Genomic DNA, 122,488 nt, shown 5'->3' on the forward strand with positions numbered 1-122,488 from the left:
AATGTCAAAAAATAAAATGTCTGCCTGGCAATTTGCGTATACCGTGTCCCAATATCTGCATTCGCAGAAGATGGCTTGGTGTCCGATAGAAAAGGGTCGAGATCTGGAAATAGTACTGTACCGTGGTAGAGCGAACAACACTAAATAAAACAAGATATACAACTCACAACTTCACGCTCTTGAAATCTACGTAGCAGAGGATTTCCTACTTGTCTCTATGAGGCATCTGTATGGCGTCCCCCGCCTCCACAGAGCAGAGAGGCTGTTAAATCAGGACCTTTGGCGGACATTCTTCCTTTTTTCCTGTGCTTAGATTTTAAAGTCCATGATTATCATAGGCTGATTGACTTACTAGGGAGGCTACAAAGAAGATACTGTGGCTATTATTCAACATATCGATAGTCACATTTCTCACAAGAAACAGTGTCTCAAAAGGAGGGAAACATTTACCCGCTCTTTAAAAAAAAACCAAAAAAACGTAACATCTCCTTTATAACACTGTTAAAATAACCGACTTTATTTTTCACTTAATTCTGTAGATTAAGAGGGAGAAAACTAGATGAGCACCTTCCACAGACGCAACACGTTCCATGGACTCCACTGGAATATGCAGGAGTGACTTTTTCACCCAGGGATAACGAAACCCAACCAAGAGGAAAAACAACTATAGTCCATGAACCAGATCCAAACTGTACAAGAAAGAAGTTCTTCAAAGTCCATCGGAGGGCCAAATGATCAAAAACCACAAAGCCTCCCCTCCACCATTGATCCTGACACAGAGTTCTGATGGAGTTCTGGTTCTGCATCAGCCGTGGGAAGAGAAAATGGGCCTGCTGATGTTGCTGTTGGTGGTCATGGCTGACAGTTCCCACCTATAGAGGCACACAGAGCAGAAGGAACCACACGTTTAGGGTTATTTTTCTCTCTTCAGGATTCAAGGCATGCCATCTTCGTCAACACAATGTTTGAATCTTGTGTTTACTTTTATGAGGTTTTAACCACATTAAAACCATTCTGGGCGGGAACCCCTTTTGGTGTTTTAAGCATTATGTTATACTTTAGCTATTGAAAAATAGCAGATCTACAAGCTCGTAGCTTGTAGGTCTGCTATTTTTGAAAAATCGTGAAAATGTGGTGCAAATCTTTGAATATATATTCTTTCAGAGCCAACGTTTTTAGCTCAAATCTTTGCTTCTGGGGGGGGGGGGGGGGGGGGTTCCTGGAACTACACATTTTCAGATGGGGGTCGGCTGCCAATTACATATAATCTTGGGGTTCCTTGACATGAAAATGTTTTGAGAACCACTGACTGGACTGTCAGGATTTAGAAGGCATTTGTAGAATCGTCCTCAGGTCTAAATGGGTTAAAACCTGGCATTCCTAGTTTGGGCATATAATTATAGGCAGAAATCTTTTAATTTCTCATTTAGAAATGACGAGAACAGCGAAAATATGCATCGCGATATAGTACTTCACACATACTGACTGTAGAAAAAGATTTGATGAGCTCCATGACTTCAGTGATGGAACTGTGCTGTGGACAATGCCCTGCCGTAACATGAGAACCAGGAGCAGCGGCTGACAACCAACACTAGCGCTGACCTGACGAACAGGTCAGAGGTCGATCCCCACATTGTTATCACTGGCTCTGGTTACCACCCTCACTCCTCAATCGCTGTGTGCATTGTGCGTGTGCATCTGTGCATGCGTGTGTGTGTGTGTGTGCGTGTGCGCATCTGTGCCTGTGTGTGTGCGTGTTTGGTTATGCAGCAGACTACGCCACTGGAGCTCCAGATCCCAATGAAGGACCAATGGGAGTCAACGAGACCCCTCTGACCTCACCTAAAAGCCCCTCTTAGGGTTACAAACACAACTGCCAACACAAATGTGGAGCGTGTGCAAGGTGGCAGTGATGGTGCGAGAGCAATTAGTATCAAGTTCCAGGGGTGGGCACGTATATAGAAAGTTATTTTGATATAACCGCTACCGTTTTAACACTAATTTAAAAAACCCGAATTACTTCAAAACCTGCTGGTCATCCCTGAGTCGAGGCTGAACTTCTGAAAGACAAATGGTTTGACCGTGCCTTTACTTTCCTCCACTCTGGAACGACCTGCCAGATGAGCTCAGGCTTGATAAATCACTGTCTTCTTTTAAATCATGTCGTAAGACACACTTGTGTCAAAAGCCTTTCCATTATTTAAATTGTATCGTTTAATTTTATTTCACATTGCACACATATATACTATATAATTATTATTATTTTATTAGCTTTGTAACCTTATTTTGGTAAGTGCTTTTGTACGTAGTAATTAGTTGACACTAACTTCGTGATGGAACTGGGAACCTCACGGTTTCCATCCAGCTGGCCACTCTACCCATGAGCTACTGCCTGCATACTGTAATGGCCTACTTGTGGTTGTGTGCATAGTTACTTCCCCACTAAGTCCTCACTACAGAAGGAAAATATTTAATGACCTTGAATGAATTTAAAATGCACCTGATGTTATTTTTTGAAATACCCAACGGAACCTTTTTATCTAAATAGTTACACAAGTCATTAGTGGCAACGAGTGCAATTTTCTGCTTCACTGCTATATCTAAAAGACGCTGTTTATGGCTATGAATAATTAGTCATTTGTGAATTAAATAGATTACAGTCATTACACAAATGAGATAATATCACGCATCCTGCGAGTCCCCTCTGCTTCTGGTCCCCATTTAGCTTGTCACATCACACCTCGAAATGTGGAAACACACCAGTGGTGTTTTCCTCGACTAAAACTAAGACGAAATTTTTTTCGTCGACTACCTTTTTTCACTGACTGAAACTAGTCGACTAAAATAGGTCTATTCTAAGGTATAGCATATACTTGTATAGACATATATCACCCTGTGCTCATACTGTGTACAAATGTATTAGCCTACATAGATCTTTGTGTTTGAACACAAAATGCATTTGTAGAATAAAATAAAAAAATCGCACTTCGCGCGGACGCTGTGCGGCCCTCCACACACAATCATTCTACAGTTGTGGCCCCCGACCTAATCTAGTTGAATACCCCTGTCATAAGATTTTAGTCGACTAAATCTACAGTTGATTTAGTTGACTTAAATGTGTTTTGGCAGGGCCTTGATGGCGTCATAATGGCTGTTTTTACACTTCTACACACTGAAAATAGCCGATCTACAAGCTACAAGCTCATACTGCGACGCGTTGTGAGCTTGTAGATCTGCCATTTTCAGCTTGCAACCAATTGTAAAATGACTTATACTGGATCTCTAGTCCACTAGTCCCTTCCTGACATTTTAGTCTAGTTTGTATTTGTTGACAAAATTGTCAATATATTTAGTTTTAATCATAGCTTAGTTTTCAGTCAGTGAAAAAAGTTGTTTTAGTCGACGAAAACAACACTGGTGTGAGAGAAACAGGTGAAGAAAAGCATGCTGCTGATGTGTGAATTGGCCCCCGTAAAACCTGAATCCCCCCCCACCACCCACCCCTTTTTCCCCTCACTGTATGTTTCTTTTCCCTTTTTACCTCCTTTATGATGAATTCCTGTTCCGTTCTTTGGCTATATAGAAGTGTCTATTTGTACGTCTCTAAATGTTTCGATGAATTGAACAAGGTGGACCCTCTTGTAAACAAGTGTAATGCTTTATTGGGTCGTCCACTCACAGTTAACAGTCTTTGTATTGAGTTTGTGCTTGAAATGTACTGTAATTCTGCAAACTGTTAATAAATATTTCAATCAATCAATCAAAACCTGATGTCGTGTGGGAGTCCCGACTGCTCCAGACTGTACTGAATAACTGCTATCTTGCATAACGTCTTCAGATTAGGACCTGGAAACGAGAGGGAAAGAACAACAGAAGCACCAATGAATCACATGCGGGCCGATGGGGTCCAATTCATCACCCGTTTATGGGCCCTTTATTTTTTGTTTTCTACATTTTGTTTTTAAATGGTAAATGGTGCATTTATATTAGCTCCTTCATCCAAGGCGCTTTACATAAATTGTGCATTACATTCACCCATTCACACACACATTCATACACCGATGGCGGCGGAAACCATGCAAGGCACCAACCAGCACATCAGGAGCAATTAGGGGTTCAGAGTCTTGCTCAAGGACACTTCAACGCTAACTCTGGGGGAGCCCAGGTTCGAACTGGCAACCTTGCGGTTACCATCCAGCCACTCTACCTCTGAGCCACCGCTCAAAACAAAAGAAAGCAAGACTTTTCATGAATTAAACCAAAATTCAAAGATTCTTTTCAGTAACTTCATGAAGAAATAAAAGCAAAATCTAAGAAATTCCATAAATTAGAACAAATACAACACGCCGCGTTATGAGCTTGTCGATCTGCTATTTTCACCATTTTCCCGGGAGAATTTCCGTTTTGGGTCACGGGTTAAAAAAGTGTGTGTGTGTGTGTGGGGGGGGGGGGGTTCAGAGTAAAAGCGGCCATGTCTTCTCCGGCACCCCAGAGCTCCTATTTTGAAGGAATCCAGGGAATGATTGTGTTAAGTTTAGAAGGTGAGTTTTCCAAATGGAGGCAACTTCAGTAGGTCAGTTCTTGTGACCTGACGCCGGCAGAGCAAAAAAGGATTATGTTTTCCCCCCCTGGGTTTTATATGTGTACAACAAACTATGAATAGCTCAAACACGCAAATATACAAAGAGCTGTGATAAGCATACTATAGCCTACTGTACATGCAATGTATTAAGTGATCATTTGGTTTTGGGGCTATTGGCTCATAGTAATGTGCTTTCAGAATATTCGTGTGAGCCCAGAATTTGAAACACTATGTCACACTGCATTAACCACCCAATTTTTGTATTCGTTGTATGACGGTGTCGCGCAGCAACGTTTTGTCGGATCGTTATTTTTGACAATTTCTACACGTTGTGCACTAAATTAGGAATGATAGTGTTAATGTTATTATATGTCCAAGTCACATTGACATAATTCTCAGGAGGACAGATGTTTTTGTTGTGATCAGATCGCTGTAAATCCATCAGGATTCCATTGCTCTGAAACCCTTTCTGGTCCCTATACTGGGTCCGCACTGTAGGAATGTTGCAGCAAATAAATGTGTATAATTGGTTCTCACAACACAGCGAACACCGAGGTCGACAGTAGGCCAAAAACAATACAATTATAAATACATGCCCTTGTTTATAGTTGGCATTGACACACATCCCGAGTGATCCCATTGTTAATTGGATAGTGCTAAAAACTGCAATACGTCACCATTATGACTGTTCCACTACCGCACCATGCATTCTGCCACCATATGGAGTGTGATGAAGCAGAGAGCGATCATGCGCCAAGCACACGTTGGCACGCGAGTGGCCTTGACAGATCATCCCCCCAGGTCTGCCGCGGGGGGGCGGAGAACAGGCACAGCCAGTCCCACGCGTTCCGTGTGCATTTTTTCCTAACCCTCCCCATACACAAATCCACAGTGTGACCCCGGCCGCCAGCCTTTACAGACTGACCCGCTGCCAACAGGATATGGCTATATCTGGTAGCTTGGCTACTGCTAGACCAGGTGAGAAATGAGGCAGACGGATTATAGGGGGCAGAAATAGGTCATTTCTACCAGGAGATAAATGCATGCCTTTTTTTGTAAACCTGGTGTCCCTACGTAATTACAGGTGAAAATGTTTTGATAATTGTGTTATTATTATTTTAATAGCAGATCTAACCGTGCACAACGCGTCTCGAGAGATCTCTCCCTATACTGATAAGTGAAAAAACAACATTGCAGATGCAATGCAGCGACTTTAGGGAGGTCTTTCATATGATGACTGTGATACGATTGGTTTTCAAAGCAGTGGGCGTAGGTTTATTAGTGGCCATTCTCACCACAGTTCTATCCAGATTGAATTGAGATGTCCGCACGACAGACACCATTGTACAACGAAGCATAAAACCACACAAACGCCTATTTTTGTCGCACAAACATCGTCATACGACGAAGTATAAAAAGGGCACAAATTTGTGAGCTTGTAGATCAGCTATCTTTGCCACACCACACCATCATACAATGAAGTATAAAGTAGAGCTTACGGTTAGCCAGTTGAAAACGCACAAAGGGAGACTAGAAGAACAATGGAAAGGGATACTCACTGAAGTCTAGGATGTACAGGTCCGAGTGATCCATGAGGTTAAACTCATCACCCATTCCCTGCTCTGGACAGGGGCTGTGAAGAGAACAAGACGCACAAGGTTTTGGGGGTCAGTCCCTGGAGGTCAACAACAATGAAAGAAAAAAAGAAATTGAAAGATGGCGAGTGGTCAAGGCTTTCAAGACCCATCCAGGAAGGCAACATTAACCCCCTGTCCTTTACTTCCTGTCTCACTTCCTGGGCATGAGACAAACAACGCCCCCGACACGACTGCAGTGATTAGCCAACTTTTCTTCTTCGTACGACAAGTTTATCTTAAGGGTCTCCGCTGTTAAATGAACCAGGACTGAATCATGAGGCAATTTAAACTGGGGGAGGAGAGAGGTATACCTTGCTATAGGCTTGATTTATACTGTTGCCACGCCAGTGTCGTGGCCAGAAAATATTAACCGATCTACAAGCTCACAAGCTAGTTAGATGGGCTATTTTTAGGTGCACGACACTGAAGTATAAATCAAGTGGCCGGATTTACGATGAAAAATAGCAGATCTACAAGCTTGTAGCGCACTCGGTGATTTTTGAAAAACATTTCAGATGGGGGGTCGGCGGCCAATTACATAATATTTTTGGGGGTTCTTGACATGAAAATGTTTGAGAACCGTGCACATTTCAGAAAACTGTCAGGATTTAGAAGACATTTGTAGAATCTGGTCTCAGGGCCTAAATGGGGTTAAGACAGCCATGTTAAATCCTGCGCAGCATGCGTTCTGGCCTGTGTTCCTTATCAGGGGCCGGCATACATTAGCCCAACAGGAAGGAGTTCTAACATCAGACGGCAGGCTGGCCCTTACTGATAGCCCCTTGTCCCACAGACCTGCTACTATCACTGCACATCTGTTTCCTGCTGCGGTTTCCAACCACACACCTGCACAGGTCTAGAACAGTGGTTCCCAAACCTTTTCATGTCAAGGACCCCCAAATTGACATTATTTTATCCCGCGGACCCCCCATTTGAAGAGATATGCCAGGGACCCCCATAAGAGACGGGTTCTCAACCAGTTTTATTTCAAGGACCCCCAGTTTGACATGCATGAGTCTACGGATCCCCCATTTAATGCCATTTCTCTCTCTGAGACCCCAATTTATATTGTAAAATCAATGTTAATTTAACTCTGAGAGTGTACAAATGGAACCAAATGGACCCTAACGTGTCCATTTGGTTCCAAACTATTATTTAGCTGGGTACCCCCTGGAACTCCCTCAAGGACCCCTGGGGGTCCCCGGACCCCACTTTGGGAACCACTGTTCTAGAAGGAAAATGGCTAAAACTTTAGGTCATTCCACCGTGTTCCTCGGTCTGAGTTTTTTTTATATCAATTTCCACATTGATGATTGATCTCACACCTCATAGCAACAGTGGAGGTGGAGGAGTGGTTAGAAATAATTCTAATTCAATTCCAAAAATATGGGTATGGAAGCAGCAAAAGTGAAACCCAGTAACGGACTATGGATTATGGCAACTGTATAGATTATTAAATTAGCACTGCATCCCACAGGCTCATATAACCCATTTAGGACTACGGCGGACTCTAAAAACACCATCTAAATACTGACCAAAGTTTTCTGAAAAATGTCAAATATTTATTGTAATTTTTTCAAAAATGTTAAATTGCAATATACTGTACATAGCAACCCCAAAAGGTGTTCCCGTCCTGGATGGGATGATGTCAATGAAACACTGCGACCAGACGTGGACCAGAGGAGCTGCTAAGAATACAATGCTTCCCAAATGACAGCTTTACTCAATCAGGTGTTATTACCAAGTGGTTTACTGCCTATTAGTGGAGGATAATTGGGAAATCAGTTAACAAGCTATTTGTTTGGTTCTTTACCACAACGACTGCCATGGACGGAGATCTCCGCATTTTGATGTTTTATATTGATTCAGTTTGAGATCGCGCTACACCACAGTCTATCCGTGTCTACGACTTAAACTGGAAGTGGTTGGTCCGTCAGTATAAAGGTCCCCCCTCGTTGACTTGAACGAGAGGCGAAATCTTAACACCTTTTTATCACCGATTCTAATCAAAACAAGCTTTATTTATGGCCGATTACGGTCGCGGTTAAAAGCATGACTTGAACTATAGCCGAAATCTTAACGCCTTTTTATCTGGGATTCTAATTTATTAGCTTTATTTATGGCCGCGTCACAGTTCAAAGCATCATGCCTCGGGGGGTCCGTGGTCCTCCCGCAATAGGATTGCTTTAAAATACCTGTGACACATGAATGGACAGAGACTGCAACAATCGTGGTAAGAATCGCTTTAAGAGATGTAACTTGTTATGGATTGACTGGCTGGCTTCTGCATTACATTTATATAGAAAAAAACAGAAGAAAAGACTTGAGTTTGCAACTCTCTGATTCTTTTCCTGTTTACACACACACACACACACACACACACACACACACCTGCAATGCAGTGAACCTGTATACATTCTGATGTGTAGGCTATTTCAAAAACATTACCTCGCTGGTACAACCAAACCAAACCAAACCATTTTCTTTTGAATTGCCTCCTGTACTTTCATCTCAATGTCCCTTTTCCTTCCTTTGCTTCCCATCGTTCACCCTTCACCCCCCAAATCCCATTCTCTTGTTCCAACTCTCGTCAATCCAAGATGATAACCATCATCCCCTCCTACCACCACCGCCCGTCCATCCATCCCTCCATCAATCTCTATTTCTGTTCCCCCCCCCCTGTCCTCTCCTCAGTCTCTCTTGCGCTGCGTGTTCAGGATGTAGTAAGGGTTTTACGTTGCTAATCTTTACTAAACAAACAAAAGTGGTGGCTCAAAGCGTCCGAGAGGGGTGCGGAGCACGAGCGCATGGGTCCCAGGGGGCCAGCTGGGGAAGTCATTACGCCCTCCTTCTTGCCCCCCCAGGAGGTGATCCTCCATGTTTTACGGCAGGAGCCTTCATCAGATTCCCCCCTCAAACCCCATAGGCTGGTTGTTGCTGGCCGTTGCGTCAGCAGCGCTCATATTTATTCATCATTATAAGGAACACAGCATTGCCGTGTTCTAGACCGTTTTACTTTTTTATTTTTTTATAAAACTTTGTATTTTAATTTAGTTCACTGTACTTTTTAATAATAACAAGCAGAAAATTTGAATTTGATCATGATGCAAGTTCACAGGTATTGATCCCAGTGCAGGCCAGGGTTATATATTGTTCCTGCTGGAAGCTTTCAACTGGACATTATCAAAGTATGCCAATCACACTGACATTAACAAGTCCTTGGATTCAGAACTCAATGAGGTATTTCAGAGTGCTTCAACTGAATGTGAAGTACCATTACTTTCAGTCGCATCTTATCCAGTACTCAACATTATTATGCAGACTCATTCAATGCCTGAAGTTGTAGAAAATTAGAGGAAAGAGTAAAATGCTTGCCATGAGAGAGGCATTTGCATTGAACACACACACACACACACACACACACACACACACACACACACACACACACACACACACACACACACACACACACACACACACACACACACACACACACACACACACACACACACACACACACACACACACACACACACACACACACACACACACACACACACACACACACACACACACACACACACACCAATGTTTATGATTTGTTAAGGACAAGCTCTAAAGCTCAAAAACAAACATACAACCCACAGTTTGTTATTAGGGGCACAACACAACAAAAACTCCACAGGACTGAAACTGCTTTAAGGGCAATAAATGAAGAGGAAATACAGTTTTTAGAAAAATAATCCACTGACTCTCTTGTCAGGATCAGCTTTCCTCAAACATCTCTGCCAATCAGTAGCTAAATGTGACCTCTGTCTTTGACAAGAAGAGCATCAATCTCCCTATTCAAACAAACAGAGTCTAACACAGCCAGAGCTGTGTGTATTTCTTGTCACCCAGACACATAAAATTGCTGAATTTTGCCAATGGCTTAGGGCTTCCACCATATCATGATGCACGAGCCATTCATACAATCTCATCTGAAGAGCCATTTGTTTACCAATAAGCACATCCGGAATTCATACAGGGATTACATATTGCACCCTCATTATGCAAAACCCTGCATGCGACTCAAGGCAGCTCGATGTGTGAAGTGTGTTACATCAAACACTCGCGGTGTTAAAAGTTTGTTTGGGCATGGGCAGTAAACAACATGGAGACATGTTAGTATTGGAAACAATGAAAGGACAGCCCTGGAGAGCAGCACACCGGGCAGTGGAGCGTTTTGGATGCCGACGTGTGAAAGCGTGCAGATAAGAGGCGTGCTTTAACAGCACATAAGAGGGTTGGTGGTGGTGACTTTCTCGCATGCTCACACAGGCGTTAGCGAGGCGGGCCATGGCCAGGGGTCGCGCTGCAGCGGTCGCTTTAAGGAGGAACAGGTTGAACGGAGGCCCAGTGGGTAGAGAGAGAGTGACCAGCGGGGGGTCCGTTAGGGGTGACGGCACAACGACAAGCGGGAAAGTCACAGGGTGTAACTTTATGTGGCGTCCTGGTGTTTGATGAGTCACTATTTGTTACACGATCTGCAACGTATCGTTTTGTGACAGAGTGACCCTCCTCATAAAGAACTCAGAGCGAGGTTCCCCCAGTCCGAATGAGGTCGAAGCAACACCCCTCCCCCGCAGAGAAAACACTGGTTGATGTTTCAAACAACACTCAAATGAGGGGGCCATTAATAGCCCCCTTGGTCTTCTCCAGCAATGGCCTTGCTTGATGGGGTGAAGCACTTCACCCCATCTTCATCCCCAAACCAAGGTCTCTAAAAAAAAAAAAGAGCTCAACTTCAGCCCTAAAAGTAGACGAGGGAAAACCAGACATCCTGGGAACAAGCTGAATTGTCTTAGGAGTTAGGTGTGAAGCTCCCCCAAATTCTGTGAGTGAATTTCTAACGAACGACAACGAGGTGCAATGAAAAGATTAAAATCTGCCTGCGCCCAGTCAGTGACACCTTCACTATTGCTTTCCAACCACAAACATTGTTGATGCTGATGACGTAGCTGAAGCCCATGCTGCTGCTGCCCTGGCCATCGCTACGAGGTTACATTGCTTGTATCCTCATTCTTGGGAGTGATTTGACCTGCATCCTCTTCCTCTTTCCACTTCCTGTTGAACTGTGCTCTTTCAGAACCCTCTCTGTCTCTAGGAACTCATCACATACTACAACTTCCTGTATGGCACCTTATCAACAGGGCCAGATGTGCGTCTAAATATTTTCTTTGTAGTACTTCAGTTAAAATACAAGAGTGGTGGGAGTTAACCATCTTCACACAAACTGGTCATAGTTAGCTTTCCGACCCTGGATAGCCCATCTCCCATGCTCTGGACTCTTCTCTTAGGGTACCTCTTGTCCTATATGTATAGCTCCTAGCCTTTATAGCTCCTAGCCTTTATATATATATATATATAAGGATTATTTTTTTGTTGTTGTTTGTACAGTATGTTTGTGTATAGTTTCATGTTACAAGGTGGACCACAATGGAAACAAGCAAAGGCTTTTTTGTGTCTAAGTCCATTTGGCGTTTTTTTAAATGATGTCATTTTCTGTAATTTTCTTAAACTGCCAATAAAGTATTCTATCTATCTATCTAACCACTATATACCCTGGATACATTGTGGACTGTGCATCTGTCTCTACTGGATCCCCTCCTTTCTTCCCTGAATAGCTGATCTAGGATCCCCCAATGCAGTGTGAGCTTGTTGTAAGACCGAATTGTTGACCGAATGTTCACTTCTTTGCCCAGGATAGTGATGCTAGGGTGGATAGGTTAGGTTCCCCAACAGGCAATTACAAAGTTATTTGAGATAATGTACATGTAAAGGCGGCGGCGCAGTCACAATGGATGGGAAAACATTTAGTGAATTGTGTTGCAGCACTAACAGCAATGTTTATGTTACCAGCATGTTTGTTAAGCATTGAAAAACGAGCGAGCCTTGACAGACTTTTCTCTAGTACATTCAACTGTTAAATCATATCATGCATCTCAGGAAATCCGCAAACAACAAACAAACTGCATTGAATGTTACACTGCTTGCTACAATGAAAACTACTGCAAAGTTTTTCAGCTTTTTTTTCTCCACTTTCAAGTACTTTCATATCATTTTTCTTTTGTTTGAACATTGTATATTGCCTAGATTTTCTTTTTGGGTGCAACATCTATCTATAAATGCACCAAGTCTCTGTCTGCACCAAGTCTCTGTCTGTGTGTAATCCACGTAACTCGAGAACCGTTCGCCCCACCGACTTCAAATTCGACACACACGTGCGTTCCACACCACAGCAGGGGGTGCAGTGGCCGGTGTCGAGTCGGTCAGACCCATGGTTATCCAGAACCGCCCAAAAAAGGCCTCTGCCCGGGCTCTGGACTGGGCCCCTGCCCAGCATCCATATATGGAGCTGGCCTGTTCTGACCTCACAACACTCCATATTTGGGCATATGGATCTGGCCTGTTCTGACCTCACAACACATATTTGGGCATGCCTGACACAGAACTCCACAAGCTGGCTGCAACTGCATATACTCCATATTTGGGCATGCCATACAAAGAACTCCATATATATGGGCATAAAAAAGGGAGACAGACATAATATCTGGGTGGGGCATTAATTTCCAACTTGCATCGTTCCAAGTAGGCCAGTGCCCAACGGGCACCGCTGTAGAGGCCCCACGGGCATCGTTCTAGTATTGGTAACAAGGGAAGGGTGCATCCTAGTGTATGGTTATACCAGAGTTTAAAATAGGGTGCATTTTGCATCCCAAAATGCAGTTTATAGTTAAGGGACGCAATAAAACAACGACCTCTGCATCCACGGGATGCACTACTGTACTGTTTTTTTATTCTACTTTATTTTGCTAGCTTTAGTTTTAATAATCATTTCTTCTTCTGTTTTCTACATGAATATAACCACATTATAACCATATCAAATTAAATAGGAGTCCAACGTGGTTGAAGTGGGACTCATAAAATGTCCCAGGGACTCATCTAAAAGACCATCCCTGCATCCCGGGACTCATTATATTGAAAATATACCGCGGTCGAAAAATGATGATGATTGATGATATTGAAAACCTATTTACATCACTGTTATACACTGAACCAGTGTCTAGGTATACTGATGACATTTTTGGACACTTGTTTTTAATTACTGTATTATATATCCACGGTTCCCAAAGTAGGGCCCACGACTTCCCAAAACAAACTAATCCGACTTCTTATTCACCTAGGGCCCATGACCCACCTATATGCGGAGCATTTTGACAGCATAGGCTGGCTCAGGGTGGAAGACAGAGTCAAGCAGTTGAAGATGAGCCTGACATTCAAAATTGTAAATGCAACTTTACCCTCCATTCCCTCAGTACCCACTTACTTGACTAATTACTTTAAAAAAGCCATAATACTAGAGGGCGCGTGAAAAACGATCTGGTGCCACCCATTTATAAAACAAATATGGGCAAATTCACCTTTCAAAGCACAGCTACCCAGGTGTGGAATGCCCTCCCCCCCATCTCTCAAAACTAACAAATCTCTGGCTTCCTTCAAGACAGGCCTAAAAATTCACCTATCAGCAGGTCAAAGGGAGAGGAGGTGATCGCCCCAGCCTCTTTATACTAATAATCCCCTTCCGATTAACTTCGGCCCCAACCGGTGCATACTGTATATTTCATGTTTAGAGGAAATTGATATGCTGTTATATCAACTGTTGTTACTGTGTTAAATTATTATTCATGTCATGTGTGAGTGGATGGGACCTGAATGGAAACAAGGCCGCAAGGTCTTTCTTCGGTGAAATCCTTTTTCGGACAAAAAAAAATGCCTACATTGTGCTGTTTGCATTTATATGTTGCCTAATAAAATATTCAATCAATCAAAAAAAACGCACAGCCAGGGGTCAGTGCAATATGGTAGAGGGCTATGCCAAACGGTGAGGACGCGAAGCCCACAGCCATTGGTCAAAGGGTGGAGCTATAGCACTCAATTGAAAATGCAAACTTTGAACAGGCATAGCTCATGACCGTCAGGAATAAAACTTAGATACACATATGCGTCTCCTCACGCCGAACAACTTCCGTGTTCTGACTTTTGACCTCTACCTGTAGATCTCCCACCATAATTATCTGAAAAACAGTTAAATTCTATCTCCTACCGGGATCTTTGATCAAAATGCATGAACATTTCTACACACAAACCAAATCGGGAGTACATTTTTTTGTGCGATATGAAATTTGAGCTTGCCATAATCACAGTATTCCTTAATCATATCCATTTTTACGATTTTTCAAAAATAGCAGACCTACAAGTTCATAGCACGCCACTCTGTGTCGGTGGCGCGCTATGAGCTTGTAGATCTGCTATTTTTCAATAGCTAAAGTATAACAGAATGCTTGAAACACCAAAAGGGGTTCCCGCCCAAAATGGGTTAAGGGCTTTTGGATAGAAATGAGACTCCATGTAGTCACTTTCAGTTAGAGCACTGCATGGGGAGGTGTGTGTGACTGTGACTGATGTTAAAACCTGTAGCTTGTATGTTACTACTACTATGTTACTATGCTTTGAATTGTGTTAAGACACTTTGGCATTCATAGGATATAGTATTACCTGAACTTACAAACTACGGCATGATCAAACAAGAACTGATCTGGTGTGATGTGGCCCACTATAATTCACCAACAGTGATTCAGATAGACCCTGACGAAGACCTTCTAGGTCAAAACGCGTTGGTTGGTCTCTTTTCTTGTTGCCTTGCTCATGAATAAATCCATATATATTCTTTCATCAAAGCGGAGTGACTTGGGATCTTTTTCTCTGCAAGTCTGCATTGTACACCTTTTGGGAATTAAGCAGTACTACTTAAAGAAGTGATTACTTTAATGCTCACATTTTAAACTATACTTTCATGCGTTGATATTCCAAAGTGCTAATGTACTCTTTATGTTTTACTTAAGTAAAAGTATCAATACTGCAATGTAGAAATATTCCGTTACAAGTAAAAGTCTGGAATTCAGTTTTATAATAATAATCAAAATCTACAAAGTAACTAGTATATAATGTGTTTAAATAAATGTAGTGGAGTAAAAGTACAATATTTGGGATATGTAGCGGAGTAGAAGTAAAAGTATTGAAAATTGGAAATACTCAAGTAAAGTACAAATACCTCAAAAATACAGTACTTAACCCAATTTGTGTATGTAAATGTACTTTCCACCGTTGTAAATACGTTAGTGATAATGGAGAGCTGCAACAAACATGGTATCTTAAAAAAGAGACGCAATGATGTGGTCATTACAGATGTGTATATATGTGTGTTATCACATAATCTCAACTGATCATCATGATTCCTTGTTAACTATCTGTGCCCCCTCCTGGGCAGCAGATTAAACCCTGATTGGGTCATTACAGATTCATACATTGCCATATATTTGCTATGCCTTAATCTCAAGTGATCATCATTCCTCCTAGTTAACTATCTGTGCCCCCCACTGGGCAGTGGATTAAACCCTGTTGCAGAGCAGACTTAAATCTACGTAGATGCCCAGACACAACCTACAGCCTGGCTATCCAGAGACGCCTGGCTTAAGATTAGACATGAGACTGCAGTCGCTGCGGAGGCCGGCATCTCAAATAGAGACTCCTGTAGACAAAGAAAAACTAGCGAGATCTGGTTGCGATCGCATCGGAAAGGAAAACTGAACCTGCTAAATTAGTACATCTATCTTGGGATGGCCGTTATCTAGGCAAGCTGCCTGTGAAAACAAGGGAGTGACTGTTAATAACTTTTGAGGACCTTGAACACAGCTGGTAAATATAAGAAAAGCTGAAAGTAGTTTTGAAATGCTCCCTTATGGCTGGAAAAAAAAAAAGCTACTTTTTCCACAGACACACTGTTCATCTGTGAATGATTCTGGGTTCAGCATCAAGGTTGCCTACTTAGAAACCGTAACACAATGGCTTTCACACAAGTCCCTGCTTTTCTCTTGGGTTTATATTCATCAAAGCTTATGTCAGAACTGTTCAACAGGGAACTATTTAACTTTACGCTCTCCAAGGTAATGGTATCCTTTATACATGGCTTTGACATCCCGCTCTTCAGTGCAACATTTGATCTTTAATGACTGATATTAATTCTGCTACTGCCTTGCAGTAGCAAATCCTAAATAGAGTAGGTTCATTCTGAAGTCTATTTGTAGTCGATCTGTTAAGGTTACATCAGTGAACTCAACTGATGTTTTGTCTTGGATACGTCAGACTGGGACTCACCTATATAGGCAGCTCCCGGCAGGATCCGCTGGGAGAATCTAGACACAGCTGCGCGACTTGAGACTAATTAATTAGAGCGACAGAGAGAGAGAGCAGTGTGTGTGTGTGTGTGTGTGTGTGTGTGTGTGTGTACGTGTGTGCGTCAATTTAACAAAGCTGCAGACGATCAGAAATCAGCAGAGAGTGAACGACGTTTGCGCTACTCTATGCCGAATTTAAGTGGACTCAGCCCCAGAAATTTCTTTTCTCACTGGAAATAAAAACGCCTGGGTTTCCGAGGCTATGGATACGTTTGCTCTCCTCCAGAGCCCAACACTGGCGAAGAGACACAAAATCAGAGGAGTAATTTGGTGTTGCATCTAGAGGTAAACGTATAGAGTAAACAGACAACTCTGAACATGTCACTTATCGCAGTTGACATAGACGGCGGAACCGCGCCGTTGCCACCTGTGCAGGCCGTTTGTTTATTTGAGACAGTGTTTAACACTCAACCCTATGACACTTGGATGTATACACCCTGCTAGTGGGTTAAGGAGGGTTAAGATGCACATGAAATACTATCAGGAGCTTGTCTTTGAAAAGTAAATCAGTGTTTCTGGGCTGCCCTGAGGTCTTGTACCGCCACGTGCGGGATGCCCCATATCCTGTCAGGGTCAACACCACTGTTTGACAGGTTATATCTCAGGCATACTAGGGGCGCACACACGCACGCACGCACGCACGCACAAACTTTAAGGAAACTTCTGCAGCCTACCCTTTGACCCTTTGTAGGACAAATGGCAACGGGTGTGAGGATTTCAATTTTAGGGGACTGTGGATTGGCCATTGTAAGCAAGCAGCACAAGTCAGACTAGCTGATATTCAAAGACAATTCTGGATAAAAGATAGTTGGTTTCCACTCAGTGACAGGGGAGAGAATACAGTGATTTAGAATTTGTTCTGCCCCAAGCCCAGTGTTGTGTTTAGTCTAGCCTTTTGAACTATCAAGTTAAACAGCGATAATAAGCCATGCTCTAACCAGCTGGACTACCATAACACCAGCCATACCAGCCACTGATAAGGTGTAGTTATGGTCTTGTAGGTGATATCTAGGCACCAGCACTTGTGACCTTTCTGATCCTCTACATTCAACTCTAGACTCCATGGCGGTTCTCTGGCTCAACCTCAGTGACATAGCATGGTTTCACTGCTGATTAAATATTGGGGTGAGGTTGTGGTGGATTAAACCCAGGGGTCCCAGGCTGGGGTGTTTTGGCTACTGGGGAGATTACCCCCCATGTGGCCCAACTCTACCCTCGATCTGAAAATGACCACGTCTACAACTCTCATTTCCATAAGCAGGCTTAGCAGGGTTCTTAAGCATTTTAAAATGCCATACCTTTTCAGACTCAAATTTCGAGTATTCTCAGTAGATTTGTCACACCACATTTGAGTCGACATCAGAGTACAAATAGCCAGGTGTTTATGTAACTGAATGCTTTTAAAATTGAACCGTTAGCTAGGTATTGTAGTTCATACAAATCAATTACTGGTAACCACTTAACACATTTTGTGCCCAAAACGTCTGTGGACGTCCTGGGTATTACCGCACGTGCATAGCCCAAGACGTCTGTGGACGTCTTTGGAAAAAAATAATTTATTTTTATTATTATTATTTTTTTTATTAAAAAAAAAATCAGAAAAATCAAAACACTTTAACACGTGGTGCCAAAGTTTATGTTTTCGCCATTGAGAATGCATTTGGCGTTTAAATTAAATAACTCAGAAACTATAAAACATTTCAAAGTAAAAAGTTCCAGCATGTGTCTCCAGTCAGCTGAATTATAAAAAATGTGAATGGATTTTCTAGGTGAAAGTGATTTTGGGCAGTTTTGCGTGGGCTCTCAATGTGTTAACCACCGCCTTAGCCATACGATGGTGTCACGTGACAATGCGACACGTTGTGAACTTGTAGATCGCTTTTTCCCCCCCACGTATATTGTTTCCTTATGCAGAAAAGATAGTTTACCCTTTCTGATAACTACATCACTGCATAACTCATACATGCTCAGAGCTTGTGTCACAATGTTATTTGTGATGGTAAGTACATAATCAATTCAGGGATATTGCCACAGTTTCTTGAAACTAAGTTGGTGGTAGTGGATGTGTGGATTTTTTACATACTTATGCAGACCGGGAAATAATAATAATAAAATCAAATTCCATAATTGGGTTTTAATTTAGAACAAAAAATCACACCTGTGTGAAGCGAGTGGTGCAACTCCATGTGGGGGTCCCCGGAAGTTACAGACCCACAGGAACGCGGCCAGGGTGCCGGCCCAGTTCCGGCGAGCCGCCCCGCGTCACCGTGTGGGGGTCCCGGGGGGTCCCTCTACTGTACTGTACTGTCACACCCGAAATCATATCATATATACAAGTGTGTGTGTGTGTGTGTGTGTGTGTGCATCCGCGCGCGCGGATGCGCAACAGTGACACTTGGTGGTGAAAACCAACCAAACGCTATTTTCAGGCTCGGACGGACCCAGGCAGCCAGCCACGGACACAGCCAGGGACCCAGGGACACACATAGCTGTCTAAAATTGAGCTTTAAAGAAGCCTACAATAAAATGTAATTTTACTTGTGGGTTTTCTTTTCCATACGTTTCTTTTCCATAACTGATCTTTGCTTGTGGTACCCAAAGAAAGAAAGAAAGCGATGCAATGCGAGAGTGCAGACTAGCCAACACCAACTCTGCACTCTTGAATCACTAGCCTCCACACCCCCCCCCCCCCGTCTAGCCATCAAGAAATAAAAAAAGAATTGAGGAATAAAATTAGCTTCAAGTAATAAAAATAATCTGTCAAGGGGTTCTATTTTTGATTAAATGGAGCAATCGTGTTTCCTGTAAAGCCAATTTGTGATGTCTGGCGAAGCAAAGCAAGGGAGTGCTGCGTACTGTACGTGTGCGAGCCACCATGCTGACGTCAGCTTGACAGGAGGTGATCGGAGTACTGAGTCATGCCACTGCACTCCCAAACGCATGTAAAAATAGTAAGCTCACTCCAACCTGGACCACTTTGCCTCCTTCCAGTTAATTGTGTGTCTGTATAGTGGAAGGCAGTGGGGAAATATCAGTGGAGGGCCAGACTTCCAATAGGATGCGACTGACTCAGAGATGGGAGTGATTCATTTCTTATTTTTATTTTGTGCCAAAAAGACAGATCTCTGTTATGAACGGATGATGCATGCCAAACTGAGGGCTTTGTAAACACCACAAAGCAAAAAGCCATTTCACTTACACCCATAGGGGGCACCACAAATGCTAGTAAAAACGTCACTTTTTGTTGCAGAAACAGGATTTCAAGAAATTTAGGTTCAAGTTAAGTTGTTGTGAGTCATGTGACAATGACTGCCAGACAGGTTTTTGATATTATTCAATACTGTCTGCCTGTAATTGGCTTAAAGAAATTGTGAGAGCGGCCTATTTCTTACAAAACATACCCTATATAATATCATGAACACAACATGCAATCAACCCAAAAATGGAATGGCACTTTGAGAGGCAGTCACGATAGAGCGCACCTTTCTGCTTCGAGTAGCGCACTTTTGGGAAAATACTTTTATCCCAAGCACATCCCAGGACCATGAACCCATGCTGCATATAGACTTTTTTTTTTGCATATGCACATATTTTGTTTGGTTGGCACAAAAAATCCTATGGTTTGCTTCCCAATGGGGCCAAGCTGTAGCCTACCAGCTTCATCGTCCATTTGCAGAGATTTTAGGGCTGGAGGTGATTGCTTTGTTTTCCACACAATGAAATTACATAAAGGCCATAGAGCTCACCTGGATCTGCCCTGGCATATTGAGGACATCAAAGAGGCCATTCATACAGTAGCTAAAGGCCATGTTGGCATGACTGGCGTTGAACAGACCGACATAGTTTGCTCCTGCCCACAGTACAAGGTAATTAAAACCCCCTTTGAAGAACCCTCACGAAACACAACCCACACTGGACTGATGATGGACGGACTACAGAAAGACAGTGATCTGTCATTAGGCAAAACTTAAAAATAAAAATCTCAAATAAAAAAATGTTATCTACTCCCCAATGTGCACTGGGAGCTTGTAGATTGGATAGTTTTGCTATTCATGATGAAGCTTATATGGTTTAAAGGAGAATTCCATGCTAGAAGGCTTTCTTACCTTTATTTGTAGTTGTTACGTCCCCACCAAAGAGGTCCAGGTGATATTTTGTGCAAAAGCGCATTATTGGTTATTTCCCCTACCATATTGCCCTCAATGAATTGAATTACATTGAATTGAATGGGGCATTGTGCTAATTCGCTTAATTCCATCGCTGCTTTTTTTTTGGTATATATCCTCTCTTCATAATGTAAATAGTATCCCAAGCGGCACACTTTACTACTCATTTCGATGGAAATAAGCGAATTAGCACAAAAACCCAACCCCCATTGTGAAGGCTTATATTAGGGGAAATAGCCAATAATGCGCTTTTGCACAAAATAACACCTGGACCTCTTTGGTGGGGACGTAACAACTACAAATAAAGGTAAGAAAGCCTTCTAGCATGGAATTCGGCTTTAAGTGGTTAACATTGAGAGAAACATACATGACAAGACTGGACCTAAGCACAAAGAAACAATTGGAGGCCCCATATTGTCTGGACGTAATGGAACAAAAGGATAAGACACCATGACATGCTGCGGATCTGATCATGGAATGAATAAACCTGATCGAGGCAGAATGTCTCCAGGGCCACTCCCAGGTTCCCGTTTCACAGAGTCCAAGCCGTCTGCTCCCAGCATGCCAATCTGTCACGTTGCTGATCATATCCTGCTCCTCAGAGAGGATGCCCTGTTTCCAACCTTAGCGCGTTTCCTAATTTATCCCAACCTGGGCCCTGCCTCGTACACAATCATATACACAGACTCCCACGTCTGCCAACTATGACTACATGCTGTCAGTGGGACATCTTTAATCTAATTGGCGTCGTCTTCAACAGTGACTCAGACTCAGCAGTGTGTTGCGTTCAAAAGATCAAACAGGGTAAACAAATAAATAACCAAACCAAAATCTGTCACTCATCATGCCTGATAAGAGGCCGATAGAGACAACCACTAAGGGTGGGCAATATATTGATATATCGATATACTGTGATCCAAAACTAGATATCATCTTGGATGTATCATCATGATATGGAAAAAAAGTCACGATATCAATGGATTTGGTCCAAAATATTGCAGATTTTGTCCATATTGGTCTGCCCATCGGTAGGTTAAGGTCAGTGCAGGTGGAGTCGGTCATGCGTGGGTGTCTGTTCTGTTCATGAGGCGGCGAGCAGGTCTACATAAGTAAATGAGTGTAGCAGAGGCACCAAAGGCAGATCCAATTGCACTCCATGAGAATTAATGCTCCCCGAGGTCATAAATCAGAGATGCGGGAGGGGGGTCAGAATTTCGCGCTTCTCTGCAGCTCAGCAGGACTGTTTACGTTGGCGTAAGTGGCACTGAATAGACTGCAATGAACATCCAGTCAATCATACACACACACACACACACACACACCTCTTTACGCCAGGAGCAAAATATGCATATACACAAATTATACATATACATAAATTGCATTCAATCAAACCAAGGACCAATCAACAACATTTGAAAAGCCATGATCATAGCATCATGGTGGACCTACATGTACTGTACATACAAGCACATGTGCCTTCTCTGTTTTGCTTTTCTTACGTTATATAATTGGCCTATATCATGATGATGACCGCAATAAGTTGCTATAAGTGGTGCTGGTAATGTTTTTATTATTACCAATGAGTTTCCCTCACAACACCTTTAGCTCTGAGTTCAGGCCAGGCCAACCCCCGTGAACAAAGAGGGCTGACATGAACTCAACTGTTTTATTGTGCTTCACTAAAGCAATAAATTATTGCTCAACAAATTCCTGCAGGTAAAGTAAATATCATAAAGTGGGAATAAATATCAACAACAGGGTTCTGTTCTGGATCAATCTTGAGAGGCCAACCTTCCTAGGAAAATAAGAGGTGGACTATAAATCTGAAATACCATTTCCTAGGCAGCTCCACCAAAAAAGAAAAGCCCCGCATAGAATACCAACTGCGGTGTGGCCGGCAAAGAATTCACGACATTCGTCAATTTCATTGAGACAGATACAAATAACGTTTAGCCCCGTTAATTGCCCTTAAAGTTGTTAAGCCCTTGTGAAAATAAACACGGGAGACATAGCACAGGCTGGCTATGGAGGTGGTGTTCAGAGCGAGTCAGACAGAGAGGGGACAGGCAAAGCACAATAACGTAAAGAGACAAATTAAACAATAAGGTTAATGCTCTTGCTTAGTGTTTTGTAATGCAAGCCACGTGAGAAATTAATCCAGGAGGCACACTTTGAGCGTGTAAGTAAGTAAACAAAACTAGTGGCAACTACTGCAGTGTGCGAGTGTGATTACGAGAGTTCCTGTCTGCCAAGGGCTTTAAGTCTCTGCGTATAAACATCCACAGGCCGACGCTGGTCCACAGAACCTGTGTGGCCACCGGGCTGAGGACCATGGTGGAAAGTATCTTTACTAAAGTACTGTACAAATACAAGTACAAATTTGAGGTATTTGTACTTCGCTTGAGTATTTCCAATTTCCACATTGATCAGTGTATTGATTTGCTATTGTCAAAATATTTGAAAACTTGAAACGGGATATTTGGTATAGTGAGTACTTTAAGTACATTTTGATGTCAATATTTTTGTACTCAAGTGCATTTTGAATTCCGGACTTTTACTTGTAACAGTATTTCTACTGATACTTTTACTTAAGTAAAACAATTGAGTACTTCCACTAACTGCTAATTTGTACAATCAGCAAATAACAAGCAACGTCTAAACATGCAGCCATAGTGACAGATGAGAACACTTTTACAACAACATTCCTCAATGAACACAGTATTTTCCACTAATTAATTTACAAACTAGAAGTGCATTTTCCTATTGGGAATCATAAAATGACAACTTTGATAATATGTCTTTCTTGTAAGGACCCTGAACAAAGAAAATTAAATGGAAGAGTGGACTTGGCTATTGTTTTCCAAATCATGTATACCTTACACAGACCATTATCCAAAATACTTATTCATTTACAGTATTTTGGAAAAAATAGCCAATTTAACATTGAGATGCTAGATTATAGTCACCAATGTAGGCAGTTTTTAAATGTACAAATATCATAAAAAAAGAATATCATAAAAACAATAGGTAGTTAAACAACTAGTAAACTAGGCAACTAGTAAAAACCACTAGAAGAGAAAGCCCTACTTTATTGTGAAGGTATTGTGAAGTATGTTACTGGGGTTGTGTTTCTGAACGTTTCGCCTGCGGCTTCCGTGTGCTGAAAATAGCCAATCTGCAAGCTCACAACGTGTTGCAGATGGGACGCGTTGTGAGCTTGGCAGGCTTGCAGATCAGCCATTAATCAGCATGCAACACGTCGACACGATAATTCAGGCTTCACTATATAATGTTTTGTTGGACGACCGAGGCGATGCACACACAGCACTGCCCGATGCAAAATAAACCCTTAACACAATCAGTGCCGGGATTCCTTCAAAGCCCCCCCACTTCCATTCCGGAATAAAAACAGAGACATTTTTGCTTGCTTACCTCGCTAAGTTTCCAAAAATAATCGCTGATGGTTCCTCACGTTCATATTATTGAACGAGAGGCAGGTCAGAAGTCACAAATTAAGACCTTAGTATATCCATCTGCTCAAAACCACGGAGATTAGGAGAGACGTACGAGGCATTCTTTCTGCAGCGGTAAACCGTTCCCACGCGTCGTACGGTCTGAATGTGTTTGTATGTAATGTAAGGGACAGTAGTTCAGGAACTCTGTATAAGATATGAGGTTTTTTCGGTGGCACGTTATGTTTAATCAAACTACAACAAGTTTACCTTGGTGTTTGCGACATGTTCTATGTTCGCTTGTATCAGCACGAGTGAGCGGTGAGCACACAGCATAGAGTTGTGAGCTGCATGCATCAGAGAAAGTGCACGTCAGAGAGAGAGATTACATTAATTTTGTGTCGGACTCGGGCTTATTATATTGCAGAAACCTGTCGGGTTTTAGCAGGACCGGGCTGGACCTTTTGCCCAGTGTAGGGCTTGAGATCCTTACTGCAATTACCCTAATTAAAGTGAAAATTGATTTTCCGCTTTGCATTTTTGAGTGGTGCAAACCACTCCAATAACCAGCTTTGTCTGTATCTATGTATCTATTTATGTGTGTGGGGCCACGTACAGATGAGCATGGTTGCTATGGTTAGTGTGTGACGTAGTGTGTGAACAGTTGCACCACTCAGTTCACACGGGTGTGATTTTTTTAAGATCTTCCAAACAAAATAATACTATTGATTTAAAATCGATTAATCACCCAGCCCTATGCAAAGGTGGACCAAAAATAGACCTGTAAGGAAAGGAACAAAGGTTTTGGTTGATAATCTATGGCTCAAAAAAAGACATATGCTGTATAACGTAAATTATGAAACTGAGCCAAACGGCATGTACAGTATACTTGTGATTGATGTGTATGCACACATGTGAATAATATTAGAGGATACTGTATATCTCCACAATGGCCTTGGATCGCCTCAGGATCCTCCATAATGAAGTTACTAATGTTGCTGTGGAGAGGGAAATCTGGAGCTCTCTGGTGGAGCTGTTGCCCCCGCGACTTGACTATGGATAAGCGGTTGAAGATAAAATCACCCTTGCAATGCTCTCTAAATAACCCGTTTCAAGCCACTTTGACAGGGTGTCCATACTCCATACCAAGCAGCTCATTGGAGCTATATATAAGATGATGTGTGGTTTTATTCACTGCCCTCTGCTCAGACACCATGCTCTATTAATCCACTGAGCCTGAGACGCCCCCTTTTCAGACGGAATCCCCTATCTGCTCCGGACAGGAAATCATGACTCCTGAAAGGGAATCCCAGACTAATCCCAGCCAGGGAAAAAACCAAACCAAGTAAAACTATTTTCAGGTGTACTAGGGTATAGTAAGCACCTACTTTGGCTCTCGTTTACAAACATCCACAAACAAACCTGTCTCCCATTTCCATTGACTACTTAATGAGATGTTACATATTTCCTAAGATGTGAACAATTTAAGTCACATTTCAGTCCATCTCCCGATATATTCATGAAGAAGTCAACTCCTTTGTTGATGATTGCACAGTACTGTATTTTATTATTACTTGGTGTTATGTCTGACTGAAATGAAATGAAATGAAATCTATATTTACCCAGGGTATCTGGGCTAAGCTCAAGAACTTGTTTCCAGCCAGGCCCTGCTCATAGAACACATTTCATCGTAGTGATTCAATGCCTTGTTCAAGGGCACTTCAGCGGTGGTAATTTTTTAACGTGTCGGACGGCTGATTCGAACTAGGAACCTTCCGGTATCAAGACCGCGCCGCTATCCGTTCGGCCACCGCTGCCACACTGTTATATTTATTTTTCCATTAATGCATTGTCTCCAGCTCCCCATCAAGTTTATAGTACTTGATCCGAGTCATTTAATTTTGGGTACAGTATGTGTCATTCCAAGTCTGATCCAATCTTTTCCTACACAATGCACTGCACACAAAGTACATCAAAGCTAGTAAAACGTATCCAATTTAGGTAAGACATGCTTGACACCTCTGAATCGCACTGCAGACATTACAAGAGAGTTGGCGGACTGCATTCCTTTTCAATAACTAAAATTGTTTCGATCGTCCAAAATGTGCCACTTTCAAATATGGCTTTCTCATTCTCAAAAGCTACCTGAATGTAAAGAACGAAGAAGACATGGCCGTCTTGTGTTAAGTTTTGGTGCAAGTTTGCAGCTGCTTTTCAGATCAAATGGTGCCCTTGTTTTGCATAATATGAAGAATAAGGATGTCAGCCTTTTCAACTGAAACATTTGATTAGATTTTAGTCACAGATATGACCACTATGGTTGGAAAAGCTAGAAAATGACTTGGGTCCAAGGGAAATTTGGCCAGAATTCTCCTTTAACATATCACCACTTTGCTGCACACATTTGAGCTGCTGCTAAAGAATAAGAAAATGTGTCTGCCTTGCTGCTGGAAGTTGTGTTTAATGTCTACTCCTGGATACAAGTAAGAACGCAGGAAGCGAATGCAGCTCATAAATTGCAATAACAACAATTAGAATAAATTAAGTTTAAGTTATTTTTATTTTTTTTATTTTTTTAAGTGTTTTTTTTAGATTATTTTTTAAAGTTTTTTCTTTAAGGTTTTTTTTTAAGTTAAGCTTATTTTTTTAAGTTAAGTTTTGTGTGTGTGTGTGTGTGTGTGTGTGTGTGTGTGTGTGTGTGTGTTTTTGTGTGTGATACAGCTGCGCCCTCTGGTGGCGGGCGGGTGGTGTTACAGCGTGACAGACAGACGCAGACAGACAGACAGGTTCTGCTAGGTCTCGTAGTTAGTGCTCACTGCGTTCGCAATGACAGTTGCCAAAGACAGATTGCAATGGGTTACAATATGCAAAGAACTGGAATTGCGTTCAATACTGATTAACCATTTAGACCCGAGGCACATTCTAAAAACACAGTTTTTGTCCCATCATCGGTGGAAACCTTTTACTGTATGTTCAAAACCGTTCCTTTATTATTATCGCTTGGTGATCGTCTATTCTCATTATGTTTGTGCAACACTATAATGAAGTAGGGCTTTAATTTACGAACAATTTGAAACTCGTGATCATAATAGTAACAACTAAATTACACAGACGCTTTCCTTGATTGAAAGGAATGACAACTTTCCAGTTCTAAATGGGTTAATTCATTCAAATGTATTTTTAATTAATTAAAATAGACTCCTATCCCGATCTTACAGACTGGAACAAATCCCTACATTAAAATTTGTATTATAGACCAACCATAAATTGTGTTTATCTGAAGATTCATCAATATTAATTCTCCAGCTGAACAAAGGGATTTGTGCAGTGATGTAAATATGGTGCGTTTTGCGTCCCAAAACGCACTTTATAGTTTTGGGCCGCACTTCACCAACAACCTCTGCGTCCCCGGGATGCACTACTGTACTCAGCGTACAGTAATAATAATCCACGTGAAGAAAAAAAAATCGCGGAAAAGAAATGCGGTAAAACAAATAATCTACGGACACGATCATTTTGCATGGCCGCATGAGACCTCATCCTACGTTATAAACGATAAAATCCACGTAGGACTCGTTGTAGAACCACTCGTTTGTAACAACAACACAGTCTGACGGGCTCCGCCATCTTGCTCAGAGACCAGCGCTGAGCGGAGCGCAGCCTGGAGACCAGAGCCGTTTAGAGAGAGAGAGTGACGACAACATAACGTTCAGTGACTCATGAATCTCCGTGAATAAACAGTGAACGGGGTTGTCGCAACTCTCTCATCTACACAGCGCTGCCTCCGACAGAAAGACAGGCGAACATTTTTGAGCATGACAAACAGAGTAGACCCGATTGAATGGGAAACACACATTGTGTACTGTAACAAACGCCGACACTGTTGTATGTTGTGCGTTGTGGACCGGTGCCACCACACATTAACATGCCCCCCCCCCACCCCCCCAAAAAAGAAGTGCCAAAGCCAACTGCAGGGCAACAAAAAATATTAGCAACCCTATTTTCTAAATCTAACATCATCTGCTAATGATGATGATGTGTGCTGCTGTGCACAGCCTACCTCCTCCATGACTGCTTCTACTTAATCTCCAGGTTAGTTTTGTAGCATTCATTTTTATTTTGTATGTATTGTGTAATGTGTCATGAAAACATAAAGATTTATAAACAGTTAAAACTGGCAGAATTATTATAGATTTCATATAGCCAAAATCATATGAAATATGTATGTAGTATGAATGTAGAGCATTTTTTTTATTCTAATTTATTTTTGCTAGCTTTAGTTATAATAATAATTTCTTCTTCGTTTTCTACATGAATATAACCACATTATAACCATATAAGATGAAATGGGATTTAAATGCTGAAATTTGTAAAAATGGCAAAATATGACTCTTAAACGTCGCTAAAGTGGGACTCATAATGTCCCTGGGACTCATCTAAAAGACCACCCCTGCATCCCGGGACTCATTACATTGAAAACCTATTTACATCACTGTTTGTGTACATTGCTTCATGCATATGTATGCGTTTACTCAATTAGTCGGCACAGCAGACAAATAATCCTGCAAGAGCCAAAGGCCCCGGGGCCTTCCAGGCTGGGGAGACGCAGTGGGGTCCACAGCCTCCCGGATCACCCACTATCAGGGTAGCCTCAGTGGGGTTCGGGCTGATAACGCGGTCTTACTGATAACAGTAGCCCAGACCTCTGGACCACTCTGGACCATGCTAATGCTGCCCAGCTACCTCTCGTTAAGACTGCCGGCTACTGGTCTATCAGAGGACCGTCAGCAGGCCAAGTGGCATGCTAATACCGCCCCGCCTCCATCACAAACACCACCGTCTCACGTCACGGTCATCCAGGGGACAGAGCTCACTCTACAGCAGTTGGTTCCCTAAACTCTTTAGCCCAATACCAAAAAAGATGTTTTACCCGGGACCCAAACTAGTGAAAATAGCAGATCTACAAGCTCAGTGTGTTGCTTCACAGCGCGTTGTGAGCTTGTACATCTGCTATTTTCACAAATTGTTACGTTTTTTTATTATTATTATTAATAATGGAAATTTGAATTTTATTTATTGAAATACTTTTGAAATTCTATGTATGTTTAAACGTAGGAAACCTAAAATAGGGGATATTTATTCACGACCCTTACGAATTGCTCTGCGTTCTAAACATGTTTAGGAAGCAGTGGTCTACACAGGAGCCGGAGTCTCTAGACATGTTGAAAGGAAGGAACAGTCACATTTCTGTACGCCATTAAGCTACACAGGATGCAGTGTGTCTTCGGAGACACAATGCCTCATAGACACCCCTATTATGACCACAATCAAAAGATAAGCGTCTTGAGTTTAAAGAAGAATGGTCACGGGCTGCTCTGTTCCAGTCCTTATAGGCCAGATTTACTGTCCAAATTGTTGTTTTCTATCTTGGGGGGACAACGGAAGAAATAGCTTCCCAAAGTGTTTATCTTGGGTTGCGTACGGTAGAAAGCCGTTTATATTTTATAAGAGGGTCCTAAAGGATAATGTATTCTTTATCAGAGCAGGTTCCGACAACTTTATTAAAAGGCTGTGTATATATATTATATACCACTGGCAAAATAAAAAATAGCCTATCATTACCAGTGGTGAAAGTACGGAATGAAAAATGTACAAAAGTATTGGCATCAAAATGTACTTAAAGTACTCAAAGTAAAAGTACTCATTGTGCAGAATGTGCCATTTCACAAGTTCAAAATGTGTACAAAATCTATTGAAAATAGCAGATCTACAAGCTCACAATGCGTGACGCATTGTGAGCTTGTAGATCGGCTATTTTCAAATGGCCGAAATGTATAGGGTTGAAGTGGTTAATGAATGTTTTCTAATGAAAATTAAAATCTCCAAAGTAACTAGTAACTAAAGTTTTCAAATAATTGTAGTGGAGTAAAAGTACACATTTTGACTATTAGATGAAGTGGACTAGTACAAATACCTCAAATTGTACTTAAGTACAGTACTTAAGTAAAAGTACTTAGTTACTTTCCACCACTGATCATTACTCAATGATGCAGTGATTAAGAGTCCAGTTCATAGAACCACAAAGTCAAACACATCAGAATTACTTGGAATTAGTAACTAGTTGTAGTTACTGCTCTCAAAAAGTAACTTAGATACTAACTTAATTATTATAAAAGTAACTTGTTTCTGCGGTGCAATTATGACAACTCAACTTCTATTGCATCTATTGTAGCTCACTATGATGGAGACTAGTAGGAAGCATGTCTTCAACAACAACAACATACAGTTGTTATTGTTGTTGTCCCCAGTCTACTCAGGCCTGGCTTAGACTAGAGCAGACGGCTCAACAAGAAGGCACGTTCCTGAACAGGAAGGCACCTCCATGTTTAAATTTGGCACAGACAGGCTAGCAAAAAAAAAACTGGTTCAAAATGTTGTTTCAACCCATCGATGAATTATGCCAGACGGTTGGCACCACCGTTATTCGTAGAATACCGGGACTACCCTCTTTACATTTCTTTGATATGATGCAGAATAGGGTAGGAATTGAGGAGCCGGTCGCCCCATCAGCCGGCTCTTGGATGGGGGGCAAAATAGTACATTTGCAAGCGTTTTAGAGCTTATTTAGACCACATTAGAGTCGAGTGTCAACAGTCAAGTGAAATCTTGGGCATTTCGAATCTATAAATCCGTTAAAACAACCACATATGACGGCAGACGGCTAATTTAAATTGAAGACATGGCATTAGAATGCGCTACTGTAGCCAGCATGAGTAATCATCACAGATTAATACAAGTTTTGAAATAGTATCACTGCCTCACCTAGTTCCTCCAAAGAGGATGATGCGATCTCCCACCATGCAACAGCACTGTCGTCTCCGCGGACACGGGCTTTTCCCCCTGGGCTCAACCTTCTTCCAAGAGAAGGCCTCTGTAGTTCCAACACATACAATAGAGGTGTTAACAACTTTTGGGGCGTGTCAGAAGATAAGTGAACATTTTCAAAGGATTTCAAAGATTTTTCAAAAATAGATAAATCTGCATGCTTGCGTGGTTGCACACTGGTTGTGAGCTTGTAAAGTGAGCCGTTGTTGTGCTTAAAAGGAGAATTCCATGCTAGAAGGCTTTTCTTACTATTATTTGTAGTGGTTACGTCCCCACCAAAGAGGTCCAGGTGTTATTTTGTGCAAAAGTACATTATTGGCTATTTCCCCTAATATAAGCCCTCAATGGGGGTTGGGTTTTTTTTGAGCGATGGAAATAAGCGAATTAGCACAACAACCCATATCCCCATTCAATTCAATGCAATTCATTGAGGGCTTATGGTAGGGGAAATAGCCAAAAATGCGCTTTTGCACAAAATAACACCTGGACCTCTTTGGTGGGGACGTAACAACTACAAATAAAGTTAAGAAAGCCTTCTAGCATGGAATTCTCCTTTAAGTGGTTAATGCATTCAGAGTAGACATGCAGACAAATACTGTATATAGCATGTGAACCAGTCAAATAATGTCTAGAGAGAAACAAGAAAATAAAAAGGACAAAAACTAGAGCACCAACACTCTAAGGGCCATATATCACACACACACACACACACAGCACCCTAACCAAGGTTCCAGTCTTTGAACCAGTAGATTCGATTTAAATGGCTTTTTGCAGCAAATAGCTTTAAAGAAGGACCTACAGTTCTGCAAGTTATGATTACACTCGGCTCGGCTATGTTGTCGCAGCTACAGAAATCATTAACATTACATAAACCTATTATCCACTCTATGTTTAGCAACAACAGAGGCCATGGGACTGAGAAAAGACTTCTGGCAAGTGATAAAATATAGTTATTTATTTTGTAGTACTATGATGCGAGTCATCTCTGGACTTGGGCGAAGTTCACCCCAAGCCAACCCCCATTAACTCCGTTTTTGTTGGTGCTGGCGTATACAATTAAAAGCTCTAAAAATGTATAAAATATTCACACAACATCAGGGAGTTGTGTGGCCTACTGGCAGCGTGCATAAGAAATGTGGTACCGTTTGGTCAAACAGTCTTTGCGAGATCTGCCCCAGAATATATATCTCTCACACACACACACACACACACACACACACACACACACACACACACACACACACACACACACACACACACACACACACACACACACACACACACACACACACACACACACACACACACACACACAACTACAGTGTCACGTACGTTGTACAAAACAAGGACGCCGTCCTCGACACCCTCTCCATCATTCCATATAAGGATGAAGGCTCCATGGGCCACGCTCATATTGGCCATGGCATCACTACATCTCTATAGCAACAAGCCAGTCCAGCTTTGCTGGGGTATCAACATTATAACACAGGCAGTGACCTCTAGTGGACTGCTTTAACATTGCACCAATAAATTGCTACGGGTGGACGATTTAAGCCAGAACAGTGTTTCATCTCAGCTCAGCTGGATGGAAAAGCTTTGAAATTGCCCGTTACCTTCCCCATCAGTGCCCTTTTGATAAGATATGGACCTGAGAACGCAGAGATCAGACAGGCTTAGCCCGACTGATAGAACACCTGGATAGCTTTGTGATTTCGGTATCCGGAGAACTCGCCCAGTTTACCAACTCCCCGCAGCGAAAATTCTTCATCAATGTCTTCATCGTTATGCTAACATGCTTCTGTCTTCATCAGTGTAGTATACGTCAAACTCACAGATGTTATAGTTCATTTCCAAAGCGATCAAATTATTTTGTGCAATTAAATAGTCAGCTATTCAATGATAAAAGGTTGAGTATGTGAATACCAATGATAAGTAGGCCTACCAATTCAGGATATTGTTTACTAATGAATTACATTGTTTCGGTACTTTGGCGTTTAAACTTTAGCATTCCCACTTCATCTAGTGTTAACTCTAAACATCCATCTCTCTCTCTCTCTCTCTCTCTATGCAATTTAAATGAAGGTGAAGTAAAACTAAAATGCACTAAACCGCGGCGAGTCGGTAAACTGGCGAGTTCTACAGTATCCGTGATTTCGTGGTGTAGGGAACCCATTGCTGAGGGGCGATAGCTATCACACTTGTGTGAGGCGCCTCACACAAGTAGTGAGGCGCCTCTCACTTGTGAAGTGAGAGGCGCCTCACTACTTTAACCCATTTACACCCGAGGACGACTCTACAAAGATGTCTTCTAAATCATGACAATGTCAGCGGTGCTCAACCTTTTTCATGTCAAGGACCCCCAAAAATATATGTATATATATGACCTCCATCTGAAAATATGTTGTTGCAGCTACCCCCCAGAAGCAAAGATTTGAGTTAAAAACGTTTGCTCTGAAAGAATATATATTCAAAGATTTGCGCCACATTTTCACGATATTTTGGGAAAAAAAATAGCAGATCTACAAGCTCGTAGCACGGCACCGCGCTATGAGCTTGTAGATCTGCTATTTGTCAATAGCTAAAGTATAACATAATGTTTAAAACACCAAAAGGGGTTCCCGCCCAGAATGGGTTAAACAAACATCGTACTCTGTACTAGGACGTGTATGGTGACCACATGTGATTCACTTTAACACTTAAGCCCATATATACAACAAATAGTGAAAATATCCAGATCAGCTATTTTCGCAAATTTCTTGGATTTTTTATGAAAATTTGTTTAACTATTTTTGAAAGTTCCGACATCATAACGACATTCCCAAAATAGAGACCCCAGGTTTAGAACTAGAACACAAAAAACTACAACAACAACTGATGATTCAAGAAGCAACCTGATGCAGCTGATTCTAACAGATGGAGAGAGAGAGAGAGAGAGAGAGAGAGAGAGAGAGAGAGAGAGAGAGAGAGAGAGAATAAACTATGCGGATCAGTTATCTTGAGAATGACAATAGCAGCAGAGAGGGAAGTTTGTCTCTCTCCACAAAGGAGGGAGAGGAGAAATTGGGTCAGGAGAGACAGCATGTGTTTTCCCTCCAGAGAAGTAAACACAGTCAGCCAGAAAATAAGAGATGCACAGAAAACAAATGAATTCAAACGGCATAGACATGATTAGCCCATTCAAACCCGGGAACGCATCAGTGTCGTTTCAAGTTTAGCTACGGTATATACATATAAGCAACATACCTTTTTCAATAAACCCTTAGCAGTTAGAACAATGGTTCTCAAAAATAGCAGATCTACAAGCTCGCCGTGAGTCACTATTTTTGCCGTGCTGTGAGCTTGTACATCTGCTATTTTTGAAAATCTTGAAAGTGTTTAATTTAGAATTTTTTTCCCTCCCTTTCTTCTGGGGGCCCCAGACATATAACATTTTCATATGGAGATCCTTGGCCAAATACATATGATTTTGGGGGTCCTTTACTTAAAGTCAGATTTAGAGGGCATTTTGTAGAATCCGCCTCAGGTCTTAACCCATTCTGGGCGGGAACCCCATTTGGTGTTTTAAGCATTATGTTATACTTTAGCTATTTTTGAAAAATCATGAAAACGTAGTGCAAATCTTTGAATATAATGTATATTCTTTCAGAGCGAACGTTTTTAACTCAAATCTTTGCTTTTGGGGGCGGTCCCTGGAACAACACATTTTCAAATGGGGGTTGGTGGCCAATTATATATAGTTTTTGGGGTCCTTGACATGAAATATTGAGCACCACTGATATAGAAACATAGGTATTTCAGAAAACTGTCAGGATTTAGAAGACTTTTTTTAATTTTGATGTCAGGTCTAAATGGGTTAATAGGTTAGTGGCGTTGCCAGGCTCTTTACAGCAATGTTGCTGCCGTACCAAAGCTGACAAGGCTTGTCATGAGTAAATTAATGCTGAATCACCTGGATTGAATTTCCACAAGTCATTGAAGTGCCGGTCTAGACGAGCATTGTAGCCACCGAAAATATACAGCTCTCCATTGTAGGAAACTGAAAATGTACAGAGTAAAAAATATCTGTTGTAAATCTATCAAGAAAGATCATGACATTTACAAAACACAGCATGTAGAAAACCCACCGAATAATATCATTTCAATTTGTTTTGTTGAGCATGAACAAAGTAGAAAATAGGCTCTTCGGCATCTTATAATGGCTTATGTGGAACCAATGAGCCCAGCCCTGGCTATTTATAATTTAGATACTTTCCCTCAAAAAGGCTCAAAGGCACATGGCTGGCAATCTGTGAAGGCCATTGGCACTCAAAATATACACAAACAATACACATGAGAATGTAAATCACACCAGGGATTAGAGCTTTTTGCATGCATAACTGCATTCTTAAAGGCCCACTTTGCCGATTTTGAACTTAAATCCCATTGTTCTGGATTGTAAGCAGATCATATATAGTGTGGCAAAAAAACAACGTATGCAGTGTACATAGAGCTTGCAGCCACAACATGGGAAAATGTCATGAGGAGCATAGATGACATCAAATGACCCGTTTCACATTTTAAATCTTCAACGTGTCCCTTTAAAGTTGAAAGGCTTTCAAATGGAAAATGGGGATTGCTTTGATCTTTCTTGACGTGTTATCACATTACCATATATATTAGGAGACCCGAATGCAACTATTCAGATTCACGTGCCGGATCAAAAGACAATGAGACACCAGCAACAACGTATCCATACTGTGGATTATATTCTGACTTCAGAGGTGAATCAAACAATTAGGGGCACGCTTGTGCATGCGGATCTTACAAGCTGAATGACTCCTGCGTCCTTCGGGGAGAGGCTGTACTGAATTCGTGCCCATCCAGCTGTTCGACTCTGTGTCAAAAACTCGGATCTTGTTGCAGTAGATCTCGTTGTTGGAGTGGAAGGGGCCAAATCGGTCTGCTCGGCCCCCGAACACAAACATCTTCGTCCCGATGATGGTGGCCGAGTGAAAGTCTCTCCAACGTGCAGGAGTGCCCTGCAGAGACAGAACACCGGCTAGATGTTGTGGCTGAAATATCTTAACCCATTTAGACCTGACAACGATTCTACAAATGTCTTCTAAATCCTGACAGTTTTCTGAAAAACATATGTTTCTATGTCAGTGGTTCTCAAACATTTTCATGTCAAGGACCCCCAAAATTATATGTAATTGGCTGCCGACCCCCATCTGAAAATATGTTGTTCCAGGGATCCCCCAGGAGCAAAGATTTAAAAACGTTGGCTCTGAAAGAATATATATTAAGATTGGCGCCACATTTTCATGATTTTTCAAAAATAGCAGATCACCAAAAGGGGTTCCCGCCCAGAATGTAAAAAAAATACAAAAAATTATATGTAATTGGCTGCCGACCCCCCTCTGAAAATATGTTGTTCCAGGGATCCCCCAAGAGCAAAGATTTAAAAACGTTGGCTCTGAAAGAATATATTAAGATTTGCACCACATTTTCACGATTTTTCAAAAATAGCAGATCACCAAAAGGGGTTCAGAATGGGTTAACATAAATTGAATTCTCCATAACCGATATTAAGTGCTATGAAGCTCCTATTGACAATGCTAAAACTAAATCTGTGAAGGTTTTGATCAACGGTCGATCTGTGTATTATAACTGAACTAATGCCCTGGAACTGTTGCGTCCAGTAACCATTGATTCACATTGTGTGTGTGTGGACTGTGGACTCCACTGGCACCCAAAAAGGCCATACCAAATCAAAAGGTCAACGCTGCCACCTAGTGTTGGTAGTACTGAAATGCAAAGAGACACACACACAAGGCCAAAAAGTGAATTCACAACCTCTCATTTTCGTTAGCCAAAAAAAATAGAGGCTTTTCCTTCCTAGGCCTTAGTAGAGATTTTACAAATCTGGGGAAGACAAACATTGCCACGGGCCCGGCGCACACAAACAAGGCATAGATGAAAGGCAAATATAACAGCCAATGAAATGTGATCGGCTTTGACTGAATGAACATAATGCCAGACAAAGACAAGCATGCAATCCTTTTGCCTTTAAGCATGCCTTTTATCCATGACAAAGCCTTTTTTTCACGTGTCTCAACTTCCACCATGTGTTAGCATTGTTCTCCTGGGTGTAAGTTACAAAAGCATGTTCTTTAACCATGGCGTCCCTATTTTGGGCATTTCATTGTTACCGGTATGCGAAAATGTTCAACAAATCTCTATTTCTAAAAATAGGGCTGACGTGGTTAAATGGACACTGGAGTACAAATACAACAACTATAAAACAACTAAATTGCGTAAAGCAGTCATCAAATGTAAATAAAGCTAATCTCGCAGCCAATGGCTACGAGATATTGCACATCAATGACAAACAACCACCACTAGACAGAACAGGTTTGCATTTGTTAACCCATTTAGACCCGAGGATGATTCTACAAATGCCTGGCTTCTAAATCATGACAGTTTTCTGAAAAACCCTATGTTTCTATGTCAGTGGACCCCCAGAATGATCTGTATTTGGCCGCGGACCCCCATCTGAAAATATGTTGTTCCAGGGACCCCCCCAGAAGCAAAGATTTGAGTTAATAATGTTCACTGTGAAAGAATATACATTCAAAGAATTGCGACACATTTTCACGATTTTTCAAAAATAGCAGATCTACAAGCTCGTAGCGCAGCACTCTGTGCCGCACTATGAGCTTGTAGATCTGCTATTTTTGCTAACATAATGCTTAAAACCTTCATAGAAGGCATACTACAGTAGTTCAGGAACAAGTGTGGGGTGGGGGGGGGGGGGGGGGTAAAAGGCATAACTGTGGAATAAGCCTATCACATGGAGGGCTAAATCTCTAGAAATAGCCAGTCCAACAGTAATCAGCTTGATGACAAAACGTTATCCGCAAAGGACTAATAGAGCGAATAGCAAATGGAGAAATCAAATAGTTAAGGGAACTATAATACAGTAGCTTCAGGTGATGTAAGGTGACCTGCATCCTGCTGGCTTAATGATTGATTGCCCACACAGTGCTTTGACAGTAACCTTTACCTTGGTGGGCAAAGCATTCCATTCCACGTAAACAAGCAGATTCAAACCATGCACACAGAATTGTTACCCCATGAGGAGGAGGGTATAAAATAAAATCCTCCATGAGCCTTGTTGTACTTTGGCTGCCTACCAGCGAACTGCATTAGCAAGCAGAGCAGTGCCTGCGTGTGCGCGCGTGTGTGTGTGTGTGTGTGTGTGTGTGTGTGTGTGTGTGTGTGTGTGTGTGTGTGTGTGTGTGTGTGTGTGTGTGTGTGTGTGTGTGTGTGTGTGCGCGCGCGCGCGCGCGCGCGCGCGTGCGCGTGTGTGTGTGTGTGTGTGTGTGTGTGTGTGTGTGAGAGTGTGTCCAGTCAATATGACCACCAGGCATGTCGGTCTGTGTGGCTGTGTAATGCCAACCCCTGGAATCCCTGTTGGCTTGCCGAGTTCCAACACAGTGCTTTTATCGTAAGCTGACACCTTGCCCAGTGCCCACTCCGTTCTCTACCCCTGCATTTCTCCTGGCTATTATATTCATCTATGTTGTGTGTACTCGGATGGATGGATGGGAGCGAGACAGGCAGGCTGTGGACACAGGGAGTCACAGCGTGTCATTTGGCTTATCCCATACTGAACGGGAACCCCTTTTGGTGTTTTAAGCATTATGTTATGCCAAATCCAGATATTTTTGGGGGTCCTTGACATGAAAAAGGTTGAGCACCACTGACATAGAAACATAGGTTTTTCAGAAAACTGTGTAGGATTTAGAAGACATTTGTAGAATTGTCCTCAGGTCAAAATGTGTTATAGTGAAACAATGGACCCGGTGATGGGTTTCAACTCACTCTGGCGTTAATTAAAGACCAGACCATTGTGGTGGTGTCCAGCTTGTGGATGTCATTGGAGAAGCAGTCGGCCTGCAAAGAAGCACAGGGAAAGAGAGGAGTTAAATCTTGATTCAAAACCCCACAGAACAAAAAGTCTCAAAGTGAGGAGGGCCCGAAGACTCACCAGCTGCTCGTATCCTCCAAAGATATACATGACCTTCCCCAAGACACATGCCGAGTGGCCGTCCCTCGCCCCTGGAACTGTCCCAGAAATCTTGGGCGTGAACCATCTGTGGGTGTCTAAGGACCATTAATATGTTACATTAACTCAAGACATGACATTCCTGCAAAGCTCTCCGTTGCGCTCCAGCGGCTGAGAACGTTAGAGAGCATGTGGAGAGAACAAGTATTGCACATAATTTGCAGTTGTCACAGCTTACTATAAATGGAAACAACTATGTATCTGCCCCTCTCTTACAAAGACAGGTTTCCCTGCTCTTTCTCCCCTGGCATCAATGCACCAAGCAGGTGAATCTTCAGTTAGAAAGGAATATATATCACTTAACATCAACAATGTTTTACAAGAAACAGGTTTTACAAGAAAACAAGACAACAGCCAGCACTCAATACTGTCCTTTCATTGATTTAAAAGCAATGGACGCATTTCTTTCAATGAACGGACATTACAGAGTGGTGTGCTGGCTGTTTTCATTCTACTGATGATCCATGCAGGCATGCACCTTGACATTCTGTTCAATGTGGAGTGTTAACGGGCATTCTGCTACTGTTTACTTACAGACATCGAATGCATACAGCACATTGCAAGCACCCTCCGTGTCATTACGTCCACCCCAGATGTAGATGATATCATCCAACAGCACGGCTGTATGACCGTAGCGCATGTACGGAACCTCGCGGGCATGTTCTCTTCCTCCAGTTCTCACTGGGGGCAACTTCGTCCACTTCAAAGACACTGAAACGTAGTCAAGAGAAAGAACAATAACATGTATGGAATGGACTACATTAACCACAATAAAGTTATTTTGTTTTTGAGAAAATGTATGTACTACCTGACTAGTAGTACATTTTTAACACATTCAGACCATACGACGTGTGTGGGAACGTCATAACTAATCCAACCGACGGATCCAAAGGACGTGTGTACACGTCCTAGCACATTTTCATTGTTATCAACCGAGAGAAAAATAGTTGGCCTCTCCTTCTGCACCATACTCTTCTTTCGCGCATGCGCGTTGTCGTTCACTTCCCTGTTTACCGCCCACAAAGAAAGGCTCGGCGCGTGTAATCTAAGGAGCTCTCCGTGGTTTTGACCAGATGGATATACTAAGCTCTTCATTTCTGACTTCAACATGCCTCTCATTCAAAATATGAAGCGAGCGATCATCAGCGACTTTTATCGGAATCTTAGCAAGGTAAGCAAGCCAAAATATGTGTCCCGTTTTTTTCCCGGAACGGAAGGGGGGGGGGGCATACTGTATCTTCCCGGCACCCCAAGCTTCTATTTTGAAAGAAATCCCAGCGCTGATTGTGTTAAAGAACCTTTAGTGCAAAAGAAATTGTCAAATTTGCAACAATCTGGTGGCAGACATAAGAATCCCATTTATCACATTCCGAGGGTAAATAAATACTGAATTGACAGGCAACTTGTGTTTCCGGTGCATTTTTCTTAAAGGACAGTTGGTTTGTGTCACATGTCTTGAATGCTACAAGTTTAATTTACTGGAGACTTGAAAGTTCTCCCATTTGTCAATTCAATGGTTTAAAAAAATGTATGATGATGATGATGATGATGATGATGATGATGATTATTATTATGTTATAACTTATTTGTATAGAACTTTTCAAAACATGGTTACAAGATGCTCTACAGAGGATAGGATAAAATCACAGCATACAAGCAGCAAAACAAATAAAAATGTCAATGCTGGAGCACATCAAATACTGTAGGTTAAGATCTGACCAAGAGAGGAAATATGACCATTATAAATGTGTGGAAAATTCTGAACTGATAGAGCAGTAACACCAACTTGACATGCAAACTAATCAAAGGCATTTGTTTACCTGTTAAGCTGTTACAAGATGGAAATTTAATATCAGAAACCTCCAAGTAAAAGCCTGAAATACTTTCATAAAGAACTAAGCAATTCAAAAGCTGAATAAGGGAGAAAATCTAAAGGATGTCGAGCTTTGTCAATATCTAGGACAGTGATAAGATAAACACTGAAATAATAGATCTGGTGTCAGTGGTGCTGACATCATTTACATTTCAATCATCTTTAATTATCTTTGTAAAGATTACTTCCATGGTTTGTAAGTTGCAAAACAGGTGTTTCAACACACTGAGGAAAACAGGTCACAGGGAAAGAAAATAGGTCAAAATTTGAATCTCCAAGAGCAACCGGAACTACTTTAAAGACAACACCTGTGTAGACGTGTGTGACAGAGTAACGGAATTCTTTAAGGTCTGCCTACGTAAGTAATAGTGGAATGTCAGCAATGTCACACACTTCTATAATGAGAAAACACTCGGCTCTCCTTGAATAACATTCATTTTAGAATAGGTTGCCCTTTCAGCTAAAGATGTAAGAAGACTTTTCCCAGAGAGATGAGACGAATGTAAATATGGAAATGTTCACTGCGAAAGAACACATATTCAAAGATTTGTGCTGCATTTTCGGGATAAAAAGAATAGCAGCTCTACAAGCTCGTAGCGTGGCACTCGGTGCCGCGCTAAGAGCTTGTAGATCTGCAATCTTTCAACGGCTGAAGTATCAAATAACGGTTAAAAGTGGTTAAAAGCTATATGGCGACACAGATGCGTCGTCCTCAGGTCTAAATGGGTTGAACCAGGTTGTTCCCAGCAGTGTTGTTTTTGGCAGCACATTTTGATTTTAGTTTTAGTCATAGTCTCTTGAATAGTTTATTTAGTTTTAGTCACATTTTAGTCACCTGGAATGTTTTAGTGTTAGTCTAGTTTTAGTCGACTAAATGTCAAGATTTTAGTCAACTACATCTACAGGTGATTTAGTTGACTAAAATGTATGTTGGCGGGCCTTGATGCCATCGTAATGGCTGATTTTACATTTGCTGAAAATAGCAGATCTACAAGCTCACACCGCGTTGCAGCGCGACGCCTTGTGAGCTTGTAGATCTGCTATTTTCAGCATGCAACCAAGTGTAAAATGACTTATACTGGATCTCTTGTCCACTAGTCCCTTCCTAACATTTTATCCGTTGACAAAATTGTCAATATATTTAGTCTTAGTTTGAATCATCATAGCTTAGTTTTCATTTAGTTTCCATTTAGTTCTCATCGGTGGAAAAAGGTTGTCGACGAACAATTTTCGCCATAGTTATAGTCGACGAAATAAACACATACCCGTGTTGAAGACGTGTACGTCAATCTGCCGGAGGGTCTCGTAGTCCTCGCCGGAGCAGTATCCTCCGAAGGAGTACACCTTGTGTCCCACCGCCACCGCCGCATGGTTGACTCTCCGCGGACCGCCTTCCAGGTGCACCGACCAGCGCAACATTCCACGCTCGAGCACCTCCTCCGTGGCTGCTGCGAGTCCCCTTACACCATCACTTTTACTTCACTCCATCAAGTCACACTCACCATGAAGGGACCTGGGTGGGATTAGGAGAAGAAAAAAAACATGTGGAAGGATCAGCAGTGGTTGTTGGAGTCCTGGTCGTCGGCGTGGGAGAAAGAAAAAGAGGAATGTTGAGGCGGGGAACGGTTCATCATCCCCTTGGGGCCGAGAACGATCGGGCTAGAGCTGCTGCTGCTGACAGGACCACAAACCCCTGGCATTATCGAAGCAAGTAAGGAGAGTATTTTAGGAGTAGATTAGACTACATCTACCACTCAACCCTGTCTTCCCCCCGGGTGGCATTACAACAACAGCTCCAAATATAGAAATGCAATGCGAACACAATCTCTGGACACAATAAGAGAGATAAAATGTCTAGGTGACACTCAAGCATGATACAAACAAATGACTGACTCTTTTTTGAGTGGTGCAAACCACTCCAACAACTGGCTTTGTACCCGTGTACCCGTGTTTGTTCGTAACAAAAAAACGAGCATGGTTGCTATGGTTAATAGCAACCATAGCAATTACTACTATTAGACATGAGGGAACCACAGGCTTTTATATTTTGCTCACTTTATGTAGTATGAAAGTAAATACACCCGTTTTGCTCACATTATGTATATGACAGCAATCTGGGTACCCATCGGCAAAACAAAGGAAAAACAGCTCCCACATTTTCTTTGAATTTAGTCGACAGAGTCAACGGTGTCCAACAGTCGTTTGCTCACATTATATACAAGACAGTGAATATACACTTGTTTGCCATCTGGCACAATAGAACTTTATGAACTGTCTACTACTCTACTCTCTACTCCATTCCCAAACATAAATACAAACGTATCTCTACTTTGCTCAAGATACTACTGTGGGGCTACTCTGCCTTATTTATATATTGCATTAAGTACACAGTACCTTATTTATATCTGATATCTGATATGGTTATTTTATCATTTGACTTTTTGAGGGGCGCTATCCCCTCTAACGTCTGGCTTTCAGAAAAAAAGCCAGACCCCACTCGTGACGTCATGTGGCAGCCAAGTCTATGGACTTTTAATGTCCATAGATAGACTTCACATGAGTGTGATTGTTTTTGTCTTATGAACTGGAATTTGAACAGAATGGGAGCTTGAATGGGAAATCACATCTTCTATGTTACACCTGTAAACGTGTGATAATACAACAATAAACATGTTGAAAAGAGGAAAAAGCTACTGACTCAGTTAACACATGTTAAACATGCCTTCAACTTCATTTCTGTCAGCTGATAAGCTAATGAGGTATCAGCATTAGGTATTTACTATTTCGCAAGGCCATTATATGACTTCTTGGAAAACATTTCCAAGAAGTCCCGATTCTTAACCAGTTTCACCCTGATGTCCCAAATTTGGGCATGTCATTATAGGCTAAAATCTACAAAACCTTTCAAAACCAGCAGATCTACAAACTCACAACGCAACATGTTTGTGAGCATTGTCAACCACTCCCTTACGGAGCTATGTGTGTGGCTGGTTGGCTGGCTGGGTGGGTGGGTATGAGCACGATAATAGCATGGTTGTTTTTCACCACCTGTGCGCAACCTAACACACACACAAACACACACGCACATATTAACTGTATATGTGATGATTTCGGGTGTGCCAGTACAGTGACAGTACAGTGACAGTACAGTAGAGGGTACCCCCACACAGTAACTGTCATTTCTCTACCGTACCCTGGCTGTGGTCCTACGGGTCTGGAACTTCCGGGGACCCCCACACGGAGTTGCACTACTCACTTCACACGCGTGTGATTTTTGAAATGTTGTTAAAGTTCAATTTGTGTATTTCAAATGCATTTGTTTGTTTATAAGTAAAACATGTTCTCAATTAGAACCTTTAATCAAATCTACACTTTTCAAATGGATGTCAAGATTTTGGCGTATTTACAAAACTGGTCAAAACATCAGTAATCGTGATCAGAGGCTCAGAGCCAAAAATCTGGCATCGGTCAGGCTCTAAAAATGATGTAAGCTCACTCACAGAAAACAAAAGCACAATTTTTTGTTATGGAACGTGTGACTTACATCATCACCCAAGCATTGTGTGTGTAGTCTGCAGCGTTTCGTAACTATGCAGACACATGAGCCAATACTGTAACTACTAGCCAATAGCCTAAGAGCCAGATGATTAGGTCTGCCTCTGAATTACTGAAATCTCTATTTACTTTAGCTACTAAATAAAACTATTCGTCAACCGTGACATTGTGCCTATATAATAAGCCTACAAAGTAGTGAAAATACAAGAAAAAAAAGAAGATGCTGATGATCCTTGCTGAACTCCATATGTCCTCTGACACCATTTCTATCATATGAACTCACAACTTTTACTTCTGTCTTAAAAATAAACACTCTTGGGGGAGACATTAGCTTAGTAACTTCTCTTATTTCAAGCCGCCCAACCCAGCTCTCAGCAGCGTGCCACACAGGCCAGTGAGTGTTAGTTAGGCAAGGATGACCAAATGTCAGACAGATTTTTGTTTACAACACTGTCATGGGTAGCTCTGGTCCATAGCTCTAATGCGTTGTAGAGCTATGGACCAGAGCTATGTCATGGGTAAATGGGACTGGGATGGCTCACGGATTTCTTCAGTGACCCCAAAACCTAAATGGACATCTTAAGTCTGGCTGTAATCATATAGCCAAAGACTGTCCACTATTACACATCTTTCTCATTCCCTTTGTTAAGTAAAGCAACATACTTGAATAGTTGTATTCGTGAATAAGACAACCACTCATTTTCTCCTTTGTACATGACAGTGTTTCGTATTTGTTGATGATGTATTATTAATGTTTTCTTATTACTGTGTTCTTTTTGAGTGGTGTAAACCACTCCTACAACTGGCTTTGTTATTGAGTGGTGTAAACCACTCCTACAACTGGCTTTGTTAGTTTAAGTGTCTGTCCGTACCAAAAAGATCACACCCGTGTGAACTGAGTGGTGTAAGGTATTATATACTAGCCTGATCAGCTGTGTTCTGACGTAATGTCTGACGTAATGAAATCAGCATCAACCAATCAGCATCAACCATGCTCATTTTTTTTGCACAGACAGACAGACTAACAAAGCCAGTTGTAGGAGTGGTTTACACCACTCAAAAAATGAGCATGGTTGCTATGGTCACCCAGTTCACCCGGGTGTGATTTCAGCTTTGTTAGTTTATGTGTCTGTTCGTACCAAAAAATGAGCATGGTTGCTATGGTCACCCAGTTCACACGGGTGTGATTTCATTACGTCAGACATTACGTCAGACCACAGCTGATCAGTCTATATAAGACCTTACACCACTCAGTTCACACGGGTGTGATTTTTTTCTTATGCCATGTGCCCGCCCCATGTCGAAGATTTGAATACAGGAGACAACAATAGACAATGTCTCCGACTGACTGTACACCACGTGCTGTTTACATTTCGGACTAAAAAAAGTAGGTATCCTAGCTACACAACCATGATCAAGCCGAATTCCACTGCCATCGTCCCGTGGCTTTGACAACAACACGGTGCTGTCATGGGAGGACAGACAGATGGCATCTATCAAACAGAAAACAGATCATGTAGATCTCATCAGGTGACTGACTGACTGGTGCAACCACTTCGTTTGGTACGCCAAAATCGCCAATAATACTATGTGCAGTGCATTGGTTAGCAGACAGGCGTCATAGTTAGTTCTTATATTAAGACTATTATTACTTTCATAACTTTGCTTCATGGCTGTGAGTCAGAGACAACTCTGGTGGCGCCACGGGTGGGTTCTAATCATAAATGTTAACATTAATTGAAGGTTTATAACAACATTGGCTGGGCTAAACTTTATTCAATGCGATGCGAGGCACTGCCACTGCCTGCCGCTGGCTAGCTAAAGAAGCTAACCTTTTAGTGCGTTAGCTAAATAACACTTGTAATATCGTTTGCCTGGGTGGTTAATCCTCGCACGCGGGGCTAATGTTAAACACGCCGGGTTGTGGGTGTCATTATCTGGTTGAAAGAATTAAGCCCCAGCAGAGTGATAATATTTACCTTCAACTAGAGTTGGTGGTGGTTTTAGCTAGAGGTTCTGTTATCGTGACTCTCCTCAATGGTTTTTCTTTTTTTTCTTTTTCTTTTTTTTCTTTTTCTTTTTTTTTTTTTTGCCCCGAACCTCGTGACGTATACTTACAGAAGTGAGAAAAATAAATGACAGCTTAGCCGCTAGCGCCCCTGCTGGCTGGTGGGTGGCATTACAGGTGCAGTAAAAGTATATTATTTTTGATTAAAACAAATAAAAGTGTTAAATAGCTCTATCTCTACATTCTGATTATTGTCAGTCTCCCTATCTCTCCAGCTCTTTAATAAACAGAAAATGTATTTGTTTTAGGTCAGGATAGCAATTTTCCAATAAGAACTCATACAGGAGGAAGCAGGATAAACACGTGAAAAGGCCACATGACGAGGACACAAAGAAGTGAGCAGACAAAACGAGAATGGAACTGGAAAACACTGTCAAATTGAAGCTTGGAATGGGTACTCTCATTGGCTGAAACTAGAAAAATGCACCCTTTGCAGTTTGCTTTCCTTTACGTGAAAGACCCTCCCTCGACAAGTAGGCTATATACGTACGCTGTTGGGCCTCCTTAAAGTATAACTGTACCCCCTCTGCTATACATGTAGTCAGCAATGTAGTTTCATATCTGAGAATGTATTATGAATACAGAATGCTATTTAATTATCCAAACTAAATTACAGAATTAAAGAGATATGTCACTTTCAAACATTTTGGGGGTCATTTTATCGGCTATTTTCAAAATGTTTGTTAATAGTTACAACAAAAACAACCATATGATATGGCAATTCATTAATGTAGAGATATAGCACACACTTGACTGTCACATATTATAACATTATAATGTAAACTATACAATGCCTGAGAAAAAATTAAATTAAAAAAGAGCGGTTTGTCAGAGTAGACCTCATGACCAAGAATTGTGACCAGTTTGGAGCCATTTGGACAACTGGTGTGCTCGGAGAAGCAGCGCACAAACACACAAAATCAATTGTAGTATAAAATTAGCAACTCCCTTGAAAATGTATTTTCTGTTTATTAAAGAGCTGTAGAGATAGAGAGAGTGAGACCTGTCTGAACAAACACCCAACGCAAATATAGCAGAATATAGATCTTTACTTTTAATCTATACTTTTAATTGATCTTTACTAGTGTCGTCCACTGTGAGTGGACGACACCATAAAGTATTATCAATTCATCAAAACATTTAGAGAGGTACGAATATACACTTCTATATAGTCAAAACAGGAAATCATCATAGAGGAGGTAAAAAGGGAAAAGAAACATATACAGTGAGGGGGAGGGTGGGGATTCAGATTTTACGGGGGCCAGTTTCGAATTGCAGCCATCCGTAGGTGCCCTTTGAGATCAGTTTTGAATCTCTGAAAGGAGGAATTTGCATGTCTTTTTTTTTACGATATATTTTTTGTGGCTTTCGCCTTTATTTTATTTTTTATAGAGGGATAGGTATACAGTAGGCTGACAAGAAAGGGGGGGAGAGAGAGATGGGGGGGTGACACGCAGTAGAGGCTGTCGGGATCGGGAGTCGAACCCGCGACATACTGCCAGACTGGATTACCAGCCAAGGTGCCCAGACGGCTACACCAGTCGCCCGGGCCAGGATTTGTATGTCTTAATGACTGGGCATTCCACATTTTGGTGGTATAGGAGCGAAATTAATTTAGTCCCTTGTTTGTGCCAAATCTGAGTTGCACATGGTTTGTTGAACTCCCTCTGGTGTTGTGGGTGTGGACTTCATCGATATTAAGGAAGTACTATTTAGACATGGGTATAGTGTTTTTCCTGCCCCACGTCTGTCATATAAGTGGAAGATATGTTGCACACGTGTTGAAGTAGCCTATGAATAGAAAGACAAGGAGAAATAACACACTCATGTAACATTACAAAACAAAAAAGTCCAGGATATGGCTGTCTCTCTCCATCTCGTAACCTAATTATTACAATAGATGGCACTGTCGCACATGTTTTTGGAATGACTTTTTCCAATGTCAGTGCAGTGCAGTGCTTACTAAAAGTGCAAAAAGTGGTTCTGTGGCTCCTACAGTAACATATTCAGTATCAGCACTATTCATACTGTAGGGCAGTGGTTCCCAAAGTGGGGTCCGGGGACCCCCAGGGGTACTTGAGGGAGTTCCAGGGGGTCCCCAGCTAAATGATAGTTTGGAACCATGATAGTGTACAAAATGATAGTGTACAAAATGGAACCAAATGGACCCTAACGGGTCCATTCGGTTCCATTTGTACACTCTCAGAGTTACATTAACATTGATTTTACAAAATACAATGGGGTCTCAGAGATAGAAATGACAATGACAAATGATGGGGGTCTGTAGACTAATATGCATGTCAAACTGCAGGTCCTTGAAATTAAAGAGGTTGAGCCGTAAAAATCTTTTCTTATGAGGGTCCCTGCATGGTAACCTGACTCAGAATGCAAATGTTGTCCAGCAGGGAGAGTGGTTTCACCAGGCTAGGTCCCTGGCATATCTTTTTCAAATGGGGGTCCGCGGGAAAATTAGTGTTAATTTGGGGTTCCTTGACGTGAACAAATGTGGGAACCAGTGCTGTAGGGCAGGCTACTATAATGCTTCTACAGTAAGATCACTGACATCAATTACCGGCCATGCAGGTGAGATATGACCTGATGTATTCGGGTCGGTTTAGATCTGCATTTTACACTTTTCCAGTGTTTCATTATTATTATTATTGTCACGGTCACTCACATCACAGGTTTACAGGTGTAAAACAGTGGGAGAAATTCGTTTTTGTGCACGTTCCATAGTTTTTGTTATTTGGATGTTCTGAGTCGACACGAGACTGACTGTGAATGAACTCGGAGTGGCAATGACTGAGCAACAGAGACCAGTGGAAGCAGCTTGTGTCGCAGATCTCGAGGGCACTGGAATGATGATGATGATGTTATTTGGATTTTTAAAAAGAGTGTGAAGAAAGGGGGAAGAGAGATCAATCAATAAGAAACAAACAATGAAACAATGATACCTGAGGTGAGACATAAGGTACGTTATAGTAGCCTACCTGAGACATAAGGACTGGTATATCTGAGGTAAGAAAAAAAACTGAGATAGTGTATTATAATTAAGAAACATAATTATGTAAGTATAACCCTACTATTGGATCAATATCATATGACATATAATACAGTATGCAAATTGTTCAGGTCATAATGTTAAAATGATTGAATTGGGGTGAAAGTATGCATGTATTTGGGCCAGAATGGGGCAGCTGAGGTGAAAGCAGAGCCAGTTACAGGAGGATTATGGTACTGTAAAGCCATATTACAGGCAGCTGCCCCCTATGGAACGGCCTGTATTACTCTCCACAGGTCTGGTCCACTTAGGAGGGTCTTTGATTGATTCATTGTGTACATGCATTCCATCCCCATGCCAGCTGCAGGTCAGGCACAATGGGGAGATTGTGCTTTACTCGGAGCTACCCGCACGACAGCTGTCCATGACTGCCCCCTTGGAGCATCCACAAGGTCTTTGACAAGACAATCCACTCTGAAAATCAAGCTATATAAAATATAGTGCATATAGCCAACAAAAAAACACGTTGTCATTACTGACCTAAAAGTAAAGTCCATAGACTTGGCCAGCAAAAAAAGAACATCATAATTTCCCTAAACAAATATTAAAGTCCATAGACTTGGCTGGCAATTCCATCATATTTGCCCTACTCAAACATTGAAGTCCAATGAGTCCATAGACTTGGCTGGCCTATGACGTAATGTCGGAAAGCCATGCATTGGAAGAGCTAGCGGACCTCAAAGCGGTCGTGAATTGTTATCATCTCGCTCACTATAAAAACGTATTCACCTTATTAGCTTTTCCCCATTAATGTGATATAGAATTATTTCAAGCCTAACCCTATGATGAAACTGTCTTGTTCTTCACATCACTCCGGTTCGTGCATAATGAGATACACATTCATTTAATTAAAAATGTAATCTCGAGTGATTATTTTTAATCCTCAACACTTCAGGCCAATGAAGCTGTCTGTTTAAGCAGGGACTTTTCCTGTGTGATATTCGATAATTAGAATTGTATGATCTGTCCTAGAACAGTTTTTGATGTCATTATGCTAACACAATGTCTTTAATACTGCAAGTTGTCATCCAGTTTATGAGTACCTCAAATGGAATTCATTGGATATGCATCAGCTTGTAATCCGTTATTCCAGATAAATTAGTTGACAAACTCTCAAGCCGCTGCCACACCATCAAAAGAGCTGCGCGCGTTCTCGGCTGCAAGCAGCTTAAAGCTTGAGTTTTTAGACAGCTGGTGGATGGAAATTAAGCTCCACCTCCGCCGAAGACTTGCGCGACGGCCAGATTCCCGGAAACGCTCTCCTCCGCTCAAGTCTTCGGCGGAGGTGGAGCTTCTTTTCCATCCACCAGCTGTCTAAAAACTCAAGCTTTAAGCTGCGCGCAGCTTAAGAAGTGCGCAGCTTAAGAAAGTTTTGCGCTCAGGTGTGGAGACGGTGTCAGAGAGAGCTACCCTGTTTATCTCAAAGCAGTACAGGGATACTTAGGCTTCCATTATGTAGTTACCTAAGGTCAATTATCCTAAAAAGGCATAACGGATGTGGAGATTTTAAAGAATACCAAAAGACTCGCCCCTTTACCAACTCGCTCCCACGAAATGTTTTAATGTAGTTAACAGTTAAATAGTATTTCCCTCCCTCTCTGAAATGATCTTGTATACAGATTTATTTGATTACAGTATAGTAGTCGATCTCTATACTCTGTAAAATTAAGAAAGAACAACATGACACAGAGACGGTGACTGCTTAATTAAGTTAATTTAGGACCTTCTTTTATACAAACACCAACATGAATTATGTTTGTTATTTACAGGTAGTGGGGGCGAGATGGAAAAGGGGCGACCGTACCGTTTTAAATACAGCTAAAGGCAACAAGATGTTGGTCTTCAATCATCGTGAGACTGGGAGAAGAAAGGGCCCAGACCAGCCCAGTAAAAGTATTTTCTAGAATCTACACCCAGTCCGGTCTGAAATGCTAGCCATCCCATCCCACCTGTCAGCATATGTACACATTGCGTCACCCATCTCACCCTGCTGAGACACTCTCTGACACATTTGCTTAGTGGTGTGTTTTACAGGCTTTATAGTGGACTCGGCACATGTGGTGCATGTCTGCTGTTGTGCCTCATGCCATAGAGGGAACAGGAGTTGCCCAACTGCTGCATAACTGAGCAAGTCAATAACAACTGCTAAAACCAACTGTTGTTCTGGATTCTGGGACAAGCCCAGTGATGGAAGAGCATTGCGATTCTTTGTGGCAGAGAAAAAGTACACCCTCTACTTAAGAATGGCAAGTTTGGTTAACCCAATTCCCTTAACCATGTCATATAAAAAGCATTGAGTGTGGTGCAATAATGCACAGTAAAACCTCACCAAGGAAAAAACAAATTAAAAAATGAAGGGAAACAAATATTGGATTACACATGCTCCTAAATGTATAACAAATAATTCCTCAAATAGGAATTCTCTTTTTTTCCTCTATTACTTAAGATGTCCGACTGAAAGAAATGCTTCCTGATGAAGAGCACTGATTGATTGATTGATTGATTGATTGACTGACTGACTGACTGACTGACTGACTGACTGACTGACTGACTGACTGACGTTAATGACAAAATGCACATGAACACAATACATTAGGCCTATCTGACAAAAGGATTAAACACAATAAAGCTTGAGTGTTTTATTGTGGTCAAATGTTTGTATAACTGTGTGCCACGTGTTGTGGGCAGATACGTACACATAGCAGATACGTACAGAAAACGTACAGTAAAATAAAATCAATAATAAATATAGCTGCAAGCAGCTATAAGACAAGAAAAAATCACATCATCGTACATCATTCATCACACTCCATTCGCATGTATGGAAATGCGATTTATTTGACGTGGCCAAAAAAAGGCTGAAAGTGGATCGAGCTAATCATAACAATTTACTCATTGGGAGATCTAAAGGTCAGAGGTCTTTTGACGAATGAGTGTGAGCTTCAGTCCCTGAGGGATTCTCACGGCCCTCGACCATATTGCCGAATTTCGTGAACAACGATAGCACAGAACTGCCAGTTGTGCCAAAACTGCTAAAATGACGAAATTGTTACGGAAACAATAAGGGGTCTACGGCTCTACGCCCTTCGGGCTTTCCCCCCTATACATTCAAACAATTTCCAATGTGCAAGACAGCAAAGATAACATGGGTTTATGGAATCGGCAACACAAGTAATTATTTGTTATAATGTCCAGCTGCTATTCAGCCAGTCGTGAAAGTTACGGCATGCTAGGTAACCTATTCCACAATCTTTCAACCAAAAATATATTGTAGGACTAGGTTATATATGATTTTTAGTTATGCTAGAATTTCAGCCATGTTGAAATGATGTGTCAGAACTTTTATAGTATTCGCTGGATGTTCAGACTGTTTCAACTTCCACTATAGTTGGATTAGGTCAAGCAAATTAAGCAGTCCAGATGATGTCATAGAACATGATCTAACTCTGTGGCGAAATGACTGAATCATACATTTTCCTTTAATTTGGGGGTAATTAAATGAACAGAGCGCCTCTCTGTGTGGTTCTGGAGGAGTGGCGTGTTCGCGTGTGTGCTTTAAGTCGTTTTCTCACTCATGGCTCATTATAAATCAGAGGCAAAATGTAACACTGTTAAGAGAATTTCATTGGTTGGGTTGGATTATGTTCCCTTATTGTCAATTACTGTAATTTAGCCAAATAATACTTTATTAATAATATTGTGTAGTATGGCATTGTGGTTAGAGTGTCCGCCCTGAAACTGGGAGGTCGGGCGTTCGATCCCCGGCCGGGTCATACCAAAGACTGTAAAAATGGGACCCAATGCCTTCCTGCTTGGCACTCAGCATCAATGGGTTGGATTGGGGGGGGTCAAATCAACGAATGATTCCCGAGCGCGGTGCACGCTGCGGCTCACCGCTCCAAGAGATGGGTCAAATGCGGAGAACAAATTTCACTGCGGTAACGTGTGTGACTAAACGTACGACTTTGACTTTGACGCGGTGAGTTTTCGCACACTGTCATGCGATAAAGTATAAATCGGGCTTCATTTGAGCTTTGGCAATGCAGCAGGAGAGACAACTGGCATTCAGAAGAAAGGGGTTTTCATCTGAACCACTTTAATTATGACGATCACTTTCTATTTTTGCTACAAGGCTGACCCACCTAACCCCGCAGCTCTCTCCAAATATTTGCGACAGTTGTTAAATGGATTGCAAGTCATAAACTCCCCACCTGTTACACTTGAGTTCTTATGCATGTGTGTCATATGCTGTCATGTTGTGAGCTTGCAGATCTGCTATTTTTGGCACGTGACACCCTCATACGACGGACCATTAGGCATCACCCCCCCACACCAAGAAACACTTGCTTCTCCCTTCATTTTTTTCTCCTTTTAAACATTTGGCAAGTTGTCCTCCTTGAATGTATCTTTTATAAATATACTCTGTGTTTGAGTACCTGCAAACGTGTTTCTCTAAACCATGCAAGAGTGCCAAGAATCTCATCAAGATTCATGTCTTGTGCATTGGCAGCACATGGGATTTGGCAGCAGTGTTATAATTACTTTCCCCAGTTGTAGTAAAGGGATTACAATAGCCAAAACAGTATACAGTTCCTAATCCATGTATCTCTGCATTACCTTTTTAGGTTGTATTGTATCATATGTGCATTACTATTTTGGATGGGGGGGTAACAAAAGTAATATAGTAATATAACGAGTAACATAATGTGATATGAAGTAAAAGAGAGAGTCACTCATGATATTACTTTTTGAAGGAGAAATAAGAAAATAAGTAAATAAGTGCGGTGGTGCAGTCGGTATACTGTTACCTCACAGCTTTGATTCCCGCCAGGGACGCTGTGGGTGCTGGGGGCGTGTTTTCTCCTCCACGTTATCAACCCCCCGAAATAAGTTGCCGACCCGAAGTTTTGCCCATACTGGTACTCTAAACATAGTCACATAGGTTAGGACGGACATTGCTGTTCCTTGGAGTGGTTGCACCACTCAAAAACTTTACAGTACATTACACCTTTGTTAGAGTGGAGTAATGGCTGAAGTGACTGAGTGACTCAATAATGAGTGTCTCTGCTCTGAGCTCATCCATTCCATTCCAATGAAGAGACCTATGAACAAAGCAACAATAAAATAAAGGAATCTTGCAGGCACGTGCAACTCCTTCTTTAAAACTCCCCAAACAACCTCATGTCAAAGAGAAAGACGAGCCCCGTCATTGCGATGATGATAAAAGAACATCTGTTCAGGTTTTGCAGGTTGGATGTTTATTTGGTGTCTCCTTGACTTCCAATTAGTATAACATGGATTACTTAAAAGAAAACAATTGAACCAATTAAGCAAATACAAAGGCAAACTAAACAAATTAAACCAATTTGTACTGTGGGCTATAAAAATTGCTCCTGGTGTACTTTGGCATAGCTGTGTTTTTCCATTTGCCTTTAAGTAATTCCACTCAAATGAAACATGTTTCTGACACCCCCCCCCCCCCCCCCCCATCCACCCTGCCATTACTCTCCTGAAGCGATAAAGCATGTGAAATAACATATCAAGCAGGTGTTTAGCGGTTAAAATGCAAATGAATAATTTCACTTTAAAAAAATGTTCTCCACACTACAAGTGTCAAACGCGTTCCTCCACAATCTAAAGTTTAGATTCTAAACAGTTGATCAAACACATGTCAAGCTCCCAAGGCTGCTAGCTAGGACATTCAGTCCAGGCCAGCTGTGGCACTTGATTACTTTCTGTGTGATTAATACATCACATCACCGGTCATCAAGCTTCCAAATTAAGCACCGAAGGCACCCAACCTGACACTGGCATGACGTCACAGGTCAAAGGTCAAGCCTCCCTCTCAAGGTGATTGATATTTCTGAAGTTGCAGCTTTTCTTTCCATCATTCAACCTTTGATATGAGGAAATTGCTTTCTGCTGCTGGAACACGGGTTGCCATTTGAACCTATGATGTCACATGACGGAGTGACCTCATCCAAGTGTACAGACTGATTGCCACCGGAGGCTGGCTTCTATTTGATCAATTATAATGTTGATTTTTCAACATTAACATCATTTCATACGCTATTTTTTTCCAAAAATAATTGTAATGTAAGCCTATGACACCATGTATATTATCATGACGTTTTGAGGTCAATTCAACACTTTGACCAGGACCAGGGCTACTTGGTCTGCTCATATATTTCCTCAACACCAAATGTCAAATTCTAAAGTACAAAAGTTCCAGTTGCAAAGGCAATAAATGTTATTTTACCAATTGTCCCAAGCAATGGTGTGCTAGACAGCTGGCATTCCATTTGATTAGCTCTCATTTAAAATGCAGTAGATCTAAGATTGTTTTGTTCAGTTTAGTTTATTTGAATTTCAAATAACACGCAAATCAGAAATTATACATGTTCGTTAAAGCATTTGATGATAGAACACAATAAATTCCAGTAGTTATTTTCATTAGAAGAACATGAAAGAACAAAGAAAACAAACAAACAAACAACAACATATCAAAGCACCAATGTTGAAACAATAACTTTTGCATTTCTCACGCTTCATACAAGCCAACACAGCTGGGTTCATCCTTAAAGGGACATTTCACCGCTGGGAGAAACTACAGTCACTCAATGTTAATAGTATTTGTAGTAGATAACAGTAGCACAATTTGAAATTTGCACCCATATGGCCAGAGAAATAATGAAGTCTGTGTGTTTGACTAGGGCAGAGGTGGGCGACTTTGACGATGGCGAGGGCCACTATATTTCCACACTCACTCCAGAGGGGCCACAGTGCATATTACTGTCGTAGTAAAACATAGCCGATATACAAGCTCAAAACACGTTGCAGTGCGACGCGTTTTGAGATTGTAGATCGGCTATTTTTGCTATATTTGAATTGAAACCCTGAAAAGTAACCTTTTTATTGAATTTCAAATGCATTTAGTTATAGTTATGTTAACTCTATGAACATAAAGTACATTGGACACAAAACGACAATAACATTTTAATACTAGTCATGAAGTAATTAAAGCGGGTTTGGATTTGTACCAGCTGAATATTAACATGCGGGCCGCATTGAGTGAAGGTGGGGGCCGCAGTCCATGGGTTGCCCACCCATGGACTAGGGTTTGACTGGATTGCTGAATTCCTACAATGCCCATCATGCTTTAGTGCACTTCCCCTCCTTGTGGAGACCGGGGAGGCTGCATGGAGGTGTGACTTTGTAGTCCAGGAAGGAAGTGAGACCACATTTTCATGACAGATTTTAGGTCATGGACATGGCGTCATGACTAAAAAAAACAAAACAAAAAACAGATTAGACCCCAGGAAAGTGTTTCTTGTGTCCTAAATATCATTAAAATAAGCTCTGGTTGCAAAAAGGGTGAAGTGGCCCTTTAATGTAATGTTCATATAACTACTCCAAAATCTTTACAGCAATTATTCTGATATTTTGGCCAAATACAGAGGCAGGAAAGGAAATGTAGGTGGTCTGTGCCGAACCAAATGCAAAGCTCTGATTCTTACCACTTTAACCACTTGAAATGTAAATACAGTATATTGTCCCTGGCTAGTTAATAGGCCTATCTCACAGCCCGCTTTCCACGCCCACTTCCGGTAAATAGTGGTGTCTTTAACATGAGCATTTACACGTTTTTTTCTCTGGAGAATCTAAGTACATTTTCTAATGTAAAAATGTGACAGACCAATATTATTATGAAGCAAACAAGATGGTAAATCAGGTCGAACAGATAGAACAAACCTTACCTTGAGAAAACAAAAGTTGTAGACTTCTTAAATTACCTCTGTTAACATGTAGCGTCTATGGAGTGACGTCACGCTATCACCACTAAGCCCGAAAGGGGGCGTATTTAGGGGGGCGGGGAAATTCTGTGAGATAGGCTTATTGGCTCTGAGGCTGACAGGACAAATAATGAATGCAACCATATTAACAGGTGAAAGAGGTCAAAACATTAAAACATCAACTATACTAATACTTGAACTAAGCTTTAGACATCCATCTGAATGGCATTCTGAAGAGCCTATACGTAAATGTGAAGAAATGTAAAACTATTAAATAGATAGAACAACAGAACATGCTGTATTTATCAACATGGTTATCTGCTTTCATTTGGACTCTCTGTCTGCTTTTTTCCAGCATGAGAAGCTTGGAATTCTTGGAGTGCTGACTAACTGCAATGATATTTTAAAATGCCTGAGGTGTCACTCAAACGCTTCCTAGTATCCTAGACGGCGGTGATATATAAGGGGAGGCATTCAGGATGTGAAACACGAGTCCTTGGCAGTGCGGGCGATGGACTCACAGGTGTGTAGAGACCTCACCAGAGAGGCATGCTGTCTCTCCAAGGGAGGCTCCGGTTCCTCCCTCATACCTGAAGCCTTTTAGGACGGTTAAACACAGTGTATACGTACCGGTATCCACATGGTTCTGCACATCTTTGTATTTGTGCTTTTCTCTTTGTGACACCCTAATAATTGACACCCTAATAATCTTTTTACCATTTAGGCTACTCGCAGCTTCCCATCCCTACCTTCTTCATTAGAATATCAGCCGACGCGCTTAGCACAAGTATAAATCAATGTAAAAGTGTGTTTATCGAATTGTATCAATGTATATAATCAATCTATAGGACTTGGCTGATTTGATTTCTCTAATTATTAACCACTGTTATACTTTGTCATACAACGATGTCATGTGGCAAAAATATCTACAACCTCAGAATGCTTCACATTGTGCTATTTTCACATCTCTGTCTATGTTTGTCAAGGGGAAGGGAAGAGTTTTGGGGTGGGCTAGATGTCAAGTAAAACATGTGGATATTGTGTTGGAAATGTTGTCAGTGTGACGTTGGTAGGCTAATTATGCTTGTAATTCCTGCATTTCAGTGACTCGGCCATGAACAGCGTTTGTCTTGTTGGCCTGTTTCAAAGTACAAATCATTTCACAGCTTCATTCTTGCATTGTCCTCCGGGAGCATTTTCTCAGAGTCTGAAGTACAAAAAACATTGCAGAAGGTCCCCAGCGGCTGCTTCTAAAACCAGCCAGGTCATTGTCAACATCATGTGGATGTACTGTAGACACTTGAGCTAAGAACATAGGAATTCACAGCCATTTAGATCAACAGATACGCTTCAGTACAAATTCATGACTTCACGATATGATTGGCAACATGCCACTGTGCCTTTCAGCATTCAGCATTCACCTCACTGAGCAAACCTTCACTGACTAGACCACTGGTTCCCAAACCTTTTCATGTCAAGGACCCCCAAATTGACACTAATTATCCCGCGGACCCCCATTTGAAAAGATATGCCAGGGACCCCCCATAAGAGAAGATTTTTACGGCTCTAGCAGTGATTCTCAACCGGTTTAGTTTCAAGGACCCCCGGTTTGACATGCGTTAGTCTACGGACCCCCATTTAATGGCATTTCTATCTCTGGGTCCTCCAAATTATATTGTAAAATCTGTATTGTAAAAGAACTTGCTGTTGGCAGACACTGCTTCAAGTGCCCTTGTCTGTTCCTACCTGTTTACACAATGCACTGTACCCCTGATTTATACTTATATTATACAACTGATCTACAGTACAACAAAGTTGCAGAAGCAAACCAAAATTGCATGTTCATGTTGCTTTAAATACTTAGTTACTTACTACTACTGCTACTTAATTAAACACGCACTTTCATACATTAACTTCAATCAAGTAACCACTGTGCTTTTTTTCAATGAATCCACAGCACAATATCAGTGTTATCTGTGTTGGAACTTGACCTACAGGCCAATCATGCCTTTCCGGTGACATAAACCTAGTGGAAAAGTACAGAGTACAGACCCCCCTCTAACCCCCATTCATATCCTCTCCTCCACCACAGCCAGATCACTCTCCTTTCATGCGGGTGATCTCGATGACATCATGCTCCGCACAAGACTTCCATATTGTATCTAGTGACTCTAATAAAGTGGAGGACATCTAACGACACCAAAAAAAAGAAAAGCCACCCGGTTTATATTATCATCTTGGGAGGCAATGATATCACTCATCAGACCAGAAACAACTCGTCCTTATACCAACCATCCTTGGAGGAGGATGGCACGCATGAAGAGCTTTTATACCGGGGCCAAGAACGGAATCACCATTCCTAAAGGATGTGGGCAGACCAGTTTTTCTGTTATGGATGAGAAATGATTGAGTGTGTGTGCGTGCGTGCGTGCGTGCGTGCGTGCGTGCGTGCGTGCGTGCGTGCGTGCGTGTGGTGGTAGGACTTCAAGGGTAAACAACATAAGGAAGGTGTTACAGTAGCATAATCTGCCTTGCATGGGCGAGGTAGGACACCTGGTTCAAATCTGCTCTGACGGCGCCCCTGCAAGCACACAGCAACAGTTGCACTTCTACACAGAAATGCTGAGTGTTCATTTTAACTCTACAAATGGACGTGTACTGGTGATATATCATATTAACACAGCATTTAACTGTGTGCAAATGTTTACATGCTATATGGAAAGCAATGTGTGTGTAAAGATCATCTCAGCCAAACACTCGAGTTTGGGAGAATCGTATTTAAATATACAGTATATGTGCACAGCTGTGTTTTGGGTATTGGCCTACCTCGTGTTAAGGACATGCACTACTTACTTAATAACATAAAATTGCTGACTGGTCGTCCAAGAACCATTCACAATCATTTGAATTGCATTATTGCAAATAACACTTCTGCTGTCAAACACCAGTTAAGTAAACCCATACTTTCAACACACCCCTTAGCTCCCTCGTTGCCCATCTAAACACCACTCTGCCTGTGCAGGATTTATCTCAAATTTAAGCTGAAACACATTAAAACTCTTCCTTGACTTGTGACTTCATCATGAAACCAGAGCTCTTTTAAAAGCGTTGTTAACCATGCCGGACTCCCCCAACCATATGGTGTACTGACAGACATCCAAAAACTGTTCCAACCAGTAGGCTACTCTTTGAACATTGCAATAACAAATACCTGATAGGCCTATGTAACAAGTAATGGTATTAATTAAAACTACTGTAACGCTAATCTTCATTTGCTTTAAGTTGTTCTTTCTGATATATGCCTATAAACTGTTTTGTCAACACTATCATCTGCACTATACCATCAATATAAGAAAAGCACTACTATGTGGTGACAAAGCCATGCAAGCAATAAGAGCACATTTTGGCGACAGGTTTGAGTGAAAGGGCTGACGGCCGACGACCGAACTAACTCAGCAGTTCTGCTGGGAGACATAGATAGGACCAAATATTAGGGAAAAGTCAGAGGGCAGAGGAGTGAGGGAGAGAAAGTTCCTTTTTTGGGAAAGGTTTCACCACCAGCTCTCTTCTCCTCCCTGCAAAAATGTTCTCCACTGTCTGTCTCCCCTCCTCTATAGCCCCCCCCACTCCCCCGGCCGACACACGCATCCTCCCCAGTCCCCCTCGCCATTCCAATCAGTCAGCCCGTCCAACATGTGCTCGACTGATGCCCAGGCGTGAGTTGTTTGCCACCATCTAGGACTGTTGTTGTAGGGTCTGTGTGTGTGTGTGTGTGTGTGTGTGTGTGTGTGTGTGTGTGTGTGTGTGTGTGTGTGTGTGTGTGTGTGTGTGTGTGTGTGTGTGTGTGTGTGTGTGTGTGTGTGTGTGTGTGTGTGTGTGTGTGTGTGTGTGTGTGTGTGCGTGCCGTGCCGTGCGTGCGTGCGTGCGTGCGTGCGTGCGTGCGTGCGTGCGTGTGTGCGTGCGTGCGTGCGGCTATCATTTCCCCCCACCCCACATTTGTCTGACCAACAGTCCCTGAGTTTAAGTCGCCATGAGGTTAAAGGGCTGCCCTGCTGCACACAGCCGGCTACACCACAACAGTTGCTCACAGTCGGGGATAGTCTAGAGAGGACGAACGCAGCTGAGGGCATCACAGTCGCTCCCAGGCAGGCTAACACTCACACATAACCTAACTTTGAAGGATATTACTTTTTACCTCGTAGTTTGCTTTTGTTCTGTTTTCAGTCGCTGCTCAAAACAGCTCAGGGTTGCATCTCCTGTACATGTTCCTGTGCATTGAAAGGCAGAGGTGAGGTAGAGGAGTGGCGTGTGTGAGTGTGTGTGTGTGTGTGTGTGTGTGTGTGTGTGTGTGTACTATGTAAGTTGAGAACATTACCTCATACTGGAGAGGCTGTGATTGAAGAGGTCTGACAGAGTTCTCTCTCTCTGACTCCGTTACTCTTTGCCTCTTATCAGGGCAGCTTTTCTGTACAGGTTCAGAGAGGTATAGTTTTGACAGCCAGACTTTACAGCATCCCCCCCTATAGTATACATCCCTCCCTCTGCCTCTCTGTCCATCCCTCACAGGCTCAGTCAGGAGACACAGAGGAGAGTGAAAGGTGGTGACTTCATTCTCTCTCTCTTCAACCAAGCCTCCCCTTTTCTCCTCCTCCTCCTCGCCGTCCTCGGTGCCGTCTTTCCTTTTTTTTCCTTCTGGACTTTACTCTTTTTCTTTTTTTGCATAGCAATCGTCAGGCAGCATGCCAGTTCTCATCTTGCTCCGCTCCCTGGTTGCCCGGCTCCTCGGTAGCAGTCTAGCGGGCTCTGTGGCAAAGTTCATCCGGAGGATCCTGTCCACGGGCTTTGCCCACCTTGGCACGGCACTGCGTTACGTCTGGGACCGGATTCGATCCCAGGAGTTCAGGGAAGCCATCCTGGGTTGTGTGCTGTGCATTCTCAGCATGCCCAAGAAGGTGACGAACTGAGCTCTCGTCCGTCCCGCTCCACTCGCTTTTTTTTCTCCTTTTTTTCCTTTTCACCCTCAATTTGTGTGCCGGAGAGAGAGAGAGAGAGAGACAGACAGAGAGAGAGAGAGAGAGAGAGAGAGAGAGAGAGAGAGAGAGAGAGAGAGAGAGAGAGAGAGAGAGAGAGAGAGAGAGAGACATAGAGAATAGATGAGTGAGCAGAGGGGAGGGAGACAACCCAGGGAGATGTGACAGACTTTATGTGGAATGCAGTACTTTTGGTTTTCTTATCACACTGGCTATGTCTGAAAGCATTGCGAGGAAGGTCCAGCCCTTCACCATTGGGACAAGGCTGTCAGTCCCTCCAGTGTCCAAATGCCCTGCAGACTTCACCCAGAACTACCTACAACAGAGCCAGAGTTTGGATAACTGCAACAACGCGCTGCAGCAGCACAACCTGAACGACACTGTATCGCTCTACCTCAGCCGCTCCCAGGTGTGTTCCCGCCGCGGCCCGTGTCTCATCTCTCCCCGCCGCGCAAAGCGTGTGCCCCCCGCCGCCGCCGCGGACCACCACCACCACCATCACCACCAGGAGGAGGACATGGCTGCTGAGGACCACCTGAACCAGAACGTTGTCGTTGTCTCGCCCTCGGCCGTCTCGAGGTCCATCAAGAAGATCACCATCTCGGGGAACGGCGAGAGCGTGAAGAGGAAGGTGGCCACCGGCGGACCGGCTCGGTTCCCCCCCGTCACAGTGTCCCCTGTGTCTGAGAACATCAACAACAACAACAACAACAGCACCACCACCACCACCACGAGCACCTCCAACCCTCCTCTGCCCTGCAGGATTGTGGGGGTGAGCTGTGAGAATAAACCCAGCTCTCACTTCAAGGTACTGTAGCTACAAGACTTATTTTACCGATCCATTCAATCACCATTCATACTGTATAGGGTTCTTAATGACATAGTAATAGTGCTACACTTAATGTAAAATGTAATACATGAAAAGATTTAAAAGGATTTCCTGCTGTTTAAAGTTTTTACTTTAAAATGCATGTGTAACATGTTAAAGGCTACAATTTAAAGCATTTTTTTGTATTACTTTTCAAATTATAAATCACATGTAGGCTACATAATCAATCATAAACAAACTTTACTGAGGCAGTTTTTCTTGTTATTAAATTCTATGTAGCCAGACAATAGGCTATATCATTCCTTCCCTCTCTTTTTCACTCACTATAAGGTTTTATTATATCACACGGCACAGCGACCTGTGGGGTTTTCTTGTTATTAAATTCAAAACGAATCCACAACCTTGTCTTTATGAAGAAATTGAAATTGGTCGAAAAACTTTGTAAATTCGTGCCCATATACACCTTAGATATACACCAAGAAAGACCACCCAGTAATCCGATCGTCCCCTTGAGACTTAAATAAAGATCTTAATTTACAAGTGTAACTTTTCACTTTGTAGTTTTGTGGTGCAATTTTCGATCTTCCCGTACAAGCCTTCCTAAGATGTTCACTTCATTCATGCTTCACCGCAAAGCACTTTAATAACTCGGAAAACCTTGTGTAACGACTAACGACGTCGTTGAGCCGGATCGTATTTCAGTCGTTTTCAGGTGTTGTGAATTAATCAGAATTCCTATATAGGCTCATTAGCATATTATTCACATTTTTAGGTTTTACTCACAACAGACAGCACGGCTGAGCATCAGCCCGTCCAAGGACAAACCATGGTTCAGTTGCACAAAGAGAAGTCCACTCAACAGGTAGGAGTTCAGTTTCCTACATGCATACATGTGAACATTAAGGAACAGCTGAAGCCTATGAAGCTGATTGGATGAAATTGGTGACACACCTGAAGATTTATTTTCTGTTTATAAAACAAGGGTTAAATCGCTATATTCTGCATATGTATTAGTGTTCAGTAACATGATCTCTTCAACTCTTTAATAAACAGAACATACATTTCCAGGTGGGTTGCAAAATCTCAGGGAATTAGGATCTTTTTTTTGTGTGTTCCAGTTCCAATTGTCTGCTCATTTCTTTGTGTCGTCACAATTTCACTTGTTTAATCTGTGTCCTGTCTGAGTTCTCTATCCTGATTGGATAATTGGTATAGGCCTCCCGAAATTGAAAATGCATTTTCTGTTTAAAAAGCGCTGGACATGGAGACTACAGTTACTGAACTATGAGTATAGTCTATATAGAGGTATTTAACACCTATTTTAACAAAAGAAAATCACGTACCCTACCTTTTTGTTTTCTGTAGAGCTTATTACAACTTAAATATTGTAACTTATAGCACCTTTAAAGCTCAACATTTCAATAGTAGCATAATAATTTGTTATACAGTGTTTGTTCAGTAACAGGGGTCTCCTCATCTCTTTTAGCAACAGAAAAATATGTTTTCAGTTCAGGATATATAAGGAGAGAGAACCCCACAAAGACCATTTTTCTGCTTCAGTTTTCCAGGTCCAATTTTTACCCTTCACTTCCAATTTAACTTGTTGTCTCCACCAGGCCGAAGACATGGCGGAGAGTATGTTTTGCACTCCGTCCGTCCTTGTGTACCGGACGTGTGCGCGCGCGCGTGCGTGCGTGCGTGCGTGCGTGCGTGCGTGTGTGTGTCGGTCTGTGTACAGCTAATCTCTGGCACCGTTGGCCCGGTTGATGCCAAACTGTGCACACACTCCCTGGATGGCAACGACAAACCTCTGCCCACATTTTCCAGAGCGGCCTGTTAAAGCACCACCATGAGGCAGATTTTTGCGAAACACATTTCTTTATATTACTCATATATACATTTTATCCATGCATCACGCAAATTGGTACACACTATCTCTATAGTCATGCATGTGATCAACACGGATCTGAACGATTTCTCATATTCCAACCCGATTGGCTAAGATTGCCTTTCAAAGTTTGCAGGATTGGTCCGTTTTGAACAAGATGCCTCAAATCATGAACGCAGCATGCAATTTATGTGAAATGTTCCAGTCCCCTTTAGGCCACTTTTACCTATAACTGCACTGATCTGTGTGTATGCACACTCCCTAGAGGCCACGGACAAACCTTTTTACATCTGCCTTTTATAGTACCACCAGGAGGCCGACTGTATTTGTAAAACACACTTCTGATATACAACTAAAAAAATCCTGTAAATCGGTACACCGTATCTCTATAGTCATGTGATCAAGATGGACCTGTCCAGTATTTCATATTCAATCCTAATTGGCTAACATTGGATTCCAAAGTTTGCAGGATTGGCCAATTTGGCCCGTTTTGAATCCCTCAAATCATGAACGCAGACTGCAATTTGAGAGAAGTCCTGGCCCTGGTGATGGTGGTGATGATGATGATGATGACGATGATGACAGATACAATGATGTATTAATATTACAACAAGGTTGCACAAGGAATAATCTTTCTTGACATTCTAATAAAACTACAGGACAATTATCTGTTGTACAGTAATGGGGGCATTCGTAGCCAGCTGGCTGCGTATTTGATGAATCTTCAGAATGTAGGAAGTGAGGTCATGATGAATGGTTGCCAAAGAACGTAGGTTTTGAGAAACACAGAGAACACAAGTGGTCACATTGTTTATAACATTACAGGGCCAAATTATGATTGAATACATGGTTTCAAGAGGACATGGCCTTTAGTCTTCTTGCACCATGTGGTTTGACTACAGTACAGAGCTTCTTTATGGCGGCTAACATAAAAAAAAAAAACTCCTAACTATTTTAGCCCATTGTAAACTGTCTCCTGTTCCTTGTTTAATGTAGAATCATCAAACTCTGGAGTGAGTGTTCAGCTACACAGAAACAGGTCTCACTCCAGTTCACTGGAAAACATGAAGTAAAGGAAAGATGTTCACAAAAAAGAGGGCATGCAGGAGAGGTTCTTAGCGAGGGGGATAATATCGCACTGGCACAACAATGCACCCATTCTTTCCCATGAAGAGAATATTGTATCTACAGTTTCCCTCACATTGTAAACACTGCTTTATTGTTTATTTCCTATTGTCATTCATTATTTCATTCACACTCCACATAATCTGCATAAGGCATTGGACATGCTTTTACTTGCTCAGTAGGGCTGAAGTTGATCCAAACTTAATTGATAACACATAGTAATGTATAACACATCATTATTATTCATTCTCCATCGCACCACAGTGTTATTGCCGGGCAAAATATAGCCAAGTTCACAACGCGTTGTGTGGCTGGTGCATTTTCAGCTTGAAGGTAGACGATTTTCGGTGTGAAAAACCGTTGTGCGACAAAGTAGGAATCGGGCTTAAGGCTGTCACAGAAGTACATCAGACACCTATAAGGATGTGTCCACTGCTCCTTCCTGTCTTTACCCAGATGTTTCCTGACCGGGGAGCATTAGCGTTGCTTGTCCATAAAGGAAGTTGTGCCCAGTCCTGTTCATTTCTCCTCTCATAGTGCTGACAGTAGGGTTTTGTTTAGAGGGACCCTGGGGCCCCGTCTGACACATGTTCGTAATGTCTCCTGATTGCATAAAAAGGGTGGAAATAACGCTTTTAAATGGACCCTTTAACATTCCCTCGCCATGAGGTGTTTTTGCCTGGAGATCTGTGCGATCGGCTCTAATTCCTCAATTATGCTTGGCTGCTCGAAAGCATGCCAAACTACAAGCTCATAACGCATTGCATCACGATACGTTGTGAGTTTGTAGCTACATCGGCTATTTCAGGTGCAGCACAAAACTAAATCATGCTTATATGTCTGTCACGGCAATAAACATTGGCACGTGCCATTCAAAATGAGCAAATAAATCAATGAATGTGTTTTTAGTTTACCCTATAAAATAACAATTTATGTGCTAAAATGACATTGCATTTCTGACACTGAGCAATGATTTTGTGTTCATGCAGACGTCCGCCGTGCCCTGCAGGCCTCAATCACCCAAGAAAGAACTCCAGAGGAAAGGTTGTCAGGCGTTGACGCAAAAGGAAGGGCCTACGGCGGTTACATCACAGAGTGACTGCTTTACACAGAGAAACTCCCTCTTCAGCAAGGAAATCCTTCAGGTATACCATGAGCAACATCAGCTCTTACTGCAGCTGGTTGAGTTATAGTGAGTCAATACAGGGACGTGCAGAGAGTGTTAGAGAGACAGGGGCTGACATCCCGTAAGAGGGCACTTTTGGCCCAATATAGCGAAAATAGCAGATATACAAGCTCACAACGCGCGTTGAGAGCTTGTAGATCAGCTATTTTCAGGGCGCAACCCTGCACTCTTTAGCTTGTGGAGATGCGGTGTAACGACAAGGATTTCGAAAAAATTAGTTCAATGCAAAATGCTGCGTTAAAGTTCAGGAGACTTCGAAAAGAAAATTCTCCTGAATGCTGCCTTCCGGTATGTGGCATGGAAAGGAGAGGAGGGCATTTTTGCATCTCTTTCACCACAGTAAATGCTGCATTCGTGGTCTGGAGAGGGCAGTTGTTTTACAGACGGGTAAAAGGGCAGGGGCTGAAGCCCCCTTTGATGTCTATGTGTGCACGTCCCTGGAGTCAAGCTCAAACCATAGTGGAGTTCAAACCCAAGGAATGTTATTGCCTTTCTCTTCTCTGGCACTATAATTGTCTCCTAAACGAGATACTCAAGGAGGGCAGTCATCATACTCTACTTAACAATAGGCTGAACTACTGCACAATGTATATGCTTTGTAGGCAAAATGTATATAAGTTTAAGTTCAACTTAAATAGAATTGATTCATTGTATAGTCTGAAATAAATGGCACTCATTTACGGAACAAAGGCCAGACAACCAAAGACAGGGAGATAGCCTGTGAAAACTAACAAGTTAAGAGAGTGAGAGAAAATCACAATGGGCCTTCCTTGTGCTGCAGTGACCCAGAGGAGAGCAAAAATGTGTAGCTGTTCTTATTTTGTACTGTGAACTGTAGGCCACGAGTCTAGAGAGAAGGAAGTGAAGGCGAGGGAACAGCCACAAGTGAAGCAATTATTTAGGGATGAGGTCATTGTTTGGCTTCATCTCTTCACGCCTATGGCCTGGAGACCAACCAGAGCACCACACAACTGGCTGTGTTATCACATCACTATGTCCGCCCCGGCATACACAAGGACATATTTCAGTGAGCTTGGCTCAGAGGGACATTTCGTCCAGAAGTCGACTTTGTTATTGGGCCTCTTTCAAGTGAACCGTACAAGTATAATAGTCCATTTACTTCCAATAATTGGATATTAATTTCGGTCCTGTCCAAAGAAAGAAAGACAGAAACATGATGTATGTACTGTTGTATGTGTTGAAAATGGCAATTAATGTTAACAAGCTGAGAAGCGATTTCGCTCTCATGAAGAACCATGCATCCAAAAATGTGTTCAGGGTGAATGGGCCATGGATCGTGTTTATTTTGAATGTGCTTTAAATTGCCCCGGGCCCTGTTAGCTAGTAGGGAACCACTTGATTTACTGTGATTTGGTCGGCTGATAGCACTGATGAAAATGTGTAATTATTACACACACACACACACACACACACACACACACACACACACACACACACACACACACACACACACACACACACACACACACACACACACACACACACACACACACACACACACACACACACACACACACACACACACACACACACACACACACACACACACAAAGTTTTAAATATGGAGAGCAAAGCAGGTCACCACATGGAGAAACACAAGTCGTTCATGTCTGTCTCCTTGGCTGCCCTGCGAAACATCTCACTTTTCACCATCTCATTTCCATTATAGAAAGAAACACTAGAAACTAGAGAGAAACTGACTTCTGGAGCCATTTTAGTGCCAAGAAGTCATTGCACGTGGTGTGCAAATGTAGACTGTTGGTAAACATGACCTAAACAGTATAGCCTACACACTATATAATGTATATTTCATTGGATTATTTTCTCTTAAATTCTATTGAGGATTTTCTTTAGAAAATCTCATATATATATTTTTTTAACTCTTAAAACAATTTCATCTAAACAGAGATCTCACTTCACATTGTGATTGTGCTTAAAGATGTCGAAATCTGCTGTTTGAAGCTACAGTTCAGTAGGATATTGCCCTGATGCTTGGTCCCACAATCAAAGGTGGAGGTCAAATGTGGCCGAGCGGCGAGCGCACGTGTCTTGGCTTTGCTCCTTTATTATGTGTGTGTGTGTGTGCTGCTTATCAAACTGGACATGTTTGTATATTATAAACAGTCCATTGTTGGGGGAGAGAACAGGAAGAAACAAGGACATCGTAGACTTCCTGTATGAGGACATAATATGCCATGGGAGCCCCTGTGAGAGGAGATATAGGGGGCAGGACTGTTCGCTCAAGCTGTTTTCCCTCTGTTAGTCTGTTCAGTGCAAAAATACCTCCGCTGTCCCAGGGGTCTCGTAAACTTAATGAGTTACCCCTCCGTGGAGTGATGTCACGTTTTAATTTCATGCAAATAGAGCTATAGCCCTTTGCCAAGCGATGCAGGGACGTGCACACATAGACATCACAGGGGGCTTCAGCCCCTGCCCCTTTTACCCATCTATAAAACACCTGCCCTTTTACCCGTCTGTAAGACAACTGCCCTTTTACCCGTCTGTAAGACAACTGCCCTTTTACCCGTCTGTAAGACAACTGCCCTTTTACCCGTCTGTAAGACAACTGCCCTTTCCAGACCATGAATGCAGCATTTACTACATGGTGGAAGAAATACAAATGCCCTCCTCTCCATGCTTTCCAAGCTGATCTACAACTGTAGATTGTAGATTTGCTATTTTCGCTATTTTTGTCCAAAAGTGCCCCTATTTTGTCCAAAAGTGCCCTCTTACGGGATTTCAGCCCCTGCTCCTCTAACACTCTCTGCACGTCCCTGAAGCGATGTGCCATAAAGTTGTAATGATGGGGGCCCTAACATTCTATGCAGTCATTGCAGTGACAGATTGTTGGACAAATATTTACTTTCATGCAATTTCACAATAAGAAATAATTGTGTCTCTGCAGTGAAAAAAAATCCTGAATGTGTTAGCCTAATTTAACTGTGATTTGAGAGTGCAATGGATCCTTTAGTCTTATAGGGTTCAGACTTCTGCTCTGTGTCATTCAACTCCTGGACCTCAGAAACCATTATTGTTACTTTTCATTATGGTGATTTGGATCCAAACACAGTCAAATCCCAAGTGTTCTTTTTTCCTCTCTAGTTGTAAATCTGAACTTGTACAAATGTAACCAAAATGGACCATATACCGGCACGCAAGTCCATTTGGTCAAATATGTAGGCTACAAGCTCAGAGATAAATAAGCCTAACGCTGAAGATTTGACTCTGTACCTGGCCTGTTATAGTGAATATTAACCCATTTAGACCTGAGGACGATTCTACAAATGTCTTCTAATCCGTTTTCTGTTTCTATGTCAGTGGTTCTCAAACATTTTCATGTCAAGGACCCCCAAAAATATATGTAATTGGCCGCTGACTCCCATCTGAAAATATGTTGTTCCAGGGACCCCCCCCCCCCCCCCAGAAGCAAAGAGTTAAAAACGTTCACTCTGAAAGAATATATATTCAAAGATCTGCGCCACATTTTCAGGACTTTTCAAAAATAGCAGATCTACAAGCTCGCTATGAGCATGTAGGTCTGCTATTTCTTTCAAAAGCTACAGTATAACATAATACAAAATTAAAACACCAAATGGGGTTCCCGTCTAGAATGTTTTAATAAACTTGTACTTGTACTCAGTTTCTTTGTATGTGAGTGAGAACTGTAGCTGCATGCAGCAGCTACAGTTCTCACTCACATACAAATGTTGCAGAAAAAGGTCTGCTCGCTCAGAAAGACAAGGACTTATGCAACGCGTCGGGCCCCGGCCATGCAGCAGTTAGTTGCCAAGAGAAACTTCTGCTCTGCAGTCTGCATAACATGACACTGAGAACAAAGGGCTGCTTCTTGATGTTCTCAAGAAGTACTTCATGTGTAACTTTAAGTCAGTGTGAGAACTATACACGTCCCGGTGTTGGCCTCCTGGTCAGCAGGAATAACATGTCTCAAACACTTTGCTCACCACCTCGTTGAGTGCACTGTGATGCTTAACCACTTTAACCCTCTCTAGAAGACCAGTGGTTCCCACACCTTTTCATGTCAAGGACCCCCCAAATTGACATTAATTAGCCCTGCGGACCCCCCCCCATTTGAAAAGATATGCTATAGGGACCCCCATAAGAGGAGATTTGTACAGCTCTAGCAGTGATTCTCAACCCGTTTAATTTCAAGGACCCCCAGTTTGACATGCATTAGTCTACGGACACCCATTTCTTTTGGCATTTCTATCTCTGGGACCCCCAATTTATATTGTAAAATCAATGTTCATTTAACTCTGACAGTGTACAAATGGAACCAAATGGACCTGTTAACTCTCAGAGTTACAGACCCATAAGGGTCCATTTGGTTGCAAACTATCATTCAGCTGGGGGACCCCTGGGGGACCCCGGACCCCACTTTGGGAACCACTGCTCTAGACATTGTAAAGTGACTTTGTAAACCAAGTTGTCTGACTTGTCTCCGTCCTTGGACAGCTTTTTTTCTGCTGAGAGCATCGTGCACAGAAAATATAGCAGATCTCCATCTGCTATATCTGGCGCACGCAAAACAAAGTATAAATCAGTTTGTGTACATAATTATAATTTCTGTCACCCAGCAGACAACACTATGACTCCATGCACTGAATGGCAAACACAGTAAAAGATACTGAAAGAATGTATTTTCCTGCGTATTTTAGTATGCACAAAGCAAAGTATGAGGTTTATTGTCCGGGTATTGCATTGTTAATACAAATATTTTAATCTACATATACATAACTGTTCCCTGTTTCATGCACAGTAAACAGTCCTAATGGTACATAAACCCACTGAACTCACTGGTTGCTATATCCAATTATGTACTTCTCATCAAGTGCAGTTAAATGAAAAAAGAAAAGAAAAAATGACATGCTTAAACATTGAAATATTGTGATGTAATGTTTTGGCTATAATTATTGCCAAGCTCAGCAGAGAGAATTAGATGGCCCTTAAATCATTTTCACCTAGATTTGAGATATTACGTTATATGAAATATTACATTATATTTAAATACACCGATACATAAACTACTTAATTAAAGGCATTGACACTTTTTAAGTCCACACTTAGGATATTCACATGACAGATGTTAGCGAGTTTGTGTTTGTGTTTAGGAAGTTATTACTCTAGTATTCTACAACATGGTTTTCAAACGTTTCCATGTCAAGGACACCCAAATTATGTATTTTTCCACTGACACCCATTATGTTTTTCTTTGGCGCCAAGGACAAGATTTGTGTTGTTAAAACGTTTTAAAAATATTGCAAAATGTTACATTTTACATGCACGCATGCATGTGTGATATATATGTAGGTAAATAATACTGTGATTGGAGGTATAAGAATTAATACTGAATAATAATAATTTGAGTGTTGAGTGTTCGTTTTAACGAACAATGGAAGGAATGTGAATCAATCAATCAGGAAACGGGCATGCAATGATCTAAGTAAAAGCAATGTAATGCTAAAGAGGTGTGTCTTAAGATTTCGTTTAAAAATGTCCACAGATTCAGAGAACTGTAGATCCCTTGGCAGGCTGTTCCACAGCACAGGGGCATATAGCTAAAGGCGGCTTCTCCATATTTTTTGTGTTAGGGGTCTCTGGAATCTCTGCAGAGAGAGACCCGCACTAGAGGAACTAAGGGGTCTGCCTGGCACATACTTAGGAAGCATTTCTGAGAAATAGGCAGGTGCATTTCCATTCAATGTTTTAAAAAGAATTTAGAAAGAATTTTAAATGTAAAATGTAAAAAATGTATAATTATATAGGGGGATTATTCATTATGCGAGTTTAAAATATGTTAGAGAAAAATGACATGTACAAAGGATAGGCCTCAATAAGCTTTGAGCTTCGTTCAGCCTTTGCCTTTTCGATCAACTATAAGAGAGTGTGAATATTGAATGTAATGATTTATGTTACACTGTTGAATTGATGGAACTAAACTAAACTATTGTTGTGTTGTATAGGCGGAGGCATGGATCAAAGGGAAGACGCATGAACTGAAGGATGGCTGTAATGTCCAGCGCTGCCCACTTCAGGACTGGGCAGAGGTCTCGCAGACCCTTCAGAGAGACCTCAAAGACTTTGAGAACACCCTGATTCAGCTAAATCAGGTAACAATGCAACGTCACACTTGAATGATCCTTCAACGACACTTGGGAAGTTATCAGAGCAGCCAAGTCACAGTGACCATGCAATGCTTATTTATACTTTGCAAACGTGACAAAATATAGCTGTATTTGATACGGATGTCCCGATCACGTTCTTTTTTGCTCCCGATCCGATTCCGATCATTAGATTTTGATCATCTGAAGATACCGATTTTTCACGATCCGATATTTACATTTTATAGAACACGTTTATGCCATATCATAGTACAATATCCCAAATCACAGACACAGTCTAATATCATGAATCATGATATGGGTATAATATTGATACTAGGGATGTCCCGATCACGTTCTTTGGCTCCCAATCCGATACCGATCATTTAAAAATGACGCGATCGGCCCCGATTTCCGATCACCCGATCCGATCGCGACAACGCTATAGTATTTGACCATTAAAGGGAAACTTTAGACGTTTAGACGATTTAGAACACTTTCCTGGGGGTCTTTATGTGTGTAATATGTGGTTTTAGATATTTTTAGATTTTCGCCGTGAGCCCAGTGTCTATGACTTCCTGGACTACATGTTGTCTCAGTAAGGGTGTAAGCACACCTGGGATTCCATGCGCGGCCAAAAGCCGCTCGTTGCGAGCGACTTTTGGCATCTTCGTGACGCTCAGGTGTGCCTGCGTTGTAAGACAGCCCTCCCCCTATCCACAAGGAGGAGCAGTGCACCAAAGCATTATGGGAATTGTAGTCCAGGAAGGAAGTAACTGTGAGCCTAATGTCCATGACATCAGAGACACTGGGCTCACTGCTAAAATCTAAAATATCTAAAACCACATATTACACCCATAAAGACCCCCAGGAAAGTGTTATAAATCTTCTAAACGTCATTAACATATATTTTTTTGCAAAAAGTGTCCCTTTAACCCTTTTCCGTAAGTTATGAAAAACTGGCGAGTGAAGCCTAATTTATGCTTCGTCGCACTAGGAATAATAACCGATTCAGTCAGTTGTTTTCGGTGAGTGACAGTGTTGTGTGACAAACTGACAAAGCATGGCTGGGCTTCACACTCTTTCTTGTTCTCAAAGGCCTATACAGCATAATGGTCCTGCAGACATTTGATTTCCTCTCACTATAGAAAAGCAGACCCTTTCCCAAGGCTTTCAGTGCTCCAGACAGCACTGTCAAATCAGTTTAGACTTTCTCCCCCAGGAGTGCAAGTTTGGAAATGATATTTTGCTGATAATTAACCTTCCCTGACACACAGGGCCCTCGAGGGGTTTGGCGTGCGTGCGTGCGTGCGTGCGTGCGTGCGTGCGTGCGTGCGTGCGTGCGTGCGTGCGTGAATGCACGTGAATATGATGGCAAAGTCCCAGCATGTATCCAAGCAGCTGGCACACATGAGCAGTGGCTCTGTGACAGGCTGTTGGCTTCTAATATGAAGTTATGTAGCTACTCTGCAGATGTTGTCTTTGCTATACTCATGCTGATGGACGATTGCCTTTATATCTGTCTGTGTCCAAAAAAAGATGGGCGAGCAGTTGATCTGCAAACTGAACCCCACCTCTGACCTCGTTAAGAAGCAGCTTGGCCAGCTTAGGGACCAATGGCAGATCCTGAAACAGACAGCAGCCAATCAGTCCAGGGCACTGGGTGGAGCCAAAAGCCTACAGGAGTTCAACAAAAAAGTGGACAAGCTGGAGGCATGGATTAAGGACAAGGTATAAATGCAAAATGAACGCTCTCTCTCTCTCTCTCTCCCTCTGTCAATTCAATTCAAAGGAACTTTATTGGCATGAGAAAACATACGTTTACATTGCCAAAGCAAGTGTCAAAATATAATCACTGTTGAAAATGGGTAAAGTGTACATTGGAGGGGGTACAGCATTGTGTAAACAGAGCTATGTCACATTGCGTCGTTGTATACGACGCAATGTTGTATACAGTCAGGGGGCCTGGACCGGCCGAGCGGTCCAGGCACCTATAGGCTGGTAATCCAACCTGACAGCGTGTCAAGGGTTCGAGTCCCGATCCCGACAACCTTTGCTGCGTGTCTTCCCCCCCCATATCTCTCCCCCTTTCAAGCTACTGTTAATCTATCAATAAAGGCAAAAAGCCCAAAACATATTAAAAAAAAACCTAATATATATATATATATATATATATATATATATATATATATATCAGTCTCCATCTCCCTCTCTCTCTGGATGTGTGTCTCTCTCCCTCTCTCTCTTTCCATCTTTCTGTGCTCACCTTTCCCGTTTGCCCCTAGCTCTCCCTTCCAGTTCCTACAGTATATCTAGTCACTACCCTGCCGACCATCTAATTGCTCAAGCTTGTGTTTAACGTTCTGTTAAAACAAGACATGCTGCATATTCTCATATTACAGCTGCTGTAAACCAGCTGCCACTCAACACCATAACACTATCTGTTAGAGGAGATATTTATGCTCAGTATGTGTCTTTCGGCGCACGTACATCCCCTGCTTCTGCACGTCAACTGATGTGTAGATTGATGGTAACATTTTCCCCTCTTGTTTCCTTGTGTTCTGAAGTGTCTGGCACAAGCTACCCTTGTATTGGACATAACAGAGGATGTTGCTAATTCTCCCATAGTTGAGGCTTAAAGCCAAGCACCCTTAGGGAGTATAGTTTTTTTCGATTTGTATTTGTTCCTTTTAAGCGTGATTTATGCGCCGGTGTTGCACACATAAAACAGCAGATATACAAGCTCTCAACGCGTTCTGCTGCAACACCTCATGAGCAAATCAGACATAAATCAAGTATATAAATCAGGCACTATCCGCTCCTGTGTGCTGGTTAGAAGTCCAGAGTTTCCCGCCTCATGCTGGAAGGCCCTTGTTGCTGCAGGGACGTGCACACATATACCAAAAGGGGCTTCAGCCCCTGCCCTTTTACCCGTCTTTTACAACTGCCCTCTCCAGACCACAAATGCAGCATTTACTGTGGTGAAAGAGATGCAAATGCCCTCCTCTCCTTTCCATGCCACATACCGGAAGGCAGCATTCCGGAGAATTCGTTTTTCTCCTGATTTGTTTCAAAATCCATGTCGTTACACCACATCTCCAGTAGATAACGAGTACAGGGTTGCGCCCCGAAAATAGCTGATCTACAAGCTCTCAACGCATTGCAGCGTGACGCGTTGTGAGCTTGTAGATCTGCTATTTTGGGCCAAAAGTGCCCTCTTATGGGATTTCAGCCCCTGCTTCTCTAACACTCTCTGCACGTGCCTGCCTTGCTGTCTCATTTCCTGTGGTAGCAGTGCTAATGTAGTAAAACGCCATGCAGTGCATCTGAAAAAGAAGTAGCCGTTTCAGTTCAAATCCAATCAGGGCTGTTTAAACGCTGACTTTTATGTGTGCCAGCAGGAGCAGGAGCAGTCCCTGCTAAACGTCCTGGGAGAGAATGTTGACAAACTGCAGCTGACCAGGAGAATCTTAGATCTGAAACAGGTGAGCACTGCAGAGGATTAAAGGCAGTCAAATAAAACTTCCTTGGGTAGATAAACAATGGCAATGGCATTGTCAATATACTTCAGATGGGGCGGAGGCCGGTATCAGGTACGGTCGCCCCTAAACCATCTCACCCCTCGATTTTTTTTCCGCCGACCTCACACCGACCGCTCGGTTCTGCGGTTCTTGTATTCTTTATTTTGTTTTACTGAGAATAAGGTTAGACATAAGTGTAGGGTTAGGCATAGTTTTACTGGGTTTAAGTTTGGGTATAGGGTTAGGTTTAGGCATAGTTTTACTGAGGTTAAGGTTAGGAATAAGTTAGGTATAAGTTAGGTTTAACTGTTTAAGCATAATTTACTTAGGTTACTTTAGGAATACCAGGCCGCGCAGTTCCGCCGGCTGTACGCCCGGGGTGAGTTAAAGGGGTGAGTTGTTTGGTATTCCAGTGGCCATAGAGACCATTGCATGGTCTGAGAAGTGTCCCTGATCAAAACCTTTTTATTTTTACCTACATTTTTATATTTACTAAATATAAAATATATTACTAAATATTTTCGATTTTTGTAACCCCATTTTTTCACCTAGTGTCAATTATCAATGTAATCCTGGGCTATACTCTCTCTGCCAACGTAACGTGGGGAGAGCAATGGACTGACCTCATACTTCCTTCACTGCATGAGGAGTCCAAGCCACTTCTTTTCACCGCTGAGTATTGCTGGACATTTTTTTACCAAGCAAGCTGGTCTATTTTCTCTCGGGTTGGCTTTCTGCCGTAGTGACAACCTATCGTCCTGATTGGCTGCCTCGTCTATAGGCAACCAGACGCTTTTTGCCTCTAGCCGACCTCTAAGCCAATGGGATAGCATTGCAGCCCGAACAACCCGTCGTCTAAACTGCACAAACACTCGATCAAAACATATACAAGCTGCAACACTAGTTTTTATCATCCTATCCTTGTTTTCATCATGTAGCGCGCCAATGTTATTTGACCAAGGGATTATATGCGTGCGTGCGTGCGTGCGTGCGTGCGTGCGTGCGTGCGTGCGTGCGTGCGTGCGTGCAGCTGGTGAAATATGTCATTTTGGGCCTGTTTTTCAGAGGTTTCCCATAGTCATTGTAGCCTACTGTAAAGGCTGTTGAAGTCATAGGATTGTGTCTATCTGTGAACATGATGTTCCTCCCAGGTTGTAGCCTACTGTAAAGGCTGTTGAAGTCATAGGACTGTGAACATGATGTTCCTCCCAGGTTGTACTGTACTGTAAAGGCTGTTGAAGTCATATAGGATTGTGTGCCAATTGTCTGTCTGCAGGACGAGCAGCTCCACAGAAACCTGCACGAGGAAATCAACCAGCTGGCACTGAAACTGGAGAAACAAGGGAGGACGGACGGCCGGAACATTTCCGGCAGGAGGAAACACATCAATAAAATGTACAGCATGAACCCTTAAATTCTATCTCTCTTGCTGTTGCTGCTTGAAACGGGAATGGCGAAAGGCTTGAGTGTATATTTGTGTGGTGATCCGTTCGTAGGTGGCTGAAGGTGCAGTCTCATCTGAAAAACTACCATGAAAATCTTCAGCTGGCCCTGGAGGTGTCCTCCTTCTACCAGGAGGCTGATAACACACTGTTTGCCATGAACAACATGGTAAATACTGCATTTAACCACATCTTATATCATAATTACACGTATTATTAAAAGGACAACTTTAGTTTTTTTCTTCCAAGGTTCATGTTATCAGAGAAAGTAAAAGATTAGTGTAAAATTATTTTTCATTTGCTGCTTTCTTTCGTTTTAGCGAGGGGCATGGTCCTACATATGTTTTTTTTTTTTTTTTTTTTTACAAAGAAATGATTTACTATAGTCCTACTAGACCCCAAGAAATTATATCTGGCCACAAAAGATCACAAGATCTATATTGAATGTGACAAACTGACATATTGAGCGTACGGCACACAGTATGGCACCCCCCTAGTATCTCTACCTTCACATTCAGTAGATCCTGTGATCTTTTGTGTCCAGATGTAATTTCCTGGGGTCTAGTAGGATTAGTAAATAATAAAGAAATCGCCGTAAACTTTAGCCATATTTAGCCCCATGTTTGAATGGTTGAAACTAAAGTTGTCCTTTAAAGAACTAACACGCATTCATTCGTTTTGTTACATTCTTTTAGAGAAAAAGCATATCTGCATCCAAGGACATGGAGACGTATGGAGACAGGGAGATCAGAGACCTGGCTAGTCAGATTATGGTAAGCTTCCACTTTAACTCTGTTTCAGTAAAAGAGGGGGTGCGTTGGGAAATTTGCACTGAGCGCACAGCTGGTGTAACCTGACTCCGCCAGATGGGGGGAACCTGTGTACTCTCTACTGCCCCATCTGGCGGAGCCAGGTTACAGCTGGTGTGCCCTCTTGTCGTTCGTTAATTCAGTGCACCCGGTGCGTTGTCGTTAAAAAATCTGGTGCGCTGGCTGCGCCCCGGGTGTGCCGAGTGCCCGCACTGACCGACCCTACTCAGAGTGCTCCCCGGCGGCGAAATAGGTCCTTTGAGCTTTATTATTACACGCGCATCAACGTGTAGACCAACAGCAGGTATAGGCTAATGTTATGAATTACCTTTCAATGTTACAGGAAGGTGTAGTAACTGGTCGTTCGTAAATAAGCCACATGCAGCGCACTCTATATGTGCAAAACAAAAAAACGGAACACATTCCCGGTGTGCTTTTCCGAACACACCCACCAGGTCTCATGGTGACCCTGGTGGGTCACCATGATGTTGTCACGTCATGTTTTACAGACGGTTTTAACCCGTCTGTAAAACAACTGCCCTTTCCAGACCACGAATGCAGCATTTACTACATGGTGAAAGAAATGCAAATGCCACTCCTTTCCATGCCATGCCAGAAGGCAGCATTCAGGAGAATTGCTTTTTTTCCGAAGTGTCCTGAACTTGAACACAGCATGTTGCGTTGAACAAATTTGTTTAGAAATCCATGTCGTACACATCATCTCCACTAGCTAAAGAGTGCTGGGTTGCGCCCCGAAAATAGCTTGTAGATCAGCTATTTTTGTCCCAAAGTGCCCTCTTTGGGGATTTCAGCCCCTGCCTCTCTAACACTCTCTGCACGTCCCTGTTACTAACCTACAAACGTGCATGTGTGCGTGCTAGATGCTGGACGTGACGGTGTCCCAGCTGTCCAACCTCCACCCCGCCCTGGCCGCGGGCGTCACGCAGAAGCAGAGTGAGCTGAAGGACTGCTGGGCTGTCCTTCAGAAGACCTTCAGGTAAGCAGGCCAAGAGGTACCGTTATGGACCATTCTGGTACTGATATATAGAAATACTCCGTTACAAAGTAAAAGTCCGGTATTCAAAATGTAGTTGAGTAAAAGTACAAAAGTATTAGCCATCGAAATGTACTAAAGTAAACGTACTCATTGTGCAGAATGTGTCATTTAAAACCTTTACTGCGTTATAAATTGTTATAATAACTCCCTTTCAGTGCCAATGTTTACACTAACCTTTGAAGAATCAAGGCGTCGTCCATATCAGGAAAATCCCGCTGAAAATAGTCACATCGTTTGTTACCGGGTCGAAAAATATTCCACCGGAGCTATGCTAAATAACACACAGAGCAATGGTGGATGGATGCGGCTATGAAACCCCGTTGACTTGCATTGAACTCAGTTTCCCAGAAGCCCTTGCAAGCCAGTGATTTCCGGTTACGTCATAATAAAGCGTCGTCCCCGTCACGATGTCCGCGACAAAGCCGGTATTTCTTAAAAGTTATCAAAAAACAGCGAATTAAATATATAAAACAAAAGGCGGGTTTAGCGGGTACGGCAGGGAAAAACAATGGGAAAAACTCAGGTTTAGCGGGTTCAGCAGCACCAGTTTTCAAATGTCTTCCTAAAACGTCCGCACTGGCAATAGCAATAAGGCCCCATCCAACTGATTATTTGTTTTTGTATCCTTTTCTTCCTTCATCAGCTTTGTTTATTTGAGTTTGAATCGGCAAGAACTTCATGTTTGAAGTTCCTACAACTACTGAGAATACCACACACCACCCTCTCCTTAGTTTGACATTTTAAAGTTTTCCATACCCCCTTTAAACTTAAAACAATGAGAAACCTCTCCAGTTAGTCAAGGAGGGAATAACTCGGTTTGTTTAACAGTGTTGCTTGCTCTTTAAATCTTGCCATGACCTAAAAACATCTGCTGAATTTAAGATGAAGCATGTTTACAAGAATAGTTAGCAGTGTTTTTACTGCTTCTGTGGAGCGTATTTGTGTTTATTTTAATGGTTTAGGGATGCATATATTTACTTCATGGGACATTTTTCTGATGATAATAAGTACTTGGTTGATTATTGGAGTTAAGCTTAATAAGTACTCAGCTTTGGGAGCATGCAGTGGCAGAACAGGGAGCTAAGGTATAATTACAGGTGGATATAGGACAGCGTCAGGGACGTGCACACATAGACATCAAAGGGGGCTTGAGCCCCTGCCCTTTGACCCGTCTGTAAAACAACTGCCCTTTCCAGACCATGAATGCAGCATTTACTAGGTGAAAGAGATGCAAAAATGCCACTCCTTTCCATGCCATTCCGGAAGGCAGCATTCAGGATAATTGCTTTTTTTCCGAGGTCTCCTGAACTTGGAACGCATGATTTTGTGTTGAACAAATTTGTGTAGAACTCCATGTCGTACACACCGCATCTCCAGTAGCTAAAGAGTGCTGGGTTACTTGCGACCCGTAAATAGCTGATCTACAAATTCTCAACGTGTCGCAACGTGACGCGTTGTGAGCTTGTAGATCTGCTATTTTCGTTATTTTTGTCCAAAAGTGCCATCTTGCAGGATTTCAGCCCCTGCCTCTGTAACACTCTCTGCACGTCCCTGGACAGCGCCGTTTCCAGCTAAATGGTTCATATTCATCACACTGTAACAAGCACAGTGACATTTGAAAGTGTTGACTTTTTATTGAAACTCTTCAGAAGTTCTTAACACGAATGAGAAACGGATTAACTCTGGCATGTGGCGTTGCATAAAATGTAGCGACATGAACGTTTCAACTTCAAATCATGATCCACAGTGAGTCTATGCCATTTACAGTGTGCCGGCCGGGCCTGCCGGCCACTTCATAATTCACAGGAGAAAGAGATCTGGCACGTTCACAATCATAAATACAGTGAGGCATAACTCCATCTCCTCGAGGCTGTTTTTTTCCCAAACATTTCTCAGGCTGAGAGTCTCTCATGTTGGTGGGCTATCTTTAGATCCAAACATTACATCATCTCCCTTTTCTCTTATCTGGTGCCTTTCAGGGCTATTTAAACTGCACATACACAAACACTGTCAAAACTTGGAAGACCCATAATAGGAATGTACAGGGCTGTGTGTGTGTGTGTGTGTGTGTGTGTGTGTGTGTGTGTGTGTGTGTGTGTGTGTGTGTGTGTGTGTGTGTATTCATGTATTGAGACTGTGGTCCAGCGGCTCCGCTGACAGCCCTACGGCCGCAGTACGTCAACCTCCTTGTTTCCCCTGCAGGAGTGACAGGACGGCAGTGGCTCCCGCCGGCTCCACGGCGGTGGCTCCCGCCGGCTCCACGGCGGTGGCTCCCGCCGGCTCCACTCCTGCCAGGGAAGACGCTGACCCCCTGACATCAGCCACTGAACCGCAGAGTGCTGTGGGAACAGACTCGCAAAGGGTCATGGGAAAGGAGGTGAAAGAAGAGCAGAATCGCCTCAAAGGCTGTGTGGTAAGTGGGTCCCGGACGGTACTTTTTGTTCTATTACTGGATTAACCATTCTGTGGTCTTCTCTCTCTCTGCTGGGAGAACCAACCCCATCTGTGCTGCTGGCAACAGAGTTCAGCCCTCTCCAGTTCCATCCAGAACTGCGACGCAGGACGACAGCTTCGCACTCCACTGTTCCGTGTGCCTTTAGAGAGGATGACGCACTTTGTCCCACGGACTGGAAAATGCCTGAGGTGCAATTCATCCAGGTTGTCTAAATAATAGCATTTCGTAGCCATCGGGATGAGGCCTGAGAGGGTCCAGTACACCCTGCGACTGCTTTAGCTCAAATGTATTATCGGGCTCCTCTATCTCCTAACATGAGGTTCAGACGGCCTGCGTTATAAATATTACGCCGTGCAACTCACAGGAAGCGCTGTTGAGGTGTTATTTACCCTGGCACCGGGGCTCCATAAGTTTCCATGAAGAATGTTCAGGCTGTGATTGTACAACATGGATGAATGAGGAGCCAGAGAAAATAGGTGCTTCCCCTCAGGCCCCAGAATCCTAATAGTTTTCATATCCTTTAACATTATGGTTAAAATAACATCTGGGCTTTCAACCGCCGTAACGTAAAGTACACAGCCATTGGATTAGTGCAATATTAATAGATGGTTTGTTGGCCGGTGCGGTGCGAGTGGGTAATCTGCGGAGCTTATGGTATCCTCCGACACAACATTCTTCATGTCAGAGGCCAATGAACACTTGAACATTTGAGTTCTACCCGTGTCCCATAAACCTACAAGGAAGCCAGTGTTTGCTGTCGTCAGGAGAACGAGTGATTTAGTAGCTTGACTTGGAAGTGTGTGCGGTATTTTAAAAAGCTGTAATTGTGTGTATATTTAGTGATATATTTTGCAATTTTTTGACCTTGTTAGAGTCTGGAATTTAATGCACAGTGACTATGTTGTGTCCAGTCCACCGGTATCCCAGAATGTCAATGCCACTTCACCTCTCTTTGCACCCTGTCGCTCATGAAGTGTCTGCTGACTCGCAGTCGTCTCGCCCAGTAATCAAAGAGAAAACTGCCACACAGCTAAATTCTCAGTGTTATGAATCAAATCGTATAATTTACAGGCTAAAATAATACTTAGGATTCTACTGTGTATACATTGCCCACTGTAGCAGCTAAGAGCCTATCAGGTGTTTCTCTTAGACCCTTTACGCTCAGAGAGCTGGTATGGCATTAAGATGCCACTTGCTCCTACAACAATAGCCTGCCTGCTTGGCTCTGCAACTCTGATGCCATCTGATGTTATCGGTGGAAGCCCCGCTCATTCTGTATCAAAGGTTTAATGAAGGCCCATACAAGACCATGGAGCCTAAAGGCCAAGCTCAGTGCCAAACAACCACTAGACAAAAAGTAATATGTCTGAACACTTCAACTCACTTCAAATTGATTACAGTATTATTAAGAGGACCCAGCTGCATAGTTGTGTGAGATGGAAATAGAACTGATATTGCACACTTGTTAGTGTGCTGTAATCAGTCTTTTCAGTGTATGTCCACAGACTCCAGATGCACGCAGTATTAAACAGGAAGAGTGGGCACCTCGAAAGTTGGCTATTTGGTCCAAAATGTTAAAACAGTTGGAAAATATGGTCTTAATTAGCCTAAAGTACATGATTTGAACATGCCTGAACATTCGACAATTACGGTCTAATAATTCTACAATTGCTACAAATTGTTACAAAACCTGTATATCCAATCATTTGGGCATAAACAAGAAGTTGAAGGATACATTTTAGTTCTGATAATTATGTACCATGCATGTTCAAATCATGTATACTTTACATTACTATATATAAACATCAAGCTGCCCACTCTTCCTTAGTTCCTTAGTGATCGTACACACGCACGTATGCACTCGCGCACACACACGCGCGCACACACGCACACACGTCACGCACCCCCCCCACCCCCCCCTGTCTATCTCTATTTCAGTATGTGCTTGTGTGGCTATAGACACAAATAAACATGTCCGTGTTTGTGATTGTGATGATCGTGTGATAGCCGGGGCCAGTGTTAGCGGCATCGTTGCTCCAGGTAAACATGGCTAACGTCTGTTTCTTTGGCTAATTGCAGCCAGATGCCGCAGCTGCAGACCATATGGGCATGGTGCTTTAGTGATAGTTCTCAACTGACATCACACGATGCAGAAAGGCCCGCAGAGGAGAGGGGAATGAAGCTGAAGAAGGTTAGAAGACAGACAAGAACGGAAAGTAGGCAAGCAGGGAGCAGTACCGTGAAAGACACTCAAGCTTTAGGCCACGTGAATCCTAAGTATCCCGATACTAGGCATGTCATGATAGACGAACATTCTGCAAAAATAGACGAACATTCGGTGAAAATTATTTAGGCTACAAGCTCTCAGCGCATCGCGCCACAGGATTAAAGTGGTTAATAAAGAGTGCAACGTGTGGCCTGGGCCATGGCTCAATGGTCCAGGCACCTTGGCTGGTAAACCAGTCTGGCAGTGTTCGACTCCCGATCCCAACGGCCTTTACTGCATGTCTTCCCCCCATCTCTCTCCCCATTTCCTGTCAGCCTACTGTCTGTCCCTCCATAAAACAATAAAAATTAAATAAAGGCGAAAGCCACAAAAAAAACATAAAAAAAAAAAAAAAAGAGTGCAACGTGCATTAGTAGAATAAGGCCTAGGAAGTCATTAGATGGCTTTTTTTTCACCCAGTAACATAATTCACCCGTTTTCTTTTTTGTGAAACAAATTGCGGTTTGGAGCGCTCCACTGGAGATGTTTACAGTGGCGGGCAAAGCGACAGGCTGGAGTCGGAAGCAAGCATGGGGGAGTGGACGTCATAGTGATGGTTATCAGCCCTCCCTGTCAAATTCATTAGGCCTGCTTGTTATGTTTGCTGTTTGAATACATAAATAGGCCGATAATGTGCCCCTGTGTGACTCAGGCGGACTTCGTAAAATGATTGTCATGTTAGTAAACGATGTTAGACCTCTTCAATTTACTGCATCTCCTGTAGTACTGTGGAAGGCGACACTTTCCCTCAGGCCTCTGACTCACTTCTTCTGTAAGCCGAGTCAGAAAACGCCATGGTTAAATTAAAACTACTCCATAAAACACCATTATTAATGGCTGCTTTGTGCTGGTTGGCTCTTGTATGAATGTAGGGATTTCTACATTTTCGATGTGAAAACCACTGACAGAAATCTTTCGCCATTATTATTTGTCACAGAGTGCTTTCTGCTGCCAGGTCTTGTTTTTACTGGCAGGTGGGAAAGACGTTGTGATACAGGATGTTCAGCGTTATGCCAGATTTATACGTACCAAAATAACTGATCTACAAGCTCAAAAGTGAGTGTAGATCTTCCATTTCTGGTGCAACATGCCCCACATGCAACGAAGTAGACCAATTGCTTTAGTTATACATTTAAGTTGGAACAATAAGAATGAGCTTTTAACTGGTACTCGTACGTGCAGTAGAGAGCAATGATTCAGGAGGCCCAGTAAGTCTGCACTCTCGCATTGCATTGCATGATAATGGCATTCGGTTTTTGTTACAATTGTTCCCAATGTCATGCATACGACACTAGTGGATTAATTCTAGGGTTGGGACTCACTAGGGATTTGGGACCTCACAATTCAATTATAACGATTTGATCACAATTCTTCAATGTTGCATGTCCGCAATCCATTGCCATTTGTATTCAATTTTAAACAATAGCTATATTATACAAATAACAATAAATTAATACATATATAATAATACACATATAATTATGTATTTCAGAATTATTATTATTATTAAGTATCATTAATCATAAAATCATATATTTGTGGTGTTAAAGAATCGATATCGTGACACACAAACAAGTGAATCACGATTCTACGCTGAATTGATGTTTTTCCCCCCAACCCATTAATGAATGCTGTGGTTCTTGATTGTTGTGCGATGTCAGGTGACCCTGCAGTGGACCGCACTGGCTGGTGTGCACACACACACACACACACACACACACAGTCACTTTCTGGATGTCTGTCACTGTAGGAGTCCAAACCACACGTTGCTTCCACTCTGTAACGGCTATAGTGCACAAGCCTTCTTGTACCCAAGCGGTCGTAAACGGAGCTTAGTGGCTGCTGACATCTCTCATATATTTCTACTGTAGGCTACATACAACTGACCTTACCAGTGTCCCCTCTGCATGCTGTAGCCTTGGAAGGAGTCAGGGTGGTTGGCGATGGAAATAGAAATCACTGAAATAATAATAATAACACTGCTATTTAAGGAGGGTGGGGGATACGGGAGTGAAGAGTTTAAGGGGTGCATTTACAACTGTAATGGTCCTTCTTAGTCATCAGAGTGCTATAGCACATGTCAGTAATCTGGCAGGGATTTACATCTGCTTTCATAATGCAAGAGTGTAGCTGCTTTTTTTTCCATCCTCTGTCTATTTTGTGTAATAATGTCATCATTGTCAAACAAGAGAAAAAGCAGTTCGCTTATTTTCTGTGCTGTAATCTGGTCTGGTCTGGCAGTTTTCCCTGAGAAGAACCAATTTTCATATAGCATGATTACCGTATAGTTTGCGATCTGTCACGTTCATGTCAGCAAGGCGTCACGGCGCCGTTTGCACGTTTCATGTGACTAAAACTGACAGGAAAAACGTCTCTCTAAAACTATTCTGTTGAATTATATATATATATTTTTAAATAACCTTTTTGCTCTTTTTTTGTCTAGAACAACCGTGTCTGTGTGAGCGGCGGCCAAACACTGAGCAGCCACGGCGAGGAGAAGCAATCAGCAAACCACACCCCTTCACCCTCGGGAGACGGCCCCGCCCACGTGCAGGATGATGTCATGGTGGGACATCAGTCAGACTGTGAAAGGTGACATTTCAGCCTGGCCTTCCTGCTCTCTCTCTCTCTCTCTCTCTCTCTCTCATTATGTAAGTCATAATTGGAGTCACATGTCTGCATTTACTTTGCAGCAGGAAACCCAGAGTGGAGCCCAAACTTGCCGCCGCCTCACAAGGCCACCCACAGCTTCACGCACAGCTCCAGAAGTTCACCGTCTCTGCGGACAAGGTGACTGACTTGTCCCTCGCGAAGACACTGCATTTTCCACTACACTGAAAAACCTAAAGCTTTTCACACACGACTGGACAACATGTTCCCCAAACCATAGAGCGCTTTACAATAAAACAGTCAAACCTAAATGAGATGACTTTCCATTAAATGTTCTTGTGACCTCAACATAAAAAACAAAGCTCAAACTCATAAACCTATAGTATAAACCCTTGCCACATGTACTACGCATCAAGCATTACACCATTATTATGCAACAAGGCACGTGTGTGTGTGTGTGTGTGTGTGTGTGTGTGTGTGTGTGTGTGTGTGTGTGTGTGTGTGTGTGTGTAAGCAAGCACTTGTGTCCTCGTGCTGCCTAATTTCCAGGAATTGTCCTGTTTTTTTGCACGTGCTGAGTATGTTGGGTGGGGAGGCATTGGACGTAGAAGCCAGGATGAGGTAGAATGTCTGGATCCTGTTCACCGCCAAACCATTTCCTTTGGTGTTTAAATGTCACCTGTCTTAATAGTCCTCACATCCGTCCTTTCTCTCCCTCCTTCCTCACCTCCACAGACCCTGTCCTGGCTAAAAGACAACGTTGCCATGGCCACACAGGTGTGCTCGATGGCCAGGTCCGAGGGACTGGACACAGCCAGGAGGTGTCAAGATGCTCTGGAACAAGAAATCCTCTCCAACAGAGCCAGGATAGAAGTAGTGAAAAGGGTAAAACCTCTCTGTTTCTCTGGAAATAAGTACTGAAGTAGCAATGTCTAAATCCTATACCTTTATTTAAAAATCACACCCGTGCGAAGTGAGCGGTGCAACTCCGTGTGGGGGTCCCCGGAAGTTCCAAACCCACAGGAACGCACCCAGGGTGCCGGCCCGGTTCCGGCGAGCCGGCCCGTGTCCAAAACGGTTGAGAAATGACAGAGTTACCGTGTGGGGGTCCCAAGGGGGTCCCTCTACTGTACTGTACTGTCACTGTATTGTACTGTCACACACGAAATCATCATAATTATATACAGTTAATGTGTGTGTGTGTTAGGCTACGCAACAGTGACACGGCTATTTTTGTGCTCGGACAGACCCAGCCAGCCAGCCAGCCAGCCAGCCAGCCATGGGGACACACAAAGCTGTCTATAGGAGTGGTTGCACCACTCAAAAATCACACCTGTGTGAAGTGAGGGGGGATCTTATCATCGTACATCAGGGTTCCCCAATTAATTTTCCTCGAGGGCCATATTTTGACTAGGGTACCAGGCTGGGGGCCGAGTCCGCACGCGTGAGGTCGAGGTCTTGCCCCGAGTCCGCACGCGTGAGGTCGAGGTCTTGCCCAAAAAAAATAAAAAATAAATGTTTTAGTTTTTTTTGGAAATTCTTCCGCGGGCCACAAGGGGGCGCTCCGCGGGCCGCAAATGGCCCGCGGGCCGCCTATTGGGGAACCCTGTCGTACATCATCATGACGTAACATGTCGATTTACTCACATATGACATAAATTCTCCATTCATTGTCAATGGGAATTTAATGTTTGTGTTAGACGGAAATCTACACTAATAGCTGAATATAGGAGGCCCTCAAAAACAATTGTGTATTTTTGAGAATTGTACATTGTACACATCCTTGGTTAACTATATATACCGTGAACATGATCCTGGAGTATTGTTTTTGTCACAGTGCATGTGAAATCTGTCCTCTGCATGTAAGCCGTACACGGCTGGAGCCGTAAAAATCTTAAAAGTCTTTTCAAATGGGGGTTAATTAACATGGGATAATTAGTGTCAATTTGGGGGTCCTTGACTCCTTGACATGAAAAAGTTTGGGAACCACTGGTTTAGATGATGTATTCCATCAGTTCTCAGTCATGGTATGTTCTCATCACTTCTGCACCCTTCTCCCTCAGGAGGGCCGTGGGTTGATCCGCGCACAGCACCCCGGCAGCGCCAAGATCCAGGAGTTCCTTGGCCAACTGGAGGTCCTGTGGGAAGAGTTGCGGCGCAGGCACCAAAGGAATGCTGTTTTTCTGCAGGCTTCACAAGAGCTGGGTTTTAGGGTAAGTTCCTCGAGCTCATAATATTCATGAAGTTTCCCAGAATAGGAGTTTCTCATAAGTCATAATGAGGTAAGTTGCTTATTTCTTAAGCTGGAGTGTAATTCATGGGTGTGACGGATAATCTTAGACTGGTATTCCTCATTTGAAAGCGTTATAGTGGCTCTGGGCCTGAGCTATACACTCCCAGTTTAGGAGCTCAATTACTTTGCTTTTTACCACCTTAATTGGCAAAGCCTGTAAGGTATAGGCATCTTTAAAAATGCAATATGGTTGATCCAAAGCATATAAATTGCTCAGCCATATCATTTAATTATGGGATGGAAAGAGACTGCAAATCCCCCCAAATTTAAGTCTGGGAATAAGTACAAGTGTTTTATTGGAACAGAAGTTATTCAGGTCAGGGTCTACCTCCAGAGTCTTCAGTGTGTTTAACTTGCCAAATTGTGCTTCATTGGACATTTCGTACATAACTTCATGACCAGCTTTTCTCTTTTGTCTTTTACTCGGTGAGTGATTTAGAGTCTAAAATGTGATGTGATGTTAAGGCCTATTCATTTCATACTCCAGTTTTCGGTGATGATGTGACCACCGGAAACTACAACAATAGCGTCACGCCGCGGGTTTCACTAACCACCGAACGGTGGTCACCTCTTCACCCAAAACTGGACTATGAATAAGCCTTTAGTGTCTGTTGTATTCAGTGTTGATTTTGTCGACTAAAACTAAGACGAAAAATGTTCGTCAACTACCTTTTTCCACTGAGGAAAACTAAATGGAAACTAAATGAAAACTAAGCTATGATGATTAAAACTAAGACTAAATATACTGACAATTTAGTCAACAAATAAAAACTAGACTAAAATGTTAAGAAGGGACTATAGTGGACAAAAGATCTAGTATAAGTCATTTTACACTTGGTTGCATGCTGAAAATAGCCGATCTACAAGCTCACAACGCGTCGAGACGTGTTGTGAGCTTGTAGATCGGCTATTTTCAGCAAGTGTAAAACAGTCATTACGACGGCATCAAGGCCCGCCAAAATACATTTTAGTCGACTAAATCAACTGTAGATTTAGTCGACTAAAATCTTATGATATTTAGTCGACTAAAACTAGACTAACACTAAAACATTCCAGGTGACTAAAATGTGACTACAACTAAGTGAAAAAGAGACTATGACTAAAACTAAAATCAAAATTTGCTGCCATAAAAACAACACTGGTTGTATTATAATATGTCTCTCTCCCTATACAGGCTGTAAAAGTGCTGCAAGCTCTCGGCAGCCTGGAGGCCTGGCTGGAGTCTGTGGAGCTGTCCATGCGAGAGTCTTCCTTAGCGGGGGACCCCGACACCATGAGCAGGGCCGAGAGGGAGAGCCGTCTGCTGGAGCGAGAGGTGTCGGCGCGCAGCCTGGAGCTCAGCGCGCTCAGGCAGGAGGTGGACAGGCTCCGGGGCCAGAGTCACCCCCACGCACAGGGCCTGCCAGCCCGCATGGATGAGGTCGAGAGAAAGTGAGTGCTGCTGCTCACCAGTGGTGGAAGAAGAAGTAGTATTGAAATTTAAAAATGTAAAAGGAGCAATAATACGACAGCGTTAATTAATATACTTTGTTGCAAGTAAAAGTCCTGCATTGAAAATCTTACCTACGTACTTGCTTTAGTTGCTTACAGTACATACTTACCTACTTAGTATCAAAATATACTTTTTTATGCTTCACAATTTGAAAATAGCGTACTATTCTACTATTTTCGAAGAATTTATACAAATTTTGGTTAATAATTTGATCAATTATTAATATCTAAATCTAGATAATCTAAATCTGCAAAATAATTAGTAACCAAAGCTGTCAAAAAATGTTACAGTGAATAAATGCACGTACATATTTTCCACCATTGCAAAGCGGTTTTCGGGGGAAGTCGCAGTCACAGAAGATTCATGTTATGGATGTGAGCGTTGGAGACCCTACACTGTGGTCTGGGTGTTCGCTGTGGTCAGGAAATAAAGTACGAATTTTGTCAGTGTTTCCAAGTGACTACAGAGTTACTGTATGTCTGCCATTACTGTGTACAGAATCAAACATGGAAGAGAGTTATTCATAAAATCCAAAGTTATATTTATTCAAAGAAAAACAATTTCACTTCATAAAGTGCACGAACCACGAAATAATATCGTCTTCAGTCATACTAGCACTCGATTTGTAAACGTATTTATTTTCTTACTTGGGACAGAATAATTCCCCCATGTGCTCATTCATAGCGAGGCAAACGTTGACTCATTTGAGACGTATCGTGACATTACACTTCACCCACGGGTTGTCAGTGTATGTCAGAATCACTCATGCCATGTTTTCCAAGTCGATGCCCGGCCTCTTGGCGAGGCTCGGTTGCCTCTGGAGGAGGGTGAGTTGGCGCGTGGCAATGCTGGTTGGTTTATTGGACGCACCTAAATGTCTATAAACACAAGACCAGACTCTGTAAAGGACACCTAGCTAACCAAAGAAAATAAATAAAAGGAAAGAGCTCCGGTTAAGTGTTTCCAGGGCGAGGGTGTGTTGGGATGGGGTTAGTGACGGATGTGTGCGGATGCAGGTACGAGAAGCTCCCTCTCACTCTCACTCAACAGCTGCGAGACACTTGGGATGACCTCACTATTGAACCCTGCACACGAGTGGCCCTGCTCAAGGCTCATTTGTTGTGTTAAAAAAAAAAAAAAAAAAAGAACCTTGTCACGTCGCTCCATTTGCAACCTCTAATATAATATAAACCCTGGGTGGCCAGGGTTCTTTCATGCCCCGCAGTGTATATTTACAAGACATTATGAGGTATGAATTGCTTTAGAGGAGCGACACTCTTGCGTGACAAACTGTGCCCTTAAGTTGCTGTGATGTGGTTCCGTTGAAGGAAGCGCGGGCCTGTGTTCCTGGTTACAGACAAACATTTGAGGTTGCGCTGCAGGGTTGGTTATTAACGGCCCACCGTTTTCCCACGCAGGTACCACAGTGTCCAGAGTGCTCTGACCCAGCAGAGCTCCGAGCTGCAGGACACGCGCATGCTCACAGAGTTCCTGGAGCGCGTGGAGCTGGAGGAGAGCCAAGAGTTCAGCAGCGGGTGTCAGTTCAGCCTGGGACAGGTGAGATGTTTCAGTAAATGGTGCATTTATATAGCACCTTTATCCAAGGCGCTTTACAGAGATTGTGCATTACATTCACCCATTCACACACACATTCATACACCGATGGCAGCGGAAACCATGCAAGGCTCCAACTAGCACATCGGGAGCAATTAGGGGTTCAGTGTCTTGCTCAAGGACACTTCGACAGTAACTCTGGGTTAAAAAAAAACCCGGGTTCGAACTGGCAACCTTACGGTTACCATGCAGCCTGCAGGCACTCTAGCCCTGAGCCACCGCCGCCTGGGACAGGGACAGGTGAGATGTTTCAGTTCAGCCTGGGACAGGTGAGATGTTTCAGTTCAGTCCATGGGACAGGTGAGATGTTTCAGTTCAGCCTGGGACAGGTGAGATGTTTCAGTTCAGTCCATGGGACAGGTGAGATGTTTCAGTTCAGTCCATGGGACAGGTGAGATGTTTCAGTTCAGCCTGGGACAGGTGAGATGTTTCAGTTCAGCCTGGGACAGGTGAGATGTTTCAGTTCAGCCCGGGACAGGTGAGATGTTTCAGTACAGTCCATGGGACAGGTGAGATGTTTCAGTACAGTCCATGGGACAGGTGAGATGTTTCAGTACAGCCTGGGACAGGTGAGATGTTTCAGTACAGCCTGGGACAGGTGAGATGTTTCAGTACAGCCTGGGACAGGTGAGATGTTTCAGTACAGCCTGGGACAGGTGAGATGTTTCAGTTCAGCCTGGGACAGGTGAGATGTTTCAGTACAGCCTGGGACAGGTGAGATGTTTCAGTTCAGCCTGGGACAGGTGAGATGTTTCAGTTCAGCCTGGGACAGGTGAGATGTTTCAGTTCAGTCCATGGGACAGGTGAGATGTTTCAGTTCAGCCTGGGACAGGTGAGATGTTTCAGTTCAGCCTGGGACAGGTGAGATGTTTCAGTTCAGCCTGGGACAGGTGAGATGTTTCAGTTCAGCCTGGGACAGGTGAGATGTTTCAGTACAGCCTGGGACAGGTGAGATGTTTCAGTTCAGCCTGGGACAGGTGAGATGTTTCAGTTCAGTCCATGGGACAGGTGAGATGTTTCAGTTCAGTCCATGGGACAGGTGAGATGTTTCAGTTCAGCCTGGGACAGGTGAGATGTTTCAGTTCAGCCTGGGACAGGTGAGATGTTTCAGTACAGCCTGGGACAGGTGAGATGTTTCAGTACAGCCTGGGACAGGTGAGATGTTTCAGTACAGTCCATGGGACAGGTGAGATGTTTCAGTTCAGCCCATGGGACAGGTGAGATGTTTCAGTACAGCCTGGGACAGGTGAGATGTTTCAGTACACCCTGGGACAGGTGAGATGTTTCAGTACAGCCTGGGACAGGTGAGATGTTTCAGTACAGCCCATGGGACAGGTGAGATGTTTCAGTACAGCCTGGGACAGGTGAGATGTTTCAGTTCAGCCCATGGGACAGGTGAGATGTTTCAGTTCAGCCCATGGGACAGGTGAGATGTTTCAGTTCAGTCCATGGGACAGGTGAGATGTTTCAGTACAGCCTGGGACAGGTGAGATGTTTCAGTACAGCTTGGGACAGGTGAGATGTTTCAGTAAAGCCTGGGACAGGTGAGATGTTTCAGTTCAGCCCATGGGACAGGTGAGATGTTTCAGTACAGCCTGGGACAGGTGAGATGTTTCAGTACAGCCTGGGACAGGTGAGATGTTTCAGTACAGCCCATGGGACAGGTGAGATGTTTCAGTACAGCCTGGGACAGGTGAGATGTTTCAGTAAAGCCTGGGACAGGTGAGATGTTTCAGTTCAGCCCATGGGACAGGTGAGATGTTTCAGTTCAGCCTGGGACAGGTGAGATGTTTCAGTTCAGCCCATGGGACAGGTGAGATGTTTCAGTTCAGTCCATGGTACAGGTGAGATGTTTCAGCAGTGGCGTGCACAGATAGACACTAGGGGGTGCTAGAGCACCCCCTGCCCTTTTGGCAATGTGCCCTTTTGAAAGCTATGAGCTTGTAGATCTGCTATTTTTCAATAGCTAAAGCATAACATAATGCTAACACCAAAAGGGGTTCCCGCCCAAAATGGATTAAGGCAACCGGCCGGTTCCACGCGCTGCACAAGGTGCCCTTTTTTAACTTGAGCACCTGCCCCTCTAAATGTCTGTGCACGCCACTGTGTTTCAGTACAGCCTGGGACAGGTGAGATGTTTCAGTTCAGTCCATGGGACAGGTGAGATGTTTCAGTTCAGCCTGTGTTGTTTTTGGCAGCAAGTTTTGATTTTAGTTTGAGTCGTAGTCTCTTGAATAGTTTATTTAGTTTGAGTCACATTTTAGTCACCTGGAATGTTTTAGTGTTAGTCTAGTTTTAGTCGACTAAATGTCATGCGATTTTGTCGATTTAGTTAGTTGATTTAGTCGACTAAAATGTATTTAGGCGGGCCTTGATGGCGTCATAATGGCTGATTTTACACAATGCTGAAAAATAGCTCACAACGCGTCGCGCTTGTAGAGCGCTATTTTCAGTGTATAATGACTTAAACTGGATCTCTTGTCCACTAGTCCCTTCCTAACATTTTAGTCTAGTTTTTATTTGTTGACGAAATTGTCAGTATATTTAGTCTTAGTTTTAGTCATCATAGCTTAGTTTTCATTTAGTTTCCCTCAGTGAAAAAAGGTAGTCGACGACCATTTTTCGTCATAGTTTTAGTCGATCAAAACAACACAGTACAGCCTGGGACAGGCGAGATCTTCTTGCTTTGGGATGTTTGAAATGGAGTAATCGTGAGCTTGTAGATCAGCTGTTTTGGCTCCATGACACAGGCAGGCACACAATGAAGTATAAATCAACTTCACTTTGCAGCCAATATCGGCATGTCCTTGAGCAAGGCACAAAATATACGCCGGGTATTCAAGTTTTTGACGGGGAGTAAAAGAAGACTTGTTTCTTGGTCAAAATTGCTTTCTTAACTGGCTCCAGCCCCTGAATCAGTATCCACGATCAGGGTTCTGGTGACACTGTCGAAGGCAGGGTTCTCGGTTGAAAATCTAACCGGCTCAATGGGGATGGGGATGATCTGGTATGAATGAACCAATCGCCAAAGAGTCCCACTTTGCCTCATCTCAGAGAACGGCTGCACTGATGGGGCTTTCAGACTGAATAATTGAGTGGAACTAAATGAAACTTCGGGCTGAGTGTCAGGCTATTTCTTAACGAACGTTAAGGGGAAACAAAAATATAGTTGGAATCTTTGTGGGGTCAAATTATAATAAATAATGGCCCAATCACTGGTCCTTTATAACCAATTTAGGCCTGGGGCCGATTCTAAAAAGCCTTCTAAAGTTTTCTGAAAAACCTCAAATATTTATCTAGCAGCATCAAATCTTATTTTTGAATACTGTAATACTGTACAGAACCCCAAAATGGGTTCGCGGCCTGAAGGGGTAAAACACCAAAAGGGGTTCCCGCCCAGAATAAACAAGCCCATAACCGCTCTGTGTGTGTGTGTGTGTGTGTGTGTGTGTGTGTGTGTGTGTGTGTGTGTGTGTGTGTGTGTGTGTGTATTACAGCCTCTCCACAGTGACATTACCTCAACCCCCACCCTGCTGGGACTCCCCAGTAGCGGTGGGGGTGAGCCCCTGATGGAGAGCATGGGAGACCCTGTGGAGGAGCTGCGGGAGGCCGTGGAGATGCTCAACGACACGGTGAGAGCGAGAGGCCGCTCACAGAGCCACGACATGGCCATTCACCAACTGCTGAGCAAGGTACACTACACTACACACATTTCTGATACCATTTAGACTTGGCTGTAGAGTGTACAAATGGAACCAAATGGACCCATCAGGGTCTATTTGAGTTAAATTAACATTAATTTTACAATAGAAATTGGGGTCCCAGAGATAGAAATGCCATTAAATGGGGTTCTGTTGCCCAGGCGGTGGCGTAACCGTCTGGGCACCCGACTGGTAATCCAGTCGCAGTGTGCCGCGGGTTCGACTCCCGAGCCCGACACGGCCTTTACTGCATGTCTTCCCCCATCTCTCTCCCGTTTCCTGTCAGCCTACTGTCTGTCCCTTCAAAAAAAAACAATAAAAGGCGTAAGCCGCAAAAAAATATCTTAAAAAAAAAAATGGGGTTCTGTAGCCTAAATACATGTAAAACTGGGGGTCCTTGAAATTAAACTGGTTGAAAATCACTGTTAGAGCCGTAAAAATCTTCTCGGGGTCCCTCCCTGGCATATCTTTTCAGATGGGGGTCCTTGACATGAAAAAGTTTGGGAACCACTGATGTAACTGACCACAAAGACCCATAGTTAGATAGATGGTCAGTATAAGGTTTCGTTACAATGATCTTACATGAAGTTCAGTACGTCCAAGATTCCAATACATTAAGTTTCTCCTTTTTGTCATGAACAGCTGGCTGGCTGGCTGCACAAACCAACATCTGCTTTTCTTTTGTCTGTGGCTGCTGGCTTTAATAGACCCCAAATGAGCCACCACTCCCTGTTGCTATTGGTCATTTGGTGTTTTTATTTGTATTTTCATTTGATTTATTTTGGGCTAAAAGAGACATATGCATGTCAAAATATCCATGAAGATGCTTGTCCATATAGAGGATAACCAGTGACAGAGTATTAAAATCGACCCGTCTGAAGTGAGTGGTGCTGTACTTGTGCTGTACTGTACTGTACTGTACTGTACTGTACTGTACTGTACTGTACTGTACTGTACTGTACTGTACTGTACAAGCCCAAAAACAGTTATTTCCTATAGCAGCATCTTCAATGGGAAAACAGACAATGAGTTAATTGTGATGCTACACTACAGTGGTTTTCAAAGTGGGGTCCGGGGCAGTGTTGTTTTTGGCATCAAATTTCTATTTTAGTTTTAGTCGTAGTCTCTTGAATAGTTTTCACTTAGTTTTAGTCACATTTTAGTCACCTGGAATGTGTTAGTGTTAGTTTAGTTTTAGTCGACTAAATGTCATGAGATTTTAGTCGACTAAATCTACAGTTGATTTAGTCGACTAAAATGTGTTTTGGCAGTCCTTGATGCCGTCATAATGGCTGATTTTACATTTGCTGAAAATAGCCGATCTACAAGCTCACAACGCGTCGCACTGCGACGCGTTGTGAGCTTGTAGATCGGCTATTTTCAGCATGCAACCAAGTGTAAAATGACTTATACTGGATCTCTTGTCCACTAGTCCCTTCCTAACATTTTAGTCTAGTTTTTATTTGTTGACTAAATTGTCAGTATATTTAGTCTTAGTTTCAGTCATCACACCTTAGTTTTCATTTAGTTTCCATTTAGTTTTTGTCAGTGGAAAAAGGTAGTCGACGAATAATTTTCGTCTTAGTTTTAGTCGACGAAAACAACACTGGTCCGGGGACACCCAGGAGTCCTTTAGGCCGGGCCGGGGACACCCAGGGGTCCTTTAGGCCCCTGGGTGTTCATTGACATGAAGAGTTTTGAGAACCACTGGTGTAATGATGATAATTCATGACCAGGGATGTGCACACACAGACATCAAAGGGGGCTTCAGCCCCTGCCATTTTACCCGTCTGTAAAACAACTGTCCTCTCCAGACCACGAATGCAGCATTTACTACATGGTGAAAGAAATGCCAAATGCCCTCCTCTCCTTTCCATGCCATGCCCGGAAGGCAGCATTCAGGAGAATTACTTTTTTTCCCCTTAGTCTCCTGAACTTGAACACAGTATTTTGCGTTGAACAAATTTGTTTAGAAATCCATGTCATTACACCGTATCTCCACTAGTTTAAAGAGTGCTGGGTTCAGTGGCGTATCCAGGAATTACATTTTGGGCAGGCAAGATGTGTTAATTGTCGTCTCCCCGCGCACAATCGTAGCACTAAAGGTTTTCAAAGAGATATACCTGCCAGACGAGTAGGATACAAAGGCTGAAAGGCATGCATTTACATTCCAATGGGTGATTGAGGGTCGCGCTCTACCGCAACGGCCAATCATCTGTCCACTAATAGTTCTCAGGTCTTGTTTTTGTCCTCTCTTTTTTCTCATTGTATGGATTTTGGCCAGGCCAGAAATGGATTTGGACAGGCGTACGTCTGCCCTCGCCTTATTGTAGATACGCCTCTGGCTGGGTTGCGCTCCGAAAATAGCTGATCTACAAGCTATCAACGCGTCGCAGTGCGACGCGTTGTGAGCTTGTAGATCTGCTGTTTTCGCTAATTTTTTTGTCCAAAAGTGCCCTAGCTCGTACGGGATTTCAACACTGCACGTCCCCTGTCTCATGACTCTGCTCCTGTGGCCCAATGCAGCACACCAGCCTGGCGGCGCGCGTGGAGGAGAGCGTGTGCCGCAGCAAGGCGCTGAGCGCCGACATCCTGGAGAGGGAGACGGACATGGCCGTCAAGTGTGAACCGGACCGCTACGGCCTGCGAGACCTGCAGGAGCGGCAGGACCGCCTGGAGGTGAGGGGAGGGAGGGAGGGAGGGAGGGCTGAGGAAAACTCCACATGCAGCCACATCGTGTGATCACAACAATGCCGTATATAAACATTTAAGCGATACACACAGTGGTGTTAATACGATGCCGTATTTTCCGCCGTGTTGTGGGCCGAAGCCCCCTGGTGTTAGGGGAAGCCCCCCCCCCCCCCCCTCCCCTGTGGTCTCTCCTCTAACACATTGTTCCACAGTCTGTTTCCTGTTGTGCCAGATTTTCTCACATCCACAGCGAGAAGGGCCTGGCCAGACCCCGGCTTTGTGCGCTGTTTAATTTATGATATAAACTGTGCACCGTGCGCACGCACGGGCACGCACGCACGCACACACGCACACACAGCGTGCAAATGTTTATTATTCACCAAGGATATTTGTTTATGTGTGTGTGAGTCACTGCTCACTGTGAGTGTTAACTGTGTGCGTGCTCGTGCGTGCGTGCGTGCGTTACAACGGTCCTATTCGGTGGGGTGTGTGTGTGTTGTATATGTCTCTAGGTTTAGGGGCTTAGGAGTTGTGAGTCATCTTTGGGCAGCGTTGTGTTTATCGCACGCACGCACGCACGCACAGCTGTCTGGCCGCGATATCATTGAAGAACAGAAATGACCTAATCTCCCCGTTCTGAAATAAGTGTGTCGTCAGAGGACAGGCATCCGCTACTCTGTGTTCCTGAGGCTAACCATAGCTGAGAAACATTATAAAGCATCGCTCCCATTGAGGCCTTTGCTTAACGCTATTAATTACTGCCTCGTCAAATGGAAGAGAGAGAGAAACAGCCAAGATTGCTTGCTGGCTATAGATTGTCGGGCCATATGCAGACCATATGGGTATCTTCATTGAACATTATGCATAAAGCGGCGGGGATGAACTCATGGTTTAGGGATCCTATATCTTACTGATCCCTGGGATGATGAGATGATAGGTTCATATTTTGCAGAGGTGGAAAAAGTATACTTTAGGACAAGTAAAAGTATCAATACTGCAATATAGAAATACTCCATTACAAGTAAAAGTCCGGAATACAACATTTACTTGAGTAAAAGTACAAATGTATTGGTATCAAAATGTACTTAAAGTACCAAAAGTAGAGAGTACTTACTGTGCAGAATGTCCCATTTCACAAGTTTTCAAATGTCTGTTTAATGAAAAGCAGATCTACAAGCTCGCAATGCGTCGCATTGTGAGCTTGTAGATCGGCTACTTTCTAAAATAATAATAAAAATCGACAAAGTAACTAGTAACTAAAGTTAAAGTAAAAGTACAATATTTGCCTCTGACATGTAGTGGAGTAGAAGTAAAAATACTGACGTTTTAATACTAGTATAATACTCGGCAGTGGCTCAGGGGTAGAGTGGCTGGATGGTAACCGCAAAGTTGCCAGCTCGAACCTGGGCTCCCCCAGAGTTAGTGTCGAAGTGTCCTTGAGCAAGACTCTGAACCCCTAATTGCTCCTGATGTGCTGGTTGGTGCCTTGCATGGTTTCCGCTGCCATCGGTGTATGAATGTGTGTGTGAATGGGTGAATGTAATGCACAATCTATGTAAAGCCCTTGGATAAAGGCGCTATATAAATGCACCATTTAACCATTTACTTTACACCAGTGTTATCGTGATGGTTCTCCGCAGATGGACTACGAGGTCATGGGGGAGGAGGTGAAGGAGACGGAGCGCCAGGCCTCCCGGTTGGAGGAGCTGTGCCCAGAGAGGGTGAGTGCTCTGGGGGCTAAGATCCGGGCCACGCTGCCAGCCTGGACGGAGGGGCATGGCAGGAGCATGGCGGAGAACAGAGGGAGGCTGCGGGAGTTCCTTCAGCTTCAGGACTTCTTCAGGAGATACCTCGCCATGATGTAAGTATAGAAAGCAGGGCACACGGGGAGGATGACCCATATAGAGTTATAAAGGATAGAGTTGCACATGAGGCTTTAGTTTCGACAGACAGAGCGTCGCAGTCACGCCCCCTCGAGAGACCCGGAAAAGAATTCCCCGTTCATTTTCCTCATAGACTTTTCAAAAAGTATTTATTTAAAGACGTTTACGCCGCGGACAAAGCCGACTGGAGTTGTGACAAATCATGACAATAAACACAATGTTTTGGGCCGATCAAATAATTAGAAAGAAAAAAGGCAGGATACAACACTTATTGTTTTGTTTTTCTTCTTAGAAATGATTTGATCGGCCTACGTTGGCCAGCCATTTTGGGGGCTTGGCATGACCCCCCCCCAGCCCCCTCTAGGTTTCATAAGCCCACTACCACGTCCATAGAACTGCCCAATATGTTTTCCCAATTAAACACTGGGTCGGGACTCTATTTGTGGGTCACAGACCGTGCAAATGTTTTATGGGTCGCGACTCGAGTAAAAATCCCATTAGATTTTTCCAATATTTAAAAAATATCAAAAGATTTTTTTTTTTAAACATTTAAATAAACATTTAAATAAACATTTAAATAAAACATTTTTAAAATAATTGTATACATTTTAAAACAAACAAACAAAAAAATCCATGAATAAAACAAAAATAATAATCAAGAAGTATAGTCAAAATAGCCGTGCGTTTTGTAGATCTGCTATTTTCACCAGTTCGGGTCCTGGGCAAAATCTATAATCTCTCTTTTGGGTCTCGACCTGAACAAGTTTGGGAACCAGTGATGTATTAAGAACAGGATGTTCTTGCTGTCGAGCCCATCATGGGGTCCCCCGGTGAAATACAGTATGTCATTTTAGGAGGTCAGTGTTAGTTTCCTGGGTCAGGCCCGTGTGACAAGAGCAATGAGTGTCTGTGCACTGCAGTCAGTGGATCTGGTTAGTCTCATGTTTAGTGTATACGTATGGCTCTTCTCATCATAACTCTCTTCTCCCGGTGCTAAACCACCCCTCCCTCCCCCTCCCCCTCCCCCAGCTCGTGGACAGAAGACACCCGCGCGTGCATATTCTCCGACACTGCTTTGCATCTCGGGAAAGACGGACAGGAGTCTCTCGCTGCGAAGCTGGACCTGCAGATCGAGCAGAGGTTTGTGGAGTTTGAGGAGCTGGCGGCCACGGGGAGAGACCTGCTAGACACAGAGCACCACCTGGCTGAGATGGTGAGAAGGTTCTACTACACACTTACTGTATGGTTCACAAGTTGATCTGGATTCAATTATTTTACAAGCACTTTTGTGCTATTATTATGTTTGAAAAATATCAATCAATCAATCAAAAACAAGCACATCAACTTTTAAGAACACAATGTCTGCCTCGGGCGCAGTATATTAATAGCACCTGCTGCTCCTAATAAATAGGAGGGGTAATGTTAGAGAACACATTTCATGTATATGCAAGTATACAGTGACAAATACCAAAAACAATATTGCCGGTGTATCTCCATAGTTTTGTCATAAATGAATGCCCTATTTTATTATTTGTCGTATGGCAGTATCGCCCCCATGAAAAGCAGAGACAATATTTTTGTTCAGGTTTTGGGGATTTGTTTTACCTATAGTAATATGACCAAAATAGCAATACCAGATGTTACATTTTGATCTATTAGACGTAGAATACAGGTTCTAAAATGGACATACAAGGCTTCCAACCCAACAGTAACGATAAGATGACATAATTTATAAAGGATTACCGCCCGCCCGCCACCCTCTCTTTCCTTCCCTCTTCTACCACATGATTCACTGGACTACAGTAAATCAACACAGCAGTAGAACAGGCCCCATCATCAGTCAAACCCTGACATGCTCTCTCTCTTCTCCTGCACCGGGACATGCACACATAGACATCAAAGGGGGCTTCAGCCCTATACCCTTTTACCCGCCTGTAAAACAACTGCCCTTTCCAGACCACGAACGAATGCAGCATTTCCTATGGTGAAAGAAAGGCAAATGCCACTCCTTTCCATGCCATAGCATATAATACTGGAAGGCAGCATTCAGGAGAATTGCTTTTTTCCCCGAAGTCTCCTGAACTTGAACACAGTATTTTGCGTTGAACAATTTAGTTTAGAAATCCATGTCGTTACACCACATCTCCACTAGCTAAAGAGTGCTGGCTTGCGCCCCGAAAATAGATGATCTACAAGCTCACAACGCGTCGCAGCGCGACACGTTGTGAGCTTGTAGATCAGCTATGTTCGACCAAAAGTGCCCTCTTTACGGGATTTCAGCCCCTGGCACTCTCTGCACGTCCCTGCCTGACATTGCTCTCTCTCCACACATTCTCCTGCAGGTCCGAGAACGAATGGAGGAGCTGAGGAGCATGCTGGCATGGATCTCGGTGCACTGGAGGGCTCAGAAACAACAGTGGCTTCTCAAGGTGAAGAGAGGCGGGGAGCCCTGCAGCTCACACGACGACAACATCTACTCAGAGGCCACGGTCGGCACGCCACAACACACACAGGTATACATCTACTCAGAGGCCACGGTCTGCAGTGCATGCCACAACACACACAGGTATATATCTACTCAGAGGCCACGGTCGGCACGCCACAACACACGCAGGTATATATCTACTCAGAGGCCACGGTCTGCAGTGCATGCCACAACACACACAGGTATACATCTACTCAGAGGCCACGGTCGGCAAGCCACAACACACACAGGTATACATCTACTCAGAGGCCACGGTCGGCAAGCCACAACACACACAGGTATACATCTACTCAGAGGCCACGGTCGGCAAGCCACAACACACACAGGTATACATCTACTCAGAGGCCACGGTCGGCAAGCCACAACACACACAGGTATACATCTACTCAGAGGCCACGGTCGGCAAGCCACAACACACACAGGTATACATCTACTCAGAGGCCACGGTCGGCAAGCCACAACACACACAGGTATACATCTACTCAGAGGCCACGGTCGGCACGCCACAACACACACAGGTATACATCTACTCAGAGGCCACGGTCGGCACGCCACAACACACACAGGTATACATCTACTCAGAGGCCACGGTCGGCAAGCCACAACACACACAGGTATACATCTACTCAGAGGCCACGGTCGGCACGCCACAACACACACAGGTATACATCTACTCAGAGGCCACGGTCTGCAGTGCATGCCACAACACACACAGGTATATATCTACTCAGAGGCCACGGTCGGCACGCCACAACACACGCAGGTATATATCTACTCAGAGGCCACGGTCTGCAGTGCACGCCACAACACACACAGGTATATATCTACTCAGAGGCCACGGTCGGCACGCCACAACACACACAGGTATACATCTACTCAGAGGCCACGGTCGGCATGCCACAACACACACAGGTATATATCTACTCAGAGGCCACGGTCGGCACGCCACAACACACACAGGTATACATCTACTCAGAGGCCACGGTCGGCACGCCACAACACACACAGGTATATATCTACTCTGAGGCCACGGTCGGCACGCCACAACACACACAGGTATACATCTACTCAGAGGCCACGGTCGGCATGCCACAACACACACAGGTATACATCTACTCAGAGGCCACGGTCGGCATGCCACAACACACACAGGTATACATCTACTCAGAGGCCACGGTCGGCATGCCACAACACACACAGGTATACATCTACTCAGAGGCCACGGTCGGCACGCCACAACACACACAGGTATACATCTACTCAGAGGCCACGGTCGGCACGCCACAACACACACAGGTATACATCTACTCAGAGGCCACGGTCGGCATGCCACAACACACACAGGTATACATCTACTCAGAGGCCACGGTCGGCACGCCACAACACACACAGGTATACATCTACTCAGAGGCCACGGTCGGCACGCCACAACACACACAGGTATACATCTACTCAGAGGCCACGGTCGGCATGCCACAACACACACAGGTATACATCTACTCAGAGGCCACGGTCGGCACGCCACAACACACACAGCAGGTATATATCTACTAAGAGGCCACGGTCGGCACGCCACAACACACGCAGGTATACATCTACTCAGAGGCCACGGTCGGCACGCCACAACACACACAGGTATACATCTACTCAGAGGCCACGGTCGGCACGCCACAACACACTCAGGTATACATCTACTCAGAGGCCACGGTCGGCACGCCACAACACACACAGCAGGTATACATCTACTCAGAGGCCACGGTCGGCACGCCACAACACACACAGCAGGTATACATCTACTCAGAGGCCACGGTCGGCACGCCACAACACACACAGGTATACATCTACTCAGAGGCCACGGTCGGCACGCCACAACACACTCAGGTATACATCTACTCAGAGGCCACGGTCGGCACGCCACAACACACACAGGTATACATCTACTCAGAGGCCACGGTCGGCACGCCACAACACACAGCAGGTATACATCTACTCAGAGGCCACGGTCTGCAGTGCACGCCACAACACACACAGGTATACATCTACTCAGAGGCCACGGTCGGCACGCCACAACACACTCAGGTATACATCTACTCAGAGGCCACGGTCGGCACGCCACAACACACACAGCAGGTATACATCTACTCAGAGGCCACGGTCGGCACGCCACAACACACACAGCAGGTATACATCTACTCAGAGGCCACGGTCGGCACGCCACAACACACACAGGTATACATCTACTCAGAGGCCACGGTCGGCACGCCACAACACACTCAGGTATACATCTACTCAGAGGCCACGGTCGGCACGCCACAACACACACAGGTATACATCTACTCAGAGGCCACGGTCGGCACGCCACAACACACACAGGTATACATCTACTCAGAGGCCACGGTCGGCACGCCACAACACACTCAGGTATACATCTACTCAGAGGCCACGGTCGGCACGCCACAACACACACAGGTATACATCTACTCAGAGGCCACGGTCGGCACGCCACAACACACACAGGTATACATCTACTCAGAGGCCACGGTCGGCACGCCACAACACACACAGGTATACATCTACTCAGAGGCCACGGTCGGCACGCCACAACACACACAGGTATACATCTACTCAGAGGCCACGGTCGGCACGCCACAACACACTCAGGTATACATCTACTCAGAGGCCACGGTCGGCACGCCACAACACACACAGGTATACATCTACTCAGAGGCCACGGTCGGCACGCCACAACACACACAGGTATACATCTACTCAGAGGCCACGGTCGGCACGCCACAACACACGCAGGTATAGTAGACCAGTGGTTCCCAAACCTTTTCATGCCAAGGACCCCCAAATTGACACTAATTAGCCCCACAGACCCCCATTTGAAAAGACCCCTCATAAGAGAAGATTTTTACGGCTCTAGCAGTGATTCTCAACCCGTTTCATTTCAAGGACGTACCCCAGTTTGACATGCATTAGTCTACAGAACAAAATATTACATTTCACTTTGTATCACAGGTATGTGCTTCGTTCAAACGTTCGGGAATTGCAGGGACTTTTTTGAAACTGTTAACTTTTAAATTTGACACCGGAAAGTCACAGCAGCACGAAGGCTTGTTTTGTTTTTGTTTATACAGCCTCGTTTTCAGCTATTTGTCTTTTAGTTAGGGAAAGTTAGTCAAATGTGTGACCAATCTGCAAAATAAATCCTATAGCTTTCTTCACAAAGCGGTGTTCATAAAAGGTGTCTACTCTCAATTTGTTCCAACCCAAACTCCCTTGGGAAACTTTGTGACAGCTGCTGAAAGTTGGGGTACCGTTAACAACCTATATGCAGTAAAATATTAACACATTTTCATTCTGCTTTAAGTAGCATGTGACGGGTCAAAACATAGATTTTTTTCATGATTCTGAATCCATTGCAATAATTTGTTTTGCACAAAAAACACTCCTAAAAATGACGACTCGTCACATTTGTGATGATTAAATGTTGTAAAGTTTGCCTGCATATAGGTTATGCATGGTACCCCAACTTTCAGCAGAATGAAAATGTGTTAATATTTTACTGCATATAGGTTGTTAATGGTACCCCAACTTTCAGCATCTGTCACAAAGTGGGTTGGAACCAGTAGACATCTTTATGAACATGTTTGTGAAGAAAGCTATTGGTAAGCATTTATTTTGAAGATTGGTCACAAATTTGGCAAACTTAACCTAAGTATTTGTGATAGTGTTGTTGTTGTTGGTATTTTGTTGATCTTTCTGTTCATTGTCATAATAAAAATCACACCCGTGTGAACTGAGTGGTGCAACAGCGCCACTTTTGCCCCTACTGCTACTCATAGTCACACACATAGGTTAACACACACATAGGTTAACAGTTTAACACAGACATTGCTGTTCCTTGGAGTGGTTGCACCACTCAAAAACCTCTCCCTTCTCTCCTTCTTTACTGCAGAGTTCAACTCCTGACCCAGAGTCCTGCCGAACCCACCAGTCCCTTGTACCGAGTGCCTGCATAGACGCACAAAGCGCGCCAGCGGACGGCCGGCCATCACCCGCCACGCTCGCCGAGCAGCAGGGTGACGAGCCAGCGGACACCGGCTATGAGGTCATGAACAGCATCGGCCCGCGGGGAGGTGACGCCACCACCTCTTCAGAGTCACCCTATAAGCCCCCCGTGCTGGTCCTCAAAGACCCCAGTGCCCCTGCGTTGGGGGGCACGGTCAACCTCATCCTCAGCTTCGGACACTCTGGGGACAGCCGCGTGGAGGTGTTAGAGTCTCCTCCCATGATGGAGGAGGCAGCCGAGGAGAGCTCTGAACCTGTCCACAGGGTGAGGGATGCATATCGTTACCTTTTATGCACTCTGGACTATTTTGGGCTTTTAACTTTGTGTGTTTAATTTAATGTTTCCCAAAATAAGTGAAAATAGCAGCTCTACAAGCATGCAATCTGATGTCACGATGCGTGAGCTTGAAGATTTGCTATATACACTATGGCCAATATATCTCTGCTGTCGAGAGGAAACCTCATGACTCCAAAATGTTAATTTTTCAGGAAAATGAAAAATATACATTTTTCAGGAAATAAAGAAAACCTTATATTTTCAAGACAAAGCAATACAGCCTCATCAAAGTTGGTGTTGTAACTTTATATATTGTCAATTACTTTCATGAGAGGGGGATAGGTGGTGGAGTTAGTTGCTTTAGCAGACATGTTGAGGGTCCAATGGAGTTGGAGGTTTTGTCCAAAGCACTTTTTACTACTTTCCATTGGTTAAATATTTTCGAAACACACAGACGTAAAGGGTGTTCAACAAGGAGGCAGGCAGACTTTCCAACGTTGAAGCTCTGGGTCCTAGTGGTAGGAGGAGGGACTACAGGCGGACCCGTGGATTCATGACCGGGAAACCCCGTGCAGCTGGGCTTTAACGTTGAGCGCTCGGTTGCCCTACGTCACTCAGGACCTCAAAGTTGAGGTCCGGGGAGGGACTTCCGGCAGTCTTCCGGGTGCTTCAAAACGCCACTGAGCAACTTCCACTGACATGAATAGCTGGGGGTGCGGAGCTTCGCGCCAGTTCAGTCTCTATTATATATATACTCTATGGTGTTCAATAGCACTGATTTATGCAAAAAAGAAAAATCAAAAATGGAGTTATGAGATTTCCTCCTGACAGCAACAATTATGTATGATGAAGTATAGGGTGGTTAAATTGGCTAATGCTGTGGACAACTGGACAACACTCTCACTTCTCACCTCAGGACTGAAAGTGACATCTATCCATCTTCGCTTGTTGTTCCTGATGGAATGGCAAACAGAATAACTTATTTTTATAATTGCTCCTTTTCCGCAGTGACTATAAGCCTCTCTCTTTGCTAGCCTCGTGCATTTCCCACTGTCTTGGCTCTTCATTTCTGCCTCTTTCCCATTTTCTTCCCATAGCCCACTGTGTCTCAATCTTCTGCCTGTAAAAGCTTTTGGAGGCGCTGCCAGGGGCTTTTGGAAAATACTTTGGGTAGTTTAAAGCGAAAGAGAAAGATTTATCGGCAGAGTACAGACGAGGTAACGTTGTGTGGCGTGAGTTATAGTGCTGCATGCTGCATCTCTATGAGTATAGAGTGATGAGTTGCATGCTGGGTGTTGAAGTTTTTTCTTACAGTGTGGGGTGGGGTGGGGTGGTGGGGGCATGCTTTACTAACTCCTGCCACTGGCTAGATCCATGGTCTCCGTGAGAGAGTTACCTTTAGCATTTACATTCAAAATCATATCAAACCTTTGTGTTGATATGTTAATTTCTTCAAGTTGAGAGTGGTTCAAAATCACTTATTTTAAATTGGTTTGGCATAATCTGCCATACAACCCAAGGCTGGCACCACACAGGGGGAATTACATAAGGCTTAACAACCCAGTAAAAGGCTAAAAGCTAATAAAACTCCCCTTCAAAAGAGAGGTAATGGCACTGAACATGTATATTTGTATATTTTGGACTTGTTAAGAGTTATTCTGAAGGCTAACTCAAGAAATGACATTTCTTGAGTTATTATTATTATTGTACTTTCAACATTGTCTTCATGTAAACGTACTTAGATTCATTTTCCCTTAAAGACTCAATGGGAAAACATTACTTTCCACACCAACATTGCACCTTGACCTCAACCTATAGGCCACATTCAACCTGGAATCACTACTGAGTGGGCAAGTTTCAAACATTTAAAAAAACGTTATGATTTCACTTTTTGAAAGTTTGAAAAAAAATAGCTGATGTACAATGCAACACATTATGAGCTCATAGATTGGCTCTTCTTGCTATTGTACCATGAAGTATATATAGGGCTTGAGTGGTTAAGAGGAGACAGAAGCGTTTCAAATTGAAAGGTAGTGACGACATATAGGCACAGTCTGCCTGCTGTGAACATGGACAGAAGCTCTCTCTTCTTGTGTCATTTTGCTGCGGGGCCTGATGTAAGGCGGCTGTTGTTTGTCTCTCCATGATGTGACCTCAACGCTCACTTCCCGTGAAAGTTGCGCTCCAAAAATGTCTCACAGCAGGCCGGGGGCCTGGATCATGGTAACACAGCCTCGGTCATTAGACAGAGAACTGTTGCTGAACTTTCAAGACAGGCCCCCAGACTGCATGCTATGATTTATAGTCTGGGGCTGCCACGGCAACATGAGATTAGTCACAGAGTTGAAAGGTCAAGCCATTACAGCTGCATATGACGGCATGTTCAACCACATATGATTCTGATTAAGTCCTGCAAGAGAAAGACTACTATTGCAACCGTGTCTATTCCTCTAATTGCTTTCGTCTTTTGTGTTCTTTAGTACATTCACTGACTGCTGACTGTCATTCTTTAATTTTTTTTCCAAGAAAAGCCTGTACATTGTGTGCTAGGTGTGTGATTTGCTTGTGTAGGAACCGAGAGCTGATGTGTCATGTGTGTCACTGGAAGGTAGCCGATTGTCGTAGTCATTTCTGATCTTGTGTCATTATTCATCTGTAGCACATGTGAAAGGAAAACCAAGAAGCCTTTGTTTTTACTGAGGCCTGCAGGGGCTTGGGGCCTGCAGTCTCTCTGGGCTTAAGCATCTGCAATAAAGCTCTCGCCGTTCAATTGAAATAAGATGTCACACCCACACACGTCGACTAATGCCTCTTTCCTCTCCTTTCTATAGGTAAGTACCTATTTGCACGTCACGGATAACAACAACATGGCTCTGACCCCTGTATATGAGAGTATCACGCTTCCCCGCCAGACCGCCCGCCCCGCTTCCTCAGCCTCGGCCTCCTCATCTCTGTCCCGGTTCTCCCCTTCGCCGCCTTCCTCGCCGCCAAACGCGTCCCAGGCTGCGCCCGCCACCGCCGTGGCCTCCCACTCCCTGCCGCGGAGCGGCAGCAGTTGCATCTTCAGCAGCCTGAAGAGAATGGGCAAGAAGCGCAAGTGGAAAAGAGTGGAGGAGTGCGGCGGCGACGTGGCGGCGCGACACTGCGCCTGCGAGCCGATCGTGTATGACACACGAACGTGGCCACTCAAGGAGGGCAGGAGCAGAAAGAAGAACGCCGCGGAGGCGAGTGCGGATGCTGGGGGCGGAGTAGAACTCACGGCTTATATGAAGAATCCACTACTGAAGGACATTGATGTGGAGTGCTCGGGAGAGGACAGCATCACCCCGTACGCGGTGTCTGAGGGCCCGGCCGTCGTGCCCTCCACGGGCCAGGTAAGGAGCCACTGCAGACTCCTCTCTTTGGGCTCTGTTCTGAGCTTCGACCTGCCCAAGGACGTGAGTCTAATCCCCAGCATCCAGGACATCATCACTATAGCTCACCCGGAGGCCAAGAAAGGCGGCGTCACTCATCAGAGACAATCGGTATTGAGTTCGTTCAAACGGACCCGTCCGCCTGCTCCCAACACGCGGAGCAGCCCAGCAGCGGTCAGTGTCGACGTGGCGAAAAGCCTTCCCGAATCACACGCCCGGGTGGTTGTTGTGAAAGATCTGCCTCGTGTGGACACAGGGCTCCGCTCACCGACACCTCCTCCTTCCCTAGAGGAGGACGAGGATCAGGCCGTACCTGGCGACAACCTATCCGAGCTCAGCTGCTCCGGCATCGTCAGTTTGCACGTGGAAAGAGATCATGAGTGGGACTGTCGTGCAGGGTACGATGGGAGGGAACAGAGCGGTCGACCGTCCCGAGCATGTGGAGGCAGCCCTCTACATGTGGCCCGAACCCGCTGTTGCACTAAGAGCGCACATCATCACGACTGCCTCAGTGTACACACGCTCGTTAAAGACCTAAACGGACACCAGTATCACCAGAGCGTTGGACTACAGAGTGCACACGAGGAGAGCACCGGCCTTCAGCTCTCACAGGGTCCGAGCCAACAGGCCTCTCACATGGTGGTGAACCTCAAGTCGACAATGAGCATCAGCGTTCGAGAGGACTCCGTGGACTCCGGGGTGTCCAGCTCTGGCAGCTTCAAGCTGTGCACCGAGGCTCCGTGCGTGGACAACCCCCAACCCAGGGCAGTGGTCGGGAGGCTCGTGTCCCTGGAAGTAGGGGGGATAGTAGCGGAGCGCTCGAAGGCGAGGACGAACAGTGTGCCACCGTCGTTCGCCCGATCTCCAGATTCAGCAGAGGCGGCGGCGGAAGCGGAGCCCATCCACCCAGACCACCAGCAGTTTGAGGAGGTGGAGGAAGAGCTGGAGGACATCTGGAACCGCACCAACAGCTACAGGCAGAGCATCTGCTCGGACATCATGTATCAGCCCCACCCGGAGGAGGTTGCGACGCGACCAGAGCAGCCCAACGACGCCGCCACCCCCTCCTCCTCCGGCTCCCCGGGGGCGTCGCCCAGGGCCCAAACGGTGCTCTACCGGAACCTGATCACGGCCTCGGCACCCAACCTGCTGGTAGCCCAGTTTAAGCTGCCGTCCTCCGTCCAGAACCTGCTGGCTCATGACGAAGAGCAGAGTCCAAAAGACCAAAGGCGCCCTCTTCTTCTGGCCAAGGGAGACAGGAGGTCCTGGGCAGCCTTTCCCAACAGCGCCGACCAACCCTGCAAGGCTTCTTCTTCCTCTGTCGTGAACGAGACGGCGTCTGACCCCGTGAAGCTGCCAAATATCGAAGATAATGAAAGATACATTTACCAATATAGAGAGGAGGAGGAAGAGGAGGAGGAGGAGGAGGCAAAGGAGGTGGGGGTGGAGGTGGAGAAGCCTACAGGCTGTTGGAAGGTGAGGTTTACGTTTGATACACTCTGTCGTCGCACCATATTTTATTCCACCTCACTTGTCATGAGACATTTTTATAGTAAGTATATCATGAAGTACACAGTGGTAGAAAAAGTACTCCGATTTTTTACTTAAGTAAAAGTATCAATAGGCTATAGTGCAATGTAGAAATACGCTGTTACAATTTAAAAAAGTACAAAAGTATTGGCATCAAAATGTACTAAAAGTACCAAAAGTAAAAGTACTCTTTATGCATTATTTTCAAATGTATGACAATTATTTTGAAAATAGCAGATGGAGTAAAAGTACAATATTTGCCTCTGAGATGTAGTGGAGTAGAAGTAAAAGTACTGAAAACTGGAAGTAAAAAATACCACAAAATGGTACTTAAGTACAGTACTTAAGTAAATGGACTTAGTTACTTTCCACCACTGGGAGTACATTGTAACCGAAATTGCAGTGATATTCTAATCTAGACTGAATTTGGGGTCAGAGGCTTTTGTCTATACTGTCCATTATTATGAATGCAGCAGGAATCCATGAATATGACTGGTGGACATGGTGACATTGGGATGACCTTGTTGTCCTCAACAGGACCAGTCAATGAGCTTCATGCTATCAGACCACATGGGTCTGGATGGGCTCTGTCAGCAGAAAAGGATGGCCTCACAGAGCCTGGAGGATGTGGAGGAACAGTACCAACTGATGGCCACAGGGGGGCGATGTAACAGTATGGTGAGATTCCACAGAATAAGATCCATGCATTATAATTAGGGAAAATTAGTGAAATGTGTGTGTGTGGCAAAATCTGCAAAAAACAAATGCTTACCACTAGCTTTCTTCACATATGTGTTCATAAAGGTGTCTACAATCACATATAAATTTGTTCCAACCCAACTCCCTTGGGAAACTTTGTGACAGCTGCTGAAAGTTGTGGTACTATTATCAACCAATATAAGGCAAAAAAATAAATCAAAATGTCATTATACTTTAAGTAGCGGCCGAATTTAGCCCAAGGAGTATTTTCGTGCAAAACTAATACTTGGAATTGATTCAGCATCATGAAAACCCCCTAGTTTGACATGTCACATGCTACTTAAAGCATAATGATTTATTTGGATTTGGATTATATTGGTTGTTAATGGTACCCTAACTTTCAGCAGCTGTCACAAAGTTTCCCAGGGGAGTTGGTTTGGAACAAATGTATATGTTATAGTAGACACCTTTCCTTTGTGAACACATTTGTGAAGCTAGTGGTAAGCATTTTTTAGCAGATTTGCCACACATTTCGCAAATTTTCTCTAACTAATTACATGTACTCAGACCTCACTGAAATAAAATTGAAGATGAAAGCCTGGCAAATTGCTTGTTTAATGTAATACGGAGATTTCTCTGTCCAAATCGTGTGTGTCCCTACAGAATGGAAAGCCCGAGCTCCAGTCTATGGAGGGAACCCTTGAGAGGAAACAGAAGTTACAGCTTGGAGGAAAGAAAGTGAGAAGGCCTATAGCTGCTTTTCAATGTTTATGAGCAGCCAGTAGTCAGAACAGTGAGAGTTTTACAGCATTGATCTGATTTTCCCCAGGCACAATCCCGCGCCTGGAATTCCTACCATGCCGTCCTATACAGACACACCCTGTGCTTTTACCAGGATAGAAAGGACACATTAAGGGTAGGTGGGAACGGAAAGGGATTCTGACGAATGCTGAAATTGGGTAAAAACGGTCAATACTCAATAACGGTCCATTTGTGTCGTGAACCCACAGAGTTCGGTATGTGGCCTGCCGCTAAACCTCATCGGAGCCGAGTGCGCACCAGTCCCAGAGTACACCAAAAAACCCAACTGCTTCAGTTTGCGGTGAGAACACAAACAACCATAAACGCTATACTGTACAATACAATATAATACAAATAAATGTGTCAAATATAAGGTAAATGGTGCATTTATATAAATAAATCCAAGGCACTTTACATAGATTGTGCATGACATGCATTACATTCACCCATTCACGCACACATTCATACACATCATTTTATGGCAGAACTAACCATGCAAAGCACCTTTTAATGAATAAAGTCAACGGAATCAGATACAGAAGAGGTTCTGGCTATTTGGGCATCCTTGGCATCCCAGACACGTTTGAAAAGCACCAGACTGCTGCGCTGTACCTGAATTCCTTGTGTACAGCCTGTACCTGAATTTCTTGTGAATTCCTTGTTTCTGCCCTTCAGGTTGCGTGACGGTTCAGAATACCTGCTCAACGCCTGCTCACGCTTCATGATGAAGAAATGGATGTTGAAGTTACAAGCAAATGCTGGTATATAACATCAATTCTTCAATACACTGTAGTGTACTGTATATAGACGAATCCACAGAGGGGTGCCTTGGGTGTGGCCATTACTGAGATGTAGGCTGTACTGTTAACTGATTAGCTACACCTGGCCTAGGGCTTTAAGCAACTAGTCGACTATTCAACTAATCGACTAGTAAATCCACGAGTTGACCTCGTTGGTACGAGATGACTAGTTGATAAGAAGAGAAAACGTTTTTTTGTCTATGGATTTGTCTATCTAGGGGAATAATCATCTGTATGCAAAAGTAATTGATTCATTTGATAACCCTCAACAGGTTTCAGTGAAGCGGTCCCTTCAAGTGTCTTCACGTCAACGTTCCCGAGGTGCAAAGCCACAAGCACTGGCCAAGCTAAAGAGATCGTTGTCCTCACCAGAGATCACAGTCACACATTACATAATATCTCATCTTCATACACAAGTCCCTGTGGTAAGAACTGTAAGTATCCCTGTTCATTTTGCCTTTCAATCTAACAGTTACAGTAAACAATTTGCTGGAGGGGTGGGTGGAAAACCCATGCCTCTGCTTTATGACCCAGTTCATTTCTATACATTTGCACATAATAATATGAAATGTGTCCTCAATTAGCTATTAGGAGGTTGGTCACTATAGGGCGGCAGCACTAGAGTTCTCAACGGGCCTGAACATTAACCCGGCCCTAACTGGGCCCTAACTGGTCTGGCCCGAGGCCCGGCACGACTAATTGGCATACATTTTAGGACCGGCCCTAAACTGCTTAAAAAGCCCGGCCTAAAGCGTCGGGTAAGGTGGGATTTAGATAGAATTTGAGAACTCTATCACAGAATAAAATATGAAACGCCAGTCAGCACCATCTTCATAATAGATAAATACACAGAACAGACAGACAGAACAGAATTATTACTTTTGTTATTTTAAGAAAACGGCCCGGCCCTTTAAATTAGCATACATTTTGAGAACAAGATACAATTTGAGAACTCTAGGTAGCGGCTAACCGGCCACTGGTGACCTTCTGTTTCCCAAACCTCTCTCGTTTCCTTCAATGCTCCTGCCTTGCTCACTGTGTTTTTGTTGCCCTCTAGATGATGACTTCGGTAGCCTGAAGCAGACTACGACTCAGCGACTTTCCAAGGGCACCAGAGACACCAGCACTTCTTCCCCTGCTCCCTCCCCTGCGTACAGCAGTCAGGAGGACTGGCTCAGCAACAAGCGTCGGTCCCACTCATTCACCTCAGGTACATTTTCAACCACCACTGCTGCTTGGCCACTAGCTGTTCAACCAGAAGTCCCTATTTCTGGATACGTCATTATAATAGGCGAAAAAACACATTGGAACAGCATGGCTCCCATGGGGATCTTTGGACGTCAGTCGTCAATTAACTGTATCTAAGACATATGATGCCACAAATTAATTTGGGCAAGCTTTCAGCTCGATCAGAGCATCCTTCAAGGATTATTATGAAGGTTCATTATGAAATTAAAGTAGAGGTAAAAATGTCAAAAAGACTAAAGCACCCCTCGGGCGTTTGCTTCCTTCATACCTGAAAGACGCCCGAATCTGTAACCTCTTCTCCCAGCTGTGCCCATCAGCTTTGAGTGTAATCCATATATTAATCATGTACTGTATATTATTTTATTTCCAAACCACCGTATGCAAGGGGTACAATTTCTATGCAAATTGAAAGGGGTCAAAGTAACCAAAGCCTGTCCCCTGCAAAGTCTACGTTGGAGGCAGTTGGACAACTGGTCTGCTGTCGGAACCCGAACACATGCGCACGCACACAAACCGTGCCGTTTTGATTATATCACTGGGAAAAGCAAAAATAGCGGACCTACATGCTGCTATAATACAACAAAGTATAAATCAGGCTTAAGCGGTGGTTAAGTGGTCCCAGACCATGACCAACACCTTTAATATTTTATTCCAACAGCAACGTACCAGCGGATCAGGCCAGCAGCGCTGCAGGCGCCCCCTGGAGGCAGAGGGCAGGAAGTGGGCTCCAGCTACTCTGTGACTCTGGTTATAGGAGACAAGTCATCAGACAGTCCGTCCACCGGCGCTGAGCACCCCCTGCAGGCCACCGTGGGGTGGCCACAGACTGCCGTCCAGGTCCAGCAGGACTGTGGCGCTCTGAGGAGCTACGCCAGCCTGCCGCGGCCTCGCAACAAGTCCGTCTTCAAGAAATTCTTCGGGAAAAAAGACGGACACCTCTGAGCCCTGGATGAGCTCTATAAAAAGGCCTGATGTATACTTGCGTGCGGTGTTGCGCGTTGAAAATATCAGATCTACGAGCTCGCAACGCGCTGTGAGCTTGTGGGTCTAATGTTGATCAACCCGCGTATCAACCAGGAATCACGGTTTTGCAGATCATATATTTTGTAATGTGCAGTGCACAATTTCTTCTTTTTTTTTTACTATATAGACTTTTATATTTATGTTTGGCAGAGTTACCATGGTTTTATTTTTGCGTCAGGTGTTGTTGTGTTGTGTTATGTGTTTTAAGAATTCAAGGGAAATAACACTTTTTCAAGTCATCGTTACTTTCAAATAATTTACACAAGTCTGTTCACATGATTATCTTGATAGATCTCTTGAGTGTAATAAGGAATAAATTCTGCGTGTGCACTGTGGCTGTAGATTTGCCCAACAATATCACAATTCATCGGCTGTAAAGTATTTTGAAGGTTGTATTCTTATTAAATTGCCTAATTGTTTGATAAACAGTTATGAACATACCCAAATCTACCCAAAGTAGACACTCAGTTGGAAGAATAACCTCATAGTTGATAGTACGACCAGGAATTGACCATACAGGATAATACTAATTTCATTTAATGTGCAAGTTTCTCCAATTCACTTATGAAGATATTCTCACTCTAACATAATCAGCAGTTTGACACTGCTTGTGCTTATTGTTGTAATGTTGACACAATCCTTTATTGCTACTTTTAGAAAAGGATGGTCATATTCATAATTAAACAATTGAAATTGGCACCTAATATCTGTGTACGTATTATTCTGGAGTGTTTCATGTATTAATTTGTTTTTGATAAGATAATAGAATGTACACATAACAGCATGTTGTGAGCTTGTGGATCAGCATTTTGTTTTTGTGCCTATAATGACATATTGGGATGACATTGTTAAAGTGGTTAGTGGTTAGCTATAAAAAACCTTAACCTGGAGACTGGTAAGTTATCGACTGTATACTGGTGGCAGTCCTGAGACCGGCATTACATGTGGCAAGTATATTCCATGTTTAGGATTTCAATAATTGGGTCTCATCAGTACAGACAGGGCTTCCATCTTCCACAGGAATCTACCAGCTTGTTTGTCAACTTTAATAGTTGTGGTTTCCATTAAGGGGAACAGGTATACTGTAGTCTATGTTGATGAGAAAGTCATGAGGTGATGATTGTATACCTGTATTACCTGTATATCATAAAATGTATAACTGAATTGTGGTCATATGGTCAGAAGCTTTTGTATAATGTCCATTATTATGAATGCAGCAGGAATCCATGAATATGACTGGTGGACATGGTGACATTGGGGTGACCTTGTTGTCCTCAACAGGACCAGTCAATATGCTTCATGCTATCAGACCACATGGGTCTGGATGGGCTCTGTCAGCAGCAAAGGATGTGGAGGAACAGTACCAACTGTAACCACAGGAGGGCACTTTAACACTATGGTGAAATTCAATACAATTACAAACCCTTATAAATCCTTGTATTGTAAAGTATCTCACTGAAATGAAAAGATGACAGCATGCCAAATTACTTGTTTAATGGCATATGGAGATTTTGATCATGTCTCTGTCTAAATCGTGTGTGTCCCAGACTAGTCCCACTGTCCCTACAGAATGGAAAGCCTGAGCTCAGGAAGAACCCTTGAAGGGATATTGTTAGCCGCAATTTGTTGAATAGAGTTGCAACACCAACCACCAACCACAGCCGATCCAAACAGAAACGTTTGATTGATCCGATTGTATTAAACAATGCTAAATAAACACACCATACAGTTGGCGAACTTGGCGTGACTGACGGGAAATGCACGATTTCATATATAGTAAACTGAGACCAATAATACATAATACCAATAATACATCAAGTCAGATCACCATAACTCACACACACATGTCATGAGGCGTCTGTCTAGTGCCAACTCCACAAGATTCAGGCAGGTACGTTAATAACTAAAAAGTATAGAGGCTGTTACGCCAACTCTCTCTATGCCTAGATGTGTATCGATGGGGTCATGCCTATGTTCCCTCAGCCCTATGTTCCCTCAGCCCTATGTCCCCCCATTCCAAAACAGACCCTATGTTCCCTCAACCCCATGTTCCCTCAATCCAATAAGTGCAAGTGTAATAAATGTAATAGTGTAATAAGTATATTAGTGTAATAGTGTAATAAGTATAATAATGTAATAGTGTAATAAGTGTAATACAGACAGCATTTTTTCCCAATGAAATTGGCTGAAAAAAGCCACTCACCCATTTCCCCCCAAAAACAGCTCGTCTCGCTTTTTTTCTCTCGTCTCATCTCGTCTTTTTCTCGTCTTGAATAGGTTCATAATAATTACTAAAATGAATTAACTTATAATTATATCGGTCGGCCTCATGGTGGCGCTATAACAGCCCACTTCACGTTTTGGCTCGTAACTCTTGGTTCAATTTCCGTCAGGATAGATTTTCCACCATTTTGAATTTTGTCCAAAACACACTTGTTGCTCCTCCTCCTACAGATTTTGTCCAAATATCACAGAAATTGGTACACATGATCTCTGGACCTATCCGATTAAAAACACCACAAGCAGACTTTTGGTAGTCCGTATCGTTCGTCTGTAGGTGTTGTCACCACGCATCTAAATCAAGGTAGCAGGCACGACTGCAATTCATCTTAATGCTTATACTAGTACAGGGTTGCAGGCTCCTGAAGGCCTGAGGACACAGGATGCTGCCATACCCTGCATAGAGCAGGGTATGGCAGCATCCTGGGCACTATTCAAGGGTGTTTCGATACAGGATGTCATATGTGTGTACAGTTGCAAGTTGGTCATCTCCGTCAACTTTTTGCAAGATTCTATAACCTGGACGTGGCGGAGCTGGCTATGGCTCACGTAGTCATGGGTGTCGCCTCTAGACGAGGCAGGTCACGTACATAGACTTTTAGGTTCGGGTAACTTATGTGAGTTGACCCTGGTACCTACTACCTAGGGCATACCCCGGAGCATTTAGGTGGACCAGGACTGTCAGCTCAGTTAGCCCTTGGAGCATATAAGTCAATTGTATATAAAGTTTTCACAAAATTGTGAATATTTAAAAAAAAATCACACCCGTGTGAAGTAAGTGGTGCAACTCCGTGTGGGGGGGGGGGGGGGGGGGGGGGTGAGTCCAGACCCACAGGAACGCACCCAGTTAATATGTGCGTGTGTGTTTGTGTGTGTGTTAGGTTGCGCACAGGTGGTGAAAAACAACCATGCTGTTTTCGTGCTCAGACGCACCCACCCACCCAGCCACACACATAGTCACTTAAGGAAGTGGTTGCAGTCACAAATATTTGACTGGCACTATGCCAATGTGGAGCAACAACCTCATAGCATTAATACGCTATTAAGGAGGGCAAGGGGGGTGATCTATATATAAAACTTTTTTTTTTTTAAGCACAGAAATGTAAAATAAAAAAAAAGAAAATGTTGACTATGTTGACTATACTGTTGAATGTCATTAAGTGCTATTCAATAAAAAGAACTTTAAAAAAAAGACAACATCAACAGAACACACAGAAAATGTACAGAGCAACATATTTGTGTAACGCCCGGGATTCGGACGCGGGCCTCCCAGGTGAAAGTCCAACATCATAACCATCATAAAGGGTGGCAGTGGGGGCAGTGTCTTGCGTGTACAGGGTTTGATGAGAGCCCAGGTAGGGCCGGACCTTAATTTTCAGGCCTGTTGAGAACTCTAGTTTTTAGTGCAGCACGGATGCACTAATAACTTTGGGGCAGGCCCGTCTAGAGTTTAAATGGACAGCTATCAGTCAAAAGGGAGACATCGAAGAGGAAGGATGGATGGATGGATGGAGAAGGATCAACATATGGAATGTCAGAACAGGTCAGCTCCCTATATGGAGATCTAAGGGTTTGAGGTGAGAGGTGTAGAGTTGCTGGCCAATATTGATATCAGGAATCTCATATGGGCTTAATATTGATGACATCACGTGATATCACGAGGCATGACCATATATGGGGCGTGACTGACTGACTGATTGACGGGAAATGCACAATTTCATAGTTAACTGCGACCTGTGTCGACCTTATTTGTCTTTACAACGAAGTAACACTACATGAAAATACACTAGCTAGTCAGCTGAGTCAACATGATGAGGAATGAGGATGTAGTTAATGTGTAATCCCTATAAGAATCATTAGAATGCAAGCGTAGGCACACCCTACCTCTGTGTGCATATGATGATGACCAGGGTTTGGGTTGGAAGAAAATAGAGGAGGGGCCAGGGTGAGGGGGCATGATATTCATGATACACACATTCATACACCTATGGCGGAGGACACCATGCAAGGCACCAACCTGCTGGAGCAAGGGGTTAGGGGTTCAGCGTTGAGGACACTTCGACACCAAGTCACCAACTCTGGGGCAGCCCGGGACCGAACTGGGAACCTTACATTTACCAAGTGGCCGCTCTACCTCCTAAGCCAATTGCCGTTTCACCCTTATTATGGGCACGCCCATACTGCAGCTGTCCGTACTCAAACGGTAACAGACATATAGGGACGGACGGACGGACAGACAGACACACATAGCTGTTAGTGTAGCCTCGGGCCAGGAGGCGACCCCGGGTTCCCCATTCCACAGGCACA

General features: G+C 43.4%; 3 protein-coding genes across 7 annotated transcripts; 2 read left to right on the plus strand and 1 right to left on the minus strand.

The window, feature by feature from the left end:
- Positions 1-441: 441 nt before the first annotated feature.
- klhdc3 (kelch domain containing 3) lies at positions 442-46,680 on the minus strand. Its single transcript, XM_079512022.1, has 11 exons — positions 46,577-46,680; positions 42,308-42,555; positions 39,704-39,880; positions 39,092-39,207; positions 38,926-38,997; positions 35,864-36,077; positions 35,009-35,095; positions 30,997-31,105; positions 6,142-6,215; positions 3,768-3,846; positions 442-872 (listed from the first exon to the last, which is right to left on the minus strand). The coding sequence occupies exons 2-11, from the start codon at positions 42,459-42,461 to the stop codon at positions 806-808; spliced, it is 1,149 nt and encodes a 382-aa protein (XP_079368148.1). The 5' UTR covers positions 42,462-42,555; positions 46,577-46,680; the 3' UTR covers positions 442-805.
- A 15,032-nt stretch (positions 46,681-61,712) lies between these two features.
- On the plus strand, positions 61,713-62,483 carry LOC306930588 (protein myomixer-like; the record flags this gene model as incomplete). Its single annotated transcript, XM_079511631.1, has 2 exons — positions 61,713-61,807; positions 62,244-62,483. Exon 2 carries the CDS (start codon positions 62,259-62,261, stop codon positions 62,481-62,483), a length of 225 nt encoding a protein of 74 aa, XP_079367757.1. The 5' UTR covers positions 61,713-61,807; positions 62,244-62,258.
- Positions 62,484-62,763: 280 nt separating this feature from the next.
- On the plus strand, positions 62,764-118,594 carry mymx (myomixer; the record flags this gene model as incomplete). 5 transcript variants are annotated; one of them, XM_079511626.1, is made up of 33 exons in its annotated part: positions 62,764-63,357; positions 64,151-64,240; positions 67,381-67,536; positions 73,580-73,726; positions 75,257-75,448; positions 77,116-77,202; positions 78,515-78,633; positions 78,735-78,849; positions 79,376-79,453; positions 80,371-80,486; positions 82,749-82,959; positions 87,711-87,859; positions 87,961-88,057; positions 88,613-88,762; positions 89,941-90,090; positions 91,345-91,601; positions 93,081-93,219; positions 96,774-96,968; positions 99,504-99,656; positions 101,309-101,529; positions 102,581-102,764; positions 103,894-104,064; positions 107,998-108,375; positions 109,485-109,604; positions 111,219-113,276; positions 113,868-114,008; positions 114,693-114,767; positions 114,859-114,945; positions 115,040-115,131; positions 115,506-115,591; positions 115,903-116,064; positions 116,688-116,840; positions 117,537-118,594. In XM_079511626.1, 33 exons carry the CDS (start codon positions 62,764-62,766, stop codon positions 117,818-117,820), a joined length of 7,407 nt encoding a protein of 2,468 aa, XP_079367752.1. In that variant the 3' UTR covers positions 117,821-118,594. The 5 variants fall into 5 exon arrangements, with proteins under 5 accessions (XP_079367752.1, XP_079367754.1, XP_079367753.1 ...); XM_079511628.1 differs by having other exon boundaries at positions 115,903-116,055; XM_079511627.1 differs by having other exon boundaries at positions 77,119-77,202.
- Positions 118,595-122,488: the final 3,894 nt, after the last annotated feature.

This window comes from Electrona antarctica (genome assembly GCF_951216825.1).
Source record: "Electrona antarctica genome assembly, chromosome: 10".
NCBI classification, from domain to species: Eukaryota; Metazoa; Chordata; class Actinopteri; order Myctophiformes; family Myctophidae; genus Electrona; species Electrona antarctica.

Coding starts and splice junctions, on each gene's coding strand:
- klhdc3 (XM_079512022.1), bottom strand. CDS start 42,461: ATGTTGCGCTGGTCGGTGCACCTGGAAGGCGGTCCGCGGAGAGTCAAC. Junction 36,078..38,925: donor GGTCTTTAATTAACGCCAGA/GTGAGTTGAAAC, acceptor CTGTCTCTGCAG/GGCACTCCTGCACGTTGGAG. Junction 6,216..30,996: donor ATCCTCTTTGGAGGAACTAG/GTGAGGCAGTGA, acceptor TTCTCTTCACAG/CCCCTGTCCAGAGCAGGGAA.